A 121,896-nucleotide genomic window follows, 5' to 3' on the forward strand; every position below is an offset into this window, starting at 1 on the left:
TGTACTGAGGTGGAAGGTTGAGTCTGTAGGTTACTTCGTTCAACTGCCTCTGGATGGTGAAAGGTCCAATGAATCGAGGACTCAGCTTACGGCAAGGCAGGCGGAGGCGAATGTCCCTCGTCGATAACCACACCTTCTGACCAGGTTGATATTGGGGTGTATCGGCTCGTAGACGATCCGCTTGATCCTTGTGCCTCCGCACTGCCTGTTGTAGATGCACATGAGCTGAGTCCCATACCCCCTCGCTCTGATGGAACCAAAAGTTGACAGCTGGAACCTCCGAGGGCTCACTAGACCAAGGGAAGAGAGGTGGCTGGTATCCGAGGAAGCACTGAAAGGGGGTGAGCCCGGCGGTACGCTGAGTGAGGGAATTCTGGGCGTATTCCGCCCAGGGGAGGTATCGGTTCCAGCTGTCTTGGTACTGGTGGCAATAAGTTCGCAGATAACGTCCAATCTCCTGAATCTTCCACTCAGTCTGGCCGTTGGTCTGCAGATGATATCCTGAAGAGAGGCTGACAGTGACCCCGAGGAGCTTGAAGAAGGTGTGCCACACCCGGGAGATGAATTGGGGTCCCCTGTCCGAAACGATGTCTTCTGGAATGCCAAAATTTCTGAATACGTGATGAAACAATGCTTCAGCTGTTTCTAAAGCCGTGGGTAAACCAGGTAAAGGTATCAGCTTGCAGCCTTTGGAAAATCTATCCACAACGACGAGCACACAGGTAAATTCACCAGATCTAGGAAGGTCAGTCATGAAGTCCACTCCGATGTGTGACCAAGGGCGTCTGGGTATAGGCAGTGGCACAAGTTTACCCTCAGGTAGCTTTCTGGGAGTGTTGGTGATGGCGCACACTGAGCAGCCGCGGACGAACCTGGAGACATCTTGGGAGAAGATGGACGGCCACCAGTACCGCTGACTGAGGAGCGAGAGGGTACGCTTGCTACCTGGATGTCCAGAGCCCGGAACCGTGTGAGCAGAGTCCAGAAGGGGAGTACGAAGATGTTGAGGTACGAAAGTACGCCCTTCTGGACCTCCCGGCGGAGCAGGATGGCGAGAATTTTCCTGAGAGATTTGCTGGTCGATGTCCCAGAGAATGCTGAGGATTAAGGCTGGAGGGAGAATGGTCTCAGTACTGAGGTCTTCAGAAGATGAATGATGGAGTCTGGAAAGAGTGTCTGCCTTGCAATTCTTACTTCCTGGACGGTAAGTAACAATGAAGTTGAATCGAGTGAAGAAGAGTGCCCAGCGGGCCTGGCGAGGATTCAATCTTCTTGCCTCACGAAGATATTCCAAGTTGCGATGATCTGTAATTACTTCGAACTGGTGATTTGCTCCCTCCAGCCAATGTCTCCATTCTTCTAAAGCCAGTTTTATGGCTAGCAGTTCCCGGTTGCCGATGTCGTAGTTCTGCTCCGCCGGGGACAGCTTTTTGGAAAAGAAGGCACATGGATGGAGTCTGGGAGGCTCACCCTGCCGCTGTGACAGCACCGCTCCAACCCCAGTGGAGGACGCATCGACCTCAACGATGAAGGGAAGTTCAGGATTGGGATGGATGAGGATTGGTGCTGTCGTGAAGACTTCTTTGAGGCGATGGAAGGCTTGGATAGAAGTGGGATTCAAGGACAGAGACTTGGGTCGATTCTTTAATGAAGATGTGAGAGGAGCACTGATGAGACTGTAGTTCTTGATGAATCTTCTGTAGAAATTTGCAAAACCGAGGAATCTTTGAAGTTCTTTGACAGATGTGGGTAATGACCAGTCTTGGATTGTTTCCACCTTCCTCTGGTCCATCTGGATACCATGCTGATCTATGATGTAACCCAGGAACTGAACAGAGATGATATGGAACTCACACTTCTCCAATTTCAGGTAAAGCTTGTTTTCTCTCAGTTTCTCTAGTACTTGAATGACATGACGATGGTGTTCAGCAATTGAAGATGAATAGATGAGAATATCGTCAATGTAGACAATCACAAAGCGGTTGAGGTACTCACGGAACACTTCGTTCATATACCCCTGGAAGACCGCTGGAGCGTTTGACAGCCCGAAGGGCATAACCTGATATTTATAATGGCCAGATGGGGTGACGAACGCTGTCTTCCACTCATCTCCATGCCGTATACGGATCAAGTTGTATGCACTCCGAAGGTCTAGTTTAGAAAATATGCGAGCCCCACGCACCTGCTCCAAGGCAGCTGGGACCAGAGGAAGGGGATAACTGTATTTGACGGTTTGAGAGTTGAGATGACGATAATCGATGCAGGGCCTCAAGCCTCCGTCCTTCTTACCCACAAAGAAGAAACTTGAAGCGGCAGGGGAGGTCGATGTGCGGATGAACTGTTGTTGTAAAGCCTCCTCCACATACTCCTCCATGGCCTTCTGCTCTGGGATGGACAGTGGATAGATACGACCTTTAGGTAGAGTGGCTCCAGGTAGCAAGTCGATTGTGCAATCCCATGGCCGATGAGGTGGTAGTTTAGTAGCCAGTTTCTTGCTGAACACATCCTGGTACGCCTGGTACTCCACTGGAATCTCTACTTGATGCTGTACTTCAGGGCTCTCAACCGAGGTGGAGCAAACAGGAACTTTGGACCTTTTCTGAGGCGTCGATGATGATGAAGGTATTTTCTTGATGGATGATAGACAGGACAAATGACAGGACTCACCCCAACGCAATACTTCACCAGTTTTCCAGTGGAGCGTCGGCTGATGTTGAACTAACCAGGGGCGTCCCAGGATGAGCTCAGCGGTGGACTCCTCCAGCACCATAAAAGAAATCTCCTCAGAATGAAGACAACCAATGCGCAGCGTCAGAGTAGGTGAACAATGACGAATTCGACCTCGACCCAACGGTTTTCCCTGGATGGTTTGTATATGAAGGTCTTGAGAACTGCGATGTTTGCGGATGTTAAATTTTTGGAGAAGCTGGGTGGAGATGAAATTCCCCGCCGAACCTGAGTCAATAAGGGCTTGCGCTGAGACACAAATACGAGAAGTTAATACATGCACAGTGGTGCGATTTAAAGCTTCAATTTTAGGTGAGACTGGAATTGTGCTTACCGCTGGGCATGGAGGTCGAACAGGGCAAGTGCTGAGAAGATGATTATCAGATGCACAATAGAGACAGAGTTTATGAAGAATTCGTCGTTGACGCTCTGAAGCTGGAAGATGGGTGGAGCCGAGATCCATAAGCTCTGGTGCTGGAGGAGTGACTGATGGAACCGTGGGCGGAGGACATACAGTGGGAATCGGAGTATCACAGGCTGATAGTCTTTGCGAAACTCGAATGGATTTTTGAATTAATTTCTCAATTCCCAGGCTGTCGTCGTAAACCACCATCAACTGACGAATGTTCGGATTCAAACCATGACGAAAAGCTGTGATCAATGCTGCCTCATTCCATCCACTGGATGCCGCTAAGGTGCGGAATCGTAAGGAGAAATTACTCACAGAAGATTGGCCTTGACGAAGATTGTAGAGTTGATCATGTACTGAAAGATCGGCAGCTGTTTGACCGAAAACTTCTTTGAAGTGTTGTATGAAACCGGAGAGGGATTTGACGACTTCCGAATTCGAATTCCACAGAGACTGTGCCCACTGAAGTGCTTGTCCAGACAATAGTGAAATGATGAAAGCAACACGAGCTGAATCGTTAATGAATTGATGTTCTTGCATGGAGAAATACAAAGATACCTGAAGTAGAAACCCACTGCAGTCCTCCACCTCACCGGAGAATGTCGCTGGTCGGGCCATGGGACACGCTGAGGTAGTGAACGAAGCAACGGGCGCTTGAGGAAGTGAAGCTGAAGAGGTGGGTTGATGAATGGCGATCGGATTGACAGGTGAATTCGCTGTGGATCCCAATGGATTCTGCATGGTGGTCTGATCTTCTGTCAGGTTTGGCATAGATGAAGCAGACAGAAGGTAAGTTAAATGCTTTAATTTGCAGAATGGATCGGAACAGCGTAACAGGTGAGTAAACAGTAAGTTGAATATCAGATGATAGCTTAACTGAAGTGTAACCAAGTCTCTCTCTCTCTCATTCTTTTGCAGATGATGATGACGGAGCTCCTGAGCAGACGGAATGAAGACTGGCTGAGAAGATCGGGATCGAAGGTAAGTATACAGGTAAGTATAGCAGAGGGTCTGGATCAAGTATAGACGAGATCAGACAATGACTGAATGTTCGTAGCAGGTATATATGGGTGAACTGATGATGAGGTCCAGGTGACGGTGATTGGTAATCAGGTGACAATGAGCGTGTGAATGACTGAGTGGGCGGAGTGAGGGAATGAGTGGAAGGAGATGGTGATGGAATCCTGACACATACATTATTGCGATAGATAGATAGATAGTTTATTATAAAAGCATACATCTAGCTTACACATTTACCCCAATTATCATACGCCTGTTTAACCGAAGTTAATTTGGGTGTGTTTCTCCATCCCCAACGTCCCTGACGAGAACGTCGGTCTCCTCGGCTGTGAACCGCTCCTCGTGTGCGCCTGGCAAATCCGCCGTTATAATAGGAATCCGCTATAGAACAAGCACGCCTGCTCTTAAAGGGAATGTGAGATGACGCTCTGATTGGTTTATTTCACGTTACGCCCAAACCACACCTATGAATAATGAAGCTACTTCAGACCAACCCATTTTAGATTTGCGTCGGGCGCAAGAGTCATTTATCCCGCCGGTATAATAGCAACAGTGCCCAAGACCCGCCCACAAAGTTACTTGCGTTTTGCGCTTGATACTTGCGTTTCAGATCGTTAAAATAGGGCCCACAGTGTTTTATGTATAGACAACGAGTTAAAGTGTTTAAAGAGACAGTATCCATTTAAATGTTTTGAATTAGTTTGCCCAAACATTTCTCAATCCCTGACATGAATAACAGCTTTTTTTAAATATAGCTTGACAGTCTCTTGTATATGCTTTTGTTTTACTGAAAAGGAGCCTTTGAATATATACATGAAAGAAAGGATGGTAAGGGTTTAGAATAATATGAAGGTTGATGACAGAATTTTCATTTTGGGTATACTTTTACTTTAACCCTTTCGCACGTACGATCACACCGGTGTGATCAGTCTAGGCTGGTCCCTGGAGTGTACGATCACACCGGTGTGATTAGAACGGTCAGTGCATCACGTGATCAACTGCTAAATTCAAATGTGCTTTCACGCGTTGGCTGGCGCTGAGCCAGAGACAGGCGCGTTCAGAGCTGTCATAGATCACAACTTTTCAGTGTTTTCAACCACATAATGTTTATTTTAGGTTTCAGACATATAAATTCACATAAGTACTAAAAAAACAATACATTTAGAGTTTGTAAAATACACACTTATGTCTATGGAAGAGGCAATAATAATAATTTCCAATATAATTACGTTTTATTCAGATACACATTGTGTAAGTAACTTTAAAGTTTACTCTATTCTTCTCCCAGTTCACCAGCCACTTACTTTTATGTATTTCAGGAGAAGTGGATGAATTCACGTGTTGTAAATAAATCCAACAGATCCGATTCTCTGAACTGCGTCTGCGGCACAAACTAACATGGCGGCGCCCATCGCGCATACAGCTCAACTAACGCGATCGTTATAAAGGTGTTTAAACAACAAAACACTTCCACTTGCATATATTTGACAATCGGAATATCAGATATTTCATCCAATAGCTAACAAATTTGTGAATTTTGAATTAAAAAGGAAAACTGACATAAAAGCAGATCATCATTCATTCAGCACTGTTGTCGCTGCGGTATGTGACGTGACAAGCGATGACGCGTCACCATGGAAACCATAAAGTGACAAGTTCTAAATAACGGTCACCTTGAAAAACTCACGCTGGGGGGTCAGCCAGAATATTTTAAACTTACGTGTGAAAGGGTTAAAGCACCCAAACTAAATTACAATTTATTAGATTTACTTAGCTCTACTGACAGTTGTTTATTAAGAATGTCTCTCTGGTACTATACAAAAAGGGAAATTATCCAATTCATCAAGGTTTTAATCTTTTTTTTTTTTCTTTTTTTTTCATCATCAAGACTGGTGATCACTGGTTCAGAAGAACTTTTCAATTCAGATCTAGCAAAAAAAAAAAAAAAAAAAAAACCTGCAGGAAATTAGTGGAACACACAGGCCTAAAAGTAAATACTCAATGCAGCATAGATCATTTTGACATGGAACATATGTTCCCTTTCGTTCCGTCACTACGAGTTACGTAAGTGAATGACGAAATGGGGTTTCGCTTAGAAGCCTATTACCTTCGAGTTTTAGAAAACGAGCCAATGGCATGGGAAATGCCTTGGGTCTGCGGAATTTGCATGCCGCAACTCCGCCCCACCGCGTGGGTATAAAAAGAGGAGCGGTGGCAATCTCGCATTATGTTTTCGCTTCGGAGCCGAGAGAAATCTTCACTCCTCAAGCCATTCTGAAATCTTCACTCTTCGAGACGAGCTACTCTCCAGGTGTTGGTGTGACGGTGAATTCCAACGAGTTCTCATTGCCTTCTGATCTGTGCAGTGATCTGCTATTTGTGTGTTATCCCTGGTTGCTTCAGCACTCTGCAGAGTTTTCCCTCTCACAAAAGAGCTTGCGTGTGGCATGTCTTTATAAAGATGTCTCGTCCGTGCACTTCTGGTTGCGGTCGGACTGTTTCTGAGTTTGATGGGCACAATCGCTGCCTTGCGTGTTTGGGCTAAGATCACGCTAAGGCAGCTTTTGTGGATGAATCATGTTCTCATTGCGGGAACATGACCATCGCGACACTGCGATCGATACTCAATGATCTCACTAGAGCGAAAGTCCCCTCATCCACACCCCGATTTACCCCCTCTTCGAGAGGTGGTACTTTGGCTGGTGGACAGGAAACTATGTCCATCGCTGCATCACAAGGTGGGCTGGTGTCCTCGGGAGATGATGATTCGGTTGAGCTGCCGCCTTCTGGCGTGCCAGCATTGTCCGAGTCAGATCCCAAGTTGACAGCCATGCTCTCCCAGGCAGTCGCGAGCATCGGGCTTCAGTGGAACCCTCCACCCTGTCCTGAGCGCTCGCGGCTGGATGGTTGGCTTTTGGGTGCCCAATACCTTTCTTCCCGGAGATGCATGAGGAGGTCACGAGGTCCTGGAAGTCTCCACTGTCTTCCCGTGATCGCTCGGCAACCTTCTCCGCCTTTCCTCCCCTTGATGGGGCCAAAGGGTACACTGGGGTTCCCCCGGTTGACCGCTCTGTTGCGATGCAGCTGTGTCCTCAGATCGCTTCGTCTCGTGGTGACCCAAAGCACCCCTCCAAAGCCTGTAGGTTTTCGTCGACTCTCGTCTTGAAATCCTATGGAGCTGCGGGGCAGGCTGCCACCTCTTTGCATGCCATGGCCATCCTGCAGGTTTACCAAGCACAATGCTCAGGGACATGCACGAGGGCAGGACTGACCCAGGGCTCTTTGATGAGCTGCATGCTGCCACCGACCTTACTCTCCGGGCGATATAAGTGACCCCACGCTCCCTGGGTCAGGTGATGTCCATGAATGTGGTCCAGGAGAGACACATTTGGCTCAACCTGGCTGATATGAGAGACACCGAGCAAACCCGTTTCCTCGACTCTCAAAAAAATCCCAGGCTGATCACTTCGGCGGCGTGGTCGAGGACTTCGCCCAACAGTTCTCGACCGCCCAGAAGCAGACTGAGGCTATAAAGCATATTCTGCCTCGACGGCCTGCTGCTGCCTCCACCCAGCCATCGGCACAGAATCCCCAGCCTGCTCGCAGCTGAGGGCGCCCTCCTGCGGCTCCCGCCCCTCCCGCCCGGCCCCAGCAGCAGCAGCAGCAGCAGCAGCCTTCATTTGGGCCGCGCCGGGGAGGTAGCCGCAGGAAGGCGCTACAGCCCGCTCCGGCCCTGCAGCCCGCTAAACACCAGGCTAAGCGGTGCCCCTGAGATGGGCTGCTAAGAGATAGCACTCAGTTCTTTCCAGGAGATAGTAGCAGGACCACTCCTTCCCCCGGGGGAGGGCTGGGGGAGAATATTTTGTTCTCCATTTCCTACAGCTCGCCCTTCGGCAGCACCTTAATGTGGTTAAAGAAAGAACTGTCTCACCCATGTCTGAGCCATCAGAGATCTCGGATGACAGTGCGCACCGCTCACGAGCCTCGCCACTCTCGTTCCCCTCTGTCGCCAGACCCCTGGCAGAGCAGGCCCCACCCTACCGTTGGGTGGCGAAGGGTGCGATCGAGACTGTCCCTCCAGCCGAAATGAAGTCCGGCTTCTACAGCCCCTACTTCATTGTACCCAAGAAAACCGGTGGGTTACGGCCAATTCTGGACCTGCGCGTCTTAAACCGATTCCTTCACAGGCTTCCGTTCAGGATGTTGACAGCGAAACACATTTTCGAATGCGTTCGTCCGTTGGATTGGTTTGCAGTGATTGACCTGAAGGATGCCTACTTTCATGTCTCCATTCTTCCTCGACACAGACCGTTTCTACGGTTTGCTTTTAAGGGGCTGGCATATTAGTACGCGGTTCTCTCATTCGGGCTAGCCCTGTCTCCTTGCGTCTTCACGAAAGTCGTCGAGGCAGCCCTTGTGCTGCTACAGCAACACCGGGTTCGCATCCTGAACTATCTCGACGACTGGCTGATCCTAGCTCACTCTCGAGACCAGGTTTGCGAACACAGGGACCTAGTGCTCCGGCACCTAGCCCGATTGGGCCTTCGGGTCAACTGGGAAAAGAGCAAACTCTCCCCAGTGCAGAGGACGAGGAGCAGGTCATATTGGTTGCGCCTCATTGGCCCACCCGGACCTGGTTCTCCGAACTAGTACTCCTCGCGACAGCACCTCCATGGCCAATTCCTCTGAGGAAGGATCTCCTTTCTCAGAGACGGGGCACCCTCTGGCACCCTCGTCCTGATCTATGGAACCTACATGTGTGGCTTCTGGACGGGAGGAGGCAGAAGGTGGTGGTGGTGGCGGCTACCATCACTTCTGCTAGTGCATTGTCCACGCGACATGCCTATACGTTGAAGTGGAACCTTTTTGTCACATGGTGCTCTTCTCGCGAGAAGACCCCAGAAAATACCCGTTCAGTATCGTGCTTTCCTTCCTGCAAGAAGGGTTGGAGCGAAGGCTGTCTCCCTCCACCCTCAAAGTGTATGTTGCTGCTATTGCCGCACATCACGACGCAGTTGAAGGTAAGTCTGTGGGGAAGCATGACCTGGTCATCAGGTTCCTGAGAGGAGCGGCATGCAAATTCTGCAGACTCAAGGCATTTCCCATGCCATTGGCTCGTTTTCTAAAACTCGAAGGTGATAGGCTTCTAAGCGAAACCCTCATTTCGTCATTCACTGACGTAACGTCTCCTTTACGAGATGTTTTCCAGTTGCACTGTCATTGTACTCAATATAAGCTTGACACTAATAAATCAACTTGCACCACAACACAACCGTTCCAAACTCCATTCACATACTGACTTTATTAAGGGGAAAAAACAATACAACATCTTTACAAAAGATGGTATGAATAAGCACCACAGATGACATCATGACATTGATGTGAACCAACCGACTTAAACTAGTTTACTTTTCTTTGCAGAAATAATAATAATAATAATAATAATAATAATAATAATAATAATGTGATAAAAGGACAAACACAAACATTCAAATGAATTCATACAATTTAAAAAAAAAATGTATGTATAGTTAAAAGTAAACTCCTGTTTTTGGGATATTAATAAAATATGAGTAAAAATCATCCACGTACAATATTTTTTATGGCTCAGGTATTTATGAACTAACTCTGAGATCGAGTCCAATTGGAGCCTTTGCTGTGGTCACAGTCTATTTAATTCCTTGACACTTAACTTGTTTCTGACAACACCGGAAACATTGTCACCTATATGATATTGGCCAGACCTCATGAACACACAGTATTATAGGAAATCTAGCCTGTTTTTTTTTTTTTTTTTTTTTTTTTTTGATAGAGTGTGTGTAGTGCCATGTCAAATTGTGTTGTAAGGGCTGTCATTGCTGTTAGCAGACAGTGACAGCACTGACCGATGTTAAAAACACATCTTTTTTTTTTCCACAGAGAGAGAGAGAGAGAGAGAGAGAGAGAGAGAGAGAGAGAGAGAGAGAGAGAGAGAGAGCGAGCAATACTACTAGTACTCACTAGATGGTGACAGATAAATGTTTTTTCCTGTGATCTACTTCCAAGGCTCTGCCAAAAATGAATTTGGGACAAGATAAAAAAGCCCAGTGGTCAATATCACTGTGTAACTGTTCTTACTGAAACAATTAATTTAAATCATATTGTGTATTGTTGGACATTAATGCCCCTTGCTGGAACAGATATCCTTCTGCAAGTCTGTCGCTCATAAACGTATATAATATACTGCTCTGCATTGCTATGTATGACATATTGCCATATTTGCTGTTTGTCAAATGCAACCAAGACATTTATAAGGAGTCAGCCAGGAAAATACAGGATCAAGTGTTTGTGGCCATTAAAATGATTGATGAAATCGTCTTTATGGGAGATACATTATACAAGCTTGATTGAGACAACAAAATATGTACCCGTCCAGTACAGTTATAGATGTGGCTTGTCTCCCAACAAGAGTGATTCATTAGCGCTTCCATTAGCATGCATGATTATGCTAATCATGCAGTAAATAAGTGCCAGTTCTTCGGAGACAGTTCTTTAATTTCCCTTGAATGTAGTAATTAGTTATGTTTTACTTTGCCGATTATTTTCAGGCCCTCTGAAATATTGGCCAGATGTGTTTTCAGTGTCACAGTTCTGCTCTCTTGCTTGGCTTGTACTAAACAAATCCTTTATTCACAGTCATTTACAACCTGAAATTTAATCAACCAAAAACAACAACAACTGGCTACCTATGAATCACATAAACATCTGAGGTGAATGCCTGCAATAATATTTCTGCATTAGATTTTACATCAAAAGTGCATAGACATCTATTTCATCTATTGGTTTTCTTAATATTTGTGAGTGATTTATCATTTGCAAAAAATACAGCACACTGAATCGTAAGTTTCTTAACATTCCTAGAGGTGGGTTTTGTGTGCCTCTCTCTTAAACCCTCTAGCGCAACCAACATATGTTGTAGCATGTTTTAGACTTTTGTCTTAACATGTTTTAGACAAAACCTTGTGCTCTAGAAATATTAAATTTTGTCCGATTCTTTTAGTCATGCTGAGATTTTCCATTGACTTAGCTTTTATATAATAGCTTATACCAGACTAAGCTAAATTACCAGAATTATTTTTATACATTTTTATAAACTTGTCTTTTCTGCTTTAAAAAAATAACATTTTACCAAAGATATGTGATGAACGCAACATAATGTTGTCCACCCCATGGACAAACTGAATAAATTAAAATTAAATGGATGCTACATTAGAGTACTATAGTATATAATAACATAGGAAAAAGGAGAGAAAAACAACGTAATTCCTTTGAATGTTTCTTTAAACATGGCTCATATGCTTTAGAAAAGGCTGTGATTCTCATCATAGTGAAAACACTACAGTCACACACAGTGAATCACTCTATAGCCCACAGACCTTGGCTTTGTGCAATCAAACTCATATTGTACAAGTGAGATCCTACAAGACAGAGTTCAAAATAAACCTGATTGTTTAGTACCCATGGGAAAGAACAAGATATAGAGAGTGAGTGCTTTGAAGAGGGTTCAACTCCATGAAACTCAAGACCATTACATTCAATGACCCCTGGTGCCATGAAAAAAAAGAGTATTTTCTCATCTGCCTGGCTATTCCGTGTGCTACAGAACATTCTAAATGAGTCCCAACCAAATTCCACTTAATATGTTGATCTAATGAATGACCTTAGTTCACTTAAAAACATTAAAAATGCAGTATCATCACAGTACCCGAAAGTGTATGGCTGTAGGTCTGAAAAAGTTTATACCTCCTAATACATCACTCAGTCAGATGTTATATTTAGGCTTACAGTATGTTGCTTTCAATTCAACGATCACTAAATTTAGTTCAATTTAATTAAAAAAGTTCTTCCTACTTACTAAAATTTCCTACAATATGGTATAAGAGGATGGGGGCAACCAGGGACATGTGCCATCATCTTTTACAGTTTGGGTGCTTCTTTGTCAAAAGTTGCAGATATAAAATGGGAATATCCCACATCTGACTTTGGATGGAAAACAGCATTTGGGCTGGGGTTGGAGCTTGAACAACAGCCCATCTTATCCATCTGATTTTACGGGTAGTTAAAAATTTGAATTATGGTTGGAATTTGAGATGGGGTTAGAACTATGTTTGTTTGACAAGAATGTTGTTCCTGGACCATCAAAAGATCTTGATCCAAAGACACATCCTACATGGAAAAATTACAGTCACCATTTATTCTCCATACACACTTCCAGATACTATGTACCTTCATCTTTCAAATTCACTGTTGGTAAAATATTATTCTGTTGGATCTGTCGTAGTACCACATTCCCCCAGAAGTCTCTTGAAACATCAACAAAAATGTATCTCCACCCAACAGCTTCTAAGAGAGCACCTAACATGGCAGGATGTAAAAGTGGCAGCAGCTGCGCAAATACGCGTGCTACGGGTCACAATAACAGAGTGTATTCACCTAACAGGCCCTGTCTGAGGAACTTGGCAGGTTAGTCTCTAGCCTCTATGACCCCACAAGCTGTCAGAGTGAATGGGCCGACCAAAGGAATAAAACCGCTTTTCTCCTGCTGGCCACCCCAGCTGGGGCTCTCACCTTATGATATTTATTAGCAGAGAGATGGTGAGTAAGTTTGCCAAGAAATTTGAGGTCTTATGGACTGTACTTTTCAAAAGACTGTGGCAAGGTCAAAAATGAGACCGTTTCCTCTGAGGCTGTTTACTCTCTGAGTCAGGGAGAGAAATGAAGGTTAGTGTGGCTAATTCAAGTGAAAGGCACTAGTTATTGAATTAGAAATTTTCATACTTCATAATTTGTTTCCATCATGTTTTTCAAGTGTTTTTGTTGCTGGTGCATGTCATATTCACCCACTTATTTGGAGTGAAAAGTGTTAATATAAATTCTAAATGCTCTTTGAAGAGAAACCGGAATATCAAATGGAAAATCTTTGCAAGTTTTATTTTCTTATTAGTGGTCCTTGCTAAGGCAAACATCCCAATTACTACTGCTCATACCGTACTGGTTGTGGTGGATAAAATTCTCCCCTACTTTTTTTGTATATCCTATTGCATACATTGCCAAATAAAAAAAATAAAAAAGTTGCAGCATTTCATTGTTACATATTGTTTTCTTTTTTTAATCTGACATGTAACTCATGCACTGGTGATGAACCAGACATAAATTATACCTACAATTTCATAATATTTTCTGCGTGTTTGTCCCTGGATTTTTTCTGTTGCTTCCTGCTTCTGTGCCATGTTTGTAGTCCCTTGCAGTTTTTCATGTTGATTAGTCTTGATTGTTCCCTTGTTCCTCGCATGACAGAATGATTTACCCCACATGGATCTTGCAGGGGTTCAACTCATCCTCCTTTGCCAGGGCCAGCATTCCCTCGAGTACCTTCCATAATAAACACACTTCCCGGACCATAATTTGATTTGCTTTTTTTTAATGAAAAATGAACCTCTAAGAGCACAGCTTTGCAATAATGACAAAGCCAGTACCATCCCGGGCACTGGATCCCTCTCAGGGCAGATAAGATTGGCACCCAGTGCGGCGGATTGACAGCTCATGTCAGTGCCAGCAGCCAGCATCTATAGTCTGGTGGTCCCAGCACCCCCAAGCTCAGTGGTCTTCCCTTTACCTCTGTGTTTGTCCCTGGATTTTTGTGTTACTTCCTGTTTCACTGCCATGTTTGTAGTCCCTTGCAGTTTTTCATGTTGAATTGTCTTGATTGTTCCTAGGTGTGTCTTGTTAGCTTGTTGTGTATACATAGCCCTTGTGTTTCCTTTGTTCCTTGTCAGTCATTGTTTGGTGTTCGTTTCTTGTGGATACCTGTTCTCCGAGCTCCCAGTGTTCCTGACTGTTGTTTTGTTTGGATTTAGTCATGTAAAGTCAAGTCACCTTTATTTATATAGCGCTTACAATACAGATTGTTTCAAAGCAGCTTTACAGAGATAACAGGAACATGCAACAAAGTTAGTTTCTAGAAGAAAATAGCGTCACAGTCCAGTTTAATTAAGTTCAGTTCCAAACCAAACCCACCCACCACATACCACCACCACTTCAAAGCTGTTATATTAAGGTACAAATCTTGCATAGTGTGCCTTTAAGGAGCCCATCTCACCATGTGAGGTTAGACAGACAGAAAAGTGTGAAGAGAGATGCACACAATGATGTTTGACTGTTCTTTTTGATGAAGCATCAGATCTGCCTCCTACTGTAATTCATGTCTGAGCAAGACAATCATCATTTTGGCATGCCTGTCAAATTCCGCTGACACTGAGGGAGATAGATCTGGCTCAACCAAACAGGAAATATGTTCCACAAAGCTGGTAGGCCAAATGATGAGAAAGAGAATAGTGACAGCAGAAAAACACAAATATACTTTTTTTTTGTTTTGTTCCCATGCTCTTTCATTTTTAGATTAAATAGTCAGGATGGTGTCAGTTTTTGCGTACCTGTACTGTGCAATAAACGAAAGGTTTCACTTTTTTCATCAACGATGATAGCATGTGTTGATATAGTCACAGTTATTGTTTAATGACGTGGGCGTCATCCCTCATCGTCTTGTCTTAGTCAGGGAAAAAAAGGTTGTCAATGAACATTTTTCGTCATAGTTTTCGTTAACGAAATTAACACTGCAGCAGAGAAAAAGAATACTAAATGCAGCTAATAAAGGCAACTAATATAATCATGCATAATTATAACAGCAAAATAAAAAAGACTTATCACTCAAAAAAAAAATGTATATTTATTTGTATATATATATATATATATATATATATATATATATATTTATCATGAACATAAATCCAATTTATTTCAATCTCATACAATATTGCTTGGTCCACATCTAGCCATATTTTAACCATGTTCATATTTTTTATCTGAATAAATTTAATTATTTTTTACAATGAACAGATTTATGCTGATTATTTTAGGTGTCTTTAAATACTACATACTTACAAAAATATAATAAATGATTGTTTGGTGTAATGCATTATTGTGTTCATGCTGTATTGCAAAATACTTTGCAAAAAAACTAGCTGCTATTGAGGTGGTATAGGGTGGGTATGGTTAAGGACAGGTTTCGTGATATGGTTAGGTTTATGGGTGGGTTAAGGTTTAAGGGAAGTCTCTACAGTGTAATTATAGATGTAATTACTTGAGGGTGTCAGGGATGCGTGTAGTTTGAGTCCCAAGGATAATGAGTGACGCAGAAAGAATAATGATAATAGACTTTAACACAAAGAGAAATAACACTACACAAGATCCATAAATGTTGACACAGAACACTGAACAGCAGAAACAAAGGGCTTAAATACACAAGGCTAGATGATTAATGGAACAGGGAACAGGTATGAATTAATCAGAAACCATGACAACTAATGAAGAACTCGAACAGAGGCTAAACAATGACAAAGCAAACCATGACTATAGAAACTAAACAAGACAATGAAAATAAAAAATGACTGTGACAGCAGGTTTGTTACATCTTATGTTGTTAACCCTCTGGTACTTTTTGCATATCTGTCAAAAAATGACCGATTTTTAAAAATGATTATTATTTCAATGAAATGACTGTACTATATTTTAGTTCGATAATATTTTTTATTTAATATTTAGTATTTTTATGGTATTTTATGGTACTACATTATATTTATGCAGTAGTTATAATCCATGTATTCACTTTTTGAGCATGGAGCTGACATTGAAAATAAAAAGAGACCAGACTTAAGTCTGTGCTCCAAAGCAAAGACAACATTATGCATATTATTTATATATAAGTCTTTTTTTTTAAAGAGGACAGATTATTGCTGGTGAAAAAAAGTTTTAAAAAAGTGAACTTGAAAAAAGTTTTATACTTTTTTTATACCTTTTTTCATTATACATTTATTTATATGTCATTTTTATATGAAATATATATTTTTCAAAAGACGTTTTACTCTAAATCTGTGAGAAAATCAAAGCCATAAATCTAAACAAGCTGTGTTCCAAATTTGAGGTTGATATCTCAAAAAAATTGCTTTCAGTAAGAATTTGTATGTGCGCAGTACCAAACGTTTCCAATAGATAAACTTTGTCTCCCATTCATTTCCATTCATTTCGGACAATATAAGTGTGACTATTTTTTTTTTTTTTCAGGACCATTTAACCTTTTCAAATCATGTCTGTTAATTTATTTGTGTTCACGCAGTTTCGTACTGCCGGAATGGCAGTTTCGTACCATTCCGATGAAGTATTATATTGTAATTTTTACAGAATTAATCTGGCAACCACATGCAGCTGTAATTTTTATTCTGTAAAAACGTAATGTAAAAAATATAAAACATTATTATTATTTTATTTTATTTTTATTTATTTTTTTACCTTACTTTAAAATTACAAGAGTTTTTCAAACTAAATCACTGAATAGCCTTATTCTATGGTATTTTTGTGTAATACTAACTGTAGTAGCTAGAAATGCCTTCATCAACATTTCAGTATTTCATTTAAGAATGTTTTTGTTTATTTTTGTAATCAAAACTTTTGTGGTAAAGTTTTGGATTGCTAATTGATGTTCAATATAAAATATAGGTACTGAAGAAAAAAAACTGTTAAGAATCCTGCATTAATAACTAACAAAAGTGTACTTTGAGTCATGGGAGTGCCATTTTGGCATCGAATAGACTAATCCATAAAGTTAAATGAGTTATTGCTAAATTGGAATTGACAGTCTCTGAGTGAAATAATATATACTCATTAACAAAACATCTACAAATTATTTATGTAATTTCAGCAATGTTTTTACTTGTAATATTTTACTTGAACTTCTGCCACACTTCCAATATCCATTAGCAAGTAACTCTGAAACCAATAAATGTCACTTTGGCTTTCACCTAATTAAAACAATAGATTTCACACAGCAAATTGTGGTGTCATTCACAAAGCTCTTTCTTTCTGCACTGCAACTTCCTCTAGCCACTTATGAGGAAGGATGGCATAAATAACCGTCATTAAAATGCCAAGCAATTGGTACAAAACCACATTACTGAAATTAGCCAGCACACACTACTGTAAACAAGACTGACCACCTATTTGTATGGGCTGGATGGGTGGGAATATACTGTAGAAGACGATAACTGAAAAAACAACACTACTGGTGTGTAAACGTGATGGTACACTAAATAAATAAATAATTAAATAAAATACAGAGCATGCTCTCTTAGTGGTCACAATCTCCATCCAACAGGACTAGTCAGAAAATCATATAAATCTTGCTTTAACCTAGGCAAAATATGGCATTTTATAGTCCTATTTATTAGAAACCAGGCTATTCTGGGGCTATAGGAGGTTGGAGTGCACTATTCTCTTATATAGTGCAGTATTAGAGGAGACATCCATCTTGTATAGGTGCCCAAAACCATAGTGTACATTATCGAGTATTAAATCCGATAATGCACTGCAATGACAAGTGTGCATGTGATGTACATTTAGCTGCTAAAGAATACCCATAATGCAATATGAGGGTGCCACAAATTAATACCCACATCTCTGCAGAAGAGGCTGAAAATGCACGTTCAGGCAAACACTGCATGTGACATTCACGAACACCTTGTCAGCATTTTTTATTTTATTATTAAACAACAAGCACAAACTACGTCAAAGCATCCAGACTCACTGAGTGTCCAAAAACACTTTTTTCCATTCACTTCTTCAAGTTGACTTTATTTTGTGGAATAATATAGGGAATGGTGAATGAAGGGGGGGCTAAGACACAGCGGACACAGCACAGGCGCACAAGGTGAGACAACTAGCCTAAGCCTTTTGAACACCTCAGATATCCATGTCAAAGACGAGACATGCAAATTTGATGTCCGAAGGCCATTCACTTAACATAAAAAGATAAACATGTGTAAATATAATATTAAATCACTTAACTCTTACCCTCTTTTTCACCTAGAAATATTTGTGTTGCAAGCTATTAAATTATGGGAGTTATTGTGCTCTAAAGTGTCAAAATGCAATTCAGTGTAACTGTCTGGATTAAAATTCAGAAAAAAAACCTAGAAAAAAAGTATTTGTTTATTAGTATTGTGTGAAATAATCTATATTGCTCTGACAGAGCACATGAAAGTTCTTCACCTAACAGACTTCTCTCCACACTAATTGGCATTCACATGGACAACAGCTCCACCTCTTGACAGATTATTAAAATAACACATGATCTGCCTTCAGTATTCTCTTTTGTTATACTTAGTACTCCAGTGAATATTTCAGAAACAAAAAAATCTTTCAGATATTTAAGTTCATTTAACACATACTAACAAACTTTAACACAGAGTATGCTTGATTGAGATGAGCTCTACTAATTTTTACTTAATTTGTGCTCTAGATTAAAGACAAATAAGGTAAAACTAATGCCCCTAATTATATTTCAGGATGTATGTTATTAAATTAAATTAGAAATAAAGCATCTGTAATTGAAATTAAATAAACACTGCTCAATGTAGAAATGGATCCACTCCAAGTAAAAACACTGGAGGAAGCAGCGTTGCCGTTTATAAAGTGGCTTCACTCTACAAGTCCTGATTGACCGTAAGTAATGACACCTGCTGTAAATAAACACAGTAACTGAAGAGACAACAAGAACAGAGAAAAAGAGAACAGGCTAACAGACGGCACAACAATTACAACCGACTTACAGCAATACAGTTTTTAGATTAAATCAAATTTATGAAATCAGACAGATGAAATCAACTTAAATTTATTTTGAGTTACCATTTTGGTGATTAGTGTTCCCTTTGGTTGGATGCATGGAACAACAAACCAATACATTTAAAGGTGCCATTGCATGGATTATTTTATTATTTTAGGATGTTTCCTGGGGTGCCCTTATAATGTTAGTATGTTTTTTAGATCAAAATTTGTTATAATTTAGAAATAAAAGGCATTTTTCCTAGCCTGATTTTAGCCTCTGATTTGAACACTCTGTTTGAAGGGGTGTGTCTGCTGTGAGACTTCAGTGTAAATGCCCACTGCTGTGATTGGCTGCTGTGAGACTTCAGTGTAAGCCTGTTGATCACGTGAATGAAGATCTTATCATTGCAACGCAGTTTCTGCACTCTCACTAATGATTTCACCAATGCAAACATGATGTAAATACAGTAAGAGCTTCGTTGTGCAGTGTAACAGTGTCATTGATTTCATAACGAGTTTTGGCAAGTATCCAGATAAACTCGCGCTGTGTGATTGACAGCTTGGGCGACTGTAAAGGGATTGTTCTTTGATCGCTATCTGTATATTAATCACAGTTTAAGTAAGATTATTTTCATCTTACTAAGAGAAACGATGTGAAGTTGATCGTTTAGTCACTGGCTTGATTTACTGATGCATAAACAGTATTGAACGACTTTGAGAGAAAGATTATCTGTCTGAACTTGAACAATTACACATCAGAAATTCACATAACCCACTGGTTCTTCAGAGGCTCGGATGAAGGAACTAAAAAAAATACCTTTGTGTTCAAACACTGAGCAACTGCCATGCTTCGCTCGTTTGCAAGCCATGATGTCTCTCGAAGAAAAATGATTCGGACGATGATTCGGCTTGAGTTCCGCCTGGCCTTGAACATGGGCTGGCATACGCAAATTTTTGGAGGCGTACATATTAATGATCCCGACTGTTGCGTCACTGTCGGTGTTATGTGGAGATTCTTTTTCAGGGTGTTTTTCAAAAACGAGATTTAAATAAGAAGGAGAAAACAATGGTGTTTGAGACTTACTGTATGTCATGTCCATGTACTGAACTCTTGTTATTTAACTATGCCAAGATAAATTCAATTTCAAATTCAAGGGCACCTTTAAGTGTTGTTGTTAATAATAATAATAATAATAATAATAATAATAAAGTTTTATCAGTTAGACACACTTAGACACCAACATGCATAAAGTCAACAATGGTGACATTAAAGTAAATAAAATGCTGCATAAAAAAGTAAGCTGTTAATAATATATAAACACAGTAGCCTAATGTTTTTTTTAGTTTTTTTTTTTTTAGTTCTTTCACGCATTCCATGGTGAGATAAGTTGATTCTAAGACTACTGGTTGTAAGTCAGTTTTAATTGGTTACGTTTACATGCACAACTTTTGTTTCAATGAATCCGAACGTAGTGAATGCTAAACGTGATCGGGTTGATGTGCGCGTTTATGTCACAAGCTTCAAATCAGGATAGATTTTTTGACATGCGCACACTGCACGAATATACAGAGTTTCCTGCTGTTTGCCCATAGTAACCATTCTCAAATGCAGACTTAATATTTATCCATTTCTGGTCATAATTTGGAGACAATGAACATATGAACCGTTGTGCCGTGCTGCTTATTTATCACGACACGCAGTAAAAATGCCCAAAACCAGTCTGTGGATGAGACTGAAAAAAGGATTGGTGGGCCATTGTCCTGCTCCACTTCACAGACGCTGAGTGAAAGGAGAATTTTAAAATCACGGGACACTCATTTATACGACACTTTAGGGGCCTTTCAAAAATCGCGTCTAAAAACTTGTGGAAAGTGCGGCCGGGTTTTTTTTTTTTCCCAGGAAAACCAATGAAATATATTTTTGTTCAATAATATTTTTTTATTATTATTTAGAATTTTTAAAGATTTTTATGATACTTTGCATTAATTATATAATTTTTATGAGCTATTTTTTCCATTAGAATTAATATAGATTTTTTTTTATTTTTTTATTTTTTTTTTTATTTTTTTTCCAATAAATGCAACATTTCACATCAAAATAGAGTGCAGGCCTAACAAAAAAAAAAGGTTCAAGTGAGAAGAGCGCCATCTAGTGGCTTTAAAATATATATAAATGTGTGTAATGTCCTGTAACTGCCTATAGGCTGCCTATAGCTTTTTTATTTATTTATTATTTTTTTATTTTTTTTTTTATTCCCATTCGGAAAGAAAAAAATCAAATTACTAAGCAACCTCTGAATGGAACAACACAAATTATATATCATTTTATTACATTTATTTATATACACATTTATTAACTCCTAACGAGTGCTGAGTAATCCCTCTAAAACCGAGTGTACCGCCAGCAGGCGCCACCTAGATGCGAAAATATTCATTACCATATTTTTCAAAAATTTTGCCTTGATAACACAAAGTTGATGTCATTTGAAAGCTTAGAGTCTGAACTTTACAGTGAATGTATCCACTTTGAAAAAAATCTTAAGTATTGCTGAGTTATTTGCTGATAAATAGAATTCCTTTTTTTCCTAATCTATAAAATAATGTACTGCAATGTGTCAAAACATCATACAGCTCATGAAACATTCACAGATCATTGAAAATGGCACTTCATTTTTTACAGCATATTATTACAATTAAAATGAGCCCAGAATTAACATAATCTATTGCTTTTATGACAAGATATTCTTCATGGAGAAACAATTGCCCATGAGGGGGCGTCAAAGACTGTACAAAAAGGCTATCTCTGTTCCAAATGCTGTAACTTTTGATTCCTTTATCCAAAAAAAAAAAAAAAAGTTTATCCAGATGCAGCTAACATGTAGGGAGACTTCACTAAAAAATAATTTTCCTTTAGTTTTTTAATAAGTTTAATACTCTCCATTAATCTGCGTCTTTTCTCTTTGTCTGCACATTCACTTTCCTCAACCATTAACTCTTTGCTCTAACCAGTTATCAAATTGCTCTTCTCCACAAGGAGTTGGCAACACACCAGAAAAGAGGCGAAGACGGCGATAGCTAACCGTGTCAAGTGACGGCTTTGTAGTCTTTTCCAACAAATTACCTACTATCTGCAAAACGTCCGTAGTGCTGGTAGTCTGTTCAGAACATGGAAAAAAATCACGAAGATCTTCCACTGTCTTTCCTTCTGCTTGTAACAAACTCAACAGTTTGCGACTGAACTCATCAGCAGTGGCAGGGGCTTCACCAATTATAACAAGAGGCCAAGCCTCTCCACCATCCATGGGTGATATCTCTTGTGGGACATTTTCAGCTTTCAACTGTTCTTTACACTCACACAAAGCCATTATCATGTTATGTTTAACACTAAATGTCCTTCCTCGTACACGAACACGGCCAAAACATTTCACTGTATGCAGTGTATCCTCAATCTGAGCGATTTCAACATGCTCAGGCACCATAACCATGAGCGAGTGAGCTTCATCTAGACCCTCACCACGACACCATCCTTTTAGCTCAGCTACTAACTCTGATCTGTCAGCCATTTTATTGTTGCTATTGCCACATACAACACTTGAAACAGCTAACCAGAAACCCTTATCCCAGCGGTGCCTCCATTTTCTGTAGCGCCCCCAACAGTTGTTTATGGGGGAAGGCTAACCCTGAGATCTTTTAGATCTAGTATTCAATCAAATTCTATATTTATTTTAATAAGGGCAAATGATTAATCAGGATGCTGTGGTTCTCAAATAAACATAGAGTTATAAAATGAAAATGAAATAACAATAGCAACAACAATTGAAACAAATAAAGCTCTTTACTGAATATAAAATAAAATAATCACACAAGAATATGAATTAGTAAACAACCAAAAGATGATTGACAGTGTAGGCTAATTCCTAAAACGAATAGCCGGCAAAAATCTAATAATCCAATAAAAAAAATACCACAGTTCTTGTAGCAGGCCTGAATCGACGCTCGGGTTCGTTGTAGCCTAAAACGTGTGGCTGCTTCACTCCGTAGAGCAAAATAAAATAAAAAGAATGCGCTCACCACGTGTGTTGCACAACAGCACCATCCCCGTCGATCGCGTGCGTTGTCTCGGTCCCGATGCAGCTCTCTCGGTGCAATCGAATGACCCAGACTGTAGCCCCGGTCCGTTTAGTCAACCAACAGGCAGTCTTTCGTCTAGGGTGACCACCTGCTAATAAGCCCAAGGGGGGACAAGGGGTATGTTTATGGAAGTAAAATAATGTCAAATGTTTTTGAAACAAAAAGCCTGTTGAATTGCACTTCTTGAAAAAAAATAGGCATTGCATTAACCATGCTTGCATTTTAATGCATTGTATTTTTAGGGCTTGCATTTTTATGGGCTGAAATTCAACATGGTTGAATATTTAAGCTGTGAATATTTCAATTAAAAACATTTCAAACACATTTTCATTATTAAAAATTCAATAATCCATATTCACCTTTCATATTTCACTTCCAAAATATTCAAACTGTTTAAAAATACAACCTATAATATTCAACAGGCAATTTTCGGTCCATTTTATTTCGCTTTGAAAATTCGCTTCCACAAATTCGGTGGTTCAAATTCGACAGAAAATATTACGTTGACATCCATGAACTGCAGGAAGAGCAGTAGATTACCGAGCGTACTCTCCATCTGCTGTTAGTCGGCTTCACCAGCAGGTGGTGCAAAAGCTCGTGTTGTTGACGAAGACAGAGCAACAGTTAGAGCAAGCCATTCATTCATAAAACTCATCAATGCAAGTGTATTTGTGATTATTATGACGCCGGTTTTATGTTAAATTCAGTGTCTTCACAGTTACTTTCCCTGTGTAGCCTACAAGCATCTTTCTCTACCGTGAACAAGATTATAATGTTATTCCCCGATGCGGATATACAGATCCAATATTACATTTTTGAGGTTGACATATATTTCTCTTGGTTGTTTAGTTGCCTTAACTTTATATTGTGGCGATGTGCTGCATGCAAGCTATTAGGGTTTCCCTCAATACTTAAGGATTCACCAGCTGGACATATAAAACGCTTAACGTATAGCTTAATGGACTAATTACAGTGATATAAAAGACCAAACTCGTTTAATGCTGAGCGTTTCCCAGTGATAGACTGGCATAAAGTTGGCTTGACGTTGGACATTCGCACATTTAGGGACCGTCTCTAAAGTGTAGGCTATACGACTTTGGTATACACGTTTCTAACTTCAATAGCATTTGAATAGAACAACTTACAGTCATAAAACCAACTATAAAGTGTTCATGTAGTGTCAGGCATAATGCGCACCCTTTGGATTTTTTTATATTTATTCAATTAAAGTTTGCTATTGAAGTTAGAAACGTGTATGCTAGTGTTTTATGCAACTTTTGAGACGGTCCCTAAATGTGCGAATGTCCAATGTCAAGCCAATTTTACATTTATTAGGCTACATTTAGTCATTTATTTAGCAGACGCTTTTATCCAAAGCGATTTACAGTTAAACTAACAATAGGAGGACAGCAATATGCAAGTGCTATGACTCTTCCCAGTTTAAGCTAATGCAATACACGTAGGCATAGCCTATACTATACTATACTATACTGTAGAGAGAGAGAGAGAAGAGAAGAGAAGAGAAGAGAAGAGAAGAGAAGAGAAGAGAAGAGAAGAGAAGAGAGAAAGTGTTAGTATTGATCAAGTGTTGATTTTATGCCAGTATATCACGAAACGCTCTGCATGAAACTTTGCGCGTTACGTTCATATTCTTAGTCCATCGAGCCTATATAGTAGCCTACAGCCTACATCCCCAATAAGATGCTTGTAGGCTACACAGGGAAAGTAACTGTGAAGACACTGAATTTAACATAAAACCGCCGTCATAATAATCACAAATACACTTGCATTGCTGTTAAATGAGTTTTATGAATGAATGGCTTGCTCTAACTGTTGCTCTGTCTTCGTCAACAACACGAGCTTTTGCACCACCTGCTGGTGAAGCCGACTAACAGCAGATGGAGAGTACGCTCGGTAATCTACTGCTCTTCCTGCAGTTCATGGATGTCAACGTAATATTTTCTGTCGAATTTGAACCACCGAATTTGTGGAAGCGAATTTTCAAAGCGAAATAAAATGGACCGAAAATTGCCTGTTGAATATTATAGGTTGTATTTTTAAACAGTTTGAGTATTTTGGAAGTGAAATATGAAAGGTGAATATGGATTATTGCATTTTTAATAATGAAAATGTGTTTGAAATGTTTTTAATTGAAATATTCACAGCTTAAATATTCAACCATGTTGAATTTCAGCCCATAAAAATGCAAGCCCTAAAAATACAATGCATTAAAATGCAAGCATGGTTAATGCAATGCCTATTTTTTTTTCAAGAAGTGCAATTCAACAGGCTTTTTGTTTCAAAAACATTTGACATTATTTTACTTCCATATATGTTTCTGAGGGACAATGTGGGACACTGTCTGGCGCGGCGGTGCCCCACTGGCAGACTCGCTGATAGTGGTTTACCCATTTCTAGCACATACCACCTTGCATAGTATTAATAATGCCCTATTCTCCTAAACGTGTAATTTTTGATCATGAATAGGCCAACCAATGTGTATTTTTTTTCTAAATAAAGACTCATAATATTTTGAACATTCAATGAATTGACAGATGTACTTCCACTACTATTTAATTTAATTTATTTTTCATTACAATTTATTTACTTTAAATAAATTAATAAATTATAATATACATTTATAGGATTAACAGGAATTGTAGTTGCTCAACACCACAGGAACAGTTAAAAAAAAATATTTAAAAAAATACGATTGACCTCGTATTCCCCTCCCTCCATGTCCGATTGAGAAGGACGTTTTGCAAAGGTCACAAAAAGCCCTCTCGGTATCCCCCTCAACACCTTTCAGCCACAAATATTCATTTCCCCAGTCTTTCTTGTACCCACACCTTTTTCTTTTTAATTGATGATGGCGTTGCCTCTCAGACAGTCTCTTTCTCGAATTTTTCGAATTGGAAAGCGCGCATTTAAAAGTTCCTTCCTTCCAAGTGTGTCTGGTATGCGCGTGCGTGCGCTGTCAAGACAACAACGAAAAAGTTGACAACCTAGTCAGCAGTTCAACTGAGGGGTTTGTGTGGCAACAATAGCGTGCTGAAATGTCAAGTAATGTTCGTTTGTCTGCTTGGGGCTCGAGTATATAGAGCGACCAACTTTTTTTGAGCAAGCATAGATTATGCGTGACACGGTCTCAATTTGCGTGACGCGTGAATTGGGCTTCAAACGCTGTGCGCGCACGCGCTACGCTGGACGGGTGGTCACCCTACTTTCGTCCCACGCCGCACACGCGCTCACAGTCAGCAGCTCGCGTCAAACTTCAAACTGTCCGTAAACAAACTGAATTGAGCTCTTCGTCAAAGCACTGTTCAGTATTCAGATATCATCCGATAGTTCGTCAGGATTAGTCACCCTAATCTATCAGATGTTACCTGAGAAATATGTTATTCACATATTACTGTCTCTATTCCTCGTGCTCTCTCTACTCTGTTCTCTTCCTCGTCTGACGTCATTCCTCCCTTCTCCGGCACTCGCACAACACAACCAGTAAGCCTATGCAACTTTCACTTTATATAATAAAATAAACATCTTACATGTCAAATAACAATAACAATGTACATTTCTTTTTACAGAACTGGAAAAATATACAATATGAAAATAAACAAATTTAACAAACCACTGACTTTGTCTGGTTTATTATATTACCCAATTTTCCCACGGGTTACATATGCTTTTTACAAAGAAAGATTACACTTGAAATATTGTTAAAATTGTATTTGTTGTTGACTTACATGTAAAAACTTTAAGAAAATAGCAAAAAATATATTTACAAGGTAGATGTAAACAAAATCTTAAAGGGGTGGTTGAATATAATTTCACTTTTTTAACTTTAGTTAATGTGTACTCACTTAAAAATGTTGGGTTAAAAATAACCCAACGAATAACCCAACTGTGGATTGGTATAGCACCTTCCCAACTGTGGGTTATTTTAACCCAATGCATTGGGTTAAACTCCAGTTGGGTTAAAATAACCCAACAGTTGAGTTAAATATTTATTTTTATTTATGACCTTATTTTAATAAATAAAATACAAATTGTTTTCAAAATACAGATTGTTTATTTGTATAAACAATACATATGTTTCAACAAATATATTTTTCAATTACAAACTATATATTGGGGAGTCTAGCATTTAATGTAAATATACATAATTGTGTACATAAATTCAAAATGCACAAGTGTATACAACACACATAATACATTCAAAACCTATGCAAATATGTACAAACAGTACACATTCAAAACCTACACAAAAATGCACATAGCATACATACAATTGTACAGCATACAGCACACAAAAATTCTAAATGAACACTAAATTTAGAACTACACATTAATAACCTACATTTAATTCAATAACCTATACAAATATGGACAGAATACACAAATTAATAACAATAAATCCTAATCACAACTTTATTAAAAGGTCTTCACTGTACACTGAATGCATTGATGTGTTAGTGTAAACATACCTTGAGTAATAAAACTACAAATACATATGTTGACTACTGGACCTAATGATGATGATGATCAAAGTTCTTAATGAGGCAGGACCTCCTCCAGATATATTAAAATTTGCATGCTACAAAAACTCCCAAAATGGGTGCAGAGGTCTTGAAATAGTTTATGTCATAGATGTAAAACATTTTTGAAACACATCAAGTCATGTGGATCCGGGCTTGTCTCACTGTTTCTCACTTGTCTCCAACCTTAAAAGAATAAATAATGTTCAGTTGGGCATGCACTGTGACAACATCAACAGTGTTAAATTATGAAAAAGTTATATCAAAGCAGAGCTGTATTGAATTAAATTATGGTCACTCTAATTAGTCATTACACCTGCTGTTAAATGGTTAGTTCACCCAAAAATGTAAAATCGGTCAATAATTACTCGCCCTCATGTCTTTCCAAACCTGTAAGACTTTCGTTCATCTTCGGAACACAAATAAAGATCTTTTTGATGAGTCTTACAGATTTCTGTCCCTCCATTGACAGCTACACAACTATCACTTTTAATCCCCAGAAAGGTAGCAAACACATCATAAAGGTAATACATGTTACTCCAGTGGTTCAACCTCAATTTTATGAAGTGACATGAGTATATTCTATCCCTTAACCATAATTTATCACTTTATTTACAACATATTAAACTCAAACGCATGTTCACGAGAGCACCTCGACATTAACATGTTGTGTTAATGCGCGAGCAGATGACAAGAGCGTGAAAGCAACAATTATGTATTTTTGCACAAAGCACTCGCGTCAGTTCATAAAATTGAGGTTAAACATGGATTACTTTAATGAAGTCTTTACTACCTTTCTGGGGCTTGAAAGTGGTAGTTGTGTATACTGTCAATGGAGGGACAGAAATCTCTCAGATTTCATCTAAAAGATCTTCTTTTGTGTTCTGAAGATGAGCGAAAGTCTTACAGGTTTGGAACGACATGAGGGTGAGTTAATCATGACAGAATTTTCTTTTTTTGGATGAACATAAGCCGAAGAGCAGTGTAATTTATCAAAATTGACTTGATAGTGTTGCTTTTACTTACAGGCCAAATGTCATTTAAGCTGCGCTTCATTTCAGCATATGTTGGACACACCATTTTTCCATTTGTGAGGTATGGCGATGATGGAAGGATGTCAGGCCATTTCTCCAGGATCATCTTTGAAAGACAAGAAAAAAACAGTTTTCAACTATACCACACATGTGTGAACCTAATTTCATATGCACTTAGACACAGCCAAAACAATTTTCCAAAATAAGACACCCCTTCCATATACAGTAGAGGGTATGCACTGATCGTCACTTTCCCGCCGAAGAGCTGTTGCGTGACTGGATTTAATAGGGGAAACTGCGAAAACGTGAGTAAAACAAACGATTATCAGTTTAAACTAAAGGTTGGACTCGATATAGTGTTCCTTACAACTTAACAAAGATCCAGTGATCTGTGGATATTGACATGCAGCCAGGAATCCTGTTTCCTGATATTTATATGAGCCTGATTTAGACACCAAAAAAAAAAAAAAAAAACTAATTTGCCTGTGAACGCTTTATATACCGACAATATAAGTCCGGGTGATCACTTCTATCAATGTTATATATATTATATCGTCCAGCCCTAAAACTTTTATAGTTTTTTGTCAATGTTTATTTAAAAACATCCAATTATGCGCTCCATTTGCTTCTCTGTACTGTAGTGATGGGTCGGTCATGAATGATTCGTTTATTTTGAACAAATCTTTAATATGACTCGGGACTACTGAGTCTGTACTGGAAACAGAAATTATTAGTTCATCTCTTGAGTCTTCGGGTTCGAGTCCGAGTCTTTTGTTCTTCCTGTCAGTCCCATAGAGGCTATGCTGTCAGTACCGGAAAGAGAAATGATTAGTTCATCTCTCGAGTCTTCGGGTCTGATTCTTCTCTCTGAGTCTTTCATTCTTTTGTCACATGACAGCGCTGGACACATAAATGAGTTACTAATTTTTTAACAGTAACATGCTACATTTTTGGTCTCAAATTATAGCTTTTTAATTTCTTTAAATTTATAATTTAAGAATTTCTGTTATGATGGATCTTTTCCATATGGATGAGGTACTAAAGAGTTGGTAATGCTTTAAACTTTATCTATGATGGGGCAAACCACTTTGATAAAGATATATATTATATATATATATATATAGTCTAATAACAACAGTTCCGTGACATAAAACTAAACGACTCGAACCCGAGAGATAAACTAATCAATTCTGTATCCGGTACCGATTGCATAGCTCAGCTTATGTAGTCACGTGTTGAAAGAAATGACTCGAACCCGAAGTCGATAGACTCGAAACGTGAACTAATCAATTCTCTATCCGGTATTACAGACTGCAAAGCTCAGTTTATGAGGATGTCACGGGATGAACGAACGGCTTAGATTGGGTAAACTAACAGACTGCATAGCCTGAAGACCCAGATAAATAAATTAATCGTTTCTGTTTCTCATAATTTGGCCTCTTCCTTGCATTGCATTTTTTTTTCTTATTCTAAATGTGATCAACATTTGATGTGTTTGGGGAATTTGGCTATTGACATGTAACATTTAAATACATTCTGCTGAAATTAACGAAATGACTTGGAAAAAATATTTATTAATTTTTATGAATGAGATGCAAAGATCCAAGTTAGTAAAATGATCCGAACTTCCCACTACTACGTCACGTGCATACATATTAAACTCACCATTCCAAGAAAACTGTGAAGTCTGGGATATTCTCTAATGATTTCTTCAGCAGTTCTTGCAGTTTGTTGAGGTGGTGTGTGTCTCACGAACTCCTCGACTTGGCTGTGAGGACTTCTTGCTTTCTTTTGCCACTCAATCATTGTCAGTCATCAAACAGCTCAGACTATATTGAAATAAAAAAATACTGTATTGAAATTACGGAAGACAGCTAAAAAAAAAAAAACATAAGTAATTATCTGTACCTGGATCTGTAGTAGCCCCAGCACTGCACATTTCGTATCTCTAATCATTATTCAACTTACCAACTTGTTAGTAGAGGGACTCCAAGACCGGTGCCAGATAAGGAAGACATCCAAAATGTGTACTGTACACTGTCCAGGACCAGAGTTGAGAACCATTGTCATCCAGCAGCATAATACTTTCATTTACTCCTTTCTGTGTTGGAATGAAGCAGAAAAAAATTAATATTTTCAGAAAAGTAAACTAACTAGTCCTTAAAAACTTGTTACTACAGTAAATCAAGGTAATCTGTGTATTGGAAAACATCAACTTTCTTTAACTAATCATGAACTAATCGTTTATTTGTTGCACAATGTTTCCCATTTCAATGTTGTTGGGAATATCTGCACTTTTTCATCTTTCTTTCATCTCGGGAGATTTCAGCGAATTCAAACGCTTCTCACTGCACCTCACAGCGCTGTTGTGGTGTCTGACCGATGTCTGAGCTCGCGCCGCTGGGCCGAGCTGATAAATGGTCCGTGCACTACGGTTCATATGAGTAGAGCTCTTTCGTTCCGCATTTAGTGACAATTGTAGTCGCACCTGTACAAAAAAAGTACGTTACCAGTCTGGAGCACTGCTTCAGCTGTGACAGCTTAAAGTCCCTTTAAGACATTTGCTATCACGAATAAACAATTGCTATCCGTAAAACAGGCGTAATGCTAGTGATTTCAGACTAAGGCCTACTTAGTTTATTGTAGTAGGTAACTGGTAGTAAACGGTTTCGCTAGTATAATGTTATAATTAATTACTTTATTACTGCTAGCGACCTAACGGCGATAGCTAGGATTAATTTCCAATCGATCTCACTTCCCGGAGATCATTAAAACGGTCTAAAGGGAACTTCGTTTTTAAAAAATATAAAATTCATATTTAGAATAATTATATTCAACGTCTCAGTACACAATACTTAATGTTATATATACATAAAAACGATATGACTTACCTTTCATAATCAGGATGCAGCAGCAGCTCCTGCGTTGACTGTCTGTCACTGGACCGTTAAAATTTGAACCGTCGCTGCAGAAACCGTAGGCTATTTAACCCAACAGTCGGGTTATTTCTAGAAATTACCCAACGATTTTAAAAATGACCCAATATTTTTGGAAAATAACCCAACATATTGACCCAATATGTGTAACCCAACGGTTGGGTTACACAAATAACCCAACGTTTTTTACTGTGTAATGTTGCTGTTTGAACATAAACAACATCTGCAAAGTTTTGATGCTCAAAGTTAAAAGCAAAGGGAGATATAATTGCTTTATAAGGCCTACAACAAATGCCTGGTAGGGACTACACGACATTCCTCCCGGGTTAGTGACTTAACAAACCCTAAAATTTACGTGAACCCCACCCCAGAAAACGATTTATAGATTATCGAGACAGAATATGTGAATTAATGGCTAGAAGATAGCTACACATAAGCTACATAAATTCACCAACTAACCATTCAGAAATATTGTCTACATGTTGTCACTCCATCTTTCTGACTTCGGTTTGAACATAAAAGGCTAAAAGCTTTTGAAATTTTCAGTGCATGTCTGTGTGAGGTAAAAGGACACAAGCTGTTGAAGCTCCGCCCTCTGTTTCGGGAGCAGCAGCTCATTTGCATTTAAAGGGACAGACACAAAAACGGTGCGTTTTTGCTCACCCTCAAAAAGTGACAACTTTAACATGCTTTATAAAAAATATCTGTGGGGTATTTTGAGCTAAAACTTCACAATACACACTCTGGGGACATCAAAGACTTATTTTACATCTTTCAAAAAGCGCATTATACCACCCCTTTAAGGGGCTATTTACACCTGGCCACTTCATGCGTTTTCAAAGATCAGATAGCTATCTGATTTATCAAAACGATTCCATTTACACCTGGTCACATAAATGTGTTTTTGCAAAACGGATATAAATCCGATCTTCAATTCCCGCGCTATATCCAGATTTAACGGAGTGCACATCACCGAAAGCAACAGATATGAGCTGCATTTTATTGATCATCAGCTAAAATGTCTAAATCAAAGCCCGCAATAAGAGAGAGTGCCAACAGCCCTGGTATGATCATTCCGTTTCTTTACTTTTAAAGATGATGATTGTGTGTTAAGCGTCTGCGAATTACTTTCACTTTGATTTGCGATAGTTTGCACGTTTGCTTAATGCAGTGATCTCAAACTCAATTCCTGGAGGGCCACAGCTCTGCACAGTTTTGCTCCAACCCTAATACAACACACCTGATCCAGCTAATCAAGGTCTTCAGGATTATTAGAAACTTCCTTGCAGGTGTGAGTTGGAGCTGGTTGGAGCTAAACTGTGCAGAGCTGTGGCCCTCCAGGAATTGAGTTTGAGACCACTGGCTTAATGAATAGATGCTCAGCTGCTCACCTGCTGTGATGCGTGTTGCAGTAGCGTCGTCATATCTGGCTATAACATGACATATAGCCTACAATAAGCTCTCACACGTTTATTTTTTATCGTTTTTGGGAGGAGTAAAATTTACAAATGTGGTTTCAACAACCAGATGTGTTTACACTTGTCCAAATCCGTCTCGAATGCGTTTCGGAGGGCATTTACACCTGGTCTTTTCACGATCGGATAGCTATCCGATCACAGAAAACGCATGAAGTGACCAGGTGTAAACAGCCCCTAATAGGTCAATATAAGCCTTCTCATTAAATTATTCGCAATCTTTGGAAAACAGTCTCAACCAGTCGAACCACGAAACAGCGGACCATATGAGATTCCAAGTCACAGTTCAGCTCACGTAGCACCGCATTCGTGGTTCGACTGGTCGAGACTGTTTTCCAAAGATGGCTCCTGCCTGTATACGCGAAGTGTACTGTCTTTATAAAGTATCTTCTTATTAAACTGTCTGTGCACTTACAAAGTTCTCAATGATTCAGTTTGCATGTAGGGACCCTCATAATACTGTGTTAGTATAGGGCTATTTTGAACCTTGTTAGTGGTATTAACTAGCGATTTCTTTTTACTTACTCTATGCCCTATATACTAGCTTTATAAGCTAATCAGTGGTTCGAGCTAAAGCTGGGTACATTCGATTAGCATGAAAACACATTCCAGAGAATGCTCGACTCGGTCGAGCCCATTTATTATTAACCCCTAGGTTCATTTTGCACCGGAATTGTCCTTTAAGATTTCCAATGGCCATGGCAAGTAAGTAATAAAAGTGTTGGAGCTGGTATCAAAAACACTAAAAATGAATTGAACAGGACATACAGCATTAGCAGGTTTAACTTTATATATCTGTTTAAGGATAACAGTAGCATAATTTTCCTATTGGCTCCTTGTCAGTAGTTTAAACTGACATGGAGACTTTTACATTTAGTACTTTTTTTGTTTTCAGAGTTTCAGAAAAAAGTCTTAACTAAATTGGTGGATGTCCACATGGAGGTCAGAAGGCTGGGAAGAAGCAATCCTCCCCTGTCATCCGCCCATATAGAGCAGCTGGAGATGATGGAGGAGTTTGAGAGAGAGGAGGAATGCCTCAAGGACAAGCAAGCCTTTGAGTCCCTGGTATGATTAGCAAGACACAATATGGAAGTGATGTCATTTTATGCTGTTTTATTTCTAAATATTATTCTGTCGTATATCAGTGAAACTTGTTATACGCTATTGTTTTTCTAAACATGACAGGGAAATTACCCCCTCTCTTTAAAGGTGTTGCAGCTTACAAGAATTGGTGGGAAAGATGTAAGGGATTGTGTCCACAACATTCCTGACAGGTATTTTTTACAGGATCCCTACATATAGGAACATGTAACATGCATAACACAAACACGTTGCATTTCTTGTCACAGTTTGCCAGTCGACAGAGGATGTGACATATATATACCAACTTGTACTATACACTTTATTCACAAGGCCACTGTCTGAAACAAGTAAGCTGTGGAAAAACAGGAAGAGCTCCAGAGAACGTCTCGGTCACATATGTAACCCTCGTTCCCTAAAGGAGAGAACGGAGACTTGGTCGACGTGTCGACTGATTGGGATCACGCTTATGGAGCCTGTCATCTTCGAATATTGATAAAACGAGCCAATGCACACATTGGCGTGTGAGCTTTGCATCCACGCACCACCCCGCAGCACGGGTATAAATATACCATTTTAGAGTGGCCTTTTATTGTGGCCAGCCTAAGGCACACCTGTGCAATAATCATGCTGTCTAATCAGCATCTTGATATCCCACACCTGTGAGGTGGATGGATTATCTCTGCAAAGGAGAAGTGCTCACTAACACAGATTTAGACAGATTTGTGAACAATATTTGAGAGAAATATGCCTTTTCTGTACATAGAAAAAGTCTTAGATCTTTGAGTTCAGCTCATGAAAAATGGGGGCAAAAACAAAGTGTTGCATTTATAATTTTGTTTGGTGTATATGAATCACATATTTGAGGTCTAAATAACTACATTATAGCCTAAAAAACTCTAAAAACTACATTTCGTGACAACAGTAGTATTTGTAAGAAAAAAATAAAAATATGGTGGATTTGCTTGACCGCCATGACAGTCGCCCCAAGCAGAGCGATAAAAATGTTTATGCGGTTCCATACTGGGGGAATATGGCACGGCTGGAAATGGCTCACAGCCATTCAGATTCGAGAACCAGAAAGAACTGTTGTGTGTGTGTGAATATATATATATATATATATATATATATATATATATATATATATATATCTTTTTTTTTTTTTTTTTTTTTTGTGCACCGCCAAAACCGGAGTGAGTCGAAAGACAGGTGAAGTTGTAAAGAGGAAAACAACAAAAATCAACAACAAAGTGCCATCCTTCCTTCGCCACCTAATGGAGTTTGAGTGGAAAAACTTGGACTAGGCGAAACACTTCTTAGTAGGATATGTACCAAAAACAGACACTTTTCAGTTTGAGGATACCTAACTAAAACTAATGCAGTACACTAGTAATCTATCCTGCAATAAAGGTTACAATGTTGTTTTTGATGAAATAGTTTAACTAAGTGTACTTCAAAGTGTATAAATCACTGTTTTACCATATGATGAAATATAATAGAATTAATTTTTAGGATGTTTTATGAAACTTTATATCACTCTTATCTAGAGGGACTTCTGACAGATTCCTTGCCATAATGGAGCAGATTCCTGGTTGTTTGAAACCATCAAATTTGCAAGGTGTGTTGACTTCCAAAATCAGTACAGATGAGAAACTTGTTTACTTTAAGAATTCATTGTTTTTTTATGTTTATAACAACTGTGCTGCTTCAATGCATTGCAGGCTTGTCAAAATTTGCAAAAAGGAATGCAGCTTTTGTAATGCTACAACACTATCACTCTCAGAAATAAAGGTACAGTGAGGGTACAATTAAGTACTTTAAGGTACAAATTTCACAAATGTGCCAGCAAAGGTACAAACATGTATCCAGCTGAGTACCAAAAAGTACCTTTCCAAAGAAAAGGGGTACACAATGAGATATGCATGGTGAAAAGTACACATATAGGTACCCTTTGAAAAGGTACATTGTCATATATAAAGTAATAGTTAAGGTACAACATTCACAAATGTACCATTAAATGTCCTATCGTGTTCCCATGGGGTACTAAGAAGTACCTTTCGGGTACACATCCTGTAGGGTACAAAAAAGTACCTTATTCAAGTCAAAGGGTACACTTCCTGTGGGGTACTAAGAAGTAATTTTCAAGTGACAGGGTACACAATCCTCTGGGGTAGCTACTTATGCGTGCCTTTTCTAAGACTGATAGAGCCTTTGTCATAATTTGTAAATGTGGTATGCTGAATAATCCTCTGTGATAAGTGCATAATTATTATCACTATCAGTTTTCGTATGTATTTTCATTTGTTTCTGCTAAGGGATTATTTACAGATTTATACTCGATTTTTATAATTATTATCATTATTGTTTTCATTTAAATACTTGTTGCATATATTTTGGGTTCTATAATAAGCACTATTGGTTCAAATTAATTCAATATAGTTAAAGATGGATGTGTGTGATTGGTTGTGCGGGCGTGGGCGCGTCATTAAGTGCATTTAGAGAAGGAGTTCTCGCGATACGTTTCATTCAAGATAAAGCAACACTGATGATCGCATCGCTTGAACTTGTTCATTAATATCATCCTTTACAGGTGACGAATGTATAAAATGCACACCATCATTGTTTTAGATCTTCATAAGAAGGACTGTTAACTATTGTTTCCTATGTATATGAGACTGTTGTGTCTGTAAACTGTTTATAGTGTTAACAATCTGTGCTGCGCACATTGTTAGCAAACGTGCTGTGATTATTACTGATAATTTAATTGTATCTTTGCTATTAAAAATTTGTGTTGTCACGATACAACAAATATTGTACAAATATGTACCAATATTTTAGCACTTAGTGGGAAGTTCGGATAATTTTACCGACTCGGATCTTTGAGTCTCATTCAGCAAAATGAACTAATCTTTTTCGAGTCATTTCGTTCATTTCAGCATAATATAAATAAAATGGCATGTTAAATATCCCAACACATCTAGTACTTACGAAACTATTGATTACATTTTTAAAAAGAATAAAAATAAAATTTAGGGTAACGTAATGCAGCCAAAGCCAAATTATAAGAAACCGAATTTTTGTATTAATTGATTAGTTGTTGGGTCTTAAATTCAGGCTATTTAAAGCTCCAATATGTACTATTTTTTCACCACAAGAGGGCACAGTTTCCAACAATAACAAAGGCGAAGCTTGATGACGCTATGAAGGAGGTGACGATGGGAGATGTCGTTTTTAATGCGTTTTCACCATCTAGCGATGTATCTAAATGGAATTAATGAATCATGATCACGGGTGAAGTAATTTATTCGTTTTTGTATTACCTGTATGTCTGATCGTATTATTTTATGTCATCATAATTAATGAACTGCAAGGAACGTGAAATGTTATGCTATATTATCCCGTTACAACTTACAGCTATTTGTCAAATGATTTGTTGGGTTAATGTTGTGCAGTTTTACGTGTTTATGGTTAATGCCGTGTTGTTTAACGTGTTCAAACCAATCGTTCTAAAAGTAAAGTTGAACGAACATTTGCAAGTAATGACTAAATATTAATTTTTAAAAAAAAAATTTTTTAACAACATTGTAACAAGGATTGTATTTAATTGTACTGCCATAATCTTGGTCACCACACGTGATAAAAAGCCTTACCGAAGTACAAAGAGCAATATAACTTGTACAATAAAAAAAAATTATTTGCTTACCTGTCTATCAATACACTCGCGAGAGCAGAGTCTCTGTCAAGTCCAAGATTGTCGCGCAGCTCTCTCCATCTCGAAAACACCTGGCCGATATTTATCCGGGTTTTATTCCTCCGTTTGTCACTGTCACGAACACACACAGAAACACACACAGAAATCCGTACTCACAACCAGTCCAGGCAAAAGGTCAAATCCAACAAAGCAATCCAAAACATAAAAAGTAAACACAAGCAAACAGGCTTAGAATAACGACGGAAGTGTGGGGACAAAGACAAGGACTCCGTGACAAACACTAAAACAGACAGGGTATATATACACAGATGTGACGTGAACAGTCTCAAGATCGGCAGACGTGACAGCATCCATGTCTTGAGGGACGGTGGACGCCTGCTTCCCCCTCCTCCTTCGCCTACGATGGCAAGATGGTGGCATCGGATTTACCACCTCTGGGGATGCTGCAGCGTCCTCGACCGCTTCAGGAAGTGTTACAGTCTCCTGGAAGGGTATGGTGGCCATCTTGTCCGGAGAGATGGGCGTAGCTGGTGTATCCCATTGGCTCCGATGGTGTAAATACTTAGTGAATCCCCAGAAATCCAAAATCTCAAGTCCGTTCATCTCCCACTGAGGCAAAGGATCATCAAGGCAGCTATTAAAAATATCTTTCAATGCTGCCTCGTTATACCTCATGCCTCTCGAGAGAGTCCAAAAAGTCTGCGCTAGACAACTCACCGTCTGGCCCCGCTGGCGTAGGTTTGTTAAATTGATGAAACGTGCCGTCCTCTCCTGCTTAGTGGTTGGGGGAAGGATATGAAGACCCATACTGCTGGATCTATGCAGTGTGACGGAGTCGTTTTGTCACGAACACACACAGAAACAGGTAGATCCAATAGAAGTGTTTTATTTTAAGGGTAATCCGTACTCACAACCAGTCCAGGCAAAAGGTCAAATCCAACAAAGCAATCCAAAACATAAAAAGTAAACACAAGCAAACAGGCTTAGAATAACAACGGAAGTGTGGGGACAAAGACAAGGACTCCGTGACAAACACTAAAACAGACAGGGTATATATACACAAGTGCCAACAAGGTGACGAGAAACTGCTGTAAAAATACAGTCATACAACCATACAGTCTATGGCTATAACGCTATAACCACCACTTCCGCATTTGACCATGTGATATTCAGGTGTGGTGGAATATCACATGGTCCACACCGGAAAAAAAGGATAGTGCGGACATTGCGTCACTGAGAGGCGACATTTCTTTTCCGGGACGGACAGTTATTTAAAACCGGAATTTCTCTGAAATAAAAAATCTTTTTAGACTTTTGAGATATTGTAAGTACACAACTGGAGAAAATATATCACAAACCCATAGCACTATGCAGAAACAGAAATGATTAGTTCATTTTTTTCGAGTCTTCGAGTTTGAGTCATAGACTGTAAAAAAAATGGACAAAGCGTCTGTGACGTCACCCATAGACTTTCTGAAGAACGGTTTTGAGGCCGTTTATGGGGGGTATGGGCGGTGCCATCTTGAAAAATCCTAACCCCGCCCACCTTCTGGCCAATCCATATATGGGTAAAAGGGCGGGCTTTGTGTGAGACTGAGCCGGCCGGTGGACCCACCTCTTCAGCCAAGCAGTGGTATATTATTATAATAACAATAATAAATAATGTAAATTTATATATTTTAAAATATTCTTACATAGGCTATATAAAATAAAATGACGCAACCCTGTCTCTTTTTGTTAAATTTCAGTTTTTATAAGGTATAAGAAGGTGAATAGGTGGAGCTTTAAACAACCTTACGATTTACCATCTACTCTCTTTCACTGCTCTGTGTGCAGGCAAATGTTTTTTTTTATCATATAGTGTTTAAGAATTTACTCTGTTCTTGTAGTTGTATTTTCTGTATTGTTAAGAAATATTTGGTACGAACTGTGTTTTATAAAGTACTTAATTCATGGTTTTACTAAAAATACTAGATGTTATTTCCATTAATTTCATACATTTAAGAGTAACATAAAATGGATGATACAAGTTGTGTAATCAGTTTTATACGATCACAAACCAAAGTTTAAGAAGGAAAAGACAGTATTGAATTGTTTACAAAGTCTGTAATTTTCCTGGAGAGGTTATTACGTTTCAGATTTTTTATTTTTGTTTACTGTTTTGTTAAGTACACTATAATGTGAATGAGTAATGTTTACTGTGATATTGAGAGCAGCAGAGCTAAAGAGAACTGCTGTGGGTGGAGCTTTAAACAACCTTACAATTTACCATCTTCTCTCTTTCACTGCTCTGTGTGCAGGAAAATAAAGTCGGCTGTCATCCACATTTCAAGTGTGTGTGCTAATGAAGGGTGGGACAAACCAGGTCGAATAAAAAGCAAAGGTCACACTACTTCCTAACACTGTATATTTCCCTCATGGCCCTTGTTATTCCGCTCCAAAGGCTCTTTCTACGAGGGTGTTGGGGGATCTAGAGGTTGTTCAGATGGGCTATGAAATAGCTAGATTGAGGCTGATGATAATATATGTATCATTCACCCTCTCTAGCGGATGCCATGTGGGTATCTGAGGACAGAGAATAAGTAAAAAAAAAAAAAAAAAAAAAAAAACCTTGTGTTCTCTTATATAATATCCTCATTGATGTGCAACAATATGGTCTGTGTCTGGTGTGATAGAATCCACTCATCTCCTGCCCCCTTCAGCACTTAGGATGAAGGTAATAATTGGATATAGATGTCATTTGTTTTACTATTTTTGAATGAAGGAGGAAGCAACAGTTTCATAAGCAGCGAAGATGGTAGAATCCCCATTTGCTTTTTAACTGCCCCCTCCAGCACTGTATCTGTACCAGATAAAGTGCATTTTCTTCCTGAATAATTTGGTCACTTCTTGAAAGGTTTTTTGTTTGTTATAAATGTTGTGTAATACTTGAATACTTATTTGGGGATTCGTGAGCTTAGAATTATAAGGTTCTATCTCCGTTTAGGGTAGTTCCGAGATATTGAGCATCAAAGTTTTTACATCCCAGCTGGCACAACTGAGATGGAACCTTTTTATTTTATTAATAACTACTAACAAAATATTTTTTAACAAAAATAACACCACACAGGCATTAATAAACACCTAATGGATCAGATTATGTCAAAAACTAAATTTTGACCAAAAGTGGAGATAGAACCTTATAATTCTAAGCTCACAGATTGTATATTTGATTTGTATAATAGTTTGGCATACTGGTAATGTGATTTGATAAGCTCGTTTTTGATAAGCATGTGATTTTTCGAACACCGAAAAACATGAGGTGCATGTTGTACACACAAATTAAGAGGTTTAAGATTGAGAAGAGTGTTTGATCAGAAAATGTCTCCTAAATCCTGATTAGAAGGCACACGGTATGCTTTTATCTTGGTTATCGTTTGTTTATAATTTAAGATACTGTGTGTGTCGATGTCAGTTTATTAAGCAATGGGCTTATGCAAAGAAACAAGCGTGGATGTCACTGACTAAAACAATCTTTTGAATTATTATTATTTATTTTTTATTTATTAAATGTTTGCAAGGCTAACTTATGATGCTTTTGAAACTTAAGTATTAAAACACAACTATTAAAATATAGCGGCGGCGCTAACGCCACCCCAGTGTTTTAGGAAACCTGTGCATGGCATCATTCTAAACAAATTGTAAATCAGACGCTATATTTATATGAATCACATATTTGAGGTCTAAATAACTACATTCTCGCCGAAAAAAAAAAAAAATACATTTCGTGATACAACAACAGTAGTATTTGTAAAAAATATGGTGAATTTGCTCGTCTGCATTTGAAGCAGGTAAATGTAACATAACTAAGTCAAACTAGTTTGAATATGCCACATTTACTGCAGCAGCTGGTGCCATTATGACCATGCACCACAACATCCACATACATGAGATCATTTAAATTTTTAGATGAATTTCATGTCATAGGATGTTATAGGTCACTGAGTGAGAAGTTGTCATTTGCAGCTCAACATTTTGTAATTCCATAAATATGTGTCTTAGGTTTATATATATATATATATATATATATATATATATATATATATATATATATATATATATATATATATATATATTTACTAACATGATTAAGATATTTATATAAAAATGTCAGTGCACTACAATTAAACTGGTTCTTGCCTGTATTTTTTAATTGAAACTCAGAAAAAGACAAGGCCTTGGAGATTTCTTATTCTTTAATGCAGACAAAAGCTCACAGCAATGAAAGGGTTAAACTAAACCATCAAGAGTGTAACTGACACACACACACACACACACACACACACACAGAGAGAGAGATAGATAGAGAGAGATTCAGATGATTTAACAACATTATAAACAAAATATGAAATGTACACTGTGACAGAAAACAGTATTTGATAATGTCTACATATACATGCTATTGCCGTGTGGAATACATGCAAGTTATTTTACTTTAAAACAATGTTCACATGGACTAGGATTTATCCAACCCTGTTTGAAAATAAGCATATGCTGCCATCTTGTGGTTATACTATTACATTAGTCTTCATTTCTTGTCTTCATCAGATAGCACTAATCAGAAAGTGTTTAAATGCACATACTACATTGATTCATAAATGTATGATTATTCATTTCTGCCTTAAATGTTTGTACTTTAAATTTCTATATTAATAAAAAAAATAATAAAAAAAATAAAAAAAAAACATACTACATTGATTGAAAAAGAAACTCAAATATTGTTTTTTGGTGTAAACAAATAAACTTTTTTTCATTCGTTCATTCGTTTTTTTGATTTAATATTGAAAGTAGAAAAATGAGAAAACAGTTCCTTGTTTGTTTTTTAATAAAAAAATAAAAGAAAAAAAAAACCCGAAAAACAAGTATTCAGCTTGATTTTTTTGTTTTTCGTTCTCATGTAGAAAAAACATAAACAGCTTGAATATTCGATTTCTACATGTGGGCGGGAATGAAACGCCCCTTTCCTCTGATTTGTCAGCCGAAGATCAAACTGTTCCGTCATCAGCTCTCCCTCAGTTCCGCACAGCAGAATAATAGTCCTCCGCTGCTGCAGTTCAGTTGTACGGATTCTTAACGCGTTTATTGCAACTACTAGCCTACATTTAATCTTTTTCTCATCAAACAACCAGACTACTGGCTCGCCACAACCCATACTATACCGGGGAAGAGCCTAGACAGGGCTTTCTTCTGTGTAGATATAAATTCACGCTTTGCATCAGCTGAGTATGGCAGGGTAAATGACGGCTGACGCCCAGTAAGTTTTAAAAAGAATAATATTAATAAATTAAGATTAATTTAATATAAATTAGTTGTAAATTAAAGATTTTAAACACTAACACAAAAAGGAAAGAATAATGCATTGACTTGGGAAGCCTATAAAATAGGCCTATTAACGTTCACGCATGAACTGTCATTCAGATGACTATCTGACAACCAGAGAACAGAGAACAACCAAAGCCCATCTACAGAGAGCCTGACCACTCCCTATTAAGTCCTATTGTACCGAATTTTGGTTGTAGTTCCACCAGAGTTCCACTGGGGGCGATCGCCCATGAGTGCAAAATGAATGGGAGTCTATGGTGCTAGACGGCTAAATTTGTCTCTTTCACCCAATTGCCGTTGAGAAATCTCAGATTTGATTGTAGGTTTTGGAAGTTTAACATGGGTTATAGGTCGAAAGTTAAATGAACGAGTACTTATGTCCTTTCGATTTCTTACAGGTTGAGTTGTTGTTGCCCATAACACGCTAGCATTCTGCTAATGAATGCTGATTGGTCAGTGAAGGATTGATTACAACCAGAGATACCGCTTGCTGGCATCATGGCATCCGAAGCGGGACCAGAATGTTAAGGTGGACTTTTTCGCCCAAGTTTTTTTTTTTTCAACACGGCAACTTTTTTTTTTTTTTTTTTTGGTTGCTGCCACTTTTATCTGCCAGAGCGCGAAAGCACCAAAGTGACTGAAGGATTGCCGTAAAGCAGTATTTCTGGTCGTACGATGTGTATGATATCATTGACATTTTAAAAGACTTTTTAAAGCAAATAAGTGACTCTAAAAATCTAACACCCAGCAATGTGTAATTTCTTTGCATCTCCTTTCGAATACAACATTCAAATTACTAGACAAAAAATTATATCCTGAGAAAAGTGGATTTTGAGGGGTATAGCTCCATAGACCTCCATTCATTCAGCACTCGTCCTGTGAGCACCCTCATATGGAACCACAGTGGAACTGCAACCAGTTCAGAAGCCGGAAGTTTACTGAGAGTGGAAGTTCTACCCTTATTAGACATTCTCTGGAACAACCCAACAAACACATTTACGTTGTGGCAAAGTCTGTGGCACGTTGCATTTCTATGCTGCCCTACAAAGGCAAAAGACCTTAACTCGCTAGAGTGTGGAACTGAGAAAAATGACTTTAAAGATTTTTAGTTGTCCCGCCAAATTAATTATAGGTAGGACACTGGAAATCTGGCAAATAGATGTTTTAGTAATGAAAATGATGTACATAAAAAAAGATTGAGCTCAAATTTGACTTTTGACCACTATTAGTTACTGTACTCTGCCTTTGTATTGTCAGCAAAAAGTGAGAAGTCCTGCCAAGGCAAAAGGCAGTAACTTCCACATTATCAATATTTGGTTGCTGATCACCATTAAAAAAATCATTATAGTAACACCTGTATAAAATCTAGTGATCATGGCATTTATTTTGTATGATTTACAATTATTTATAGCCATCTACTTATTGCAATCCTGTGCTTTGATTGCATTCTGATGGCATTATTAATACATTTGACATGACAAAATACCTCCATAGATATATTAGTCCAGCGTTGGCTCGACCGTGTTGGCGGGGCTGAAGGCGCCGGTGAAGTTTTGGCACTCTGCCAGCTAGATGCATGCGTGTTTCAAACAGGTCCAGTACCCAAACTGGGTGAGGCGGGGCTTTAGTTCTTTGTTGTATTCATCTGCTACGGCATGTGTAACATTTTTCTGTCAACTCTGCATAATCCTTTGCGATCGATATCGCACGTTTATCGATGGAGTGATTTCAGACCATACTAAATGTTCTGACCGCATTTGTGCAGGACAAAGCTCTGAGGACTCATCAGAAGTTAGAGGGACTGATGGCAGCTGTACACAAAGTACACAGGCTACACCGTAATTTTAATTTTAATGGACAGTAAAACAAAGGCAGATAACCGTACAATCTGGTAGGTAGCATTATTTGATAGAACACCGGCACAGTAACTTCATATTGACGCGCGGCTAAACAAAGGCAGAGTACCGTAACTCAATTTGAGCGTTCCAAAATAACCAAAGAGCGGTAGCTGATGTTACGGTGTTCTGCCTTGGTTTCTCATGGGCTTTTGGAAGTTACTGTTAAGACAACTCATTATTTTCTCGAAAAAACAATGGAATTGATTCAAGATACTCATCCACATGATAAAGGAGGTCTTGAATGTGCCAAAAATATAAATAACTCATTTTCGACCAAAAACGAAGTTACGGTCTTTTGCCGTTGCAAGGCAGTATGGAAAGCCTCGAGGGCCAAAAACATGTGAATTTAACGCATTAAATAAGTATTGTTTGCGCATGACAAATCAGCGCGTTACGTATTTAACACGTGAAATACGCATTAAATACACGTTAAAAATCAGTTTGAACGGGTCAGGGTGTACGGTTCATAGACTAGGCTACCACCATTTTACATGCTATAGATCAGCTTATTCAGCCTATTTATTTTGTGCTTTTTTTTTTTTTTTTTTGTATAACATAATATATTTATTGATGAATTCATATTTAAATTGCAGTTTTATGAAAATTTAGATGCAAATAAAATTGCCTTGTTTTTCTCCACTCATGCCTTTTTGTAAATAAACACATTAGTGGACATTCTAGCTTTAACATCAAAGCATTAACATTTGTGTGAGGAAATCTTGTGCTCAAGTCAGGACAGGTATAAGGACTTGATTTGCCTTTACTGACAGCAGAAGTATTATACTGCTAGTGCTACCACAATTAAATATCCTCCTATTGCTTTTTCTTTTTTCCATTTTCTTTGGTTTCTTGTGTTGGCCAAAGAAAACATCTAGATTGCAATTTTATGAAAAAATATTTTTTACCAAGATCAGATTGCCCCCTTTTGCACATTAGTAGCATTCTAGCTGTAACACCATTCACCACACCTCAAGTTTTCTAATATTAAAAGCTAACATTTGATTGGGGAAAAGTGTACAGATGTGGTTCTTGATCAATGCAATTGTAAGGAATATCTCTTAAACAACATAACCTTTTTTATTTTTATCATTTTTTTATTTATTTAATTAAATTAAATCTTAATTTAATTTAATTATCGCTATGGCGAGCAGGGTGCCACCAAGATGCTTCACAGGGACCAAATTATAGAAACGTCCTATCTTAAAGAGATAGTTCACCCAAAATTGAAAGTTCTGTCTTCATTTACTCACCCTCATGTTGTTTCAAACATGCATGAGCCTCTTTCTACTGATGAACACAAAAGATATTTTGAAGAATATTGGTAACCAAACAGTTGCTGGTCCCCAATTACTTACATAGTATTTTTTCCATACTATGGAAGTTCCACACAAGAAAGAAACTCATGGAAGTTTGGAAAAACATAAGGGTGAGTAAATCACAGTGGTTACTAAAGAGACAAGATATTACTCTGACTGAAGTTGTTTCTGTAACACAGCCACAAACCATTCTTGATGTTCTTGCAGCCTCAGGAAACCATTCCAGGTCATCATTTCAAGTCCTCCCTCGGTGTCCGATATTCTGAACTAATAGTCTGGGCAATTTGTACTTACCTCAGACTTGTCAGCAGCTTAATATCCTTATATCTTATATATAGCTTCATATCCTTTATATCTTTAAACATACAATGCTTTAATAGTACAATAATATAAATACAATAAATTAAACTGTGCAATACTCAGATCTATATTTTCTACTGTATAGTTTCATAAGTAGAGTATGTGTACAAGCAATCTTAATTTTTAAGATTTCACATTGCTTTTATTTCTTTTCTTAAATGTGAGCAATGGTAACATGACAATTTACACCATGGGATCAATAAATTATATCTATTATCCAATTAATTTTCCACAAATGTGATGTATCTTACCAGGTTTCAAATATAAATAAATACTGTCTATGTTATAAGGCTTATCTTATGAAGTCTTCGCCAATTAGCGTGGTGAAGTCTTCACCTCAATTAGAGATTAGATCGGGCCCAAAAAATCAAGCCCGACCCTACCCGAGCCCTTGCACATTTGAAGTGGATCAAAACCTTTCATCAAAGTTATACATGAATTTTGAACAATACCTGTTCTTGTCTTAAGACAACTTTGATGAACTGTTTTGATCCACTTCAAATGTTGACTACTGTATAATGAGCCGGACAACATTCTAATTTACTGTAATTAGCTCAGGCCAACAGGACATTTGTCACGGATTGGCCAGGTTCATCCACCACAATCACCCAGCGATCACAGTCACCTGAGTTTTAACAAGCCACACCTGCACCCCATTAATCACCACTGCTTCATAAGCACACCTCACGCACCTCTCATTGTCTGGGCTCGTTTATCCGAAGCGGACTCATAGTGCTTCTCTCTGCGAGTTTCACTACTAAACTTACCTGTGTTTACTTACCAGTTCTCTACGACGATTCCAGTCTGTTCCAGTCTGTCCAGATCTCATCTCTAGTGGTGTCCGAGCCGTAAGCCTTTCTGTTCCATCAAGTGGTGCGTGAGTGTGTGCTGTCACCTGTCATCCTCTGCATACGAAGATCATATCCACTCTGAAGTCTCATCCTGCCGGTCCTGCAAAAGATACAACGATCATTCATCCACGAATTACACTCAAGAACTCTGCACCTCTGATATCTGATACTCACCTTTATTCTGCACGTTGAATCTTCTTGACACTCTGCTGTTTAAATAAACGTTACATCACTACTTACCTTGTTGTCCGTCTGCTTCCGTAACAGTTAGCCCGGACCGAAAAGAGACAGCGGCAGCATGAGTGTTCCAGATCCCTTTCAAGAGCTGGTGGATTCATTGAAGAGGGTATTGACATTTAATCCTACCGTCACGCATACCCCAACCATCACGCCTTCCGCACCACCAGCACCATCACCATCGAGCACTTCTTCGACCACCGCATCTTCCAGTCCCATGGCCCGACCAGCGCCCTACTCTGGCGGGGCGGAGGAGTGCAACGGATTTCTACTTCAATGTTCTCTCATATTCACCATGCAGCCCACATTATATCCAACCGACCAGTCGAAAATTGCATTTATTACATCTCTTCTCACCGGTCCAGCTCTCCAATGGGCTGAAACGATTTGGAAGCAAGCTGGTCCCGCCATTAGTTCAATTCAAGCCTTTGTTTCTCACTTCAAAGAAGTATTCGGCCGAACCGATGGAGAGATATCAGCCGGTGAGCAACTCTATCATTTGTCTCAAGGAAAGATGTCTACTCATGAATATGCACTTCGCTTTCGCACTCTAGCGGCAGCCAGTGGATGGAACGAGCGGTCCTTACTGACCACATACCGGCTTGGTCTCCCACCTCAACTCCGTCTGCAGCTGGCCGCCTTGGACGATCCTCTGTTTCAGTTCACGCCCTCATCGACTCCGGGTCAGCTGGGAATTTCATCTCGGGGACCCTCTGTCGCCAGCTCCAGCTCCGTACTGAAGCCTCGTCAATAGTTCACCAGATTCAACCCATATCCCATTACGCTTCATGTCGGAGCCCTACACAAAGAGGATATCCAGCTGCTGGTTCTGGAGGGGGCCAATGCGGATATTATACTGGGACGTCCGTGGCTGGTGAAGCATGATCCCATCATCTCTTGGGGCTCCGGGGAAGTGATGAAGTGGGGCAAGGATTGCTCACCAAGATGTTTTCCATTTCTTCCACGTCCTGTTCTGAATCCTGTTCCAGTCTATGTCACATCAGTCGAAAGTCCACTCGAGAAACAGTCCACGAAGATTCCTGATATCTACTCATCTTTCCAAGACATCTTCTGCCCCAAGAGAGCTTCCCAGCTACCACCTCATCGGCCATGGGACTGCGCCATAGACCTGATTCCTGATGCTCCTTTGCCCAGAGGTAAGATCTACCCGTTGTCACTTCCAGAGACCAAGGCCATGGAGGAGTATATTCAGGAAGCTCTCGATCAAGGGTACATCCGGCATTCAACATCTCCTGCAGCATCCAGCTTTTTCTTCGTGGCCAAAAAAGATGGAGGGCTGCGGCCATGTATTGATTACCGGATCCTAAACCAAGGTACTGTCAAGTTCAAGTATCCCCTTCCTCTCGTCCTTGCGGCCCTCGAACAACTCCGCGCAGCTACCATCTTCACGAAGTTGGACCTCCGCATTGCCTACAACCTGGTGAGAATACGAGAAGGGGATGAATGGAAGACCGCTTTTGTGACCCCTACTGGCCACTATGAATATCTGGTTATGCCCTATGGGCTGGTCAACGCCCCTTCCGTGTTTCAAAACTTCATTCATGAGGTCCTCCGGGAGTTCCTGCATCGCTTCGTGGTCATCTATATAGATGACATCCTCATCTACTCCCGGAGTGAAGTCGAACATCGTCACCACGTTGCGGAGGTCCTTCACACACTCAGAGCTCATCTCTTCCTGAAGGCTGAGAAATGTTCTTTTCATCTCTCATCAGTCCAGTTCCTAGGATACCTCATTGACCATCAGGGGGTCCGCATGGATGAGAGGAAGGTCACAGCTGTAACCACCTGGCCAGAACCCACCACGATCAAAGAACTCCAGAGATTCCTTGGTTTTGCCAACTTTTACAGACGTTTCATACGAGGCTACAGCATCATCACCACTCCACTCACCAACTTGCTCAAAGGTAAACCCAAAAGTCTCCTCTGGACTCCTGAAGCGGCCGCAGCCTTCCAATCCCTCAAGTCTGCCTTCACTCAAGCACCTCTCCTCACTCATCCTGATCCTGAGCTTCCTTTCGTCGTGGAGGTGGATGCCTCAACCTCCGGAGTTGGAGCCGTCCTTTCTCAACTTCATGGGACACCGAAATTACTCCATGTGCCTACTTCTCTCGGAAGCTCAGCCCGGCGGAGAGGAATTACGACATCGGCAACCGTGAACTCCTGGCCATCAAGCTCGCCCTGGAGGAGTGGCGACATTGGCTGGAGGGCGCCATCCACCCATTCCAAGTCATCACAGACCATAAAAATCTCCAGTACCTCCGTGATGCAAAACGTCTCTGTCCCCGTCAGGCCAGATGGTCACTATTCTTCTCGAGATTCCACTTCACCATTACCTACCGTCCTGGTCCTAAGAATGTCCGTGCCGATGCTTTGTCCAGACTACATGATACTCCAGAGACTCCCGAGACAACCACCAACATTCTACCCGAAGATATCATCATCAGTCCCATCGAATGGTCTGCTCCTCCAGCCGTCGCCACTCCTAATCCTCGTCCTCCGCCGGACTGTCCACCGGATCGCCAGTTCATCCCTAGGACACAACGGGTAGATCTCATCCACACTACTCATACCTCTCTGGGCACTGGACATCCCGGGGCCAACAACACTCTCTCGCTGCTATCCGAACGCTTCTGGTGGCCGGGTATGGCAAGGGATGTGAAGAGGTATGTCCAAGGCTGTAAGGAGTGTGCCATGTCCAAAAGTCCCAGACATCTTCCTGCAGGAAAGCTCCATCCCTTGCCAATTCCTAACCGCCCCTGGTCACACCTAGGAGTTGATTTCATGACCGATTTACCATCATCGGATGGAAACACCTGCATCTTTGTCATCGTCGATCGATTCTCTAAGTTCTGCAGACTATTACCACTAAGAGGTCTTCCTACTGCTCTGGAAACTGCTGAACTCCTCTTCAATCATGTCTTTCGCTATTATGGGATCCCAGAAGACATTGTGTCAGACAGGGGAACCCAGTTCATTTCCCGAGTATGGAAATCGTTTTTCAAGCTCCTAGGTGTGACAGTCAGCCTCTCCTCTGGCTACCACCCTCAGACCAACGGCCAGACGGAGAGGAAGATCCAGGAAGTGGGGCGGTTCCTCAGGACCTTCTGCCACGGCCACCAGAACTCCTGGAACCAGTTTCTGGGCTGGGCGGAGTATGCCCAAAATTCACTGCGGCAACCCACGACAGGCCTCACACCATTCCAGTGTGTTCTCGGATTCCAACCTCCTCTATTTCCCTGGGATGGTGAACCATCTGAGGTCCCCGCAGTGGATTACTGGTTCCGGGAGAGCGAGAGAGTCTGGGACGAAGCTCACCATCATCTACAGAGGGCAGTTCGCAGATCCAAGACAGTCGCTGACCGGAGGAGGATTTCGGGTCCAGTCTACGTTCCAGGAGATAAGGTTTGGCTCTCCACTCGCGATATCCGTCTGCGACTGCCCTCCAAAAAACTTAGTCCCAGGTTTGTTGGCCCCTTTACCATCTTGGAACAGGTCAATCCCGTCACTTACAAACTCCAGTTACCACCACAATACAGAATTCATCCCACATTTCACGTCTCCTTGCTCAAACCCTTTCACGAACCTCTTGCTCCTTCCACAGAACCTGGCCATGAAGAGGAACCTCCTCCCCCCTTGATGCTGGAAGAAGGGTCCATCTACTCCGTTCGTGAAATCCTGCAGTCCCGACGTCGTGGTTGTCAGTTGGAATATCTTGTCGATTGGGAAGGATACGGACCAGAGGAGAGATCATGGATCCCAAGAGTCGACATCCTAGATCCCACGCTCATGGAAGAGTTCCATTCCAGTCATCCTCAGTACCCTGGACCTCGTGGACGAGGAAGACCACCACGGCGTCGGAGATCTCGGCCCTCAGGAGCGGGCCCTGGGGAGGGGGGTAGTGTCACGGATTGGCCAGGTTCATCCACCACAATCACCCATCGATCAGTCACCTGAGTTTTAACAAGCCACACCTGCACCCCATTAATCACCACTGCTTCATAAGCACACCTCACGCACCTCTCATTGTCTGGGCTCGTTTATCCGAAGCGGACTCATAGTGCTTCTCTCTGCGAGTTTCACTACTAAACTTACCTGTGTTTACTTACCAGTTCTCTACGACGATTCCAGTCTGTTCCAGTCTGTCCAGATCTCATCTAGTGGTGTCCGAGCCGTAAGCCTTTCTGTTCCATCAAGTGGTGCGTGAGTGTGTGTTGTCACCTGTCATCCTCTGCATACGAAGATCATATCCACTCTGAAGTCTCATCCTGCCGGTCCTGCAAAAGATACAACGATCATTCATCCACGAATTACACTCAAGAACTCTGCACCTCTGATATCTGATACTCACCTTTATTCTGCACGTTGAATCTTCTTGACACTCTGCTGTTTAAATAAACGTTACATCACTACTTACCTTGTTGTCCGTCTGCTTCCGTAACAACATTAGATATTATTGTTTGAATGTGGATTTTTTAATAAACTTGTTGTAGGAGATTCATGCAATTGCCACCAAACTCAGGCAACATTAAACAAAGACACTAAAGATGCTAAATTGCAAACGATTATATGACATCTCCAATTGTGTTGCCATGGCGAGGGATTAAAGTAAGGACAAAAAAGGAAAACAGGAAGTGTCTCATATCTTGTAAAATCATTGTTTGATTTAAATTAAATTAATTACAATTGTATGTTTGGTTGGTCAGTGTACTTTTGCGTCCATTCGTTTTTCCTTTTTTAACCCATAGTTGAAAAATGAACAGTTGTTGTATTTTTAAAACGAAAAATTGAACACCAACATTTTTATTTGAACTGTACACACCATTTTAATTGTTTATTAATAAACGTGTTTTTTAGTGCAGCTGTAAACATATCTCCATCTCCACTGTAAACCGAATGTGCCTTTAGAGAGAAATGCACCTTTCATATGGATTACATAATCATACGGTATTTGCTTTCGATTCGATTTGTTCGTTTAAAAGTGGAAATTTCAAGCTTTATATAGGTAGGGTAGGCTATATTTTGTTTCAGTTCATTTTTGACACGCGCTCCAGTTCACGGAGATCATGAAAGTGCGTCTGATTGTTTTCTTTTATTTTACAAAAGCACAATGTTTTCTTGTTGTTGTGAGTTTACTCAAATAAAAGTAGTTGCGAATGATGTATTATTTTCTGTATGACCAGAAATGATAGAGTATTTTGAGTTGTTTCCACTGTTGATAGGAAAGCACCTGCGCCTCCGTGCCATGCAGTGCCCGCTCCACTTCTCCACACAAACCCTTGGATATGTGTCAAAATCTTGTGTTTATTTGTGATAATCTTAGCCCTGTATTATTATTGTCTAACCTGTATTATGACTGAAGTAGCAGAAGAGCTGTACTAGTGACGACATCAGTGATTCCAGAGGGAGGGCTCTGATGACAAATTGGCTTTCATTGTGGGGGGCATAACAGGTAGTTGGGGCATAATTTGTAGGTGGTTTGTAGCACTGCAGGACACAGTCGGACAAACTTTAATTTCTTCTAAAAGTAATTTGCCTTTTTTGACACTTGTGGGTCGCTGTAAACTGTTACATTAAACCCTAAATTTCGGATTTCAGTGAAGATTCAAGTTGGACTTTTCTGTAAAAACACTTTCTGGGTCGCTAATCATTCTCCTAGGCCATTGGTGCTTAGACCCTGATGATTGCCGCTTGTGGCTATATTATGTTTAGTATATATGTAGTATAGATTATATAGTATAGATTGAGTATATATGATTGAATGCTTGTTTGATTTGGTGTTGCTATCCCTCACAGTCCTCATGCCACCCTATAAATAATTTTCTAGATCTGCCCACAGTGTGAGCCGTACACATTTCGCATTTCGAGTTGAAGTGTTTTGCTCTCGGCTCACCTTCTTTTTGAGGAAAGATTAAAGATTGGTTATGGTCTGTCACTCTGTTTCTGAGGTTGTCAAAGCTTGTGATGAGCTATGTCTCGGGGTGGCCTCTTTTGGGTTTTAGAACACTCTTTCTACCACCACATCAAAATCTGAGTTACGCTGTGGTTTGTCCGATGCTATCCCCCCTAGTGGTCAGAAGACACTGATATGTCTTGCTTTTAAAGAGATCGCTGAGGTAGTTTCACATGCTGTAGGCAGACTAAATCTAGACTGGCCAGGTGCAGCCCAGCTGGAAAGCAGTCCAAATTGGATGAGTGCTTTCTGGCTGGTCATAATTTGCCTCCAGCGCATACACATCTCTTCACCATATTGAAGTTGCAGATTACTTTGCCATCCAAGTCCTGCAGGGTGATGTCAGTCCTGATCAGCAAGTCCTATTTGGCTGCAAGTCAGGATGGCGCAAAGCTGCATACCATGGTGGTTTTGTTGGCATACATCCTGAAGGATATGGACAAGAGAACTGCTTAAACCACCACTTGGCCAATCTGTCCATCTGGCAGTGTGGACAGATGGACGGATTGGCCATCTGTCAATTTTCATCGGAGTGCTCCCTACCAGTGGGGAACCTAAACTATTGTGAACATAATATTTACAAATGTTTAGATAATAGTTTAAAAAGTAAATAACTTTTTTTAATAAAAAGTAATCAGTGCTATTATTATTTTAGTTCTGTCACGACAACTCTTGGGAGATTGGTATGTTAATAGAGATTGGCATGGCCCTGGCGTAATAGATCTGCTACGGTGCTGCAGAACAAGTCCAGAGTCTTGCTACTGCCAACACATTCACATACATTACTGTGAGCATGTTTAGTAGTTTTCTCCATATTAGTCCGTTTTCTCTTTAAGATGTGGTTTTCCCGCTAAGACAAAAGCTGAGATCAAAACACCCTGCAATAAAACAATAAAACGCACCCCTGGAGAGAAGATCTCAAAGAAAGATCACAGGACACCCCCTTGCATAGTTGGGCGAGAAGATAAGTTTGAGCATCTCCCTACTCCCTTCCTTTCCCTCTGATTCAAGTCACTGAAAGTTATATGTATCCTGTGAATCTTTTTTTTTTTTTTTTTCCCTTTCATGTTTGGTATTATTTTAAATGTCTATAAATGCGATTGGTAAAATGGTCTTAATTTCACTGCAATCACTGGTATTATGAGAAAGATTAAAAACTTAGGAGAATTATGTTCTCCTTTTTGGGTGGTGTCTCTTCAGGATCTCTGAGAATCCACTCCTCTCCCCCGAAACCAAGTGTTTGTGTAGTAAAAATGTACAACCCTTTTGTTCTGGTCAGGGTATTTAAGGAAAAGTGGTAGAGCAGCCATTTGGGAAAATTCTGTAGCCAGAAGACCCCCATGCAGTGCTGTGTGAGTGTCTTAATAACACTTCTGTTATGTATTTATTATTTCTGAAATGGCTTTTAGTATTTAATGAAGCATTTTATAATTAGTGAGGTGTAGATATTCTAAACTGATCAAGAGAAAACAGTACTGGTATCAGATTGGCATCGGTATCGGCAGATACTCAAGATTGTGATATTTGTATAAGGCATTAAAAAAAGTGGTATAGACCCATCCCTAGCTTCTATACATGTTAATATTGCACAACTCATTAAAGATGGAACAGTATCTCATAATTCATAATTTAAATTTGTATAAGTGTTTTGCTACAGTGTTTTCAATGGGAGAGAGCAAGAGAGAGAGAGAGAAGAAAGAAACAGTTCATTGGGCATTTCAAAACTCATTTATGTGGACAAATCAGCAGAAGTTTTCAGCACACTGAAAAAAACAATATATAGAAAAAAAATGAGCCAGGGATAGGTATAAATGATTTGTTAAAGGTATAAAATCAATAAACTCAAATTAAGCCTTCAATGTGATATTTCAGCATTTGAACTACCTAGACAAGACAAATAATAATAATAATAATTTCTGATGTTTTTTTTTTTTTTTTTTTTTCAGAGTCCATGGTCAGTCTTTTCCTAGATATCCAGATGATACACTGAATTATAAATTATGGGCTTCTCCTACTTGTTAATGCTGAGATTCAAGCAGCAGAGTTACTGCAGTGCTGGCATTTGATAGTGTTAGTGGCAGTAAGCACAGCATTGTTTGGCTAAGATTGGTTGAATTGAAGAAGCAGTGAATCAGCTCTTTGACCCAACTTGCTCAAGTCTGTCTGAATCTCTGGCCAGGATAGGGCTGATGCCCCTAAAGCTTGCGTAAGGCCGCTTTGGAGTCCCACTAAAGACTGGTGGGGTTCCTGTTTCCATGGGGCAGATGTAATCTGCAGATTCATCCATCCTGAGCTTTCTCAGTTGCCTGAAGTGAGTAAAGCCAAGCTTCTTTGGCTAAGGAAGAAAAATGTTTGGCAAAAAACATGAACATGATTAACTTACAACTGCATATACACTGCATATAATGGATGACTTAAATTATTGTGTTTGTAATATCATACCCTGACTTTGGCAGTGGTGTTTAGGGGTGTGTGCTCACTGGCGTTGGCAAACTCCTGCTTCTCCTGTTGGGCCTGGAGCCCCACCAGTGTGCTGAAGTTGGTGGTGAGGTGGCGTCTGAGGAGGGTCTTCTGAGGAGGGATGTTGAGCAGCATGGCCATGGTCTCAGAGTAAAAGCGAGGCTCTAGGATCTGATAAGCAAAAACAGACAACTTAAAGGGGTCATGAATTGAGAAATCAAATTGTCCTTGATATATAAGAGGTCATCATGCTATAAGAATATTCTGTAAGTTTCAGAACTGAATACTTCCTTGTTAGTCCAAAAACAGATTTTATTGAAACCAAGGTCTGAAAATGACAAGTTTTGGAATGTGCTGATTTATGACGTCATAGATATTTGAAAGAATGCCTCTGCAGAAGAGAAGAGTGATACAGAATCACAGGACTAAAAATAATGTTACCTTCCAAAAGATCCTAATGCTAGGAATGTGGTTATTTATTTTCAATAATGTGAATGTCTCAGTTGAGCATTTATTTGTATTAGGTACATTTCACTGTGAATTCCTTGGTAAATCAGTCGCAATTTCGGTGCAGGCTTTGCATACAGACTTTTACAATATGGACTCAACAGTAATGCAACAACATGTAAGTAACCATACTCATTCTAATTCCTGTTCTGTGACCAGTCATTTCTAACATGTAATTATTCATGTACAGTCAGATGTTCTTTGTCTCAAAATCATTTCTTGACGTCTATGTGTCAGTAAATCAAAACAGTGACTACGTTTTTTTGTTGTTTTTGTGCCCTGGAGTAGAGCTTAGATCCTCTGCCCGAGCCTGAGCCCGGACTCGACATTTCCCGCCACTGTCCTCGGGCCAGGTCGGGTCAGGCCCTTGATAAAGCACGTCACGTGTCATGGGCAGCGTCTCGTTCACTCGCACTCACAGTCTCTCACTCCTGCTGTGCGTGCTGTACTATTCTGCTGCTTAAGTGCAACATGGAGCTTGAAGAAGCAAAGAAAAAAATTAAAACAGGAGAATTAACTTTGAGCAAGTCTGGAGGAAATCGGAGGTATGGAAACATTTTAAACTAGTCGTGCGGAGTGACAACATATGTGTTGGCTTTGTCTCGTGCATTAAATGCGGCACGCTGCTCGCCTATGACAGCAAAAAAACGTGGACTTCGACGATGAACAGACACATGAAGCAGTCTTGCCATGACAGAAATTATGATAGTAGTCAGCCTCAGCCCTCAATGTCCTCTTTTGTTACTTTTCCGATCCATTCAATTATTTCTGAATAAACAAACAACGCATTTACATGCTTCTTCCTTGTCGCATTATTCATTAAGATAATAATTAATAAATGCACGCACAATTATGAACTTGATAAATGTTACAGATATGTTTTACTATGCACAAACAAATGCCTTTCAACTTACATGTGCAAAATTCAGAATTAAATGAATGTGCTGCAATTTGTACAAAAAGAGAGTCTGTAGTAGCCTACGTGTTTTAGCCATTAAATAAGCACATTTAGATTCAAGTTTGTTAAGTTTTGTTTTGAAGAAAGCTTTTCTTTAAAGTGAATTTCGTTTTGTATAAATTGTATCTTAATTTTAATACATTTTTCATCAACCAATTGCCTGGATTTAATACATAAAAAGCAATATAGCAGACAATATAATCATGACATGCAGTCGTCGGCACATCGCGGTCACTTAAACCATTTGAAACTCGTAACACACGTTATCACCGAATTTACAAATGCACATTTGCTTGTTGCTCACACACATATTATGTTGAAATAACAATATGTTGAAGTAACATTATTAATAATAATTAATCTTTAAGAATATTTGATTGAATGCTGAATGTTGTGCTTGTTCAATTTTAATAAAATTAAAACTTTAATTGTGATAATTAAAATAATTGAATATTTAATATTGAATGGCCAATTTTTTCTCATTATTAATAGTATTTATATAATATATATAACTGCGCAGCTCCCCCCTGTAGCCTAAATGATCTAGCACAGCAGCATATGCGGTAAAAAATTTTTTGGCGCACCCTGGTTATAACGGCCCACATATTAAAGGGGTCATATAATGGTACATGCACTTTTACAAGTTGATAGTACTGAAGTGTGTGTTGGCAGTGCCTGTACACAACCATCCTATCATGATAAAAATCCATCCAGTGGTTTTGTTTTAATCTCCTTATATGTTTGACCCTCTCTGAAATCAAGCCGTTCGATATTGTGACGTCATAAGATCGTAAGCCCCTCCCGCGATTGTGATTGACAGCCGTGTTTCAACACAAGACCCGCCCTGAGCGAGCTGTGACAGCCTTCGTCATAGTAGTCCGCCATTGTTGATATGCTGGAGCAGAATGGCGTCTAAGCGATTGTGGTGTTCAGTTCATGTAATAAGGAACACAGCAGTCATTTGGATGTTCCTAAATCCGAGCGGTTGAAGATGCAGTGGCTGAGTTTTGTTTTTGAAGCGATATGCCCAAAGGATTGACGCAGGGATTCCCTCACGGGGATTCCCCACGATCGTCTGCACTTTCCTGTTTGCGTGAATCATTTCACACCAGACAGCTTTACAAACGAGAAAAAACGGATCGGTACCAACGTGTTCCTGCTGAACCTCCAGAAGATGTGAGTGTAATGTTTTATTAACCTTTATATTAGTATTTACATTAATCTTTGCGAAATTTGCAAACCTTGTTGCACGCTTCACAATGAATGCATCTAAGGTTTACACTCAGGGTACATTACGGCATGTTTTCTATGTACGACGATCTCAATATAATTCATAATCCCACGTTTATAATGATCAAAGCGTGGTTATTGTGTTAGAAACGGTGTCCGCACAGAACAGAGGGGCGGGGTGAGCAAAGCTCATTATCATTTAAAGACACATGCACTGAAACGGCGTGCTGAAAACAGAGCTGTTTTTGACCAGGTAAAATTAGTGCTTTCTTACAATACTAATGAGAATTTTTAATTAAAGTATATTACAAACTTTTAATTTAGACCCTAAAGAATCATATTAGCTTGTACAAAAATGGCATTATATGACCCCTTTAAAAATGGTAGGGTTTAAATCGGGCTCATAATTACAGTGAATGTGTCGGGCCGGGCCGGGCTCGGACACAACGTGCTCGGGCTCGGGTAGGGTCGGGTTTGATTTATTGGGCCCGATCTAAGCTCTACCCTGGAGTTTAGATTTATACTTATTAGAATAAGGTTTAACAAAATCATCCTGAGATTTGAATACACATATTTGAGGGAAAACCATTTTCTATTCAGTTGAAAACTACCCTCAAATTGTAGTATTTTAAAGCAGATTTTGAGCTGTCATATATATATATATATATATATATATATATATATATATATATATATATATATATATATATATATATTAATACAATCATGGTTGAGCCAAGTTTATAACTCTCTTATTTACTGGGAAGGACAATTCTGCTATCCATATGATACATATGGCCTATCTCATGTTCTGGAATATTTAAGCATTATTAGCAGTAGTGCTTTAGCAGCCAGTGCCAACTCACAATTAGGCCTCCATGAACGCCGCTGCCTCTTAGGTTTGGAGCATATTCAGCCAAATCCACTGACCTCAACCACTCCATCACTCGATGGTTAGACCACTGCACCACCTCGGAGGGCGATGTCTTATTCTATATGTATAAAAAACAAACAAACACACTCTTTCAGTGTTAGAGCACAAATAATTAACTGAAGTTTTGACTCTATCCATGCTCGCATGCATTTTTTATCTGCGATTTGTCTTACCTCATCCCCTGGCCTGCGTCTCAAGCAGTTTGGGTTAAACTTGTTGACGTGCAGGACATGGATGGCACATTTAATGCTCAGATGATGGAGTTGACTGGTGACTTTCAGGAACAAGAGATCGTTCTGAGAAGAAAACAAAAAAACAAACAAAAAAAAACATCAGTTTCAGTTAAAATATGTGCATCTGGAAAAGCACTGTTCCATGGCATTTTTGACAGAGGGATAGAGGGAACGTTTGGTCTTACCACTGTTAGATATTGTAGCATGCGACCATCAACCTTGCTTTCGTAGAACTGATCTTTGTACTGTGGTAAACCAATGTCATCAAGCCAACCTACAGAAAATTAGGAAGTGGAAACACATAGGCAGAATGGACTTATTTAAACTGGCATACAGAAAACTCATGAAACTCGATAAACGCTGGATCTAATAATAAGCATGTCATCATATTTGATGAAAACAAACTCAAACACTTCTAAGGATACAAAAACTCAGCAAACCACTGAAAAACAAACCAAATCAAGCACAGACCAAACGTGACAGTATTTAATTCAAAATATTAATTATAAATAAATAATTTTAAAATGCAGCGTTTAAATTGGATTATAAAAATGATAGTTCCAGTCCTTGGTTATGTCTGGTTTCTTTCTAACTAATCTTTCTTTATTTATTTCTAACTAATCTTTCTCTCTTTATTTCTAACAATTCTTTCTTTCTTTCTTTCTTTCTTTCTTTCTTTCTTTCTTACAAATCTTTCTTTCTTTCTTTCTTTCTTTCTTTCAAACTAATCTTCCTTTCTTTCTAACTAATATTTATCTTTCTTTCTTTCTTTCTTTCTTTCTAACTAATATTTCTTACTAATCTTTCTTTCTTCTTTCTAACTCTTTCTTTTTTTCTTTCTTTCTTTCTTTCTTTCTTTCTTTCTTTCTTTCTTTCTTTCTTTCTTTCTAACTAATCTTTCTTTATCTTTCTTTCTTTCTTTCTTTCTTTCTAACTAATCTTCCTTTCTTTCTGTCTTTCTTTCTTTCTAACTAATCCTCCTTTCTTTCTAACTAATATTTCTTTCTTTCTTTCTTTCTTTCTTTCTTTCAAACTAGTCTTTCTTTCTAACTAATATTTATTTATTTATTTCATTGAAACTAATATATCTATCTAACTTTTTCTTTCTAACTAATCTTTTTCTTTCTTTCTAACTATTTCTTTCTAACTAATCTATCTATCTATCAATCAAACTTTAAACTTCTTCAAACTCTCTGGTCTGGCTTTCTCAAGCCAACTTAAAGTTTGTCTCAACTTTTTTTTCTATTCTTATTTTTTGTTTATCTAAAACTAAAATAATCATGGCCCTGTGTTTCAGTAAATTTAGAAATATACAGTATATATATATATATATATATATATATACATATTATATACTTTTAAAGAACAGAATGTTTTTTCAACTTTAGTTAGTGTGAAATATACGTCATTATTAGAAAACCTTTTTCTCACTTCCACAGTGCCCAGCAATCCCCCTGAGATGGAATGCGGAGGGTGGGAGGGGAGCTGATGTTGATGCTTGCATGTGGCACACAACCTGATATCAGAGCTAAAAAAAATAACCCTCATGATTTCTATTATATTGTATAAAAGTTCAAATATTAATCAATGGATGCCTTATACTCACAAGGTCATTGACATATTATCCAATTATTCCTATTATTCAATTATCCAATTATTTTAAATACACACAAGGTCAAAGGCGAAACCGACATGGAGAGGTCAAGGTCATCGCTAGTTCAAGGTCAGGTCAAGGTAATCACTAAGGCAGGGGACGTGGCAAGGTCAAGAGGTCAACCCATCAATCATCATTAATTATAGGGCCATCTATCATTTTTGACACATGCCAAATCATAATCACTACTCATGCCTAACAATGCCCCCAATTTATTTTAAAATGACATTTACCATTTCTTAATCATTTTAATCATGTTCTTAAAGTATTTGTACAAATCTAGCTAATTTATTAATATTAGTACATACGTGTAACCCAGATGTGATCCAGTTGCGAAGATTTCTCCATTGTCTTGTTACTAAAAGCTCTTAGAGCGAGTTGTAGCTTCTTTCTGTGCAGAGGATGTTTAATACAAATCTCCTGTTTAAAAAGAGCACAAGAGTCATCATGACTGTTGTACTGTTTCACTGAGTCTTGTACACCAGTCTATCTTTGTGGTTGATAATATAATTTATTGTGATGTAAGAAACAATCTGTGGTTGGTTATTTTACATCATGTTCCATCAAGATGTTGACATTTTTGTTATGACTGCTTTGCTGATAATATTGGGTGCATTTGAAATTTGTTAATTGTCACTTGCTTGCAAACATTCAACAACATCATCTGCATATTATTGTTACTAATATAATCCACAGTGACATGCCTACATAGATCTCAACAGCTAAATAACCGCAATATAAAATTATATACAATAATAATAATAATAATAATAATAGCATAAAAATAAACCTTCTCAAGCTCCTGTGGTGTGGCAGAGAGGAGGGTTTGTCCACTATCAACCCACTGACGGGCCAAACTGACATACTGACCCAAACCACAGTCTTCCAGCCAACCACACACCTGCTCTGTCGACCACTTAGAGAAGGGTGTGTGGGAACTGATGAAGACAAGATAATAACATGATAAGAGCAATAACAGTTCAGTGTCTGTTATGTAAAGGAGATCATGTCCCTCCAATGTCTATTGCAGCTCTGGCCTGCCTTTTCATTAAGGGAACTTTACCGAGATGAGTGTCCAGAATCAGGAGTCCGTGTTAGCCGTGGCCCAGCTGTAGCCCTGAAGCCTCCTCTCCTGAACTGAGTGGGCTCCAAGTCATCTGACAGAACACCGGTCCTCTTCAACCTCAATACAAACACATATTCTCAGATGCATGGATGATCTCAGATTTTTTGTCTCAGATTTCTTTATATTTTATGTGCTACAATTGCTCCTGGTCATAATCAACTTACTTTCCCCAAAGTTTGCGAATGCTAGTATTTTTGATGTTTTCCTGTAATACAGGAGTCTGCTGGCCAGAGTCGGCTCTACAACACACTGAAGAAAGATCAGATGTGGTTGTGTCCTTCATTTTCTCTGTAATTCCTGAGGGGGACAAAATTAAATGAAATAAATAAATAAATAAATAATTGTACTTATTAGCTGGGTGGCAATAACAATAAAGCAGCAACAGAATGCTATTTTGGTGCTATTAACTCTTAAACTCATATCTCGGGTCTTTAGTGACCTGGGACGTCATTCAAAACCCTCCTCCTCATTCATTTTTTTTAAATTAGACATCAACCTTCTTAGTATTCCTCAATAATTTCATTGTACACTATATATATATATATATATATATATATATATATATATATATATATATATATATATATATATATATATATATAATAAAAAGATAAAATAATTCCTGTTTTCCCATTTATTTTTTTTGTACAAATTGTATAGGATCGCTAACGACTCAAGGTGTGTAACAGTGCAAGTATACTTTTTCTGCATAACAATAATTCAATCTTTGATGACTGAATAAGTACAATTCACCTTGATTCCACTAGGTGGCAATGTCTGATACACAATGATAAAGTGACATTTCTATAATAGTTATGGCAGGCAGAAAACAAAATAATGGGAAGTATCATCAGCAAAAACATCATCGATTTACTGCAGAGCAAGTACTGAACACAAAAAAAAGATTAGTGTCACTGTCACTGTCACTGTCACCGTCACCTGATGGTGGATCAGGTGAATAAGCTGTCAGCAATCAAATATTGATTTTGAAGATGAAAATTATATTTTTAATGTATGTTTCAGATCGCAAATATGTGCCAGATGCTGAAAGTAGGCTACTGGTAAACGAGATCTGATGAGGACAGTGATGATGGCATAAAACATATACTCAAACGGAACCATTCCAAGCCCCAAAAGGTAATAAAATATGCTTTATTTTAATTAATTAATTAATTAGTAATTGTTACTCTAATATCTGGAGAGTTTTAGATCTGGGTTGCTAAAGACCCGCAAATGTAATAATGATTGGCGAAACATTCATGTATTTAAAGGTTAAATAATTATCATGAGGAAGTCAACATATCAGATAAACACAGCCTCATAAGATCTTCTAGAAATGTTCAACAATCTTATTCTGCCAATATTATTCTTATTCTAATTTTCTTTGTATTATGGTCTTAGTTTCTGAGTTTGTTGCTTTGTGTTGTTTTGTATTTTCTTATAAATCATCTGCACTTGGATCCAGCTCTCCCTCAACTCTAAATTTACCCTTATTACAAATTACATGTTGTTGTTTACCACATATTATTTTGACTTGTCCCTCAGTTTGAATTTTACAAAAAAAAAAAAAAAAAAATTGTTCACAAAAATAGACCTACAATGCAAATAAATAGGGGGAAATCTTCAGGGGGAAGAGCAGAAATGTTGATCTTGTGTTTGTAAAAGTTAGAAACACATCACTAGCTGTTTGATAACATAGTCACGCAAAAGGCTAATCATATTAATTACCGTTGTGTGTCCAACGCTGTAAAGAGCGATACCATTGTCGAGGTGTCGAGGGTTTACCTCAGTAAAGTTGACCGACCAAGTGGATCTCTGAGCTTGTGTGAGTGAGTGGAGGCGGGGCTAATTTGCCTATTCATGGTTCCGTGTATACAAAATTAAGCAATGGTGTAGACTGAAGCTATTTTAAGGAATGAATAAATTTTTTTAATAAAATTAAATAAGAATAAAACATTTTTCACTGGAAAATATTTAAATATGTCATTTTTGTGATCAAAGATGAGTTTTGAGAGATAAAATGATTGACTACAGGGGGACTTTAAAGTATATCAATGTCATTGTTTTGACCCAAGATGCTCACCAGCAGTAGTTTTTTTTTTTTTTTAAAGCACATTTATAAAAGCTACTTAAATATCCTAATTAAACTAAGGCCAAATCCTGGCTTAATTAAGCCCTGTCTGTGATGTTTTAGTGTTATTGTTTTTCGTTTGGAACAGTGTAATACTATAATATTTTAAATGTTTAATTGAAGTACTTCCTGCTAGGCTTTCATCTAAAGAACATTATAGTCAAGATTTTTCTGTCTTCAGTTAGAGATTTGTATAAATGAAATGAAAGCAGCTGTGCTAATGGAGCAGGAGAGACTAACTGAGCAGGTTTACATGGGCCTGTTTCCAGTCTTCCTGCCTGTCAAAACATGTTTGGGCATCTGGCAGTGATTTGCCTTCAGTCAAGCTTCAGTCACAGGGTGGGTCCTGAACAGGTGGGGCCCATATGATAGTTGCTCTGGCCTCTGGTAGAGACCCTTTCATTACAGCCCATCAAAGGCACAGGGCTTTAAGGATGGTAGAAGTGGTTTTGCTCCAGAATAGGGGTGGAGGAGAGGCTAGAAATATACAGTACATTTGAGTCACATAAAAAGTACTTTACCAAAAATGAGAGGGCAGCTATACCTAAAATGGGCGTCAAGACATGACCAAACACACACATACACAAACAAAGCAGGACCGGGAATTGAGAATCTGTTTCAAATAAAATAAAGAAATATAACACTGGAAATAGCAACAGAGTCATGTAATGTAAATATTAAGGTTTGTGTATGTATATACATGCTCTGATATGTTGGGTAAAAAGTTAATAAACTGGTTGGTCACTTTACATGTCAGTCATATGGACTTAACTGTTATCTGATAATCACTGTCATCTTCAACAGGAAAGTTATTGCATGATAAATCCCCCTAGGCATAAAAGCATTAGCAGTTACTTTTTTACATTAGCAGTACTTTTAACACTAGAACTCCCAAGGCGGTCATTTTGACCGTTTTTAAATTTTACAATGTAATAACTTTGTTAAAATAAAATAAATGTGGCTGTAGGACTCTGATTTTTCCTAAATATGTGTATATTTTATTCTGACACTGTTATTTTATTAAAATCATAAAACACACAACAGTTCTGACTATTTCTACCTAGAACTACCATAACGGTCATTTTGACCGCACGCGTTATAGATATCATAAGTCCGCTATATTGCAAGTTTCGCAGAGGGACTTCATCATACGACTGGCGAGCGAACTTCACTCCGACCACATGGAATCAAAAGCCATACAACTGGAGGAACTGCAGACAAAATAAAACCAAGGAGATGTATCAAATGTCACAATGTGTGTGGGAGCTGCACGCGAAAGGTGGTGTTTACCTGTGTGGGATGTGCGTATGCGTCAATGATGCGGTATGTTTGCGCCGTTCAAATGGGCAGTTAACCTGATTTTGTTCGTTAATATTTTTTGTTCACTGAAACTAATCGTTCTGAAGCAGTTCGTTTTCTTGTTTAGCTAATGTTCATGTTTTTTTCTTAGCCTGTTTGTGTGTGTACATTTTCACATTCATTTGAATTAAAATTGTGTGTCCTGTTTATCATTAGCCTACCTATCATTGTAGATCCATTTATTTTTAGATTTTGTATTGATTATTGAACTTATTTACAAACAGGGCTGTACTAACTGTATGAAGCTTTGACGTTTCCTAACTTTTGTGCGTGTCTATTCACGTGGTGACTGCGGTGAAAAAAAATATTATTTTGATGCAAAATGTTCCTCAAATAGAGGCAGCACCTGTCGGGGCAATCTTTCTTTTGTGCTTGTTTTAAGGGCTATGACGACAGGAATTAAAAGCTTCATTGGAAAAGAGAAGGTTAACATGTACAATAGATATTACATGACGAAAATGACGTTCAGTACGGCCATATGAACGTCAAAGTATGAACGGTCAGAATGACCGCTATGGTCGTTCTAGTAGTTATGGAATTCCGGTAGTTCTAGTGTTAAAGTGTCTCATACTAAGGTTGATGTCTTCATTTTTGTTCTCTGGAGTCCTCTGGTCGGATGTGTCACTCGTCTCACTGTCTCTATTCTCTGGGTGACTCAAAACTGTTGGGAGTGTCTGATGTATTTTATCAGCTGGTCGAATCTATAAAAAATGGTTAAGAAGTGAAGTGAAGGTTAATACTGTCTGCTGCAGGCAGGTTTAATCCATCTTCAGAAGCAATATCGTGACATAAGCATTATACCACAGCCAGTGTAAAACGGCCATAATTTCAGTTATACTGTCTTAATTAGTTTATGTATTGTTATTATATAAATGAATTAAGACTGTATAACTGAAATTATGCCCATGTTACATTGGTAGTGGTAAAATGCTGATATATAATGATGATAGATTAATAACTCTATACCTCCTCTGATAAAACAGGCTCTACCAGTTTCCCATCCACAGCCTAAAAAATAGAGTGAATCATTGGAAACTTTGGCATGTCAACATCATAGACGCGCACACACATTGGAAACTTTGGCATGTCAACATCATACGCACACACACACACACACACACACACACACACACACACACACACACACACACACACACACACACACAAAACCCAAACAAAAATAAATCTGTGTCAACAGCAAACAACTGTAAATAATTTAAAGTGATTCTTTGGTCAAACCTTTTGTGCTGAGCTGCCTTTAAAGTCCTCCATACTGATGGACCTATGTGAAAGCAACATTATTTATATGTGACATGCCATTTTTTTCTGTTTGAAATGAGAATATTTGGATGCACAGACTCATTTACCTGGAGTTTGCATCTTTCTGAGAAGAAAATGAAGACAGCAGTAGAGGAGATGAGCTACAAAAGGTAAACTTTACCAGAGGCAAAGAAAAAAATCAGAAACTGTTCAGGAAGTGATGCATCACAGAGTCAACAGCCACCAATACTCATTAACCTACACACACACACACCTCAGTGTGAGCTGTATGTGTTAAAGTCTTCATCTTTACAGTCCCATTCTGCTTTTCAACTTTGCTGCTGTTCTGTACTGATTTGTCTCCGGGTCCTATGGAAGATATCAGTAATATGTCATAAGTTTGTTCAACTCCTGATATTATCATGACTCAGTATGTGTATGATACACTTTTAATCTTATTGCCATGGCCAACTTACAAACAAATCATTCTTCATTTAATGATTTGTTCAAATCTTGTCAGCAAAATGTCACTTGATTTTGACAGAAAAATTAGCTAATCAGTAAAACTCTGTTATGCAGATTTTCTATCACTTTAATTATGCAATACCATTTTTGTCTTATTTTCTTATTTTAAAATATTTAAAAATATTTTCTGGAAAATCTATCTCAAAATTATTTTGGTGGGTATGACCGCTAACTGTCTGATAAAACAAAGCAGAACATGTCTGAAGAATTTACCTTGAACTAAAGTAATGATTTCATTCATCTCTCTAAACTGGCTGAGGAGGAGAGAGAGCTCTTCTATTCGACGATCCTGGAACAAATTTGAGCAATATATTAATAACCCATAAAAGACATATTTAGTAAATAAAAAATAAAAAAATACATTACTTCTAAGCATCACATTATTGAGGGTATAAAGCCTGTGACGAGCAGAAATTTAATTATAAATTTTGAATTCAAATGGCACACAAGGCAATTTCTGCCACAGGTATCCTGTAAGTCCAAGTATTTGGTACGTCTGGGGGAGCTGGTTCTGGCTTCAGTTTCACAGACATTCTACACACTTAAGTCCATAAACACAGGGTAGTGTGACGAACAAAGGACCCAGTGTGCTCAAACTGAGTCTTGCTCACCCTGTGAACATGGTGAGATGGTGAGGAAAGTGTGTTGACAAAGTGAGCTATATTTTGGAATTTCTCTTAGTGGCCATAACAGTTATGAACTTTAGTGTTTAAATATTTACTATTTAAAATAGTGTTTAAATAATAAAAAAGTAATAATAATAATAAAAAACTGTTTTGTGTTTTTTTTTCTTTGAACATTTCAAAATCAAAATTGATAAATAAAAAAAACTATATATACCTTTTCATTATTGGCAGTAATAAGTGACTCCATTCCTGTCTTTAACCTTTGTAGCTCCTGATCTGTTGACAGAGAAAAACAATGAAAGAGACCAACATTTTAAAACAATGCAATAACAGTTAAATATGGTACAGTCCAGCACAATGCTATATGTATAAGTTCCCTTTCGGTCGGTCAGTCAATGCCACTTCGAGACCAACAAATATGAATCGCGCTAGAGAGGCCAATCTACTTCGAGTGAAACTAAAACAAGCCAATTCACCTTGGTGTGCAATCATTTGCATCAGCTGTAACAATACGGTTGAAACAAGAGGAAGCAGAATCCACATGCAGCGGTAATTTATTTAAACAAACTCAAAACTAGACAGACCAGGACTGGGGAACAGGACTGGGGAACAGGACTGGGGAACAGGACTGGGGAACAGGACAACCAACATCAGCATCAAGAACCCACAAACACTAACACAAGACACAGGGTTTAAGTAAAGAGGCAGACAAGCTAAACAAGATAACAAGGTAACAAGGGGGCGTGGCTGATTAGAAACAGCTGGGAGACTAATAAACAGGAAAAACCTACAAAGGAGAACAAAACATGGTACAGAACAGGAAATAACTAAAGTCCACACAAGACGAGGGGAATACAAGACAGGAATCATTACAGCAGCCTCGCAGCGCGAGTATAATAAACAGCTGGTGTGATTGCACTTCAGCTTTTTGCTTCGGAGCCAAGCACTTCGATGCTCTCTACTAATTGCAGAGTGACTTTACAAGCCTTTCTGGACCTCTCCATCTTCAGTGTGGGCGTGACAGCACAGCAGCGCAAGCGGTCTTCTCTCTCTCTCTCTCTCTCTCTCTCTCTCTCTCTCTCTCTTTCTTTTTTGTTTTGTCAAATTGAGCAAAAACAAAAAGCTGTTATCTCAGCTGGTAAGGTGTGCCTGAGAGCTCTCAACGGCCATTTTCACGGCTGGTAAGACCAGCAACAGAGAGACAGCACACAGACAGGTGCACATTCCTGTCTGTGTACGCGGTGGCCGTTCCCCTGTGTGCTTCTGAGAGCAGTCCCTAAAAGAGCTTACACAGATAGAATGCGTCTTTTTAAAGATGACATTCTATCTGTGTGTTTCTGGATGCGGTCGTTACCTGGGATCACGGGATGGTCACAATCGCTGCCTTGTGTGTCTGGGCATTGAACACGCTGAGGCAGCTTTTGTGGGTGAGTCATGTACCCATTGTGGGAAGATGACCATTGTGGAGCTGCGGTCGAGACTCTCGTTCCTGCAAAGGAGCGGAGTCCCTGTGCCTCTGCCTCGATCCAATCCCCCTCAGAGGGTTGCTTTGGGCAGATTACGGTGAGCGCGTCTCCTTTGGGGAACCAACCCCCTCACCCCTCTCACGCTCTGCAGCCAGTTGAGCCGCCATTGGAGAACGCCGGACCACCCTCGAAGTGTGTACCGATTGTCTCCTTTGGTGCTCCCCGCGACAACCAGATGTCGATCGCTGCATCGGAGGGTGGGTCAGACTTCTCCGCGGATGACGACTCGGCGCCGCTACCTCCTTCGGATGTGTCAGCAGTGCCCAAGACGGACCCGGAGATGATGGCCATGCTTTCCCGGGCCACCAACGGGGTCGGGCTCGTGCGGAACCCTCCACCGTGTCCCGGACCCTCGAGGTTGGACGATTTGTATCTTGGGGTGGCGCGCGCTGGTTCTCAGCAACCCACTCCAGTGCCTTTCTTCCCGAAAAGTGCATGAGGAGCTTACGGGGACGTGGACGGCACCTTTTACTGCCAGTAACCCTTCAGGTGGCTCCTCCTCCCTCACCACCCTTGATGGTGGAGCAGCTAAAGGATACACACGTATGCCGCCAGTGGAACGGGCCGTTGCTTTGCAGCTGTGCCCTAACTCCACTTGGTGTGGAGAACTGTGTCTTCCTTCCCGGGCCTGTAAGTATTCATCGGATTTAACTGGCAAGGCTTACAAGGCCTGTGGGGAAGCTGCCTCTGCCGTGCATGCCATGGCGTTGCTACAGGTCCATCAGGCCAAGGCACTGAAGGTCCTGCACGAGGGTGGTCATGATCCCCAAGTTCTCCAGGAACTTCGTATCACGACGGACCTCGCGCTTCGTGCGACGAAGGTGACCGCGCGGTCGGTGGGTCGTGCAATGTCCACCTTGGTGGTCCAGGAACGCCATCTCTGGCTGTGTCTGGCCGACATGAGGGAGACCGACAAGCTCCAGTTCCTTAATTCCCTCGTGTCCCAGACCGGCCTCTTCGGCGATGCGGTCGAGAACTTTACCCAGCAGTTCTTGGCTGTACAAAAGCAGACAGAGGCCATCAGACACATCCTGCCGCGGCGGCCAGCTGCTGCCTCCACCCCACCGCCTGCAGCCCCTGAGTCTGCTCGTCGCCGGGGGTGGCCTGCGCCCTGCGCCACAGCAGCAGCCTCCATCTAAACGGCGCCGTGGAGCCAGTCGCAAGCAGGCCGCCCCGTCCGTCCAGGCCCCTGCAAAGAAGGGCGGCAAAGCCAGAAGCAAGCGGCCCTAGGAAGGGCAACCCAGAGATGGAAGGGAGATTTTGTTCCGCCGCTGACATCAAAACTAGTGGTACCCAAATTTTCAATAAAAGAGCAGTTTCTTCCATCTCTGGGTCCGAAGAGGGCCCGGAGAGCAGTGGGGGGAGATAATTCTCACCACTCTCATCCGCCTCTTCTATCGCCAGCAGGCAGCAGTGTGCAGTTCGAGAACGCAACCAAGCCGCCTCCTGCACCTCCTGCCTCGTGGAACCAGGTAAGTGTTGCACAGCACACTCAGACTCCGCTACGGGCCGCCTCCCAGAGAGAGCCTCCCGAGTCCCTGTGTTCTACCTCGCTGCCCCACTCAGAAACAAACGCAGAAACGCATTTTTGAATGCATCCGTCCCCAAGATTGGTTTGCAGCGATCGACCTGAAGGACGCGTACTTTCATGTCTCGATTCTTCCTCGACACAGGCCGTTTCTGCGCTTTGCGTTCGAGGGTCGAGCATATCAGTACAAAGTCCTGCCCTTTGGGCTGTCCCTGTCTCCCTGTGTCTTCATGAAAGTCACGGAGGGGGCCCTTGTTCCCATGAGAGAACAGGGCGTTCGCATTCTCAACTATCTCGACGACTGGCTCATACTAGCAAACTCTCGAGATCAGTTATGCGAACACAGGGACCTCGTGCTCAGGCACCTCAGCCAGCTGGGCCTTCAGGTCAACTGGGAAAATAGCAAACTCGCCCCCGTGCAGAGGATCTCTTTTCTCGGTATGGAGTTGGATCCGGGACGGCGGTCACACTGAAATTCTTTCAGAGGCTCCTGGGGCATATGGCAGCGGCAGCAGCAGTAACTCAGCTCGGGCTGCTCCATATGAGACCGCTTCAGCACTGGCTTCACGGCCGAGTCCCGAGATGGGCGTGGCATCACGGCACTCATCAGGTGACAATCACACCGGCGTGCCGCCAGACCTTCAGCCCGTGGTCAGACCCCTTGTTCCTTTGGGCAGGAGTCCCCTTGGAACAGGTGTCCAGGCATGCTGTGGTATTCACAGATGCCTCTGCCACCGGCTGGGGTGCCACGTACAATGGGTATGCAGTGTCAGGGGTGTGGACGGGCCCCCAACTGCATTGGCACATCAACTGCCTCGAGTTGCTAGCAGTGTGTCACACCCTGAGCCGCTTAAAGAGGCCGCTACAGGGCAGAGACGTGCTGGTCCGTACGGACAACACTGCGACCGTTGCGTACATCAACCGTCAAGGTGGTATACGCTCCCGTCGCATGTCGCAACTCGCCCACCATCTCCTCCTCTGGAGTCAGAAGCATCTGAGGTCGCTTCGAGCCATGTATGTCCCGGTGTGCTCAACCGTGTGGCAAACGAGCTGTCACGAGCTATACTCCCGGGAGAATGGTGACTCCACTCCCAGGTGGTTCAGCTGATTTGGAGAGAGTTCGGGGAGGCTCAGGTAGACCTGTTTGCCTCCTCAGAGACCTCCCACTGCCAGCTGTTTTACTCCCTGACCGCGGGAACACTCGGCACGGACGCACTGGCACACAGCTGGCCCCGGGGCCTCCGCAAATATGCATTTCCCCCAGTGAGCCTACTTGCACAGACCCTGTGCAAAGTCAGGGAGGACGAGGAGCAGGTCCTTCTGGTGGCTCCCTATTGGCCCACCCGGACTTGGTTCCCAGAACTCATGCTCTTCATGACAGTCCCTCCCTGGCCCATTCCTCTGACGAAGGATCTTCTGACTCAGAGACGGGGCACCCGAGACCTCTGGAAACTCCATGTCTGGTCCCTGGATGGGACGCAGAGGTTCTAGGTGACTTACCCCCAGAGGTACTTAACACCATCACTTCTGCGTGAGCGCCGTCTACGAGATGTGCGTATGCCTTGTAGTGGAACCTGTTCGTCGAATGGTGTTCCTCTCGCAGAGAGGACCCCCGAAGATGTTCGATAGGGTCAGTGCTTTCCTTCTTGCAGCAAGGGTTGGAGCGAAGGCTGTCTCCCTCCACCCTCAAAGTACATGCTGCCGCTATTTCAGCATATCATGACCACATAGATGTCAAAACAGTTGGAAAGCACGACCTGGTTGTCAGGTTCTTTAGGGGGGCAAGACGATTAAATCCTCCTCATCCCCCCTCCATACCCTCTTGGGACCTTTCCCTGGTGCTTCGAGCACTTCAGGATGCTCCCTTTGAGCCTTTGCAGTCAGCAGACTTAAAGCTTCTCTCCTTGAAGACTTTGCTGCTGATTGCACTGGCCTCGATCAAGAGGGTAGGGGACCTGCAAGCATTATCGGTCGACGAATCGTGCCTAGAGTTTGGGTTGGGTGACAACCATGTTGTACTGAGACCCCGGCCTGGCTATGTGCCCAAGGTTCCTACCACTCCCTTTAGAGATCAGGTAGTGAACCTGCAAAGAGGAGGAGGCAGACCCAGCCCTGGCTTTGCTCTGTCCCGTTCGCGCTCTGTATGTACGTGGACAGAACTCAAAGCGTCAGGACCTCAGACCAGCTCTTTGTCTGTTACGGAGGCCAGCAGAAGGGAAAGGCTGTCTCCAAGCAGAGGATGGCCCACTGGATAGTGGATGCCATTGCCATGGCATACCAAGCTCAAGGCGTGCCCTGCCCGCTCAGGTTGCATGCACACTCCACGAGAGGCGTTGCATCCTCCTAGGCGCTGGTACATGGCTCCTCGCTAACGGCTGGGCGACACCTAACACGTTTGCTAGATACTATAGCCTACGTGTAGAGCCCGTGTCCTCCCGTGTTCTCACCCTAAACGGGTAGAAGCACTGTGAGTACCGGCTCTGTCGGCTTGCTGCACCCTACTGTGCATCCTTATTGCTCCAGAGTCAAACCTGTTGAGTCCTCCAACACCCTCGGCCCGGACATGGCGGAGCGTCCGGTGCCAGGCCTTTATCCGCTGAATCCTTGAGAACCGGGTCTAAGCTGGATCCCATATGTGTGACCCTACGGGCATCCCATGTGTGTATATTATCCACGGCTGCTCCTAAACGGAAGCCCATGTCTTTCCCTTGGGCTAAGTCACCCTCTATTCATATGCAGTACAACCCTTGGGTTAGTCCATATGTGTAAACCCACATAACTGTCTTTAAGAATGTGGCTCCCGCAGCGTTCCCCTCCCTCAGATCGTGCACGCTTTCCCAGTGTTATCCAATAATCTCACTGTATGGGTTATCACGGAACAACAGTGACAGAAACACTCGGTGTAAGCCCTCTCCTATCGTCCTTCCAGGCAAGAAGGTGTGGAGGCTTACACAGGTCACTGGATGGGGTGCAGCAGCTGTGGCCCTTTAGTTGGGATTCCTATTCGTCGGTCTCGACGTGGCGTCGACTGACCGACCGAAAGGGAACGTCTCGGTTACATATAGTAACCCTCGTTCCCTGAGGGAGGGAACGGAGACGCCACATCCCGTTGCCACATCTGCTGCTGCCCGCCCGGGCGACCAGCTTTTCAGGCTTGGCTCCTCAGCAAAAAACTGAAGCGCAATCACACCAGCTGCTTATTATACCCGCGCTGCGAGGCTGCACAGCTATGCAAATGATTGCACGCCAATGTGTATTGGCTTGTTTTAGAACGCCCTGTTCTCGATGTGGCGTCTCCATTCCCTCCCTCAGGGAACGAGGGTTACCATATGTAACCGAGACGATATCAAAGATGATCTAAAATGTTGAAGATCTACAACCCTGAAAATAATTAAAGTTTACAGACATGGAAACAGGAATAACACTGGTCTTAAACTTTTCCAAGGAAAGCTGTAAAAAAAGTGGAGCAATAAATGGTTATGACTTTGTTTTAGAGTCACCAGCTTACAAGACACTCACACAGCCATGAGTTTAGGGTCACATAAAACAATAAGACAAGTGAGAACTCATACAGCTCATTTCTGGATTTGATTGTGTGTGCACAGATGAATTCTGCATTTATCTTTCTAGCATTTTGTGTGAGGTTGTGTAATAGAAAGCAAGCTTACGTTTGGTATTGAGTCTCCTTCTGTATATCTCCTCTAATGGTGAGCGAATGGTGGTAAGAAAAAAAAAAACAATTAGCTATGACAACACACAGCAAACACAAATGACAATTATTAAAACTGGCTGTTATTATTAGTTATTGACTGATAGGTATTTTTTAAAGGTCAAAATCTAAAGAGCAGGGCAGCCAATGGCCAGTGTAATGCAGATTAATTAAAGGTTAAGGGTGTAATTTATGTGCCACTATAATAACACCAAATGGAACTGAAAGAATAATGACTAGCTGTGCCGCATTTGATGAAGACCTTACTTCTTGACCATACATAAAGTTTGGGTCCCACTTTATATTAGGTGTCTTGAATTACTATGTACTAACATTTAAATTAATAATTTGATATAATCCACTTAATGCGTACATACATGTTTTTACATAGTTACGGTTACACTTTATTTTAAGGTGTCATTTTTACAGTGTAATTATTTATGTATTGAGTAATATTAATTAACTACATGTACTTACTATATGGTTAGGGTAGGATTAGGGTTTGGTTGAGGGTTAGTTGCATGTAATTATGCCTAATTTACTGTTATTACTATGGTAAGTACATGTAACAATGTAACAAGGACACTGCAAAATAAAGGGTTACCCAAAGTACTTATAGTTTTAAAATATTTGAATGTAATTACTTATGTAATTAATTTCTGTAATTACATCTATAATTACACTATTGACTATTCCCTTACCTCTTAACCCACCCTTAAACCTACCACTAAACCTGTCCCTAACCTTACCCTTATCCTACCTTAATTGCAGCAAAAGTGTTTACAGTACAACATGAACATAATAAGTACTTTTTTTTTTTTTATGCAAGTACATAGTAGTTAAAGAGACTATATAAATATATATATATATATAATATATATAATATATAGTGTGACCAAAGTTTGTTTTATAAATTGTGAATTTGTACATACTACTTCCGTCATTGTCATGTGACCTACAACATCAGGCTCACACTCGGCAGAAGAGTAGGTCATCTGGGTTATTTGTTTACTCAGCCATACTTTATATCCTGCTATTCAAACATAGTACAGTAACTACATTTGGATGCTGAAACTGCATGCAAAACAGGTTTCCCCGGAAACCCTTACTGCCTGCCATTGGTCAGACAAACATCTGATTTAGAACAACTTTTATTTCTGTTAATTAGCCAATTGTACACACTTGTGAGACAGATATCTCAAATGGACTACTATCAGCTAATATATCGGTCTACATTTACATTTACATTAGTCTATCACTAATTAACATGCACAGAGGTTTTAGACAGCTGTGAAAAATGTAAAGAGCTAAATTGCCCTTAACATTAGTCTTGACTGCATCAGGACAGGTGTTTAGTGAGATCTGAGGGAGAAAGCAGTACCTCTATCTGCACTGTCCACAGACACTGGAGTGCTGGAGAGCAGCTGAGCCTGTAGATTCTCTATTTCAGAGTTCTTACAGCTTAACAGCTGCTGTAAACTCATGATCTCTGCCTGAGAGAGAAGAATGATTTCTGTTATTATAATATTGGTAAAAATGTGCAAAATGAATGAATTAAAATTGTTTACATGATTAACATGTCATGGTAAATGTTTAGCAGAGTACTGAAAGGATATCCATTATTGAAGGCAGGATTTTTCTTTTTTCATAAAGGATTTTGATGTACTATGTGTCACCATTATGTTCAGTTTAGTTTTGTTTTCATGGACTTTCAGATTGTTGTCATGCGTCATGTGTCTTTGGTCAGATTCCCAGCACTCATCTGTCTCCTTGGTTACAGTCATTATTAGTTCATCTGTGTCATCTGTGTGCTATTAATTATCCTCGTTTGTGTTTGCTTTATAAGTTCATCCCTCACATTCATTATCAGTTCGGTTTACGTTACCTTTAGTGTGTGTTGCCCAGCCTGCCGTTGTGTTATTTGTATTACTGCTCCCAATAAGTGACAAAATAACGCCAACATTTTCCTATTTACATGTTGTGATTTGTATAGTCACAGCGTGTACAAATAACAAGGTCACATGAGACACAGCCATCTTCTAACCGTATACATAATGGGACCTATATTCTCAGAAGGCGAAGCACTGCTACTGCAGAGTGATTTACTCCAACTCTGAGCGAACTCTCTGCGCCTCACCACGGGGCTTCTCAGGTGCTGCGAGCAAATCACTCCACCCAAGTAGCAGTGCTTCGAGTCAAGTCAAGTCAAGTCAAGTCAACTTTATTTATAAAGCGCTTTTCACAATGCAGATTGTATCAAAGCAGCTTCACAGTATTAAATAAAATAGTACATCAGTGTTTGTTTCTAGTGTAAAACGTCCACGTTTGGTAATGCTGATCAATAGTATTGTTGATTGATTGATTGATTAAATTAAGTATCCCCAACTGAGCAAGCCAAAGGCAACAGTGGCAAGGAACCGAAAAACTCCATCAGGTGACCTAATGGAGAAAAAAAAACCTTGGGAGAACCCAGGCTCAGTCGGGGGCCAGTTCTCCTCTGGCGTTTATGAACTAGAGACCAGATTTAACTGTAAGATTAAAAATATTATATAAATGCCTGGCTGAAGAGATGCGTCTTTAATCTAGTTTTAAACTGGGAGAGCGAGTCTGAGCAACGAACAGTATCAGGAAGGCTATTCCAGAGTTTTGGAGCTAAATGTGAAAATGATCTCCCTCCTTTGGATGATCTGGATATCCTAGGTATGACCAAAAGCCTCGAATTTAGTGATCTTAAAGAGCGCGATGGATTATAGGGCGATAGAAGATCCGTTAAATAAACTGGAGCTAAGCCGTTTAGGGCTTTATAAGTCAGTAGCAATACCTTGTAATTAATACGGAACTTTATAGGTAACCAATGTAGTGATGATAGAATTGGTGTTATATGGTCAAATTTTCTTGATCTAGTAAGCACTCTAGCGGCGGCATTTTGGACTAACTGTAGCTTGTTTATTGAGGATGCAGGACAACCAGCTAATAAAGCATTACAGTAATCTAGTCTCGAGGTCATGAACGCATGAACTAACTTTTCTGCATCAGAAACAGATAGCATATTACGTAGCTTAGCAATGTTTCTAAGGTGGAAAAAGGCTGTTTTTGTAACATATGAAATATGATTTTCAAAAGACAGGTTGCAGTCTAGTATAACACCCAGGTCTTTTACTGTAGAGGATAAAGTAACAGGACATCCTACTATGTTAAAGTTGTATTGTGAGAGGTTTTGTGGGCGGTTTTTTGAACCGATAAGTATTACCTCTGTCTTGTCTGGATTTAATAAAAGAAAATTGCGCGTCATCCAATCTTTTATATCTTTAACACACTCTGTCAATTTGGATAATTTAGCGTTTTCATCCGGCCGTGATGAAATATATATATTTGAGTGTCATCAGCATAACAATGGAAACTAATTCCATGTTTCCTTATAATATTTCCAAGTGGCAGCATATATATTGAGAATAATAGAGGGCCTAACACAGATCCTTGCGGCACTCCATAGTTTACTGGAGTTATGATCGATTTTTCTCCATTTAAATAGACAAAATGGTATCGGTCAGATAGGTATGATCTGAACCAGCTTAATGCTTGTCCTTGAACACCAGTATAATTTTGTAGTCGATCTAAGAGTATTGTGTGATCTATAGTATCGAACGCAGCACTAAGATCAAGTAAAACTAGTATTGAGATACAGCCTTGGTCAGATGCTAAGAGTAAATCATTTGTGATTTTAACGAGCGCAGTTTCAGTGCTATGGTGCGGCCTGAATCCAGACTGAAACTTTTCATAGATGTCATTTTCTTGTAAGAAAGTGCCTAGTTGGGCAGACACAACTTTTTCTAGTATTTTAGACATAAAAGGAAGATTTGAAATTGGTCTATAATTTGCTAGGTTATTTGGGTCTAATTGTGGTTTCTTAATGAGTGGTTTTATAACTGCCAGTTTAAATGTTCTTGGAACATGACCTAAAGTTAAAGACAAGTTAATAATATTGAGGAGAGGCTCTTCCACTATAGGTAACACTTCTTTCAGTAGTTTAGTTGGTATGGGATCTAATAAACATGTTGTTGTTTTAGAGGAAGTGATACGTTTATTTAACTCTATTTGTTCTACAGTTTTAAAGCACTGTAATTGTTCTTGCGGGGTGATAATCGAGGCTGAGTTATAAGGCGCAATTGAGGATTGAACGTTTACAATTGTGGTTCTGATGTTTTCTATTTTCTCAGTGAAAAAATTCATGAAATCATTACTACTAAACTGTAACGGAATATTTTGTTCAGGTGACGTTAGACGTATATTTTGTTTATTTGTTAGTCTAGCCACGGTGTTAAATAAAAACCTAGGATTGTTTTGGTTATTTTCTATTAGATTGCGGAGGTGCTCAGCCCTGGCTACTTTTAGGGCCTTTTTATAACGTGACGTACTGTCTTTCCAAGCGATTCTAAAAACCTCTAAATTAGTTTGTTTCCATTTACGCTCTAAATTACGGGTTTCTCTCTTTAGAACACGCGTAGTATTGTTGTACCATGGTGCTTTAATTTTCTCTCTGACCTTTTTTAGTCTAATAGGTGCAACAATATCCAGTGTTCCAGAGAGAATGGTGCTCATAGTGCTGGTTAGTTCCTCTAGTTCATCTGTTTGTTTGGGTTCACTGAGCATCTGAGACAGATCCGATAAGCAATTTGAAAAATTATCTATGGTGGATGGAAGGATTGTTCTGCCTAATCGATAACGCGGCGCAGCATGATATATTACAGGGGTACGTAATATGCAAGTTACCATGTAATGGTCAGTGACATCATCACTTTGTGGAATGATATCTATATCGGTTGGATCGGTTCCATGTGATATAATTAAATCGAGTGTATGATTAAAACGATGAGTTGGTCCGGTAACGTTTTGCTTAACCCCAAAGGAGTTTAATAAATCTATAAACGCAGCCCCTAACGCATCATTTTGATTATCTATGTGTATGTTAAAATCTCCAACAATTAATGCTTTATCGACATTGACCAATAGGTCTGAGAGAAAATCTGCAAATTCTTTTAGGAAATCAGCGTAAGGCCCTGGCGGTCTATAAACGGTAGCCAAGGCTAAAGATAATAGGGATGTTTTTTTAGCATCTAAGAGCGTAACATTTAGTACAAGTACTTCAAATTAAATAAACTTATAACCCGTTTTCTGAGTAACACTAAGAAAATCTCTATAGATTGTTGCAACACCGCCGCCACGACCAATCAGACAGGGCTCATGTTTATAGGAGTATCCTGATGGAGTAGACTCATTTAGACCGAAATAATCATTTGGTTTAAGCCAGGTTTCAGTAAGGCAAAGTACATCGATGCTATTATCTGTGACTATTTCATTTACAATAACTGCCTTAGGTGTGAGTGATCTAATGTTTAAAAGACCTAGCTTTAGAAATTGTTTTTGTTTACTAATAGCAACATTTTCTGTTTTAATAACAATTAGATTTTTCCTAGATCCTGCAGTAGATTTATGATTTGATCGCACTAAACGAGGAATAGACACAATTTCTATGCAATGTTCTACACTAGTATTTATATCAGTTAATTTGGTGCAGCAGAGACTATGATTTGGACTTTTGGTTACTAGTCAAAAGGTATTTAACATTTTGGAGATGTTATCCGACAGAAGATCCGCTCAGAATCTGCTTGGGTGTAAGCCATCAGCACGGAAAAGCCTAGGACGCTCCCAAAACAGATTCCAATTATTTACAAAGAGCAGTTTCTGCTCATTGCACCATGACGTTAACCATTCATTTAGCGCGAATAATCTACTAAACTTTTCATGTCCTAGACGGTACGTGGGAAGCGGTCCTGACACAATGATCGTTATATCAGGCGATGTGCTGCGTACCGTATCGATCAGATTCCTGAAGTCTTTCTTCAGAACTTCCGTCTGGCGCAGCCTGATGTCGTTCACTCCCGCGTGCAAGACCACAGTTCCGACGCGTTCGTTATCGTTCAGAATCTCGGGAACGTGAGCAGCAATTTCAGAAACACGAGCACCAGGAAAGCATTGACTGTGCACCTTACTCTTACCTAATGTAGCGTGGACGTGCCGAACGATGGAATCGCCGATGATCACAGCATCGCATTCGGTTTCGCGAAGAGGGGAGAAGCGGTTTTGTGTGGATACCTCGAAAACCGGGAGGGTCGGAGAGGGTCTTGGTCTAGACCTGACTCGCGTCTTCCGCTGCGGAAATATCCAGGCTTCGTGGTGGCGTGTTGGAGCCGGAGTGAACGAGACCATGGCTGATCGCGACCTCGGCGCTCGGGACCGATGCTGAGTAACGCACAGAGTAGACGAGGTCGGAATCAGCGGGTTAGTAACGTTAATCTCTGATTTGTGTGCATCGGCGCGTGATGTTTCAAGAGCTAACCGCCGGTCTATCAGTTCGGCTTGTCTCACTAAAAGGTCGTGGATCTGTTTCTCAACAGCTTCCAGCTCAGACTGCACCGCGTGCAGCTCAAATGTGTCCTCACCTGCACCAAAAGGTAGACTACTTACATCTGATATATTCGCCATTTTAACAGATGGACAGTAAGTTGGCAACTACGCTACCAGTGATGCTAACAATATTAATACTAATTTATGACTGAAGTCTTAGATATAATCCGTCTTTTTAGTGGTACGGGTGTAGAGTAGACGCACGATAGGCGAAAAATGTTTGTAAGTGAGTGTTGAGAAGACGCGTTCAGCCGTGATCCACGGACGTAACCTATAAGAGTATCCAGCGTTGGATCACTAACAGGCTTGAGACGCGTCTGCTCAACAGTCCGCGTTGTAACTATGAGGTTTGAGCAGTAGTGCTTCTCAGTGAGGAAAAGTAGAAAATGTTTGTTGTAAGTAAGTTTAAAGAGTAAAATCAAGAATTATAAATCAAATCGATGGAGCTCCAAAGACAACAACGCGTTCAGACGCGACGCATGCGCATTCGACAACACTTCGACCTATATATAGACGCTATATCTGGAAACAAACCTTTTTGCATTATTTTCCTGTTATCTCTGTAAAGCTGCTTTAAAACAATCTGTATTGTAAAAAGCGCTATATAAATAAACGTGACTTGACTTTGGGGAACCAGGTCTGCATGGGGCAATACGCCCTCCCTGACCTTGCACAGGGTCTGTGCGTGTAGGCTCACAATGCATACTTGCAAAGGCCCCGGGGCTAGCTGTGGGCCATTGCATCCGTGCTGAGGGTCTCCTCTGTCAGGGAGTAAAATAACTGGCAGTGGTATGTGTCCGGAGAGGCAAACAGGTCTACCTGAGCGGCTCCAAAGCGCCGCCAAATCAGCTGGCCCACCTGGGGGTGGAGTCTCCACTCTCCCAGGAGTGTGATCTGTCATGAGAGCGTGTCGGCTACACGATTTAGCTCGTCTGGAATATGTAAGGCATGAAACGACTTGAGTATGCCTGGGGATTAGCCCAGCGGGAAAGCCCCCACTGTGATCTTCAGATCACCCTGCATATCAACCAAATTAGTCTTCTGCTGAGCAGAATAACTAGATTAGAGGGGATAGCGGAGGGGACACCACCTCTTACAAGGTATTGGAGTCTCAATCTCAGCATTGAGATGGAAATCTTCCCGCAGTGGGTACATGACTCATTCACGAATACTACCTCAGCGTGCTTACAACCCAGACATGAAAGGCAGTGATTGTGATTGTCAACCAAGGCTAAGAAACGACTGCATCCAGAAACACATGGGTGGAATGACATCTTGAAAAAGACGCAAAAAACACACTCATGTTACTCTTTCAGAGGAAAAGCTATTTTGTGCTGAAGTGCACAGGGGAAGATCACCTGCACAATATGCAGAGATTCTCTCGAAGGTGATTACCGCTGATGCACCATCACACCAACACAGGAAACTCTTCCGGGTTCTGAAGACCACTCATAGATGAAAGCAGAGCTGAATCAGTGCAGAAATGCTCGGCTCAGAAGCAAAAGCTTACTAAGTGTCTCTGCACGCCATACCCACAGAATGGGGCTTGTTTCGCGATGCAAATCTTACTCACCAATGTCCATTGGTTGTGTCTGTTAAAAATCGAAGGTGATAGGGCTCTCAGGCGCGATCCTACAGTAATTCGTCAGTCACTGAATTAACTCGTAGGCCCCTATCTTGCACCCAGCGCAATTGACTTTGTACAACGACGCATGTATCATTCCTATTTTGCATCCGACGCACAGCAGACTATTCCCTCGACAGACGCATGTCGCTAAATTAGGGAATGAACTTGCACTCCCTGGGGCGGTTCAGCGAAAAGAGGAGGCGTGTTCCGGCGCAAACGTTCCCTGGTGCTATTTTGCGGTTCCAGAAAACAATTCCGCCACAGATCACGAAAAACCTAAAAAGTCTCACATCAGTCTAAAAAAAGTCTAAAGTCAGGTCAGTGGTGCGTTTTCAGTGGCGCGTTCAGATGCTATTTTAAGGGCGCATGCTTGGCCATAATGTAGCGTGTGCACAACGCACGTACACTTTGCTTCTCTCATCTACACACAGACACAGCAGTTGCCATTTTTGCAAACCATACATAATTACAAGGAAAAATATTCCACATGAGGGAAATCATGGTGTCCATGAAGATGTGAAAAAATAGCCATTAATCTAGCTTACACATTTACCAAAATTATTATACGCCTGTTTAACCGAAGCTAATTTGGGTGGGTTTCTCCCATCCCCATACAATGTCTCTTCTCTGTCTTTTACGGCCCTGACGAGACGTCGGCCTCCTCGGCTGTGAAACGCTCATGGCGTGATCCTGGTAAATCTGCCGTTATAATAGCAATTCGCCATGGAACAAGCGCGCCTGCTCTTAAAGGGAATGTGAGATGATGCTTTGATTGGTTTATTTCACGTTGCGCCCAAACCACACCTATGAGTAATGTAGCTACTTCAGACCAACCCATTTTAGATTTGCGCCGGGCACAAGAGTAATTTATCCCGCCTGGATAATAGCAACAGCGCCCGAGATCCGCCCACAAAGTTTCAGATCGTTAAAATAGGGCCCGTAGTGACTGACTGGGAACTCAGGGAAAACAGCAAAGGGAACAGAATGAAAATGAAACCAAAACAGAATGAGGTTGTTACAATATCAACATCCATTCAGTATTTAGCAGCCATCAATATGACAGGTTTATGTGATACTGTTAATAAAACAAAATTTAAGTCATTATTAATTGACAATCTGCTGCAGCTCATTCGTCTTTTGATTACAAGTTTGAATATATGGAAGTACAAATTAGATTTCAGAGCTAACAGGACACAGAACTTATGAGTCATATTTGTGTGGCAGTACCTGTGTCACCTTGAGTTTCTGCTCATACTGCATCTTCTCTTGTTCCAGCTCATCAACTCGATGTTTGAGCATCTTGAGCTCCTGGGGCAAGTTCTTATTGCACAAAATAATATATATATATATATATATATATATATATATATATATATATATATATATATATATATTAACATTTCAGCAAATATTACAATGTATTTCATTTCAAAATCCCCCCGCTGAATGGTCTAATTATTCTGAGAAAAATGTGCCATGGTAAAAATGATTTCTGCAGAAATACCATTGATACCAGAACGGCAGCCAGCAGGATAGTTTTTGCAGGCTAGCTAGATTATATTAGCTACCACTAATGTTATAGGTGGCATGGTATTGTTTAGGGTTAGAACATAAAACACAAAGAAGTTTAAGTGCAAAAAAATGCAGCATTTTAAAAACATTGCATTCTAAATATTATTTACAAACCTAAGATGCCTAAAGAGAAAATAAATGGAAAAACACAAGGCCTAGTAAAAGTGTGTGGTCAATGATGAGCATTATTAAAGCTCATACTAAAATAAACATTGTTAATCAATAACAATACATTAAAAAAAATGGCATCCCTTTTATACAATACATTTCTAACTGTAATTCATAAGCACACACAATATATTGGCAGCAATCACAGACTATGAGATACAAGGGGTATACACTTATTCCACAGTTCCACGTTGTTTGAGTTTGTCTAAATGTCCAGATCTCAGACCTACCACTGGCTTTGGCTCAGTCAGAAAGGCTTGCACTGGGTCACTGCCACAACCTTCTTCTGGGACCATCTCCGCTGGCTTCTCTGGGATCTTACTAGAGATCTCTTGCCGAATCCTACACATCTGCTCCTGAAGCTCGCTGATCAGATTCACTACGCTCTGTCAGAGAGGGGTTGGGATAGTAAAGAGAGGAAGAACCAAATGAAATAAGGTAAGAGAGAGTGGAAAGAATGGATTATGGGAAGCAGACATGCAGTGGTTTCCTTCCTATCTGTGCTCTGCAGGTTACTTGATCAACTAGATTTTAAAATCTCCCATCATCTTAGCTTGATGTAAGTCCTAATATATCCTTTCCTAGAGTCCTTGTTTTTTCCAAGTCATTAGAAATCATGCATAGCAACATAAGATTATGTTATTATATATCATTCAGTGTCATTATACATAGACACAGTTCAGTAGTATTACAAACACTAGGTCTAGTCCAAATATGAGATTATTTAAGATAATAGATGTGTCTATGTACACCATGTAATTCTACGGCATCTATTTCTAGTGTGTGTTAGATTAACTCCTCAAACTATTGCAAGAGGAATCTGACAGAAGTAACATTCTAGTTTAAAATAATATGTTACATAAATGTCTCTTAATGTCCCATAAAAACAAAAACTGGTTAGTATTTTTACATGCACATTTATATATATATATATATATATATATATATATATATATATATATATATATATATATATAATTTTTTTTTTTATTATTATTTTTTTTTTTGCAAGGTGAGTACCTTACCAAAAAGTTAAGTGTAATCACAAGACCATGTCAGCTTTTTACAAATTGTTGTTTGTTTCTTTCTGTGTTTCCAAGTCACTCGCATGGTTAGGGTGGAACATTTCAGGACATTCGAGAACATTATTCAACAGCACATCTACTATTCAAACAAACCACAATGAGAAAACATGCTGTCTGCTCCCATCACCCTGGGCTTTCTGAAATCAACTTCTTTAGACGAGTAAATTTCTCACCCACCCATTTCACACAAGCCAAGGTCTCAAATATAAGAGCCTTTGTTAAAGAGCCAAGTGACTAAATGTCTTTTCCAGGATATACTGTGTGGGTAATCATGATTTGAACATAAACCAGCTTCTAATGTAGCATCTGAAATAACTTCATCGTCTGGGTACTAATCTTTAAAAACATATCAAGTTAACTCAATTTAATTCATAAAGCTGTCATTAGCTGAGGAACTTGGCTTTCCTGTGTGAACCATAATAGCTTAATGACCTAAAAAAATAAAGTTTAGTATGTCAGGCACCAAAAGCAGTGACAAAAATAACTGTAAATTTCAAAAGCAAAGACAGCAATAAAGTTGATCAAATTCAAGAATTTCAATTGTCAAACATAGCTTCCTGTAACATATTTCACACCAAAGCGAGCTGTGTTCTAATAAAAGTTCATAGTCGTCATAGTCGTAGTTAATATTTAATGTGTCCAGCACGTGGATGAAAGAACTTTCATGTGAGACGCCATTGGACACCCAACAGTGTGATAAACTAGATGGTAAACTGGCCTATCTATAGCAGGTAGAAGACCGAGACCTCGTGTGAGAGAGAGAGAGAGAGAGAGAGAGAGAGAGAGAGAGAGAATGGCATGCTACTGGTATGATCACCGGCGGATTGGTGCCATTCTTTCACTGTATGAAGCCAAGCAGTTGTCAGACGTCACATTGAGGTCATTCCTAACACTCTACCCATGCTAAAAACATTCTGGCTATTTGTCAGTTAGACTCAGCTTCGATACCTCTCTAGTTAATTACACAGAAATTTGTTCTGCTTGTGATGAATACAGCCCATTATGTTTAAATGAAAGGTACACAACCGCACAAACACATACAGTTCATGCCAGCACATTGTAATGCCAGAGGGAAGGTATATTTTAAATCAACCAGTTATATACCACAGTAGTAACTATAAACATAGTAATTACATGAAAATAGCACACAGTAAATTAAAAGACATATTTGTTGACATAAGCCCAAACACTATCTTACAAGCACTCATTTCAAATCACTGCTTTTGTGCCAGCAGTTTTTTGTTTAACACTTTTAATTTTTCCCTGAACAACACACAGTACAGTTTATAAGACTTTGTTTGCAATATTCTGATTCAAAACACTTCACAGTTTTAATACAAACAGTGATATCGTCTTATAAGTATTGATAGACTAAATGTCTTTTCCAGGATATACTGTGTGGGTAATCACGATTTGAACACAAACCAGCTTCCAATGTAGCGTTTGAAATAATTTACACCTACAGTTCTTATAAGTATTGATAGACTAAAATTTGGCTCTTTTGAGATTATTGGTCAACAACTATCCCCACCTTAACAGTAGTGGTATTGTTCTTGTGCATGAAATTAGGTCACATCATTTCATTATAGCAATTTTAAATAAGAAAGTATCATCATTACCGCTCATTACCCCCTGCTCTCTAGATCAGTATCAGCACTGAGCATTGAAATACCCATTTCGGTGGCAAAAATTCTGCAGAATTTGAGTTCTATATAGCACAGATGCATGGTTTTTAGTCTGAATAAGAAGGCTTGGGTCCATGAGACCATGATTCTTACTTCAGTGACTGAAAATTGCTGTGAAATGGCAATGATAATGTCTACATTATAACCAGCCTATGTTTAGTCTTCAATCTGCATCTTTTAATCTACTTGGTGTGCAATCTGAATATTATATGGTTCTTCTTAAATTTCATCAGAGTTGTACCTCAGCTTTATGTTGTCTCTCAGCAATGTTGATGTGTTTGTCCTCCATGTTCCCCAGTTTTAGTTTTAGATAGGACACTTCCTCCATCAACCCCAGCTTCTGTGACTCTAGAGAACTCCTGCCCAGAAGTTCCTATTAGAGTCCACACACAAACATACTTGTAAATATACATATATAACTTATACACAAATAAGTGAAACTAAGAAACCGTCCACTGAAGAAGGCATAAAGTCCGTTCAAAATCTCTGTACTTTGCTGTTCCACAATGGCTAAATATACACAGGTTATGAGGGCTAAATTTATCTACTTCTCTTGCAGGGACTGACACATGAGTGAGTGAGTGAGTGAGTGAGTGAGAGAGAGAGAGAGAGAGAGAGAGAGAGAGAGAGAGAGAGAGAGAGAGTGTGAGAGAGAGAGAGTGTGTGAGAGAGAGAGTGGCGAGAAAAGTACATTACATTTGAGCATAGTAAACAGAAAAGGAGTTACAACAAAGTTGAACAGACTGTTGTCTCAAACACTGAATTATAGACAAAATGAAAAATATTTGACAGATATTTTAATAAAATATTTCAACATCAGAAAGTGTGCATTTGACATGAAAGTCTGAACATGTGAAATTGGGTAAATTAACTGTGAAAAAGTATTTCCCATATGAAGACAATCAAATCCGAATTCAGGTCAATCCTAACTGATGATCACCTGAATGCCTGCATTGCCACCAGCAGCTAAAGCCCTGATTTCAATCGATTGGGGGATTTGTTTTAATGCAATTCAACTGAATAAGTGGTTGATCTGAACTCTTGGCATAAAAGTTTGAGCACCCCTGGTGTAAAAAATAAAAGCAGCATCTTGCCTTCTTTGATCTCAATGGTTAAACTCAGACACTGAACAGGAATATATTTTACAATACAGAAGCCCAAAAAAGCTTTTTTAAATGTCGGTAGCTTGTGCTGAGGGGTTTTACGTGAGCTTTGAGACTTTCAAAGACAGCATATGGAAAATATTAGGCCCATGTCATTGGAATTGGATTTGCCTTTGAAGGCCAAAACCTCAATGACCACAGGCACATGCCCTAAAAAACTTCAAATCTGAAGGCTGGAGATTTAATCAGCAATAGAGCTTTCAAAGCAAAGGCGACTTAAACAGAAATATGCAATTAGCTTACAAGTAAAATTAGATTTAGAAGCAGAGGAATGTGAATTTAGTCTTTGAAAATGGTATGGATAAGTACAGAAGTCTTACCATGCCTTGAAAGAGTTTATCTTAATAAATGGTCCTAATGGCTCTAGCAGGTCTACTAAAACGTCAAAGCTTTAAGACCACTCTTTGCTTTTCTCACTTCGCACTTATTTTCACACTACACTCTTCACAATACTACAGTTGTTGTTTTTTACTTTTTTCTGCTGGACACATTAATATTTATTTTCCTTTCCCTGACTGGCTGATTACAGAAGAAAAAGCAGGTTACCTGCTGTCAACTAATTCCCAAGCTAATTAAAATGCCCAAATCAACCCAGGCCTTGGAATACTGCCACCACTTTAATATTTGGGTTGCCAAGGTGATGTGGTAACCAGACTCCTGGAATCCCATCCAAGAATTTCCTAACAGATGCCAAAGTTCCTTTTCAGGCACATCAGGTGCAGATTATTCTATTAATGTAAGCTGGTGCCTTAGAAAAGATATTAGAATATATTAATATAAAAGCAGTTTAAAGGGAAAATCTAGAGCAACTATATTTTTATATTTCTGAATCACAAATCTAGGAAGAATCCTTAGTCTAAGTCTTAATGCTATTTTGATCTCTAGATATGGCTCGGGTCCCTGCAAATAGAATAAAAAAAGTGACAAATCAACTAAGAAACCAGAGCACCCAATCTGATTAATGCATGACTGTTCATTTGAACATCCACCAAGCCTATTAAGAAACTTGGCCTGCCCAGTCAGGGTGAAGCAATGTAAGCAGGGTTAGTCATAAACAGCAGAAGTAATGATGTAGAGTAAATGTGTAAAGGGTGATCTTCGCATTTTGCACAGTGCATATCAGTATTGTTAGCTTTGTAAATCTGACACAGTTAAATGCAGACTTGGCAAATAGGCTGTTATAAAAGAATGGCCCAGTTAAAATTTTTAATTTAAATATAGTAAAAGTGCTGGTGGAAAGTGCTAATGACTAATGAATCTATATAGACCTATATACTGTATGTATATAGGTTTATAACCAATAAAATATTATTTGTATATATAAATATTATATATATATAATTCAATTTAATAAGTGATAATACTGCTTTGTAATGTAATGTAATGATGTCAAATAATATTTTCATGTAGACAAAAAATCTCTCTGAGAGCCAGTGATGGATTCACAACAATTCTTAAGTATTTGAAATTATTTCTAAGAAAAATATGCTAATTAAAATAATCTTCTATTTTAATAAAAATTACCAATACCTGTTGAAGCATCTGCTCAGTGGAGTTGAGTTTGTGCTGATATTCCCCAAGAGAATTCTCTAGGTCTCTGATCTTCTGTCCCTGAGCCTCCACCTGATCCGTCAAAACACTCACCTGAGAAACACGTTTAAAAGTTTGTTCATTTGAGGTACATCATCTTTGTCCATTGTCCTACTAAAGTTGTTTTCAGGTCTATAAGAAAAACATAAATTTCAGTCTACTCATTACTGTTTTCAGAGTCAGACTAAATCAAAAATATTATATCATACAGATTTTCAAACAAATTAAAGCAATTTAACGTATTCTCGTCAACCCAGTTGATCAGGAATATGCAGTGCAAGCACCTACTCTGCACTACTGTCAAAAACCCAACAAGCCAGAACAGGACTAATCCGTAAAGCCTTGTCTGTTCCCATGAAACACCACGAGTGTACTGGCTTTTTTCCCCAAGTGTTTTTGTACACTTGTAGTACAATGGCTTCAATTATTTTATCCAACAACTAAACAGTTTTTGCTGAATGTACTGTATTTATGAAATGGATATTTAGTATTGAAACAGAACACTTACAAGTTTACTTTTAGTACATTGATATTAGTATACTTACTACATAAAATATACTTAAAAATATACTTGAACTTACTGAAGTAGCCTACACTTATTTTTTTCGTAAGGGTGGTCATCAAATGATTCACGATTATGTCTAAAAGATTTACCTTTTTCTCTCAGTGTTGATTATGTACAGTATTTTTATCGAAACATACAAAAATGTTTTAGGAATAATATTGAATTTTGAATTTCATTGAATTTCATACATGATATCTAAACTATTTGTTGCAACGTCATACTGTCTAGATGGACATCAGTAAATTATTTGTAACAGACTGCACTTTTACCTGTAAAACAAGAGACTCTTTATCCCCTTCTAGACGAGACAGACGCTCCTGGTAGCTCTCATCATTGCCTGGGCCTTGCACGTTGACCTGGAGTTCACAGGTGGTTAGAGTGAGTAAAATGTGACTGATTCGTACGAATTCGAATGACCTTTGTAAGATTTGTCTAAACCCCAGTGAGGGTTAGGTTTAGGGGTGGGGTCAGAGGTTGGTCATTCGTACGAATTCATACGAATTGGGCAACTCGTAAAATATGTACGATTTAGCAAAAATCTTACAAATTCGTACGAGTGAGGTCGTCTGAATTTGTACGAATTAGCCACCTCGTAAAATTTGTACGAATTGTCGTGAGATCGGGTTGACTATGCAGCATAAAGGCCACAGCTACCTTTACAGATGTGAACAGTAAATGGCTTTTATAATTTTTCACAATCCTGATTCAGTTTCTATTGAATATGTCACAGCAAGTTTGCAAAACTTCACATTACCCAACCCACCTATGATTTAAAAAAGGAATTTCTTAAGAGGTTTATTTGTTCTGATCAGGTTTATGTACTCAAGCTCCATGCAGTAATGTTGTGGGACTTGGAATATGTCAATGATATGTGAAATACTATATAAAAAGATTTAAGTTTGAATTTCTGATCTATGCTACAATGTGAAACACAGTGAATGGTCTGCATTATGCCAGAGAAAACTTGAATGGTTGTTCTGATGTTTTATTAAATGTGTGTTGTATGCATGTTCACAAAATGTAATTAAATAAAGTGCATGTTTGCAATTTAGGAGTATAAAGGCAAAAAAAATCTGTAAAAAATATAATGCATTATACAGGGCAGAAAAGTGACTTAGTTTAAGCAATTATACTACTGTCTTCTAATCTGATTCTGTTCCAAGATTCCTGATATTTAACAACACTGGTAAAAGTCACTGTTTATGTCACTCCACTTGTCTGTAGTGTGAAGTTAAAGGGATACTCCACCGTTTTTTCATATTAAACTATGTTATTCCCTTAACTAAGACGAGTTGATACATACCTCTCTCGTCTCAGTGCGTGCACTAAATCGCTCTGTCTTGCGGCGAAACTTTGTTAGCCCAGTTCATTCAATATGTGCCAAGCAGAGAAGCTACCAAACACCTCCACGTTTTCCCTATTTAAATACAGTTACTCGCGTAGTGTAACTCGACCTAGGACGGTGACACAAAACAAAACGTTGCGCTTTTCTAAGCGTGTAAAATGGATAACTATATTGTATGGCGGAATACCATAGCAAGTGCTTGGAAGCACTTCGACTTCGGCGCAGTAATATCTTCACTAGAGGGAGCGGGGGCCGGTGAGAGGATTTTTCACGAGTGAAGATATTACTGCGTCAAGTCGAAGTGCTTCCAAGCACTTGCTATGGTATTCCGCCATACAATATAGTTATCCATTTTACATGCTTAGAAAAGCGCAACGTTTTGTTTTGTGTCACCGTCCTAGGTCGAGTTACACTACGCGAGTAACTGTATTTAAATAGGGAAAGCGTGGAGGTGTTTGGTAGCTTCTCTGCTTGGCCCATATTGAATGAACTGGGCTAAGCTAAGTGCTAACAAAGTTTCGACGCAAGACAGAGCGATTTAGTGCACGCACTGAGACGAGAGAGGTATGTATCAACTCGTCTTAGTTAAGGGAATAACATAGTTTAATATGAAAAAACGGTGGAGTATCCCTTTAAAGCAGAGTAGGTAGTTCTGTGATTTTACCTTGAGTGGAACAAGACACTGCGTCTTGGATTGACGCTATGGGACACACCATCAGCGAGACAGGTTTTGTAAGCATTTGTGCAAACGTAACAATTTTAAATGGCCGACGACAGTCTATGATGTCATTAACTGAACACCTGTGAGAAGGGGTGTAACGATTCATCAACTACATCGATGTATCGGTTTATATTCCTATGCTCCAACTACATCGATCTGTGCTCGGCAAATTGGCCTTCCGGACGACATATATCACTCTAACATCGTTTTAAAAGGTAATCAATCGATTGTATCGATACTAGGAAATAACGCATTGGATTTAAGCATGTCAGACTTTATATGGATGTTTTTTCTTAGCACTTTTAATGATAAAGGCATTAAACGTTACTTGATTCAGTCTGCCTATCTGTGACGTCATCGCCATGCGTGACGCACCAGCAGCAGCGCAAAGACAACAAAACATAGCATGACGGATGGCAAAGGAGAAACCGACAAGCGAGATATTATCAAGCCACCATTACGGTCCAGTGTGTGGAAACACTTTCGTTTTTGCAAAGTCGCTTGCTGTTTGTAGGATATGTAAAGGTCAAGTAAAGTACAACGGCAACACGACAAATCTCTCCAACCACCTACTAAGGCGCCATGGGATTTTTTATGTTAAAAACAAAAGCATAAGTAGCAGGTAAACCTACTGTTGAAATGTTGGTTGCACTTACTATACTTTTATTGAAAATGAATTGAATATTGAAAATGAGAGCAGAAAAGGTTAACTTCCTGTTAATTCAACCTAAAGTGTTGGTTGCACTTTATTCAAATAAAATGTGAATGCATTTGACATTAATTTTTGTTTACTTGTTTGTTTATATCCATAATTAATTGATACCTGATTCCCTTACAAGAAACAACAGGAATCTAGGAAACTTCACCTGTACTGTCCAGTATCCAGGTATTTATTTCAGTCACACTGGTTGAATTTTTGGCTAAAAAGTAACTGAATCGTCCTTGAATCATATCGACAACCACGAATCGTGATATGAATCGAATCGTTGTTAAAACGAATCGTTCACCCCTACCTGTGAGTATAAGAGGGTGTCTGCAATGTAGCCTATGTCATCCGCTTTTTTTGTCTTCAGTGACCGTTTATTTGTAGTAAGTTGTGGTGAAGACGATTTCACAGCATCAGCATTAGCATCAGTTGGCCGAAAGAAAGTTTGGTTCAGAGACGGTGCTATCACGCATGCTCAGTATCTCTAGCTCAGTGGTTCTCAACTCCAGTCCTCGGGACCCGCTGCTCTGCACATTTTGTATTTCTCCCTTATTTAACACACCTGAATCAGATCATCAGCTCGTTAAGAGAGACTCCATGAACTGAACTGAATGTGTCAGATAAGAGAGACATACAAAATGTGCAGAGCAACGGGTCCCAAGGACTGGAGTTGAGAACCACTGCTCTAGCTCATCGTTCTCCGTATTGAAGGTGTCAGAAAGTAACAGTACTCGGTTCTGTAGGCTACTGATGATTTGAGAACTGCTGTATCTGTATGTGTAAGTGCGCTGAGCTGAGAACTGCAATCTGAATACACAGTCGACGAAACTAAAAAGTCAAAGCATTTCTGTTTTGATTAAAAACATTATAAACAATTTACTTTGCACCATAAAACCTTGACAAAAGTTTACGTTCAGAAATGAAATAAGCTGTTCCAGAAAATGTTTTAGTATAATAATGTTTAGTTTGGAGTAATACTCTGGGATATTGGTGTCGGAGGGACTGTCAGGCATGTCCGAAAGTGAGTAACTTTAGAAAACTGTGGATCAGCACTGATGCAAGACGCAAACTGTATGAATTATTGACAAGTGTAATCTAACAAAATGTAATATTTTGTAGAGTTTTAAATAGTTCTGAATTTGATTTCTATAAACGAATATTGAACATTTGAAATTTAACGAATTGAAATGTTTTTATGGCTGAATTTTATAGCAATGTATTTTCAAACAGCTAGTTTTTTTTTGTTCTGTATTTTTTAAAACTGGATGTTTGCAGTCAAAGAATTCAGATTCAAGTTTTCAAGATGAAGAAGAAATTCGGAACTTCAAATTCAGTTTTCTAAAATTCAAAACGCAGAAAATTCAGATCGCACAGAAAGTAGGTTATCCACAGGGAAGAGTAGAGGATCTCAAAAAAGTCGAACGGAGCATTTTGGCTGCACTGCAGTCGTTTTTTGCCGCAAACGTGGTTCAAGATCATCTGTGTAGGTCCGTGTACTTTTGTGTCCATTCCTTTTTCCTTTTTTAACTCGTAATTGAAAAACAAAAAGCATGCTTTCTTCTTTATTCATTTTTAGACTGGTGAAAAAATATTCACATACAAACTTATTTTCCTTAGGCTATACAATGCTTATTTCATTGAAAATCAAATAATTGACATACAACTTTTTTTCCGTTTTACAACAATGCGAAATTTTATTTCTGCATTTTATTTGCGCATTTCATGGTATGGTCGATGTATTGTCCGGAGGGCTCGTCCAGCCTGACTTTCTGCGGCCTGAATTTCCTTTGCTGCCAATTAACCAGTCATCAACTTACGAGGTTGGTCCTGCTTGTAGAGTGGTGAAACAAATTAACTGGAACACAATGGCCTGGTTTCACAGACAGGGCTTAGAATAAGCCAAGATTAGGCCTTAGTTCAATCAGGGCATGTAAGTAGCTTTTATTACGTGCCTTTGAGAAAAAAAAAAAAAACAAAAAAAAAAACATTAATGGTGTGCATCTTGAGACAAAATATCTCAGGTTTCTATCTGACTTAATTTAAGATATCTCAGTGCAAGTTGCTTTCAGTTAAAACATGCATTTTAGTCTGGGACTAGCTTAAGCCTTATCTGTGAAACCGGGGGTATATGGACTACAACAAACAAGCCTTGTTCTCAGCGGAGTTGGTTCAATCAGTGTTTTTAATCAGAGGCAGATCTTTGAATGCTACCACATTTAACTGTCATTGTGAACAAAATAAGATGCGCGATACCAACGTCTGTGCGCTCTACGGTGTAATCAGATTTGTTTAAATCTGCCATCCGGCAGTGTATGTTGTTTAAGGACCAGCGAGCAGCACGCAAGAGACACAACAAGAGCGCGCAAGTGGTTTTTTCTAGAATACTCTGTTCTCCTGTTATTTCAGTGCTGTATTTTAATCGAGGTAAGGCCATCTTCGATTCTCTGCTTACTTTGGATTTTTAACTTCACATAATTCTGTATTTTCGTTAGACGCGCTGCTTTATTTAACACAAAGCCGCGAGTGATATTAATTATTATTGCAGTCTAATTTGCACTTAAGCCGTTGCTCTTATTGCAGTTTCGTCTTGGCACATTTTCGCGTTATTCAGACTTAATTGCCCGACCGAAACAGCTTATGTAAGAATAGATTTAAATAGTGAAGTCTCAGACAACTCCATAAGGACCAGCGAGCAGCACGCAAGAGACACAACAAGAGCGCGCAAGTGGTTTTTTCTAGAATACTCTGTTCTCCTGTTATTTCAGTGCTGTATTTTAATCGAGGTAAGGCCATCTTCGATTCTCTGCTTACTTTGGATTTTTAACTTCACATAATTCTGTATTTTCGTTAGACGCGCTGCTTTATTTAACACAAAGCCGCGAGTGATATTAATTATTATTGCAGTCTAATTTGCACTTAAGCCGTTGCTCTTATTGCAGTTTCGTCTTGGCACATTTTCGCGTTATTCAGACTTAATTGCCCGACCGAAACAGCTTATGTAAGAATAGATTTAAATAGTGAAGTCTCAGACAACTCCATAAGGACCAGCGAGCAGCACGCAAGAGACACAACAAGAGCGCGCAAGTGGTTTTTTCTAGAATACTCTGTTCTCCTGTTATTTCAGTGCTGTATTTTAATCGAGGTAAGGCCATCTTCGATTCTCTGCTTACTTTGGATTTTTAACTTCACATAATTCTGTATTTTCGTTAGACGCGCTGCTTTATTTAACACAAAGCCGCGAGTGATATTAATTATTATTGCAGTCTAATTTGCACTTAAGCCGTTGCTCTTATTGCAGTTTCGTCTTGGCACATTTTCGCGTTATTCAGACTTAATTTCCCGACCGAAACAGCTGTACTCACTCAAGCGGCGAAAGCATTATCTGTATATCTGTGTAATTTGCGCGCTGTCGCGGAAGCGTCAGCGGAAGCGTTCAGCTCTCGTGTTCAGCCTCATCGTGTGAAGACCGACTCGGGTAAAGACCATCGACTCCACCGAGCAAGGACACCAGAAAGGCACTTAAGTATCTCCTTTTCCCTTTTCCTTCACTCTTTTATCTTATTGTTCACCTTAAACAACATGTGCTTTCAACACATTACTGTTATCACTCGGCAACGCCCTTTCATCACGCTCAAAAGGCAGCGCAATACTGCCAATCTGCGTCCCATTCTCTCATCCCCACACACTCCTCTCTCTCTTTCCGTGGGTCTATGGAATTGCCAGTCAGCAGTCAATAAAGCTGACTTCATTCCAGCCTTTGCATCTCATTCTACTCTAAATATCTTAGGCCTGACTGAGACCTGGATTCGTCCAGAAGACTCAGCAACCCCCGCTGCTCTCTCTAGCAATTTCTCCTTCTCTCATTCCCCTCGCCAGTCTGGGAGAGGCGGGGGTACAGGGCTCCTCGTTTCTAACAATTACAAATACTCTGCGCTCTCTTCTATATGCAACAACAACTCATTTGAATATCATGCTATTACACTCACAACTCCCATTAAGATCCATATTGTAGTCATTTATCGTCCCCCAGGTCAGCTGGGTACTTTTGTGGATGAGCTGGATGTGCTGCTGTCCTCCTTCCCTGAGGACGGCACCCCACTTCTAGTCTTTGGTGACTTCAACATCCATCTCGACAAGCCGTATGCAGCAGACTTCATCTCTCTCCTAGCCTCTTTCGATCTCACACAACTCATCACCACAGGTACTCACAAATCAGGCAACCAACTGGACCTGGTTTACACACGCAACTGCACCACAGACAACATCTTGGTGAGACCTCTCCATGTCTCAGATCATTTCCTCATTACCTTCAGTCTACAACTCTCTACCCCTGCACCACCAACCCCACCACCAGTCACTTTCAGGCGAAACCTGCGCTCACTTTCCCCCTCCCATCTTTCCTCTGCCGTCTCATCTTCTCTTCCCCCACCCTCACAATTCTCATCTCTGGATGTGAATACCGCAACGGATACCCTATGTTCCACTCTAACCTCTTCTCTAGACATTATCTGCCCTCTCTCCTCCAGGCCAGCACGCGCCACTCCCTCTAACCCCTGGTTATCTGAGGTTCTTAGGGAACACCGGACCGAACTCAGGGCAGCGGAGAGGAAATGGCACAAATCAAAAGACGCATCTGACCTGAGTACGTATCAATCTCTCCTCTCTTCCTTTTCTGTTGATGTTCATGCTGCAAAATCTTCATACTTCCACAACAAGATCAACAACTCCTCCAACACACGATTACTCTTCAAGACATTCAACTCTCTCCTCTGTCCACCTCCACCACCACCCACCGCCTCCTTAACTGCTGACGATTTTGCGATCTTCTTCACCAACAAAACAACATCTATCAGCAGTCAGTTCTCAGCTCCACACACACAGGAACCCAGACCGACCCCTTCCACAGCCAACATCCCTCTGCCCTCCTTTTCTCCACTAACCGAGGAAGAAGTATCTACACTTCTCCTCTCCAGTCACCCTACCACCTGCCCTCTAGACCCCATCCCCTCACACCTTCTACAAGCCATCTCTCCCACACTTCTACCAGCACTCACACACATCATTAACTCATCCCTCCATACTGGCATTTTCCCTACAGCATTCAAGCAGGCTCGGGTTACTCCACTGCTTAAAAAACCAACGCTAAACACATCATTTGTAGAACATTACAGACCTATCTCTCTCCTACCATTCATTGCGAAGACACTTGAAAGAGCTGTTTTCAACCAAGTAACATCCTTTCTGTCTCTCAACAACCAGCTGGATGTCAACCAATCCGGCTTCAAGAAAGGGCATTCTACTGAGACTGCACTACTGTCAGTCACAGAAGCCCTACGGATCGCAAAAGCTGCTTCCAAATCCTCAGTCCTCATCCTCCTGGATCTGTCTGCTGCCTTCGACACTGTGAATCATCAAATCCTTCTGTCCAGCCTCTCAGCACTGGGCATCACAGGAACTTCACTCCACTGGTTTGAGTCCTATCTCACAGGTAGGTCCTTCAAGGTCGCATGGAGAGGCGAGGTATCCAGAGCACATCAACTGACCACAGGGGTTCCCCAGGGTTCAGTTCTTGGTCCCCTCCTCTTCTCCATCTACACCACATCACTGGGACACATCATACAAGCACACGGCTTCTCCTACCACTGCTATGCTGATGACACACAGCTCTTCCTCTCGTTTCAACCAGATGATCCCACAGTAGCTGCACGGATCTCAAGCTGCCTGGCAGACATCTCGACGTGGATGAAGGAACATCACCTGCAGCTCAACTTGGCAAAGACTGAGCTTCTCGTCCTCCCTGCCAATCCGTCTCTACAGCACAACTTCACTATCCAGCTAGAGTCATCATCAATCACCCCATCAAAGTCGGTGAGAAATCTTGGAGTAACGTTTGATGACCAGCTGACCTTCACAGATCACATTTCAAAGACAGCTCGATCAAGCAGGTTTGCACTGCACAACATCAGGAAGATCAGGCCTTTCCTAACTGAGCATGCAACACAACTTCTCGTCCAGGCCCTGGTCATTTCTAGGCTTGACTACTGTAATGCTCTTCTGGCCGGACTTCCAGCATGTGCAACTAAACCTCTACAGATGATCCAAAATGCTGCAGCCCGTCTTGTCTTCAACGAGCCAAAGAGGGCCCACGTCACTCCTCTGTTCAGCTCACTGCACTGGCTACCTCTCGCTGCTCGCATCAAGTTCAAGGCATTGACGCTTGCTTACAGATCTATCACAGGCTCAGCTCCCCCCTACTTTCACTCACTCCTACGAGTCTACATCCCTGCCAGAAGCCTACGATCGGCCAACGAGCGACGTCTCGTGGTTCCATCCCAGAAAGCCACAAAATCACTTTCCAGAACATTCTCATTCACAGTTCCATGCTGGTGGAACGCTCTCCCCACCCTCATCCGGAATGCAGAATCCCTGACAACCTTCAAAAAACATCTGAAAACCCATCTCTTCCGGGAGCACTTAACCTCATAAAAAAAAAAAAAAAAACCTCCCCTTTCCCTCTAACCCTCACTTATCGGGCTTATGCTACTCTGAATAATGCCTGAACGTTGTATCTTGAGCACTTCTTGCGCTGCTTCTTGTTTTTTGCCTCTTCATGATGTCTCGCTTAATCTAGTCCTACTTTGTAAGTCGCTTTGGATAAAAGCGTCTGCTAAATGACTAAATGTAAATGTTAAGCCATCTCCCGAGTCAAATACACATTAATGATCATTATTCACGTTAAAATTATTATTTTTTTCGCACTAAAAATTTTATTTTTGAAATTATTTTTGAAACACGGGTTTGTGGTTCGCCCTCATTTTAGAAGAACACCAGGAGGTACGTTGTTATCGAATCTTATTGTATATTGTTTTATTGTGTATTAAGTGGAATACTTCAAATTGTCTTAACTGTGTCTGCATGCTTAAAGTGATTCTCAATTGTAGCTGGAATCGGGTGGAATATATACGATTTAATATGAATGACGTGCATCAAAATCTTTTGTTTATTTGTGATAATCTTAGCACTTTATTATTATTGTCTAACCTGTATTATGACTGATATTTGATGAATTGCTTTGTTCCTTTTTTGTAAATTTTGGACAAAAGCGTCTTCTAAATATGTAGCCTAAAATGTGGTAATAATAATAATTATTTTATAATTTATAATAATAATCAAGATTTTTTACATCTTATAAGATTTTCAAAATGTGAGACCACAAACAAGAGGACAACAAATCCTAGATTTAACCGTTTTGCTCCTATAGTGTGTGGTGGTGTGCCATGATGTGACAAAGACAGCACACCACACATGAACAGATTTTCAACCAGAGTCTCAACTGTGAACACAGGAAATCTCGCAAAATCTCGCGAGACCTCAGAATAAGACCTCGGACGATATGCAGGAAGAAATTGCGATGATAGTGTTTGGAAAGGTTTTACACAACACGTTGTATAAACATTTGTGCTGTTGCCCCAAATCAACAAGCTGATCCTCCATCTCTGCTGTCCACATCAATTTCACTTTGTGCTGCGCCATGACTGCGTTTGTTATGCTTCCGTCTTCCATCATCTTGCTTTCTGATTGGATATTATTTCGTTTCACGAGATAATCTCCAGAGCGTGCGCGCGTTTGTCCTCAGGGTTCCCCCCACACATCAGGATTTCTGATCGTAAATATTAAACATGTTGAATATTTACGATTCGCGATTGGGACGGCTCCGACTTTCTTCTGATCAGGTTCGGACACTCTTAACACACCTCACACCAAGGGAAAATCTGATAAGATAATCTGTACCCATCAAGATAATCAGGACATAGCTAGGATTGTCGGAAGGGGGGAAATCGGCCCAAAATCAGCCCGATTATCTTTTGGTGTGTACCCAGCATTACAAATGGCTCGACGCAAAGGAAGAGCCTTGACAGGACTTTCTTCTGTTTAGACCAGCAGTTCTTAAGTGCCAGGGGGTCTGTTTCTATAACCTACCGTAGTCTATTTTCCGGACTGTAGCCTAAAGTCACATTTTTTATCATGAAACATGCTGTGATTTAACTAAATAACAAAGTGACTTAGGCCTTTATAATGCATTTAACGCCAAATAATCTAAATGTTGACTTTCAAAAGTAGGCGCGCCAAGAAGGCTATTCGCTGTATTTTGGTTTATTTTTGGTGTGTGCAAGAAAGATGTTCAAGGAGACTGAGACGTGTAATATTATCTGTATGAAATGACAGAGTATTAAGTTATTTCCTCTGCTGAGGAACAAATCCAAGTGATGGCACGGCATCATGGCACTCACGCAACATATTATCAGTTCTGGCATTACTAACTTCACATCGCAGCCTGTTCATTATCAAAATAAAACAGTCAACCAAACATATAAAAAGTTAATCTGCTTAATTTAATTAGTCTGTTCAATATAAAGGCTGTGCCGGTCAGTCATCACCTAGGCCAGCTGTTATTTCAAACATATCCCTTGCTGTGAAGATGCTGATTTAGCCTATACGTGTGTATTGGGACTTGAATGAGGTATGAAGCCTTCTTTATATTAAAGGTCCCGTATTATGCCCCTTTTCACAAGATGTAAAATAAGTCTCTGATGTCCCCAGAGTGTGTATGTGAAGTTTCAGCTCAAAATACCCAACAGATCATTTTTTACAGCATGTTTAAATTGTAATTTTTGGGGGCTCAGAAAAACACTCTGTTTTAGTGTGTGCCCTTTAAATGCAAATAAGTTGCTGCTGGACGACACAGGGGGCGGAGCTTCATGAGCTCGCGCACAGTCTCTCAGGACAATTTCATCTCACGGAATGATGATAATATCAGAAACTCTCAGTAACGGTGTTCATTTCGAGTCGGACAATAATGCCTACAGAGTCAGAGTGCTGTATAGAGATGAAACAGGTATAGTTTAGTAGTTTAATTACGGTTATTATAACGTATTTGTCATCTGCTTGTATGTATCCATTATTTATTAATAGCCTACAAGTCTGCTGTCCGAATGATGATCAAACATATACTGATGAGTTTAGTAAAGTTTATTGTACATCACACAAAAGATGAAGCGTCAGTTTTACTTCAGAAAATCACCGTAAGAACTGAGTAAACACAGTAAGTTATTAGAAGTGCGCAAGTACATAAACAAATTTCGGTAGAGTTGAGGGAGCATTCCTGTGGGCGGAGGTTAGTCAAAAAACGGTTTTAATGACGTCATTAAAGAAGGAAGTAGAGGGATGTAGTCCAAACAGGCCGTTCGATGTAGGCGACTTCTGTTAAATAAAATATCTCGCTTGGCATTGAACTTTGAGCTTTATCATTTTACAGATATTATTTATACTCTAACAACAACATTACACACTAACTAAAGTTTGAAACATGGGATCACGAAGAACGGGACCTTTAATAGTTAGCATCCAAATGTTACATTGCAAATATGAAAACTTTGGACCGAATGAGAGCTGCACGACCTCAAGCGTCGGTACAGTTTCAGTTTCGATTCAAATAAATTATTTTAGGCTTGGCATTTAAAATAGGCTAAATGTTGTTTGTAATAAAGGACACAATATAGGCTATTTTTATAGGCTAGGCTAGGCTAGGCTACAGCCTATATATATATATATTATTATTCACGGCTACTTATTTTTCATTCTTGTTGTTTTCTGCATTCATTTAAGAATTTGTCATACAGTAATGGAAAGTAAAATACACATAGCCTACATGTTAATAGTGTTTATAATGTTAATGTTGTATTTTATTTACTGGTCTTTTACACTATTGCTGAATAGGCTAATTATAAAATGCGTTTTTTATGACTATGTGACGCGCGCGCCTTTCTCTCTCCTCATGACACGGTGTGACTTACACTCAGGTGCATGCGACTTATTTTCTTGCAAATACGGTCAGTTATTTTTTTATTTTTTTTGCTGTATTATTACAAAATGCAACCATTTGTGGAAATGGAGACCATTTGGGCAAAAAAAAAAAAAAAAAAAACATATTGTGTTCACCCCACCCACATTAATTTTGGGCTTAATCACTGTTATTATCAGGGGGTTGTTGGAAACTTTTTCCTTCATCGAAGCAAGAAACCAGGAGACATTGGGATCACGTTCAAGAAGTTATTCTTTATTGAGGACTTTGCGTTGAGGTGGCTGCAGTTCTTCCCAAGTCTAAATCTAATACAGTATGCATTGTGGCTATATACATTCCAAGGGGGAGGGATTACATAGAGGCGGAGACTCTGAATAAAGCATGCAAATGAAGTGGGAACACACCCTACTCTGAGAGCACCACCAGTCCAATTGAATCAGCATAACTAGTCAAATGCTGATACTGGCCAGGAACTCCGGTTCCAAGAGCCATCCCAGAGCCATTAAAGACAAAAGGTGAAAGTCAATCAACCTAACGATTCAACGTCTGGGCTCCGAAAGGTGAGAATCTCAGTGATCTGACTCATTTAAAACACAATAGAGAAAACAGGTCTGGCAGGAAAGAAGACTATTGCTGGAGACTCAATAATCATCTGAAATCAGTCTACTAAACTTTATCAGTTTATATACTATTGCAGTGGAAAAACTAAATTAAACATTTAATAAATTTGTAATACAACAGGGTTCTTGGAAATTTATTTTGGTTTAGACAAATTCACTTATGGCTAACTCATGTAAGAGAAATATAGGCTATAGGCTATTATAAGTGTTTATTTATGTACCTCGCATCTCCCAGACACTAGCCAAGTCTACTTCAATTTTGTTTAGCTGGCCAACTCTCAAAATCTGTGTGGAAAAGCTGCGGGACGCACTGGACAGCGTGGAGAAAACACACAATGACTTAGCTTTGGAAGTTTAGTTGGCAGAGAAAATAACACACACCGTTTTGTTTGACATCAATTGATACTCAATATTAATTTAATAAATAAATGTAATGTCAGAGAATATACAAAGCGCATCATTTTGAGATATAAATTATAATTTTAATAAAAACAAAACACAAGGCCTATATCATAAAATTCAGAAGATTATGTATTTTAATATATCTCATAGTCAGTCTGAATGACAGTTCATGCGTGAACATTAGGCCTATGCCCAAGTCAATGCCTTATTCTTACCTTTTTGTATTAGTGTTTAAAATATTTAATTTAGGCTACTACTAATTATATAGATTTATATATTCTTTTTTTTTTTTTTTTTACTTACTGGGCGACCTTGCATGCTATGACAGCCGTCATTTACCCTGCCATACCCAGCTGATGCAAAGCGTAGGTGAATTTATATCTACACAGAAGAAACCCCTGTCTAGGCTCTTCCCCAGTACGGGTTGTGTCGAGTCATTCGTTAGTCTGGTTGTTTGATGAGGAAAAAGATGAAATGTATACATTTTTACTAAGTAGTTGCAATAAACGCGTTAAGAATCCGTGCAACTGCAGTAGCAGAGGACTAGTTAGAATATTAGAAATCTAATATTCAAGCCGTTCTCTGATTTTCCTACTCTTTATTTTAAATGTAAAAAAACGATACGGAAGCCCTAAACGGATTCTCGAACCACCACCACGTTTGCGGCAGAAAACTACTGCAGTGCAGCCAAAATGCTCCATTCGACTTTTCTGAGATCCTCTACTCTTCCCTGTGTATGACCTGTGACCTACTTTCTGTACAATCTGAATTTTCCACGTTTTGAATTTTAGAAAACTGAATTTTAAGTTCTTCAATCTGAATTCTTAGACTGCAAATATCCAGTTTTAAAAAATACAGAAAAAAAATAGGGTAACACTTTAGAATACTGTTCCTTCATTAATGAATAACTACACAGGAACAAATGAGTAATGCATTAGTAACACTCTAGTAACTACTATTAACTAACAAGAAACTCTGATTAACGAATTAGTAAGTAATAACGCTCAGTCGGATGTGGTAGTTCACTATTAGCTAATCAATAACTACTATTTTTCATTCCTCACTGAAGACTATAAGAACTACTATATACAGGTTAATAAATATTTATAATGCACAATGTTTAATATAAGGTAATGGTAGCCCATTAGTAATGAATCAAGTGTTACTACATCCTTCTAAAGGAACTACTAATAATTTGGATCAGTATTCTAAAGTGAAAAACATGATAACAACCTAATATTGACTGAAGTCACTGTAAGCTTTTAAGGCTTTTGTAAGGTTTTGGATAGTACTGAATCAAGTGTTACTACATATTTCTAAAGGAACTACTAATTATTTGGATCAGTATTCTAAAGTGAAGATCATGGGAACACACTAGTAATGACTAAAGTGTTACCAAATCCATTGGAAGGAATTGCTATTCAAAATCTTACAAAAATCTCAAAAGCTTACAATGACTTCAGTCAATATTAGGTAGTTATCATGTTTTTCACTTTAGAATACTGATCCAAATAATTAGTAGTTCCTTTAGAATGATGTAGAACATTACCTTTTATTATAAATTATGCATTATTCATGTTAATTATGAACCTGTAGATAGTAGTTCTCTGGGAGGTATGAAAAAAATAGTAGTTATTGATTAGCTAACAGTGAACTACTACATTCATCTGAGTGCTATTACTTACTAATTTGTTAATCAGAGTTTCTTGTTAGTTAATAGTAGTTAATAGAATGTTAATAATTCGTTACTCGTTTGTTCCTGTGTAATTATTCATTAATGAAGGAACAGTATTCTAAAGTGTTACCAAAAATAGCTGTTTGAAAATACATGTCTATATTCAGCCATAAAAACATTTCAGTTCGTTAAATTTCAAATGTTCAATATTCTTTTAAATAAATCAAATTCAAAACTATTTCAAATTCCACATGATATTCAATTTTGTTAGATTACACTTGTCAATAATTCAAATTTGCACAATTCAAATTCAAAATAAGCTCCATAGTTCGAGCAGTTCACTAAAAAAGAACCGGTTCAAAAGAACGATTCGTTCACAAACTGGGCTGCATTTCCCTAAACCTTCTGAAGTGCTTCTTTTATAAAGAACACCGCTTTCTCACATAATGCAGTGAAGCAGCCCCTGCACGAGAGAATAATTGATTCTCGAGCCATCGATATTAACCAATTCAGCACCATCGCCACGGACAGCACCTGGTAACGTCGCACGTAAGAAGGTATATCTTAAGCAGCTTCCTAAGGTATAGTTCGGGAAACCCGCCTAGAAATGGTATACCTTTAGTTAAGTTATACATTAAGAGTGCGCTAAGAGACAACGTTATCGGGAAACGCAGCCCTGGGCATCACTATTTGGAAGTGACCTCAGTCGGCATTGCTGCTCGCATCGCTGCATTATTGACACAGGACTCGATGTGATTCACTCTCCATTCATCTCTGAAAGTCTTCATGAAGCTAAGCTAAGTTCCCTTTTAATGCTTATGCTAAAATCTTTCAGGGTATTATTGGCAACATGCTTGTTGCTAATGCTCTCTGTGTTGCTTGGGCTTATCTAGTCGTTTTTATTTAAAATGCTATTGCTAGGCTTATGCAATCATATTGGCTATGTGCGTTACTTATCTGTTGTCTCTGGCAACTGCTCGCCTTGCACATGCTGTGCTTTTAGCACTATGCTGCCAGGGCCATACCACACGTCGCTAGTGGGGTGAAAGGTGGTGACAATTATAGCCCGCTGCCCAGGGGGCCCCACAAAATCAAGCAGTTATACTATATAGGCCCCTGTTGTATGAATAATTCTAATATTTATATTAGTTGTATGCCTGATATTTAAATGAAAACCACAAAAACATGCAATTTTTTTTTTATTTTTTTTTTAAAATATCCGCTTCTCTTACCTCCCTAAAAATGGTTTAGTCCGATCTAAAGTATTTAATTATTCAGTCAGTAAAAAACATCAGAAGGACCCAATAAAATTGTAAGTCCCACCCCAGCTCGTGAATAGAACCAATCAGAGTTGAGGCGGCAGTGTCTGAAGTTAACGATGAACTTGGTGGAAGAGCAGGAGACTGACTGACTGACAAAATGTCGGTGAAAAGAAAACAAAAATCAGGGTACCAGAAACGCCATGAAAAGAAGGAGAGGCCAGGAGAGTTGTTGTATCCCAGTCGATAAAGACGTTCTTAAAGACAGGTTGTATTGTTATTTCGCTGGGAATAAGAAAACTGCAGGGTACTGTCACTTTTCATTGTCGGTGCGCACCACAATCGACCGAATGATTACGTGTTCAAAATCCCTGTCTTTTTACACTATTGTAAATAGAGTTAAAAAATTGTCACGAGTCACGTCGCATTGTATTATGCACCTGACCTGCCGGCTGATGATGTATTTATTACATCAAGAAAACACGAATACAACACACTGCACTTGATTGAATACATTTATTAGCTTTATTTAATAATATTACCAGTTTATTTATTACCATATTTTCTTTATTAAAAAAATAAGACAATAAATTATTTTATTTTTTAAATTTGACTGCATTCTTGCAATTTCTTAATGTTTACTTTTTGATTACTATAGCAGACTGATGGGAAAAACATTATTTTGCTGTTACTTTTTTTAAATTATTTTTTATTATTATGTAAATATTATGTAATTATGTGAATTAGTTTTATTATTATGTAACAATTTATTGCTTTTTGTTAGTTTTTATCAGCTTTAATTTTTATATAAACATTTAACTTTTAAAATAGCATAAAGGTTTTACAACACCATCTTCTGTTATATGTGGGCCTCCATGCTCATCTATTGTACAGTGATATTGGTGGAGGTCAAAATTTATTCAGGGGGCCCCAAATCCTCTAGCTACGGCCCTGTATGCAGCACAGATTCAAGCAGCTCTGGGTAATAGTTAGGAAATAACAATTCATAGTGCAAACGGAATCATTCTGCTGTGGCACAGCTCTAAAAAGACAGTAAACAGTAACTATTCAGATGAGTCAGTTCAGCGTTGATTCTGTCGGGTAGGCTATCGGACACGCTTGGTCTGTCTAGTTCTTGAAAACACGGCGTTCTTAAAGCTATAGTGCATTGGAAATGTGCTTGCTCTAAAGGCTGTCTGTTGTTATTAAAACACGATTGTTCTTAATTATATTCAAGTAATTCTTCAAAACAACGTTACGGTTGTTGTCGCTTTAAGAAAATTTCCCGCTTGGCTTGAGTCGATTTCTCACTATTTCTAGCGTCTAGCATTTTTTGGAGGACACATTTTTCAGGTAAATGCAGGATAATGTTATAATATATTCTTATTTTTTTCACGTATGATGGCATGTTCTGTTGATTTTTTTCTAATTTGATGTTCCTTTGCTTTAAGCCCTCGAAAAGTACTTGAGTCAGACTGCCTCTGGCTGTTTTACGTTACTGACTGATTTTGGAAGAGCTTTCTGAAAGTTGTGGAAAATGTCTACCGTTCAATTAACAATGAAGAGGAGAGGGGAAAAAATAGGGTGAGTATCAAGGTTCATCTAGAATCATCGCACAGGTGTCAAACTCAGTTCCTGGAGGGCCACAGCCCTACACAGTTTTGTTCCAACCCTGCTTCAACACACACACACCTGCAGTTTTCAAATAAGCCTGAAGGACTTGATTAGGACTGAGTTTGACACCCCTAATCTAGAGGATGATTCTCGGTGTGACAACGCCCTTTTCCATGACTAAACTTTTATAACTTAGCCTTTCATACCGGATTTCTTTAATAAAAACTGTGGCTAACACTATATTTGCAGGGCTAGCCATTGTAATTAGTGATTATCTCCGTTTTTACATTTTGAGACAAAAAATGTCCTGCCGTTTGGATTGCGAGATTTTTTGCGAGACTTTTCAGTAGTAATATCTTGTACTTTACAGTATTAGTTGTACTTTATGTATCCCTGCAACATTGCCTAATTATGTCTTTCTCTATTTTTTTTTTAACTCGACGCCTGTGAAGAGACGACTCGACGCCTGTGAAGAGATGACTCAACGCCAGCGATGTTATGCCCTAAATTAATACATGATTAACTAACTTTATTTTTCTATGTACATTTCTGAAATGCACTTTCTGTAAAGCTGCTTTGAAACAATGTGTATTGTGAAAAGCGCTATACAAATAAATTTGAATTGAATTGAATTGAACTGAACCATAGTAATAGAAGCCCATCAGGTTTTCTGCAGTTTCTGAAGTTCCTAAGTTTCTTTTTGTTGGACCAAAAACAAAGCAAACTTTCAGCATCAGATGATAAGAACATTGTATGAAAGCATGGCTCAATACAGTATGTAAGTATTCCTCATTAACTGTGCTAAAATATTAATGGGTTACATTTTAATTACATAAATTTTTTTTTTTTAAAGTTTCAAATATTTTTGCAGGTATTCGACTTATAAAGAATACATTTGAGTGGCTAAGGCCCTGACTCTGAGGTACCCCATTTTAAAGGACAAAGAGGACAATGGATATGTAAGTAGACGATTCAGTCTGTTCATACAGTTTCTTATTTTGTGTAAAAAAACTAAAACTGACCAAACAATATTTTAAATAGCACTGGCACTTGTCTCTGAAACGCAGGTTTACATTTGAGCTGACACCTTTGGCTGATGTTGAAGGAGTGAAAAGACTTTGGTCGTTCAAAAAAGTCTCTGCAACCTGAAAAAAGCACTTGCAAACAAATTGCAAGGCCTGTGGTGAGAGCATATGAAGAGTTTAGATGCAAAAGCCTCTAAGTGCCATCTGAAATTTTCTTCTAAAATAAGTATTTTTATCAAGCTTGTATATTTAGGTTTAGTAATTTCAATTTAATGACAATTAATAGGTAATTTTCAATGTCATTAAAGTGAAATAGCTGAACATAAACATACAAGCTTGATAAAAATGATCATTCTAGAAGAAAATTTCAGATGGCACTTAGAGGCTTTTGCATCTGAACTCTTCATATATTTATATTTTTTCTACAAATGTATCATTACAAATGTATCATTAAAATGGGTGATAAGATGCAAACATTTTCTTTTTCTTGCCTAGAATTTAGAAATAATATTTTACCTGATTGTTTTTGCCTGTGCACAAGGACATGGATGTTGTTGGAGAGGATGCTACCTCAATAGAGGGACATTTGAAAGTCCTATAGAACCAACATCAAAAGAGACAGCCATATACTCGCATTGATAAAGAGCAAATGAGGAGGAACTTTGCCTGGAGGCGGAAGGAGATTATTGTTGGGATGACTGTTGAAGATGCGGTCAACAAATATCCGTTCTTGAAGAGTCCATTAGGGGTTAGTGTGCAAATTATAAAAGTACACATACCGATTAACACGTAGGACACTGAAACTGTATACAATTCTGATTTTCTTATGCTTGTCTTTTTTTATCTAATTTCAGCTTTATCAAGAAATTGGTTTCCTGTACAAGTCTGTTAATCTTTGCTGGCATTTTCAAGAAAATTTTGGAAACATTGCATACAGTGTGCCTACATCTTGCTCAAAGGAAATCTTTTTAGCAAAGCTGCACAAAGAAGCTAGAGAAGAATCTGTCATTGAAGACCATCTTGGTAATTGACTCTTTTAAAACTTTATCCTGTTTATTAAAGGGTTAGTTAACCCTAAACTGAAAATTATGATATTGATTACTCACCCTCATGTCATTTGAAATATTATTATTATTATTATTATTATTGTTTGTTCATCTTTGTAACAAATTAAGATATTTTTAATGAAGTCTGAAAGCTTTCTGTCCCTCCATTGACAGCTGTGCAACTACCACTTTCAAGGCTCAGAGAGGTAGTAATATCATGTCAATATCTTTTGTTTCAGGAATAGATTTTAAAGCAGCACTTCTCATGTTGCCAGCTTTGTTCAGAGAGAAGCTTGAACACTTCATTGTGCTTGGGGTCGGGGAGGTGCGCATATATTTCTCTGTCTTTGACGTGAATGTCTATCATAAATGCATTTTATAATACTTGAAATAGATTTACTGCCCACATACAAATGAGGTGAATAATAATCATCTTAATCCTTATGCATGTAGACTATTTCTCTACATCAGTTAACTTGTATGATCATAAAATTTGATTAAGACACAATCTGTTCCCTATCGAGGGAACTCAACACTGCGTCGTTGAAAACGACTCTTTGGGGACGCTCCCTTAGCGTGCGCCTCTGAAGTATGAATGAAACTAATCCAATCCTGATTGGTGTTGCGTTATGACGTAACATGTGACGGCATAACCGGATGCACAAAAGTGACGCCGGCACACACACACATTAGCTTTTCGCTCTTCAGCAAGCGCTCTCTGTGAAACTGTCTGTCTTATTTGGTGTTGTTTGTCTGTTGCAAAAACCCTATCAGTATGGCGAGTGAACAATACATAAAGTGTGTGCACCCCTGCCCTAGATATCTCACGGGTGGGGACACGCATCAGTTGTGTGTGTATTGTTTAGGAACGCAGCACGCACAGGCAGCTCTTGAGGGGGCTGCCTGTGAACACTGTGAAGCACTCCCTATTAGAGTGCTGCGCTCCTGCTTGGCTGTTTTCAATGATGATGGCCAGGCTCGCGATCCCCACGGTTCGGGTCCCGCGTCCGTTGAGGGTTTGCCGTTTTTCCCAGATCTTCATAAAGAGATCTCCAGATCCTGGGAAAAACCCCAGTCTTTTCGCATCTAATCACCTACTTTATATAATTACAGTAATGTGGTGGGTGCGAGAGAGATGGGATATGGCAAGATGCTGCAGATGGAGGAAGCTTTAGCTAGCTATCTTTCTCCTGAAGCAGCATCTTGGCTTAAAGCCCCGGCGCTACCCAGCAAACCGTGCAGGGACACTTCTGCACTGGTTGGCCGGGCTTATATGGTGGCTGGTCAGGCTGGTACGTGCCTGCACTCAATGGCGATTTTGCAGGCGTACCAGGCTGACCTCCTTAAAGACCTGGAAGAGGGCGAGGGACCGACTCTTGCAGATATTGCAGAATTAAGAAGAGCCACGGATTTATCTCTCCGGGCCACTAAAGAGACGGCGTGCACTATCGGCCGCTCTATGGCAGGTATGGTGGCCACAAAGAGACATCTGTGGCTGAATCTGTCGGGTATAAAAGAAAAAGATAAATCTTTTCTGCTGGACGCACCACTATCGCCTTCTGGCCTGTTCGGTGATGCAGTCACTACTGTCGTCGACAGGTTTCAGGAGGCGAAAAAGCAATCAGCGGCATTCCAGCAGTATCTCCCTCGCCACTCAAAATCTGGGTCTAGGAGTGCTGGTCCTAGCTCCTCCCACTGCCAAGAACAGAGAGAGAACGTTGCCTCTAGAGCCCCTCCTGCGGGAGCTTGGCAACAGAGGAAACGCTCTCAATCGAAGTCCTCTACACAAATGTCTCCCGCGCGTGTCGAATCAATTCTGCCCATGGTGTCCGGGATAAAGCTAGGCCAGGCCAGGCCATCACTGTAAAGCAATTTCAAAGACTGCTGGGCCTCATGGCAGCAGCATCCAATATAATACCTTTGGGCCTTCTACACATGAGGCCCCTTCAGTGGTGGCTGAAAGCCAAGGGGTTTTCCCCAAGGGGAAATCCGTTCCTTACAATCAGGGTCATGTGCAGATGCCTTTGTTCCCTGTTAATATGGAATAAACCTTGGTTCCTGTCCAAAGGGCCAGTGTTAGGAGCGTCATGTTGCCAGATAACCATTTCGACAGACGCCTCCCTCGCTGGCTGGGGCACGGTCACGGACGGCCGCTTTGCCAGGGGTCTGTGGCAGGACCATCATCACTCTTGGCATATAAATTGCCTAGAGATGTTGGCTGTGTTCAGGGCTCTGAGAAGCTTCCTCCCAGACATCAAAGGTTATCATGTCCTGATACGTTCAGACAATACATCAGTGGAAGCTTATCTGAACCAACAAGGGGGACTCAGATCGCGCCTTCTATCCAGACTGGCGCATCAGATTATTCTATGGTCCCAAGGGAAAATATTATCTATCAGAGGAATATATGTCCCGGGGGTTCAGAATCAGGGAGCAGACATCCTGTCGAGGCAGGGGCTGATGCCCGGGGAATGGAGACTTCACCCAGAGGTGGTGAGTTGATATGGCAGAGGTTTGGACCAATGGAAGTGGATCTATTTGCGTCTCGAGAGACGTCCCACTGTCCACTTTGGTTCTCCCTCACACATCCAGCCCCACTGGGGTTGGATGCCCTGGTACAGGCCTGGCCGAGGCTTCGCCTGTACGCTTTTCCCCAAATCGCTCTGCTCCCGGGGGTCCTGGAGAGGGTCCGTCAGGAGGGCATCAGTCTTCTTCTGGTAGCCCCGTTGTGGCCGGCCCGAGTATGGTTTTCAGACATAATTTCACTCCTGATAGCTCCGCCGTGGCAGATTCCTCTGAGGAGGGATCTGTTGTCTCAGGCAGAGGGTACAATATTCCACCCTCGCCCGGAGCTGTGGAAACTGTGGGTCTGGCCCCTGAGGGGGTCCAGTACCTAAATGCTGGTCTATCAGCTGGGGTGGTTGAAACCATAGAGCTCTAGGGCTCCGTCCACTAGGAGATTATATGGCCTCAAGTGGAATGTCTTTTCCACTTGGTGTAGAGAACATGAGTTATATACAGTTAACTGCCCGGTGGCTTCAGTTCTGGAGTTTATCGAAGATCGTTTCTCTGCGGGTCTCTCCCCGTCCACACTTAAGGTGTACATGGCTGCCATTGCAGCTTTTCATGCACCACTGAGAGATGGGCCTTTGGGAAGGCACCAACTGGTCATACGTTTTCTCTGTGGTACATGGAGGATGAGACCGACAATCAGGTCCAGGGTTCCTTCCTGGGACCTGGCGGTGGTTCTCGAAGGGCTATCCCTGGCTTCCTTCAAACCCCTTCAGTCGGCTTCGCCCAAGGACCTCATATTCAAGATGGCTTTTCTCTTAGCTATTACTTCTATTAAGAGGGTGGGAGATCTTCAATCCCTGGCAGTAACGCCAGCTTGCTTGGAGTTTGCCCCCGGCGGAGTTAAGGCCATCCTGCACCCGAGACCTGGCTATGTGCCTAAAGTGCCTTCTAACATGGCACAGTCCACTGTCCTACAGGCATTTCATCCTCCACCTCATGTGTCGGCAGAAGAAGAAAGGCTCCATTTGCTCTGCCCAGTTAGAGCTTTGAGTATTTACCTTGATAGGTCCTATTCTAGGAGGAGGTCGGACCAACTATTAGTGTGTTTTGGGTCACCTAAGAAGGGGCTCCCGGCATCCAAACAAACCATTAGTAATTGGATTGTTCAGGCTATTGCCTCGGCCTACAAGGTGCACAATTTGCCTTCACCTTTGGCCGTAAGGGCTCATTCTACTAGAGGCATGGCGTCCTCTAGGGCCCTCCTCTCGGGGGTGCCCCTCCAGAAGATCTGTGAGGCAGCCGGTTGGGCTACCCCGCACACTTTTATCAGGTTTTATAGTCTGAACCTCCCTAGTACGCCTGGCGCACAAGTGCTCTCGTCCTAGCTGAGTGCCTGAGATCAGTTTCACTCTAGGGCAGGCCTTTTTCGGTGCATGGCATAGTGGGCATTCGTTCCCCAAAGAGTCGTTTTCTTACCATGCCCCTTGATGCCTGGTAGCGGCTTGCTTCATCGCGAGGCTAATGTGTGTGTGTGCCAGCGTCACTTTTATGCATCCGGTTATGCCGTCACATGTTATGTAATGACGCAACACCAATCAGGATTGGTTTCATTCATACTTCAGAGGCGCACGCTAAGGGAGCGTCCCCAAAGAGTCGTTTTCAATGACGCAGTGTCTCGTTCCCTTCTCAGGGAACATGGGTTACAGTCGTAACCCAAGATGTTTTGTGCTTTTGTCTTTTACAGTAAACCATCTTCATCACATCCAACTGTTCAAGTACAGGAAGCCACTGACTGGAAAAATGTGCTTACAAGAAAAGTCACTGCAGTCATCAAGAGTAGATGGGATATAGATATGCTGTGCTAGCTGTGTGGATGAAGGGGCTCTTTCTGCATTTTGTGCCTATTTCGTCTTAAATTTGACACTTCAACACACTGATGTTTCTTCAGCGGTATGTTTCGAAACTTTCTCTGGATGGTGACAAGCCTCTTCCTACCCTGGTTACCAGAGTAATCAACCTCTTACAGTAACATCTGCACAAATCCATTGCCTGTTCTGTTGTCCTAAATGTTCTAAATTCTATCATCACTACATTGGTTAGCTATAAAGTTCCATATTAATTACAAGGTATTGCTACTGACTTATAAAGCCCTAAACGGCTTAGCTCCAGTTTATTTAACGGATCTTCTATCGCCCTATAATCCATCGTGCTCTTTAAGATCACTAAATTCGAGGCTTTTGGTCATACCTAGGATATCCAGATCATCCAAAGGAGGGAGATCATTTTCACATTTAGCTCCAAAACTCTGGAATAGCCTTCCTGATACTGTTCGTTGCTCAGACACGCTCTCCCAGTTTAAAACTAGATTAAAGACACATCTCTTCAGCCAGGCATTTATATAATATTTTTAATCTTACAGTTAAATCCAGTCTCTAGTTCATAAACGCCAGAGGAGAACTGGCCCCCGACTGAGCCTGGGTTCTCCCAAGGTTTTTTTTTTCTCCATTAGGTCACCTGATGGAGTTTTTCGGTTCCTTGCCACTGTTGCCTTTGGCTTGCTCAGTTGGGGATACTTAATTTAATCAATCAATCAACAATACTATTGATCAGCATTACCAAACGTGGACGTTTTACACTAGAAACAAACACTGATGTACTATTATATTTAATACTGTGAAGCTGCTTTGATACAATCTGCATTGTGAAAAGCGCTATATAAATAAAGTTGACTTGACTTGACTTGACGATGAATTTTTATGTGTGATGAACAATTAATTGTCTCGACTCACACTGCTGCTGTGAGATGATGTAATACATTTCAAGTTATTCTCTTTGTAAAAGAAGGTTTATAAATAAAATTGAATATCTGTAAAATCTGCCAGTTATCTAAGCCAGTTTCCTTAAGATATTGTAGCGACACTGACTTGGCATCCAGCCAGATGTTCTGAATTAGCGAATCCTGATTTGCAAAACACAGCTCGTTTCTTCTTGAGTAAACAAAGAGCATTCTGTTTACGACCCCCTTGGGGCATGTTGACCAGCGGGGGCGCCGCTCGGGCTAGGGCCTCCCTGGCACATGACACATTTATAACAAGCCGAGCGTTGAGCAAAAGGGTCGACCTAGTCCCTTGATTCAAATCTCGCCAACTCACGGGACTCACATCCTGACTCCCCCCCGAAAGGGTGGGGGAAAGGACAAGAGTTCACAAAAGCAGCCTGAATTCTGAATGACACACACACACACATACATACACACACACACACACACACACACACACACACACACACACACACACACACACACAAACATCCTTTGTGTTTAACTTAATATCCTTTTAATGTATGTAACTCAGACTTGTATCTGAACTTCCTGTATGTATGTGTGATTAATGTTGTTTTGATCATATAGTTATGATCTTCGAGTGTTTGGCTCTGAAATGTATTTTTGAAGAATGTTCTCCCAGTAGAATCGCATCCCGTAACCCGATCTCATTGGCAGGTCATAAAATTTGACCACCAAGCTCATCCAGCCCTATGCAAGGGAGACAACGGGGGCGCAACATTCCAACGCACACACATTCCAAAACACACATTACACACACAGACACCATCCATGGAACTTTTCAGAGAAAAGTACCGCTAAATATTTTAAATATATTCCTTTTGGTGCTTAGATGTCTTCACATGCCACAATGGAAGTATCTACAATTTTATTGTGTGTTAATCAAATGTAAAATGCCTATAATCGGGTTTTTGAGTGTAATTGTGTATCCTTAAATGTTTTATCTGTCATCCTTGGTATCTGGTTAACCGTCGTGTTTTGACTGAAACACTCACACATGCGAGATTACAGTAAAATGTAATCTTCTGTGTGTACAATCTTTCTGGGTAGAAATGACGAAAATTCATACCATCATAAACCATGCAGATTAGTTGTCCTGACAAGACAAAGAAAAGATCTTCCCATTCGAAATGCTCTAAGATGATTCGTCCTCCACGCAAAGGAGGCGTACACGGGACACTGATAAAAAGTCCAAACCTTCAATTCTCTCTCTCTTCTCCCTCCTCCAAAACTTTGGAAACCCAAGTCCGGACCGGCTTCCGCCTGCTTCTCTTCTCTTCTCTTTTATTTCTTTGTATGTTTTTCTATAGTCTAGTTCCGTTTTCCTATTCGCCTCTGTTCATTCACGAGCTGAATGAACTTAGCCTGAATCATTCCCGGCAACTTCACCTCAAAGAAAGAGACTCGTTGGACCTCCCGCGCTCGCGCTCGCCCGGAAGACACAGCACGCGCACGCCTCCCCTCAGACGACTCACGCTGCTCTTAAAGACACACGCAGGACTCTGCCTTCCTTCCTCATTCAAAGAGAACCATATGCAAGTATCGATTATTGAATTGAACTTTTAATGTGATTTCTTTGTTGTCTCTCAAGGGTTACTGTCTGTGATTTTTGCCATAGCCTACTGCGATCTCTGATCGCAGATTTTTTCTTTCACTTCCGATCTCATCTCTCATCCCTCTCTCTCTCTCTCTCATCCTCTCTCTCATCCTTTTCGGTCATTCTATCTTTCTCTAATTCTGATCATTTTATTCTCTCTCTCACTGTTATTCGTTATCTTGTATTGTTTAACTGTATTTTATGTACATAGACATATAATCCGTGTGTATTGTGTAGTTTGATGTATTCCTTAGTTCGATGTATTATTCCAATTATTAAATTCCATATGTCCTTGATTGACTCTGTTTTAATTGCCCATGTTACAAAGTCACTGAAATGTTCGATCTTAGCTATATGCTTTACCTTGGTACGATTTAAGTAACCTAATTTTACAAACACAGAGAGTTGTTTTTTTTAAGGCCTGGAAAAGATACTCTTTCTTGTGTTTGTAAGAAGGATAATTTTCCTTGAGAATTAAGTTAATCTTACGTTTAATGTTTGCTGGACAAACAGATTGTTTGATAGCTAAATTAATTCCATTAAAGTTATCCCATAACTTCGAGCTGAAATAAGACTATTGATGTATTAATGACGAACCATAACGCGTTATGGTAATCATTCATATATCAATCTAGTTCAGCTGCGATAAATTAATGTAACTGTAATATGCAAAATATTAATCATATTCATGATTAATTATTAAAATTCCCTATAGATCATTTGAGCTAATATTAATATTAATGTACAACCCATTGTTGCAACAATATTTTGTTTTTGCGCACCATACGATTAAAACTGCATTGTCAATAGGGCATATCCTGGGGATCCTTTTAATAAGTACGTACAGTACTTTTAATCCTTTTAATACAGTACGTACAATTGTAACTTGGGGTACACAATTGGCCCTTAAATGATACAAAGTTATAAGGTACAATTTTGTACCTCTCATTAAAGGTACAAAAAGGTACCCTTCAGGGTACCACCCCAGTGATGGCCACTTGTACCCTAAAAGGTACCGTTTTGTACTTTTTTTTTCTGACAGTGTATAGTGCTCAACATATGCCGCTAATATATTATATATTTATAAACTTTATTACAGGCTCTAGGCCCAACAGCAGGACATACACCATACAAAAACAAACAAACAAACAAAAAAAAAACAAAAAAAAAAAAAAAAATTACATATACATATACAATACACCCTTTTTCACAAAAGTCTTAAAAGGCACTCATACCAATGCTTCCATAGATGTGATTGATATCGGACCGAGCTACACCTGGGACTTGTGAGCCTTACTATAATATAGTTTTGTGACTCATCAAGTCGACACATAAACTTAAACATTAGGTTCCTCAAGAGGGCCTGTAAACAGCTTAGCCTCAAGTCACAAAAAAGCTTACTTGCACTGCTGCTCCTGGGCTTCTTCAGCAGTATCCTCAGACAATCATTATATGCTACCTGCAGTTTGCGCATGGTCTCCTTTTTGTAGTTGACCCATAATGGGGCTGCATACATAGGGGTACTAGCATATACGCATTATAATGGAACGGATTATTATTGCCGCTTCCATAGGCATCAGTGTTTATTTTACAAACTCTAAATGTATTCATACTTATGTGAATTTAAATCTATAATAAACATTATGTGGTTGAAAACACTGAATAGTTGTGATTATATGACATTCGCTGAGCACGTCCGTCTCTGGCTCAGCTCCAGCCAACACACGAAAGCACATTTGAATTTAGCAGTTGATCATGTGATGCACTCACGGTTCTAATTACACTGGTGTGATCGTATGCTCCAGGGACCAGCCTAAACTGATCACATCGGTGTGATCGTACGTGCGAAAGGTTTAAAAAGAGGTTTGTAAATAGATTGAATCGATGAGAAGTAGTATTCCTCCTGGCAGCCTAAATCTAGTAACTTTCAGACTTTTTTTTTTTTGGAAGGCTTCAACATTGCTCCTGGAAACCCATTCTCCAGGAAAGTTTATTTTCATGACCTGTGCATTTCAAGTAATCTCGAAGACCTGATTATCTGATTTAGGTGTTTTTGATTGGGGTTGGAGCTAATCTCTGCAGGACAGTGGACCTGCAGGGTCAGATTTGAAGAATACTGTTAAATGAACTTCCTGTCTATGGAACAATTGTATGTATACAACCAATATCACACTAGATATGGCACTCATAATTCTCCATGATCCTTTAATGCCATGCATGTATCACTGCATACATTTCACATCAGGCGTTATTAAACATATATAAAGATATATTTTAAAAAGGCCTTTTTAATGTACCATGAGCCCTATATGACTTCCAGGTTAATCAGCTTAGAAACAATTTAAGAAGTTCTTAACATATTTCAAATGCAAGATTAAGCATTTAGATAGACATTAGTGACAAAAATGAAAAAGCATCCAAGAACTGAAACGGACATGCTTACCTTTTTCAGCCAAGCAAAATGCTTGTAAAAATCAACGTCCCATTCCATTTTGTAGGGCCATTATAAGATCCTTCAGTCTGATACTATCACAACTATCTTAGATACTTCACACAGAAATAAAGAGTGTGAAAACTTTTTTTATTTCTTTTCATCCTTCAAGTACACATTATGTGTCTCCTCTCTCTCGTCTGAGTTTAGCTTTTGGTTTAGGTTCCTGAGCATCTGGTTTGGAGCAGCGGTCTGTAATATCAGGCTTCACTCCTGCCAGCTGCTCTTTTTTATTTCCCTCCCTTTCCTCCTCATATACTCTCCTCCTCCACTCTTTTTTCCTCTGCCAGACTATATTATTTATAAACATTTTCTCCCCCCTTTCACTCTTTCTTATTAACAAGTTTGGGGGCTTTCTGTAGGGGAAGCACTTTCAAACATTTGAATAGAGAAAGTGAGTGTGTGTGGATTGTTAGAGGTGGGTGCCCCAGAGGAGCAGTGCCCCTCAGAGAGGCCATAGCGTCCACTTGAGAAATTATGGAGGTACCAGACAGCCTGCATTATATTAGACGTGTGACAGTCAAAACTCTGTTGACAAGCCTTCATATGTTATGAATTTTCCAGCAGGATATTCCATAAAAGATGCAATATTTGCCATGTGGGTGAAAAAAAAACAGTTATAAATGAGAATAGAAAAGACAAAAAATAATATTGTATATGTAGGTGTATTCTTCAATTTACTTATGGACACAAACAACACTTGACATGACATTAAAGGAATAGGGTGAATATTATAAAAAT

At 39.9% G+C, this 121,896-nt stretch overlaps 1 protein-coding gene and 1 long non-coding RNA gene across 5 annotated transcripts; both read right to left on the minus strand.

The window, feature by feature from the left end:
- Window positions 1-27,430: 27,430 nt before the first annotated feature.
- LOC307160721 lies at window positions 27,431-30,649 on the minus strand. Its single transcript, XR_013821619.1, has 4 exons — window positions 30,522-30,649; window positions 30,219-30,382; window positions 28,546-28,659; window positions 27,431-27,705 (listed from the first exon to the last, which is right to left on the minus strand). It is a non-coding gene; the product is annotated as an uncharacterized lncRNA (long non-coding RNA).
- A 24,047-nt stretch (window positions 30,650-54,696) lies between these two features.
- ppfibp2a (PPFIA binding protein 2a) lies at window positions 54,697-121,359 on the minus strand. 4 transcript variants are annotated; one of them, XM_079874215.1, is made up of 24 exons: window positions 121,108-121,359; window positions 91,706-91,792; window positions 90,812-90,925; window positions 88,360-88,491; window positions 85,579-85,734; window positions 84,836-84,928; window positions 76,898-77,009; window positions 75,476-75,508; window positions 68,968-69,029; window positions 68,341-68,416; window positions 67,877-67,971; window positions 67,710-67,777; window positions 67,582-67,624; window positions 67,309-67,350; window positions 66,914-67,043; window positions 63,017-63,149; window positions 62,790-62,909; window positions 62,517-62,664; window positions 62,035-62,146; window positions 60,258-60,346; window positions 60,013-60,135; window positions 59,772-59,897; window positions 56,193-56,381; window positions 54,698-56,085 (listed from the first exon to the last, which is right to left on the minus strand). In XM_079874215.1, exons 1-24 carry the CDS (start codon window positions 121,153-121,155, stop codon window positions 55,882-55,884), a joined length of 2,535 nt encoding a protein of 844 aa, XP_079730341.1. In that variant the 5' UTR covers window positions 121,156-121,359; the 3' UTR covers window positions 54,698-55,881. The 4 variants fall into 4 exon arrangements, with proteins under 4 accessions (XP_079730342.1, XP_079730341.1, XP_079730343.1 ...); XM_079874216.1 differs by lacking the exon at window positions 84,836-84,928 and having other exon boundaries at window positions 54,697-56,085; XM_079874217.1 differs by lacking the exon at window positions 90,812-90,925.
- Between the last annotated feature and the right edge of the window lie 537 nt (window positions 121,360-121,896).

Source organism: Squalius cephalus (assembly GCF_949319135.1).
Source record: "Squalius cephalus genome assembly, chromosome: 6".
Classification (NCBI taxonomy): Eukaryota; Metazoa; Chordata; class Actinopteri; order Cypriniformes; family Leuciscidae; genus Squalius; species Squalius cephalus.

Bases quoted from the DNA above. Each gene is read 5' to 3' on its own strand.
- ppfibp2a (XM_079874215.1), bottom strand. From the start codon at position 121,155: ATGGAATGGGACGTTGATTTTTACAAGCATTTTGCTTGGCTGAAAAAG. The intron at 67,351-67,581 runs GTTTGACCAAAG...TCTATTTTTTAG, and splicing joins AAGGCAGCTCAGCACAAAAG to GCTGTGGATGGGAAACTGGT. The intron at 62,910-63,016 runs GTAAGTTGATTA...GTTTGTATTGAG, and splicing joins ATTCGCAAACTTTGGGGAAA to GTTGAAGAGGACCGGTGTTC.